The 102,498-nt window shown below is 45.0% G+C and overlaps 3 protein-coding genes and 1 pseudogene across 24 annotated transcripts; 2 read left to right on the top strand and 2 right to left on the bottom strand.

Moving 5' to 3' along the window:
* Positions 1-1,570: 1,570 nt before the first annotated feature.
* Positions 1,571-13,911, top strand: pheta1 (PH domain containing endocytic trafficking adaptor 1). Its single transcript, XM_061816131.1, has 4 exons — positions 1,571-1,661; positions 3,982-4,209; positions 4,623-4,720; positions 9,517-13,911. The coding sequence occupies exon 4, from the start codon at positions 9,549-9,551 to the stop codon at positions 10,335-10,337; it is 789 nt and encodes a 262-aa protein (XP_061672115.1). The 5' UTR covers positions 1,571-1,661; positions 3,982-4,209; positions 4,623-4,720; positions 9,517-9,548; the 3' UTR covers positions 10,338-13,911.
* A 212-nt stretch (positions 13,912-14,123) lies between these two features.
* Positions 14,124-71,026, top strand: sh2b3 (SH2B adaptor protein 3). Of its 10 annotated transcripts, none has more exons than XM_061816125.1 (10): positions 14,124-14,239; positions 15,827-15,970; positions 17,336-17,460; positions 36,719-37,819; positions 60,151-60,252; positions 60,320-60,408; positions 62,190-62,341; positions 63,075-63,289; positions 63,365-63,542; positions 65,420-71,026. In XM_061816125.1, the coding sequence occupies exons 4-10, from the start codon at positions 36,746-36,748 to the stop codon at positions 65,767-65,769; spliced, it is 2,160 nt and encodes a 719-aa protein (XP_061672109.1). In that variant the 5' UTR covers positions 14,124-14,239; positions 15,827-15,970; positions 17,336-17,460; positions 36,719-36,745; the 3' UTR covers positions 65,770-71,026. The 10 variants fall into 10 exon arrangements, 6 of the variants coding, with proteins under 6 accessions (XP_061672109.1, XP_061672111.1, XP_061672110.1 ...); XM_061816126.1 differs by having other exon boundaries at positions 14,145-14,239; positions 15,835-15,970; XM_061816127.1 differs by lacking the exon at positions 17,336-17,460.
* LOC133500126 (5S ribosomal RNA) lies at positions 55,625-55,744 on the bottom strand (annotated as a pseudogene).
* Positions 71,027-73,737: 2,711 nt separating the features above from the next.
* Positions 73,738-101,373, bottom strand: atxn2 (ataxin 2). 13 transcript variants are annotated; one of them, XM_061817166.1, is made up of 26 exons: positions 100,504-101,373; positions 97,451-97,481; positions 96,152-96,211; positions 95,746-95,817; positions 94,775-94,925; positions 94,128-94,142; positions 92,060-92,214; positions 91,871-91,962; positions 89,967-90,155; positions 89,722-89,894; positions 87,799-88,047; positions 86,830-87,015; positions 84,472-84,645; positions 84,292-84,393; positions 82,606-82,676; positions 82,195-82,523; positions 82,052-82,115; positions 79,831-79,977; positions 79,589-79,606; positions 79,077-79,143; positions 78,784-78,977; positions 77,868-77,994; positions 77,562-77,753; positions 77,271-77,482; positions 74,417-74,627; positions 73,738-74,343 (listed from the first exon to the last, which is right to left on the bottom strand). In XM_061817166.1, the coding sequence occupies exons 1-26, from the start codon at positions 100,644-100,646 to the stop codon at positions 74,315-74,317; spliced, it is 3,453 nt and encodes a 1,150-aa protein (XP_061673150.1). In that variant the 5' UTR covers positions 100,647-101,373; the 3' UTR covers positions 73,738-74,314. The 13 variants fall into 13 exon arrangements, with proteins under 13 accessions (XP_061673150.1, XP_061673149.1, XP_061673155.1 ...); XM_061817165.1 differs by having other exon boundaries at positions 79,071-79,143; positions 100,504-101,372; XM_061817171.1 differs by having other exon boundaries at positions 79,071-79,143; positions 92,060-92,184; positions 100,504-101,372.
* Between the last annotated feature and the right edge of the window lie 1,125 nt (positions 101,374-102,498).

Raw genomic sequence — 102,498 nt, 5'->3', positions numbered from 1 at the left:
AAAAGCCGCAAGTGCCCACATTGAGACACGAGATATTTACAAAGAAAGACGCTACACTGAAAGAGTTTCCAAAGTGTTAATACCTTAGCTTAGCTTAACATAGCAAAAACACGGTAGCGCGAACTGGGCCGGTTAAAAAAAAAACCATACCTAAATCACTGAGACGCGGCAATAACACCCCAGCAACAAGCTAGCGCTGTGCTGACGAGGCTGGTTTAAAAAAAAAAAAAAAAAAAACATACCGGTAAAAGTCACTTCCTCAGCACATATATTACACCGGTCTCAGTCTTATCTTTTCCGCTCGAGTGCCCCCTTGCGGCCGTTAGAAAAAAAAAAATGCACAAATTAGCCGCATCACCGCGTAAGCCGCAGGGTTGAAAGCGTGTGTAAAAAGTTGCGGCTTCTCGGCCGGAAATTACGACAGTTCGAATTCCTCAATCTTAATAATTTGCCAACATTAGATTGCCTTGAGCACTTGAGCAATATACAGTGGTTCGGCCCGGTCTGTTTGAGCGAAACGATTCATACGTGTAATTTTAGCAGATACGCCGATAGTATGTGGTTTTCTCAAAATGACCAACAAAACACCACAAACTGTACACAAGCAAGTGGATCATAGAATGAAGTCCGGCCTGTTCGAGGCAGCACGACACGCATCCAGATTGAGGGAAAATCCAAGAAGCTCGGCTGTCTGATATCTTATCTGGTAACATTTTCGGGTTGCAAACTTATTACAATCATCTTTACTGGCCAATGTTGTTGAAAAAATGTTGCTCTGAGCTGGCTCAGACTAAAGACGAACAAAATCTACCTGAAGGTTTCCTTTAAAGGAGAAGTCCGGTGGTTCGGATTAACAACGTATCCGATAGGTCATGTCATATGTGCTGTACCTTGAAAATTTGAGGATAATCCTGCATCATTTAACGGTGTTTGAGAAGATTTTTTATCGGCGATTAAGAATTTTCACGGGGGCCGCCATTTTGGCGAGTCACATGACCTACGTGCGCTAATGTGACGTAGTAGCCGCGGTAACAAAGGCCAGCGCTGATTTCTCAGGTCTATCCTCATCTGTTGAAGAAATAGCGGTATCGGAGGAATACGTCCATACAGATTTGAACCTGTAAATAAAGTTGAATATTTGGATGGTTCCTCGGACGGGAATAACGCAGAGTCTGACAAGCGAGCCCCGGCGGAGGGCCATAATTGTGTCCCAACGTAAGCGAGCCTTTGTTTGGGGATGTTACACGTCATGTCCGCGCACGTAGGTCATGTGACTCGCCAAAATGGCGCCGCCCGTGAAAATTCGTAATTGCCGATTAAAAAAAAATCTTAAATGACAGAGGATTAACGTCAAATTTTCAAGGTACAGTGCAGGTAACACGACCTATCGGATACGTTGTTAATCCAAACCACCGGGGGCAAGCGTCCTCATATTGGGGGGGGGGGGGGTGGGGCGGCAGCCTCAACAAAAATGGCCGCCTTTCGACTGAGTACACGAAGAAGAAGGTCGGGTGAGTCGGACGTCCCGACGTGTGTGGCGCGAAGGAGGAGGGTGAACAAGCTTCTTGTCCGTCACGGACCCACCAAATCCGGGAAGAGGAGCAGCTCCGGTGACCGACCGACCGACCGGCCCGGGCGGACGAACCCACAACCTGAGGACAGTGAGGCGAAGGAGATATCTGCACGTCTGCCGTCCAATTCGTTTTCATTTTGAACACGCAGCACATAAAGTCACTTTTGTATTCGCTCGCGAGGCCCCCAGCGGCCCCTCCCCGTCGACTCATTCGTGCGCATTGCTGCCGTTCGCCATCCGGCTCAGGACGGACCGACCGCAGCCTCTCGAGGCAAAACACGACAATGCTCTTACGCGGGAGCCGCAAACGTTGTGCAGCCCGAGGCCGACAGCGTCCATCCACGTACTGCGCGGCGTTTCCCTCGCTTCCTTCAAATTACTTTGGATTTTTATCTTATTAGGGTTACGCGGATTGGATTGGGGTGGATTTATCGTTAAGGGATTAAAGTTTCATTAATATGTTACATTTTAAACCAAGCCTTTATATCAATCAATTCAAGATTGGAAAAAGTAATTGGTCTCGACAAAAAACACGCTTATCTTTCACACCCATTTTAATGTGATTAATTTCACTGGCTTGATGCTGCACTGTGAGCATCGGATGCAATATTTCATATTAAATGGCAAATCCTGCTGATAAAATATTCAATTCATCATGTATGTAAGGGTCGGGGTTATTAATGGGTGCCGGCTGTAAAGTGGCTCGCCCCAAAATTAACAGCAACATTTTGTCACATTTAGCCACAGAGACGCGTTTAAAAAAATATTTTCAATATTTGAGTCACTTTTCTGCACATTGAGAACAATATTTGTCAAATTTATCATTAAATCCAAATATCAAAAGTTACTATTAAAACTAAATGTGATGTCTTACAATCTTAAATGTAAATGTTTAAAACGCATACATGTTCTGTACATAATCTATATCTCAATACAAATCTTAAATTTAAATGTATTCAAAACCCAATGTTAATTATAAATCTAAACAGAAAAATTAAATCTAAATGTTTCCTGTTGAACAAAATGTTGACTTAATATGCAAATCCGCACTGCCGGAAAATGGCAGTTCCAAAATAAAACCTGTTTATAGCGTCAAATAACAACATCCACCCATTTTCTGAGCCGCTTATCCTCACAAGGGTCGCGGGAGAGCTATCCCAGCTGTCATCGGGCAGGAGGCGGCTGGGGTAGACCCTCAACTGGTTGCCAGCCGATCGCAGGCCACATGGAGACAGACCAAATACCAACTTTTAAAGAAAAAACAATTTTTATACACGGAAATTGACATTTGGAATTCTGTGCGGGGCACCAGACAGAAAAGAGAGAACCAGCCACGCAGGAGACCGGCCGGTGCTTCCCACTGGCCTCGGCCGCCGCTGTGCTTGCTCGCCGGCCGCAAAAGAGCGGACGTCAGCCCCGGAGGTTGATTTGGAAAGACAAGTGGCGAAGGGTGAGCGGGGTGGGGGGGTCAACACTGTTGCTGCTGCTTTTGTTTTGGCTACTTTTGTTTCTTGGCAGTGTGGATTTGCATTCTGCGTGTGGTTTTTATATATATGGCAGCACGTTGGGTCAGTTGGTAAAGCATTGGCCTCGCAGTTCTGAGGACGCGGGTTCGATCCCGGCCCCGCCAGTCCGGAGTTTGCATGTTTCTCCCGTGCCTGTGTGGGTTTTCTCCGGGCACTCCGGTTTCCTCCCACATTCCAAAAACATGCAACGTTAATTGGACACTCTAAATTCCCCCGTCGGTGGGATTGTGATTGTTTGTCTCCCTCTGTGTGCCCTGCAATTGGCTGGCGACCAGTTCAGGGTGTACCCCCCCCCCCCCTGCCCGTTGACAGCTGGGATGGGTTCCGGCACTCCCCGCGACCCTTGTACCCTAGGACAAGCGGCTAGGAAAATGGATGGGTATGTATATGATTCCTATTTACAGATAACATTTAAATATATATTTACCTTTTAGATTTAGGTGTAACATTCAACATTTGGTTTTACCTATAAAGATAATTATTGTTCTGAATGTGCAGAAAATTGACTCTCGAAAATTCACACTTTTTTTTTTTGCACACTGTTTGAGGCTAAATCTGACAAAATGTTGCTGTTATTTACTCCTGGCACCCTAAAGTTAATACATATTGGCCAGTTTATTAGACCCTCTCATGGAATCCGATCCAAATATTGTAAATTAAAGTATGCATGTTTACCTAAATGTTGATGTAGTAAGATTGAAACAATAATAATAATAATAATACAATTTAAATAGGTCGATAAATAGTTCCCAGAATTTTATGCAGTTATAAAATTGAAATTGTCACGTATTCTAAATACTAATAATATACCATACTGTATACAATGATAAAATGTATGAAAATTGATGCACATTATACTGTACGTGTGTTTTTTTTAAACAGCACTGACTGCGGCATCCCACACTTCCGTAGGGTGCGTTCGTTTTAATCTTATTGTCGGTCTCTATGCCGCCACATACGGGATCGCTACAATCCCCGCCCATCTGGCTAACCCCCGTGATGAGACGCAAGCGCTTCCTTTTGAGGTCACGTGACAACGGGAAAAACGGGAGCAAGAAGAAAGCGGACAGAAGATGGACTCGCTCCAGGACAAACATCTTTGCTAAGCGGGTAACGACATGATCAGTAACATTCAGCTAGTGGACGTCGTAATATCTGTGCCGTCGTTGACGTCTTCATGCTTCAGTGTATAAACCGCTTATCTAGCTGCCCTTCAAAGTGTGGAGTAAAAAAAAAAAAAAAAAAACCACGATACAGACATTGCAGCAAACAAAGTGAAGAAAAAGTCAAAACTTCCACGCACTTTAGTTTGTATCCGATTCCTTTTTTTTTTTTTTTTTTACACTCGGAAAAGTGCTGATGCGTCAAAAGCTGCTGACAAAAGCCAGTGAATCATTTTTTTTTTTTTTTTGTGTGGGATAAAAACAGCTTACCGCGACGTGTTATTTTCGAACCTAACGTGAAGTCTAATGTCTGTCGCGTTTTTTTTTTTTTTTTTTTTTTGGACCATCCTTTGTGTCAAGGCGATATTATTGAAAATGGCCTAAAAGATGAGCTACGACGTGAGGACGTTCGGAATGAATGAGAAGCAACAACGATGGAAACAAGAGACGACGTACATGTAAGTGATTTTCTTTGGATGGGTGTCCAACTCTTGCTTTTGTTTCTCACATAATGACTGACCCTGGTCTTTATTTACGATGGATTTAAATGAAATTACTTCACTGTACTGTGTGACATTAATAGCAACTCTGCTTTACACTAAATTCTGGATTTGAATCTGGAGTTTGTGTGATCATATCCATCTTTGTATTGGTTTTATTCAGTTTGTATCAGACTCTTTTCGACCACGTGACCACATCCGGGGCACGCGGCCATGTCGGATGGGTTCGCTCTCCCGACTCGCCGTTCGCTCTATGGCTTTTGCGTACAGACCGGAGTTACACAAATGTTCGTACGACTGTTAAAAGTGACGCGTGATGGCTAAAAAGACTTTGGAAAGTTATCGGTGCTCATTAGATGTTGTTTCAAGAAACCGTTATGAAAAGAAGTGCGCTTTGAGCGACAGTATCGACCCACGTGCCTTGGAGAAACACAAATGGAGCAAGAATTTCGAACGGTGGGCGTCGGTAACCCATCCGGACGTCGTCCGCTATCTCCTGTTCTCGACTAGCGCTTAAACTGTGGATCAAGGTCTGGAGTCCTACTACCAATTCATCAATGGCTGGGCATCTTCGTCATGCGGCCGTATCCGTTGTAAGCGCACTGCTAAGGTTAGTGTAGCGCACAATGCAATTGAAATATGTACCGCGTGATTACAGTCAGCGTTGTGTTAAATGATGTTGATTATACCAACCAGAGAGGTGTAGATTATTATTTTCATTTTCAAGTGGAGCCCACACCTCTTTCTCCACTTCCACAGTGACACTGTAAAAGCGCCAGAGAGATTTTTCACTCATGTTGCTCCTTATGGAACTGTGAACTGTCTTAGAACTGACAACGGCACATAATTCCCAGGAAAAGAATTGGGGGGAGAGTGATGATCCCAAACCGTTTTAAGGTTAATGTTACGTTGCTTCCTATATTTAAAATACAGAATTAGCTTTACCAGATTGGAACATTAAGATTGTTTCTTTTTTTTCAATATGACAAAATATATGATGGGGATTTGGACAATCTTCTTCTTTTCCTTTCGGCTTGTCCCGTTAGGGGTCGCCGCAGCGTGTCATCTTTTGCCATCTTGGTCTTATCTCCTGCATCTTCCTCTCTAACCCCGACTGCCCTCATGTCTTCCCTCACCACATCCATAAACCTTCTCTTTGGTCTTCCTCTCGCTCTCTCTTCCTTGACAGCTCCATCCTCAGCATCCTTCTACCAATGTACTCACTCTCTCGCCTCTGAACATGTCCAAACCATCGAAGTCTGCTCTCTCGAATCTTGTCTCCAAAACATCCAGCTTTGGCCGTCCCTCGAATGAGCTCATTTCTAATCCTATCCGAGCTGCTCACTCCGAGCGAGAACCTCAACATCTTCATTTCTGCTTCCTGTTGTTTCTTCAGCGCCACCGTCTCTAATCCGTACATCATGGCCGGCCTCACCACTGTTTTGTAAACTTTGCCCTTCATCCTAGCAGAGACTCTTCTGTCACATAACACACCAGACAAGTTACATTTTTAACTCCATTCACGAAACAGCATGCGGTGCGCTAACTCGTTTTTGCAAACTTGTGATAATAAAACAGAAAATACAGATTTTGGATGTGTTGTGTAGGCCCTTGGCCCTAAAGAGTACTTCACCTTCACAGAACGTAGTTATTGCTAAGTAGGTGTGAAATTCCAAAAGGTATCCGATACTTACCAAGAAGAAAATGCTCCGAGCGAACTCGGACGTAAGGGAATGACTTGGCCGCTAGTTCGGCAAGACGGCCACAGTTGTCGCCCTTTGGTTGCTAACTGCTCCGTTTTCTCGCACCGGTTCTTGATCAGAGCTGGCAGTCGAAAGACAAGGCCCACTTTCGTTCGAGTAACCGATATCATCGCAGTGCGCCCCCATTCATACGCCTTTCTGAAACGATTCCTGTCTAGTTCCGATTTGTTCACGCGAATTCGCCAAACCAAAATGGCGACCGCGTTCTAAACCTGAAGGTGTGTGACGTCAGTCGAAAACAGTCTCGAGGTCGGAATGTGAGTGTAAACGCTCGTTTTTCCCCGTGTGCTCTGCGACAAGTACTTGCTGTATGCTGGGATAGATTCCGGCTCATCGAGGATCCGAATGAAGAGAGCGGAGGAAAATGGGTGGATGAAATAATGACATGCGTAGTACGTGCGTACACGTACAGTCGACCAATACAAAACATTTGAAAAGACCATTAATAGAAGCTATAAGAATATATTTACAGTGTCTCTTGATTGACCCTAAGCAATGTTTAGCAGTTCTGGTAGGCTTTTTCTTTAATCACGTAAAGCACATTGACTGACCTCGTGTATGAAATGCGCTAAATACAAATAAATTTGCTTTGCGTTTTCTGACATATTTTTGCTTTCCAGCAGAAGCTTGACGATTTTGCATTAACACCGAGTCTTATTTGGAATTGTTCACGTTTTTGAACGATGGCCAAATTGTTCAACCTTGTTTTACGGGCGTGTGTATATCCGTTTTCTTAGCCGCTTATCCTCATAAGGGTCACGGGAGCCTATCCCAGCTGTCAACGGGCAGGAGGAAAAGTGGGGTACACCCTGAACTGGTCGGCAGCCAATCGCAGGGCACATGGAGACAAACAGTGGCACTCACAATCACGCCGACGGGGCAATTTCGAGTGTCCAATGAATGTTGCACGTATTTGGGATGTGGGAGGAAACCGGAGTGCCCACCCGTAGAAAAGCCACGCAGGCACGGGGGAGAATACGAAAACTGCACACAGGCGAGGCCGGGATTTGAGCCCCGGTCCTCAGAGCTGCGAGGCCGACTCCTCTCTACAGCTGCCCCAGCGTGCCGCCGTCGCATCATCTTTTTTTTTTTTTTTTGCAAATTATTTTGCGGACCACCAAGCCGTGGCTCGCGGCAACTATTTGAAAGTCAGTGATCCACACACATGGTAAAAAGGGATCTGTCCGTTGTGACTAGAGTTGTTTACTTAATGCTGTGACCCAGTTTATTGCCGTCCATGTGACGCCAAAGCAAAGTTTATGCTGTTGTGAAAGACATTTATGTCTATTCTAAACCAGGCGGCAAATTTACGGCCCGGCGTCCACATCCGGCATGCAACCTTATTTTTATGGTTTGTCTACTTCATGTTTCTTGCTGAATAGATGTTCTTTTCCAAAATTGCAATTTTGCTTTATATTTTTTTATAGAGATTTCAAGAAGTTTTTTTCAACAACTCAATTTTTAACATTTTTGGAATATTGAAAATATAACGGTGAAATGCAGTAGCAATTGTGTATATCGTAATCTGAGGTCATTGTACTAGTGCTCCAATGGTTAATTGGAAAACTCAAGTACCGTAATTTCCGGCCTACAGAGCGCACCCGATTATAAGACTCACCCAGTACATTTGTAAAGGAAATACCATTTGGTACATCCATAAACCGCACCTGTGTAAAAGCCGCAAGTGTCTTTAAAGAAACATGAGATATTTACAAAGAAAGAAGATGCACAGATGGAGTTTTCAAGTTTTAATACCTTAGCTTAGCTTAACATACCAACAACATGGTAGCACGAAAAGCGCTGGTAAAAAAAAAAAAAAAATCACATACTGGTAAAAAAAAAAAAAAAAAAAAAAACAGCCGCGGCAGCTACACAGTAGGTACATGGTAGCATAGCACTAACAGAGCTGGTAAAAAAAATAATAATAATAATACCTTAATCACTGAGACGCAGCAGCAACACGCTAGCACAACACTAAGAATAGCGGGGCGCTAACAAGGCCGGTTAGAAAAAAAAACATACCGGTAAAAATCACTGAGATGTAGCAGTAAAACAGCAGAAACATGCTAGCACGGCGCTAACAGAAAAAAAAACAAACAAAAAAAACATACCGGTAAAAGTCACTTCCTCGGCACATATATTCCACCGTTCTCACTCTTACCGTTCCCGAAATTCTTTCCCGTATAGCTTCGCATGGGATCATTTTTGCCCACGGACTCAAATGTTACTGCCGTTGCACGCACCACTTTGTGTACAAATACGTTTCACCACACGCAGCTGTTGTCCACGTTTTTGTTTTATTGCCAAGGAGTAATATTTGCAAGCGTACAAGTGGGGGGGCTGGAAAATCTTCATCTGCAAAAAAGGTTTGGGAACTACTGAGTTACCACAACGCCAGCGAGCCAGGGGTAAATGATCCGTAAAAGAATGCCAAAAGGTTAGGATCATTTCACTCTTAAGAAGGGAAAATGTTCAATGTGTACCATTACTGCACATTTGTGATCGGCAACATAGACGACAGGGAGCAGAACTGAAGATGTTGAGGTTCTCGCTAGGAGTGAACAGGTTGGATTGCTTTGGAAATGAGCTCAGGAGAGGCACCGCCAAAGTTGGACGTTTTGGAGACGAGGTTTGAGCAGACTTCGATGGTTTGGATATGTCCAGAGGCGAGAGAAGAAAGAAGAAGAAGACGAGGAACGACTGCCAACTCTGCTCTGTAATTTGCCGACGCCCACGTCACTCACCATCTTAGGCTCCACCTCTTAATGCCATACAAGTCACAAATACTACAATGCAACGTGAGGCTCATGTTTCCAATTGAGCAAAAGACTACCTGGACCTCGCTTGCACGTTGTTATTCTGTTTGAATGATATAGGATTGTTTTTTTTTTTATCCCTTTAAACAATGATTCTAAAAATATGTAATGATTTTCATGGCGGGAATCCTGAAATATGATGTGGCCCTTGACTCAAACGAATTTATTCCTCCAGATGATTGAATCACCCGCCGAGGAAGAGCGACGATGAAGCTGAACGAGCGCAGCGTGGCCCACTACGCCACGTGCGACTCGCCGCCCGACAAGACGGGCTTCCTGTTCAAAAAGGGCGAGCGCAACACGGCGTACCACCGCCGCTGGTTCGTGCTCAAGGGCAACATGCTCTTCTACTTCGAGGAGCGCGACGGCCGCGAGCCCATCGGCGTCATCGTCTTGGAGGGCTGCACCGTGGAGCTGTGCGAGTCCGCCGAGGAGTTCGCCTTCGCCGTCAAGTTCGACTGCGCCCGGGCCCGCGTGTACAAGATGGCCGCCGACAGTCAAGCGGCGATGGAGTCGTGGGTGAAGGCCTTGTCGCGGGCCAGCTTCGACTACATGAGGCTGGTGGTCAGGGAGCTGGAGAGGCAGCTGGAGGAGATTCAGGAGGCGGCCCTCGGAGGCCCGCAGGGCAGGCCCAGGCCGTCCAAGCGAGCGTCCAAATCCAGGTCGTCGTCGTCGACTTCCTCCGGCTCCGTGCAAAAGAACCGCCGGGATGAGGTCCAGCTCGTGTCCGGAGGGCCCAAGGAGAACGGCGTCGCCTGGAGCAAACCGCACCCCGCCTGGGCCAACGCTCCGTCTTCCTGCGTGGCCTGGGAGGGCGGGGCCGAGTCCCTAAATAACGGCTCGGCGGCTCACGGGGCCAACGGGGTCCGGGCCCCCCCGGTGCCCCCCAGAAGAAGAGGAGCGTCTCTGGAGAGCACCGGATGCTTCTCCAAGCTCCACGACCGCTACGGGCTGGAGGTGGAGGAGCTGAGGGCCCAGTGGCTGCAAAGTCAGTGAACCCCCGGAGACGGATTAGATCATTCCGCCGTTTTCGGGGTTGAGGCGGGGACTGGAAACGATCCCCCGATGACTTGCCGCTCAAAAGCAGACTACACCCTGGAACTTCACATTTCTCATCACAAGCCACTTTTTTTTCCATTTTTTAAAAAAAAAATCTTGCCTGTAGAAGCCAGCCAGCACTTTTCCCATTTTGCCGCAGCAACGCAAAATGGAGGAATCAAGTCGACCTCGGCATTTTTCTGCCTTTTGGAGGCGGTCGGTCGTCGGTTTTCCGCCAACTGCGCGAAGGAAGGCATTTTTCCACCTTATCGTGTCGCCATTTTACATAAATAGCGGCCAAATGAAACGGCAAGGAGCGACGTCAACCTGGCATTTCCTTCTAAATAGTCACGAAATGGGAGTATCAAGCAATTGGAGCATTTTCCAATCTTTGTGTAAACAGCACCGACACAGATTGGGGTGACTTTAGGAATTTCAGAGGTATTAACCACTTTTACACTGGCTGTAAAAGCAGACTTTTTTTTCTCAAGTCGACCCAGCACTTTTCCACCGGCTGTGAGGGAATTTTAACTTTCAGAGTTTAATAGTCGAAACATGAAATTATTTCTCCTTTCCTGTTGCGCTGTCCCCTAAAAAATGTCAGATGTGATTAGTTGATCCAGTTGGAGTACGCAGGAGCCATTGCGGTTCCAAATGGTTCTCAATTCTGATTCTTTTAGGGTCGAGGTTGTGTCAAACACGTTTGCACGCTTGAAGTCGCAAGTGCCTTCAAATTATGAATATCTATTTTCTCCGCAGCCCGTCGCAATTAAATTTAGCACGATTAAAATCGTCATTTGGGACTGTTTTATCACGTCAAATGGTGTATTTGTGCTAAATTTTCACTTGACTTCCTGTTTTAAGCATGTAGCCTTTTATTTTGAAGGCCACGCAACGGAACTCAGCATATGACACCGATAATTTATTTAGTTTCGTTCTTCGTCGCTCATTCCTTTCTTCCTTGACGCGATCTAATCTTATTCCAAGCGTTGCACTGAAGCGATTTCAACAAAGACGCACTTTTGGGCACGAGCGCGTCTTCGTGCAAGTCCTCCTTCGGGGTGGGCGGACTCGGCATCGAAAGTGGGAACCAAAGTTTGAAGGATTCCAGGAGAACCGGGGGTATTTGTCCCGGTTCCAATCGTTTCTCAACGCCCAACCCGAGTCCACGATGAGAAATATCCTTCTGGTCTTGGCGCAAAGGCAGTGAAATGCCGGTGTTGGTTGATAGACTGCGATCCATGAATGTGCCCACATTGAAACGGGAGATATTTACAAAAAAATGACGGTACACGGAAAGACTTTTCAAACAACAACACGATAGCATGAACTCGGCTGGTAAAAAGGAAAAACAGCCGCGGCAGCTACACGGTAGGACAGCACTCACGGGGCCGGTTAAAAAAAAACAACAGAGCTAAATCACTGACGCGGCAGTAACACAGCAGCAACGCGCTAGCACGGTGCTAATGCTAGCTGGGTTAACAGGGCCTGTTAAAAAAAAAAAAAACATACCGGTAAAAATCACTGAGACAGGGCAGTCACAAACCAGCAACAGGCTAGCGCAGCGCTAACAGGGCCAGTTAAAAAAAAAAACCCGGTAAAAGTCACTTCCTAGGCACATGTATTCCACCGGCGTCACTCTTACCTTTTCCGCTCGAGCGCCCCCTTGCGGCCGTTAGAAAAAAAAAAAAATGCACAAATTAGCCGCATCATCGCACAAGCCGCAGGGTTGAAGTCGGGGCTTCGAGGCCGGAAATTACGGTACAGAACAGTTTTTCTTTTTTTTTTTTTTTTTATTAAACAGCCAGGACATTATTTGTGATTGATTGTGCATCCTGTCTGGCACAGGAGAAATTGATCAGTCATGACGTACAATATGGGATAATGCAAAGTCAAATCACTTTCGCGTCGAATATCGACACTTTGTCTTAACACGTGATTTTGATTTTGTGCCTTTTACTGATTTTAAAACGAAATAAAATTCTGTCAAGTGAAGCAGAAACAACTGCTATAAAAAAAACAACAGGGAAGTAAACAAGTGTATGAATCAGCCGCCACCCGACTCGCGCTTCTTTCCATCTTCCCGTGTGAATTTGCCATCCCTCTCCGTTGTTGTTCCTTTTTTGTTTTTGATGCACGGTGGCGGGGGCGTCTTGCGGGTGGGCTTGCGTAAGCGTCTGTGTCATTGATTGCCGTTGTTGAGTCATACCCTGGCGACTGATCCGCTTTGTTTTGAATGTCTGCATCGGAACGGCAATAACGCGAGAATGCGGGCAAAGATTTTAAGAAGCTGCAGTAGAGATATTAATCTCCATGTTTGTTTTTTTTCAAACATTCTTAAAGGTCCAAAGTCATTCATAACGGTCAATCGAAGTAAAGTAAACTCCATCTGGAACATATTTTTTTTTTTCATAACGTGCCATATCTTTTCAAATATTTGCCCATAGTCTAAAAAAAAAAAAAGTTTGTTTTAGATTTTTAGTTTTTTTTTTTTTTTTTTTTTTTTTTTTTACATTCCAGTTGTTTTGCAGTTTCTTCTCACATTCCAAAAACATGCACTCTTAAATTGTCCGTAGGTGTGAATTAATGTTTTTTTTTTTTGTTTGTTTTTTTGTGACCCTCGATTGTCCCGCCCCGCCTCTCGCGACCTCAACGTTAGACAAAACGCTCACTTATCTTATCTGAAGTTGCATAAGCCAGAGCTGGCTAAAACGGGACTCGGTGACCCGGTTGGCGTTCCCAACACTTTGTCCAAGTATTTTCCCGGCCTCCGCGTCGTTTCCCCGGAATCTGATGACGTGTTCCGACAAGCGGCTGTTGGGTGGTGTTGGTCCGCATCGTTGCACAGCATTATCATAAATGTTGCACACATGGTACAAGAGGGAGTTCTTTTTCTTTTTACCCTCAAATCGCAAATTGCATTCAACTTTGAACTTCTATTGCAAGCAACATCATATGATGTGAAATGACTGATTGAACCATATGAATAATAACTATTGTAATCAAAGCTGCCAAATAACGTCCTTGATCTTTTATGTATCATTTTCTGACTTTTTCATGTTTTTATGCACGTGATCCAAGTATTGTACATGCTTCATACATCATACAATTATCATACATGCTTCTATTTTACGTTAAAATATCTGACAAACTTACAATTGTATTTGTTTTATTTACTTGACAGCATTTGCCATTATTATTATTATTTTGAATCACAGTTGCCTGCCCTGTTGTGTCACTTTAATGACATGAATGAGAATTGTACGGTTAATCAAACGTGACGTGAACTGTTGATGGAAGGCTCGTCTACAATTTTAATTTCTAATCTTTTTGCCAGTATTGTTTCACGATATCGAGCATTCTGTTGATTAAGGTACCTTGAAGTATATTTTATCACCTGCAGTAAGTAACCAAAATAAAAACAGGATTGTTAAACGGTGTGAACTTTTTAAGTTGTTTTACAAGCCACTAGAAATTTCTGTCCAATTTTTTATCACCCAACTTGGAAAAAAATGCAATATTGGTTCCTTGATTACAAAAAATAAAATAAAATTTCGGACAGCTGGGTACAACAAAAGTTGTATAAAAAAGTCCACATGTATATGCGTTTTTTTTATTGGTAGAAATACCTTCATATTCTTTCCATTATAGTATCTGCGTAGTTTTACATATTATTTGGGAATATGAGGAAAAAGTCTTTTATTTTTATAGAGTAATTAGGTACCCAATTTAAAGGTGCTTCACGACATACCTGCGACAGTTTGTTCGACTTTACGACTCTGTGTCGCGTGCCTGCTCGCTTCCACTTTCTGCAGATTGGCGACAAAAGTCCGCAGACACGAAGACCGAGAGACGTACAGGTGGGTTCTTTCAATAAAGAACTTTTTGTCTTAACAACCGGATTAAAAAAAAAAAAAAAGAAGAAAGAGAGAGAAAAGAAAAGAAAAAACAGGTCACGTATCATCCACTAGATGTCAGTGTTTGTCAGTTTGACCATATCGGGACAGGCGCACATTTTTTTTTTTTTTTAATGGAGGATTTTGAATCTCTCTCTCTATATTTATATTATGCCTCAGGTCACGCCGATTCACCCTGTGTGGTCAAATGAGATGAAAAGCACATTTGTGGCAGGAATTTGCGTCTGGAAAAGCTATAAATATATATAAACTTGACATGAGCAAAGTAGAGAGAAGGTAAAAGAAATACGTGTACATGCTTGATCGTCAATAAAGTGCCTTATAACATTTTACAATTGGCAATTCAGTTAAAATTTGCATTCATTCCAGATTCAGATTTACTGACATTCAATCTCGGTTTATTCGATCCAGACAGCCCCGCTTCTGAGAGGTTGGCGGTTCAAATCTCAATTACGGCTTTCCGGTGTAGGGTTTGTTCCAGTCGCGCATTGTTTTTTTTTTTTTTTTTTCGTTTTGTTTTTACAGATACTCCGGCTTGCTTCTCATTCCAAAAACATGCATGTCAGAAACAGAATCGGCTTTATTGGCCACGTGTGTAAAAACACACAAGGAAGTTTTCTCCGGCAGTCGGTGCTGCCCTGGTACCACGTGCGGAACAGAGGACAACAAAGAAAAAGAGACATTTCTTTTTTCATAGGAGGATGTTAAGGTTGGGTTCACGAAGACGGTAAGTTCTCCATCGGTTTTGAACGTGAGCGTGAATGCACCTTCGTCTAACGGGCCCTAACGCGACGGGTCCAGGGTTCGATAGTCTCCGGCTCACCTGCGACCCCAATGAGAACAAGGGTTAGGGTTGCAGAAAGTCCCAAATTATGGAAGGTGTAAAAAACACCACAGTGTCAACGAAAGCTCCCAGTCAAGTACAAGACGCACGCCGAACCAAATGGGAGCTGCGCTCATGCGCAACAAATGAGGCTCTTTAGCCCTGTCGAATTCTATTAGAATTCCTTTCTTATTCCAATCGGGGGCCATAATAGCTGCGGACAATAAAATGTTTGACTGCGTTGCGGCGGAAGCAAGCTGTTGGTTTGTCATGAGACCCTTCTGCCTCAGGTCACGCCGATTCACCCCGTGGAGTCAATGAGATGAAAAGCGCATTTCTGGGAGGAATTTGCATCTGGAAAAGCGAAAAAGAAAAAAAAAAAAAAAAAAAAACCAGATCCGTCCGTGATACGGGCCGTGGGAGTTTTTGTTGTGCTCATGTTGGCAAATGATTTGTGCGCATCCCCCAAGTCTTCTCTCGACAAGTAATCGCAAACAAAGTCGGGATACGACAAGCTAACTTGAGTCTGCAGGCTTGTAAAGACAAGTTTACATTCCCTGCTCGAGACAATTCACAGCCTTCAATTAAGCTGACATGCATGTTTTTGGAATGTGACGAGAACCTCGGTGAACGGAAGAAGGCGAGTGATTTCCAACTAGTGTGCTTTATTTATTACAACAATGCATATTTATTCATCTAACTGTCAGCGATGTAGGCAGACGACACCCTGAACCGGTCGCCAGTCAGTCACGGGGCGCATATCGACGCCATCAGCGAGCGGGAATCGAACCCGCGCTGCCCGCGCCAAAGTCAGGCATGCGCGCGTCCCACTCCACCATCATTGACTACAGGTATGTGTTTTGTATTTAAAACAACTGCTAGCCTCTGCTACCTTCATGCTAAGATACAATGGGAAACGTGGCCATTCAGGCCCGCAATGAGTATCTGAACACAAACAACGCAGCAACACACGTAGACGGATAATATCACAACCACAGACGGGTACGGGGGCTATGACACGCTCTTCCCGTTTCGAGGATTGACACCGCACCATCACATCCAGCCCTTTGATCACTACGTCAAATGATTGGATTATTTACAATTCCCCGAGGCACTCCTAAAATTTGGCTGAACGAGTCGAGTCGTATCTTTAAAGGTCAAGTGTCGTGCCTATAAATATTCTGCAATAGATATTGTAATGAAAAATACATGTAACATTATTCACTTTGATAAAAATAAATATGAGCGGAGAGCGCGTCATCCCTGCGTAAAGTTGCGGAAGTCTCATTTGACATCCAAGTGGCAGCCATATTGGCTGCATCGTCTGTTCATGGCGTCAAGCCGTGACATTTGGCATTGAAAATTCGCTGTGCCGCCTTCTACGGGACACGGAAGCTCTTTCCGAAGAAGAGAACATCTCACAACCGAGTGGAGTGACCGGGGCAATACGACCCTATCGTTTTGAGCCACGTTTAGATGATATGCGGATCACTTTTAACTAACAACAGACTCCCAGACAGTATGTATGACCCAGCCCGGCCGAAGCCGTGGCCCTCGTCCGAAGCCGTGCTCGGCGCCGAGGGTACATCGACACATTTAGCATCCCTGACTTTTGTGCGCGGATCTTTTGTTACATTCTGAGAGGATTACGTCCCACCCCACAAACTATTATTTTTTTTCATACACACCTACCTGTCATTTGGAACCCACAAAACTGTCGTCCTTTGCCCCCGTGCAATCCATTTTTCAGGACAAACGGAGCCTTTTTTTAAAAGTATGAAGAATTAATCAATCCTCCCGAGTGTTCGAACAATATCTAGCAATACAACGACCCGGCAGCAACGAGCTCCATTTCCCGCAGCTAAAACTAGTAGAAACATAGGAAACCGGCAGAGTGGGCGTCTGCTACTAACGTCACTTCCTGCTTCTTCTCCAAAACAAATCCCTCGGGAGGATTTTCATGGCGGGAGTGACACAAAGTCTCAGAACCTCAAAATCATCTTGTGTGGTGAAAAAACGGATGGGTCCATTCCGGCTGCCTTTTTTTTTTTTTTTCATTAATAACATACTAAAAATCCTGCATTTCATGACAGTGGCACTTTAAGTAGTTGGATGGGTACTGTAAAGTGATTTAAATTGAGTTTTTTTTTCCTCAAATCATCCGTAAATCATCTTTCCCCATTGAAATGAATACAAATGCCATTCATTTGTTCCAGCCTCACCCCAAAGACCAAGAATGTAAGAATGTAGATGAGCAGAACTTTTCTGAACAATCTTGGCTGTTCAATTTTGGAGCTTGTGGATGAGCAAAAGATGGAGAAGATCCAGCGAAGTCACTCCCGTAAGTGTGATGCAACTTCTTTGTACTGCATTTCCGGCTGTACTGATGTACTCATCGTAGGTGGCACTGCGTGTTTTTTAAATGGCGAACGTCCCGGCGTGACGTCACGAACGGACGATGCGGGCAATACGGCCGCCGCTTGGATGTCGAACGAGACTTCCGCAACTTTTCCGCTCACATTTATTTCTTGTGAATAATGTTATATGTAATTTTCATAACAATATCTATTTTAGAATGTTTATAGGCGTGACACTTGACCTTTAACAACTATCGAGGACCAGGACACGTCACGTGGCGCCAAATAAGAAATCCCTACAAGTGTATCGTATATTAAAGCTAGAGGAGGTCAGCGCCTGTCACTGTTTGACTAAAACGTACAAAATAATCCCTTCCTTGCATTTCATTTGATTTAATACCTGTTTCGGATTAAAAAAAAAAAACAATAATAATTAAACTACAACAACAACGAAATGAAGTAAAATGAGGGCACGTTAAACTTTTATTTTTGCTGAAGCGGAAGTCCGAAGAGCTTTTTGTGCAATGTCTCCACCTTGGCGCAAGCTGAGCGGAAACTCGGGTCGCCTCTTTTTCTTTTTCTTTTTCTTTTTTTTTTTTTTCCGCGTCAACTTCGTGCTTCAAAGTTGTTATCCCCAACCCCCCCCCCCCAACACCCCTCACTTCATCTTTTAAGTCGGAGACATCGTCGCGTCAAGTCACAATGGAAGCCGAACGGAGCGTTTTGTGCGCCTCTCCGCGCTGAGGTCGACTTTTTTTTTTTGGGTTTTTTTTTTTTTGGCTGTCCGTTTTATTCTTCCCGCCGACGCCACTTTCTTTTATTTTATTTATTTATTTTTTTTTTGGGGTGAGCAACTTTTTGATGTCTTTTCGGCACATTTCCGTTATGCGAAGTCCAAACTGCGGTGTTGTCGTCGTGCTGCGGTGGGTGCCCGTCCGAGATAACGGAGAACGTGAGTACTTTATTGCAACGTAATTAACACTCCCAACTTCTTCTTCTTCTTCTTGTCGTGTTTCCAACGCACGGCAGTGACTTTGTCCGTCCTCATGCGACGACTCCCCCCGGGATGCGTTCGCGTGCCAAATTCTCGAGTTAAGTCCCCCCCCCCCCCCCCCCCTTTCGCTTGAAAACGTGCCGCAGTCACGTTCAAAAGGGAACTCGCAAGTTTTCTGACAAATTGACCGCGGGGTGCGCGCTCGGCTTGACATCAATTTTGTTTTCTTTCTCTTTTTAAACTTGTTGGAACTCGTCCCACGTTGTCGTGACGCTGTCATTGAAAAATTGACCTAAGTGTGGCCGTGGTCACCATGGCAATGACGCAGCATGCCACCCGAGATGGGCCATCTCACCTGCACATCTGATGCACAGTACAGACTTTGACATAAGTCTCTTGTGTGTGTGTGTGTGTGTTTGTGTGCATGAATATGTAAAAAGTTGGGAAGCGTTGGCCTCACAGTTCTGAGGTCACTGCCCTGTGCGGCGTTTGCGTGTTCTCCCCGTGCCTGCGTGGGTTTTCTCCGGGTGAGGACTCTGCTTTCCTCCCACATCCCCAAACCATGCAACATTAGTTGGACACTCAATCGCCACTCGGTGTGATCGTGAATGCGGCTGTTTATCTTGATGTGCCCTGCGATTGGCTGGCGACTAGTTCAGGGTGTGCCCCGCATCCTGCCGGCTCCTGACAGCTGGGACAGGCTCTGGCACTCCCGTGACCCCTGTGAGGATAAGCGGCTAAGAAGATGGATGGATGGATGGATGGTCGTTCATGTGTGCCCTGCAATTTGCTGGCGACCAGTTCAGGGTGTACCCTGGCTCCTGCCCGATGACAGCTGGGATAGGCTCCAGCGCTCCTGCGACCCTTGTGAGGATAAGTGGCTAAGAAAATGGATGAATGGATGAATATATGTACGTGTGTGTGTGTGTGTGTGTGTGTGTGAATGGTCGTTTTTGCATGCCCTGCAATTAGCTGGCAACCAGTTCAGGGTGTACCCTGCCACCTGCGCGATGACACCCGGGGTAGGCTCCAGCGCTCATGCAACCCTTGTGAGGATAAGTGGCTAAGAAAATAGATGGATGGATGGATGGATGAATGAATGAATATATGTATGTGTGTGTGTGTACGTGTGTGTGAATGGTCGTTTTTGTGTGGCCTGCAATTGGCTGGCGACCAGTTCAGGGTGTACCCCGCCTCCTGCCCTATGACAGCTGGGATAGGTTCCAGCGCTCCCACGACCCTTGTGAGGATGAGCGGCTAAGAAAATAGATAGATGGACATATGTATGTGTGTGTCTGTGAATGTCGTTTCTATGGTTTCGGTGTTGATTGTGGCTTAATGTTGCATAAAATAAGATTAGTCAGGTTAATGTCTGCAATTGGCTGGCGACCGGTTCCGGGTGTACCCCGCCACCTGCGCGATGACACCCGGGGTAGGCTCCAGCGCTCCCACGACCCTCGTGAGGATAAGCAGCTCAGAAAATGGATGCGCGTGTTAGTGGAATTTGTTTTGATTTCTTATTTCCAGTAAAAGCAGCAATGGTGCTACGGCAAACAATAATTCACGTCTGCCGCAAAGTCCTGAGGTTGGAGTCTCCGCTGCTCCCGTCCTGTGTGGAGTTTTCATTTTGGCCTTGTGCTTCTGTTTTGATTCGTTGATTTTTGTTGCTCGTTGTGATCAATGAAATAAGTCTCGGAAAGTGAGTGGACAGTAGTTGCGCCTCACAGTTTTCGGGGTGTTCAACTCCTCTTCTTTTTTTTTTTTTTTTGTTTTTGCCTCGGGACACATCGGGACGATTTCCCTCAAATAATCCGAAAAATCAAACATTTTTCAAGACGTTAGCGCCGTTGAATTCACCATTGATTGTAAAAATGCGACATGGACCGGTACTAGTAGCATGGGGGCTCCCTCTCATTGGGTATAATTCAGTTGTAATATTTTTATTTATCTTCAAAACTGTGTTTATCAAGCATTTATTTCGGTACATGTTTTATTTCATTGTTATGTGCAACGCAGCTACTGTGAAAGGGACTGAGGCACTAGTAACGCCTTTGCAGTATTACTCATTGGTATAACGAGGGCACCCACGAACCCAATTCCACTTCACCCATCCGAGTGTCTATTTTCCGAGCCGCTTATCCTCACAAGGGGTGGGTCGGGTGGAGTGCCGGTGGCCATCCCAACGTATCACTGTGTCCACTTTTTCTGTTGCGGGCCACGTGTCAGCTGGACAACCGGTGAAAACCCACACGAGCATCGGGGGGAACTTGCAAAGTCCGTACAAGACGGCCTGAACCAGAAGTCGACTTTGGGCCTTTTGACTCCGAGGCAGACATGTTGAGAACTAGTACACCCAAATTTCCTCATAAAACCTGTATTAACCGCGCAAAGGTTTACGCAACATTGAAACTTTTATGACATCAAAGCAGAAATGAACCTGACTAATCTCATTTTATGCAACATGAAGCCACAATCTTATACAACACCAAAACCAAAGAACACGTAAAACCCACATGCAGAGGTACTCCTTTGATGCTGGCCGATACGAGGTTTATTTAGTGAGGTGCGCCCATGCCGCGCATGATCACTTTTTCATTTAAAAGATATTTTCACCAAACTTATTGCTTAAACAAGATGTCGGCGTTTCCACGGTAATTGTGGGATTAGCTTTAATAAAGGATGGGCCTGAAGGGCACCGACCTGGCGGCTTAACTCGTGTGCCGCGAGATTCGTATTTTACTACGTCATTCGTCTAGGACTGTAACAACTGGTATGCAGGCTCCCTCTAGTGGTATGTGAAAGAATCACTCAAATGAATGTTTATAATCTAGTACAGCGTCTGTTTTAATTAGAGTTGAATTGTATTTAGCGGTACTGTTAAGTACAATACATGTGCATTCATTCTTTTAAGTGCTTGTGTTCAAATATTTGGCTTCAATTTTTCTGTTTTTTTTAGTTACTCGCGTGAAATTAACATTAATCATTAAATCTAATTTCCGGCCTATAAACTGCAATTTTTTTCACACGCTTTCAACCCTGCGGTTTATGCGGTGATGCGGCTAATTTGTCAATTTTTTTTCTAATGGGCGCAAGGGGGCACTCGAGTGGAAAAGGTAAGAGTGACACTGGTGCAAAGTATGTGCCGAGGAAGTGACTTTTACCGGTCCGGCCCTGTTAGCACTGCGCTAGCGTGTTACTGCCGTGTCTCAGTGATTTTTACCAGTAATTTTTTTTTTTTTTTAACCGGACCTGTTAGTGCGGTGCTAGCGTTAGCGCGGTGGCGCAAGCGTTACCGTTAGCGCGCGGCACTACTAGCGTTTAACTCTCTGTGTGCCATCTTTGTAAATATCTCGTGTTTATGTGGGTTTCCATGCGAGCACTTGCGGGTTTTACACGGCTGCGGGCTACATGCAGTATGTACCAAATGGTATTTCCTTTACAAATATACTGGGTGAGGCTTATAACCAGGTGTGCTCTGTAGGCAGGGAATTACGGTAGTTAAAGTTATTTTATTTTTAACCAATATTTAAATTCAGTGTTAATATTCAAACTGTGCATAATAATACTGCATTACAGTGGCGCCCAACAGTGGTTACCAAAGTGAGGGGTGCGTCCACCATTTGGGGGCTGCATAACATTTTTGTACGGCAGGCGTGGCGCAAATGAATGAATCAAAACTTTGCATTAATAGCAATGTTGTATATGATAATGTTACATGATTACATGATTATTGATACAGATATGGTGCTGAAAAACAACTACACTTATTACAACTAGCAGTTTATGGCAGTTCACTTATATTCCCCCCTCCAAAAAAAAAAAAAAAATTGTATCGATGACATTGTAATAAGTCCATTGCAGTTTATTTCTCACATTGTAGTAATAACATTGTAATAATCACAATGTGTGAAATAAACTGGAATATACTTTGAACGCAAAATGTGTATGTACGTCCTGGTTTTTTTTTTTTTTGGGGGGGGGGCAGGTGGGTTACAACATTTTCTTTTGAACCAAAGTCGGTGCCAGCAGAGAAAGTTTAGGAGCCACTAGCATGCACTAATATTTAAAAGTATTACCTCTGCCTCCTATGGTACTGTGTTTTAATGTCGGTCATCAAGTATTTTTTTGAAAGCGGTTCCTGGTGTAAAAAGTCTGAGAGTTGAAGTGCCTTTGTGCATTCCGGCATACATGAAACGTGGCTACTGTGCAATAGTTGGTTGAATTTATTTATTTATTTTTTTTTTTTTTCAAGTCGAAACAGGATGTCCGCCATCGCTCGCGGAACGGGCCACGTGACCGCGGCCTCACATCTCGGCGCTATCGGCAGTCGTCTCTTCCTCTCTTCTCAGGGTTTCCAAGAACTCCGTTGACGAGACCACGAGAGAAAACCGACCCCACGGCAGCGCCGCGGGAGGGGGTGGGAAAGGAAAGGGGCGGGGGCGGGAGGAAGCCAGGCACTGAGGGAGATAATTGCCTAACCGATTGGAATGGGGATTTAAAAAGGAAGAACCAAATTAGGGCGGAAATATGGAAGAGAGACATGTTTGCGTAGCGGTAATGCGGCTCAAGCTTTTGTCGCGGCATATCGTGAAACTTCAGCTCAGCGATCGTTTTCAGGACGTCTTCACAAATGTGCTTTGCTCTTTTTCAAAACTTTTGCATTTTTGTGACTGCCACAGAAAGTTGCCAGTGATGAAGGAAAAAAAAAACTAAGAATAACAATATTGCTAAAGTGGAAACGACCGACATATACACGTTGTCATTTTTGTGCAGTTTAGGATAAAATAAAGAAGGGTGGTTAAAAAAAGTAAAAGTGATACGCGTCTGTTGATTGGTCGAATGTGCTCCTCCTGACCAATGAAAACGCTTGTTGTAAACCAGGCGGTTCACGGGGCCATTTTCAAGTCAACGCGATGGTGGCGCGCAAGATGAAAGACGCCTCTCGAGTGAACGAAATGAAGAGATATGTCCAAAATAAGTTGCGATGGGATTGGAAAGAAGCAAGTTGCCACTCTGTTAAGCGACTTCATTCGCAGAATCGAACGAATAACGAGGCGAGACTTCAGAAGCAATTACTTGGAAAAATGTCTGCATTATTTACTGATTAACGACACGTGACGCTAATAATTGTCGTCAAATTCATGCGTTTCAATCATTCACTAACACAAGAAATGAAAACGTTTTTGAATAAATACGATATACACGCTATGAAAGCACACTTGCATGTCATGATGCAAATTTGAATTCAATTGAGTTGAATTTGTAATATTTGGGGGTAAAGGTATGCACCTAAATAATGAACAATCATTTTGTGCACATTTTGAAAACTGAATAGCATTTATTTACAGATGTACTATACATATTTCCTTCATAATAGAATTGATCAAACTTGTTGAAATTCAGTCTTTTTTCATTCAGGCAAATCACATGTCTGATTATTTCCCATTCCATGCACTAAAACCACAAGGACGTAGTTGACTTGAGATGATTTTTTTTCTCGTTATGTTGGTCGTCCGCCAGCGTCATCGGACAGATTGTGTCTGACTTTGGAGGTTCCGGTTTCTGTCAGGGAGCGAAAAACTTTGTGGTGCATTTGTGTACGTTTTGGATTTCCCGGTAAACAAAACGTGTTTGCCGTCAAAGCCGCCATCATGAGAGATTGTTTGCGCTTGGGTGTCTCCGACGCGTCCCTCCGCCGCAATCGGGGAAAAATGTTGATTACAGGTCCAATTTAGCTGCAGCCGTGCGGGGGAGGAAAATGTCTGCGGTTGATTCTTGGTTCAGGGATGCGGTCGGGGACCCCCCCCCCCCCCACCACCACCACCACCCCACCCCAATTGTCACGGGATATTTCGCCAGGCTTCGTGGACGCATCTTGACACATTTATTCACATAGATTTGCAGCCAGAGAGTTTTTGTTTGGCAGAACAGCGAGTCACAAGCCTCAGTCACAAATAGACACTTAACTGTTCATTAAAATAAAATCCTTGCATGTGGTGGAACCTACGAGACGGGAAAATCTTTTTTTTTTTTTTTACCCCCATGGCTTTATTGTTCTTCCGTGGAGAAAAAAAAAAAAGCCAAATAAAACAAACGAGAACCTTAAAAACTGATTGAGGGTTGTCGGACATTGGATGTCTTGTACGTTTTCCAATTTCATTTTTTTTATTTTTTTCTGGTCCATTCTGCATGGTACGGTGTCAAGAAAGTTGTCTTTCAAAGCAATTTGTTCAAACCCACGTCGACCGTTCACGTTTCGACTTCCAAGAAGTCAAATGAGTTGTAGTCTTAATTATCTCCCCGTACACACATTACAAATGTCCAATTTTGTCAGGAGTCTTCACAGTTTGAAATCAATCACACGATCCACACGTAGGAATGAGTCACGCCGTAACCGCTGAGAGCGAGAAAGAGGCTTCGTGTTCCAGGGGCGGAATTTTTGAGGCACACTCAAAACGGTGCGATTGCGTCTTGGCTCGGATGCGAACGGCGGATTATTGCAAACGAGCTCGCGTTTAAAGATTCCAACGATAAATTGCTTGGGCTTCACGTTCTGGGATTTGCACTCGGGTCGAGTCTTTGTGGCTGCCGTCATTGTCTCGACAGTATGCACAGTTCACTTAAGAACACCACGGAACATAATAATAATCCTTCGTTGCCTTGTAGAATGATTAATAAAAAAAAAAAAAAATAGCTCCTCGTTCACGCAGACAGTCTGGAGAAAATTAATCTGGAAACAATTTTAAACAAAGCTGTTTTTAATTAGGTGGGGCAGTGGCCTCACAGTTCAGAGGTCCTGGGTTCGATCCCGGATCCGCCCCGTGTGGACTTTGCATCTTCTCCCGTTGCCTGCGTGGGTTTCCTCCGGGTGGCCACTCCGGTTTCCTCCCACATCCCCAAAACATGCAACATTCATTGCCCCGTCGGTGTGATTGTGAGTGGGGCTGTTTTTCTCGACCGGTTCAGGGTGTAACCCTCGACAGCTGGGATAGCCTCCAACACTCTCGCGGCCCTTGTGAGGATAAGCGGCTAAGAAAATGGATGAATAAAAACAAAAAAATGTTGTTTTTGCTCTGCCAACTTACTCTGTGAAGAAAGAAAATTAAGAGACCACAGATTTTAAATTAAAAATATGCAACACAGTCTCAAAATTGTTACAATACACTGTTTTTTAATAAGGTTACCTTTCCAGTATGCTCCCGGCGGCCGTGGTTGCCAAAACATTGTGCACTGTGGGATTTTACCCATCCCCCCCCCCCCCCCCCCCTTATAACTAACTCAAGTCTTTGGAAGTTACTGTGTCTTGGTCACAATCTATTGCAGTATCCGTGGTGGGGTGGTGGATGGGGGAGGGGGCGGGGGATGCTCCACGTTTCGGCCCACTGTTTAATACGGACGTGATTACATTCCCTCATGTTTGTCAAGTTCTGTTTATGGATGAAACGCAGATGACCGGCACGTTTAAATCACACTTGTTCCCCTGTAATGCATGAAGACCGCCAGGTCCAAATTCGGCATCAGAGTGGCGGGGGGGGGCATATGTGCAGTGTGTGATATTTATTTTCTGGTAATAATTTATTCACTAATCCATCAGATGTACCAAATTATGGGGGGGGGGGTCACACCAAATTTCTAATTTCGGTTAAAACCACTAAGGTACAGAAGGTTCCCCGAGGATTATTTAGTACCTCCTGTCCCCCCAGAGTGTTCTTAAAACCACCAGGAACTCTCAAGGGGGCAGCCTGTGGTGGCAAATGCTGATTGGTGGACACAGATGTCTGTCATTAGTTACGTCATTTAGTTTTCACGTCCACAGAGCCTGGATTTTTGTAGGCGAGGCTCAAAATAGGAGGATTCGCGTCACAACGCTCAGTTTTGCGTCGCATAACACACTGAAAAACAAAGCCTGGAACGGATTAGGCTATTTTACATGTAAAATGGGCTTCTACCTACGAAAGATTCACGTTACAAAACGACATCCAGAACGAATTAATTATGTGAGTAGAGGTAAGGCTGTAGCTCTGAAGGGTTTTTTTTTTTTTTTTTTTTTTAAACTGTTGCGGATTTCCCCCACCTTGTCTAAGGCCCCAGTTTCATCTGAAGAAAAAGAGCACAAAGCTTGACGTTCCCACCACCTGTGATGAGCAGTCTTGCGTTAGGACCAAACGTAACTTTTGTAGTGATGGCCAAAAAGTTATTTTTGTCAAAATGGAAACATTTTCCCACCTGTTTGGGGGATTTCAAGTGTGTGTTTTTTCTTTGTCAGATAAGGATTACGTCTTGCCACCGTATCCCACAGCCCAGACGTACGCAGAAGGGGGGGTTGTCACATGTACTAAACGGCCAGTATTTGCCAGAAATTCCTGCGGCTCCTTCACGGTTGCTGTCATTCTCCTCAAATGTTTTCTTCTCATTTTTTCATTGATTTTTAATGCCGTCCAATTCTTGGTAATGTCACTGTAGTGCCGTGTTTTGCCCGCCCATTGTGTTCCGTGGTCTATCTAATGGATTGAAAACGGTGTTTGTGCAATTTTCCTCACTGAACAATGAGATCCTTCCTGCTGATGCTGCGGACTGTGGCTTGTGACAATGGAAATGGAAGGAAAAGCATACAAGAACATCTTGAGCTTTAATTGTGAGTAATCAGCCACTTAAAATGGTGGCATATATGTGTTGACTTCTGAACACGGCCACATACCCAATTATAAGTGGGTGTGCACACTTGTGCAACCTCATAATCTCAGTTACCGTAATTTACGGCCTACGGAGCGCACCTGATTATAAGTCGCACCCAGTACATTTGTAAAGGAAATATCATTTGGTACATACATAAACCGCATCTGTGTAAAAGCCGCAGGTGCCCACATTGAAACCCACATCAACGTTAGCGCTGCGCTGACACTAGCGCCACGCTAACGGGGGCGGTTAAAAAACAAAAACAAAACATACTGGTAAAAATCACCGAGACACGGCAGTAACACAGCAGCAAAACCCAGCACAGCGCTGACGCTAGCGCAGCGCTAACAGGGTTGGTTAAAAAAACAAAAAACAAAAAAAAACACATATTGGTAAAAATCACTTCCTCGGCACATATATTCCACCGGTCTCACTCCTCGAGTGCCCCCTCGGGACCCTTACAAAAAATGCACAGATTAGCCGTGAAAGCGTGTGAAAAATGTTGCGGTTTATTGGCTGGAAATTGCGGCATTTTCATTTTTCCTCTTAAGTTTTTTTTTAAAATGCAGTTTTATCGGTTATGACTGGTGGAAACGTTTAAAGGAAAGATTTATCTTGGTCTCATATTTTCCCGCAAAACCTGTCATTCGAACAGAGGTGTGTACACTATTTTTATTTTTATTTTATCTCCACCGTATCCACCTTTTGTCTTTTACACGGCACCCACCCGAGCAGCAAATGGCCACGACCCATCGTCCCACAAATTGATAATTCGATGTGTGCACGTCTGATACGATATGAAAAGGCGTACGATTGTCAGGTCAACTTCGTCCTCCAATTCCATATTGGGGGGTGTCAAATGGCTGCTTTTATGGGCGGTGTAATGGCGGCTTGCATCTCGTAGCGATTGCTTTGTAGTTTGTCGCGTGTCTTCCGTAGTGTCTGCGGCCCCCCCCCCTCCCCGCAATCTTTCATCGTCAACTCAACTCGTCGGAAGTCTGTCATTAGATCCCCGTGTTTTATGATTTCCCCTGTCTTCGGAAGGATAACGATGGTCTGCAGGCTTCACGTCAACGTCTTTTATTAGTCAACGGATTGTTTGCCGTTTGTCTGCTTCCTCTTCGTGGATTTATCTCGTCTCGCGACGCTCGGCGCTAATCCCGTCCGTCTATTCCTCGTACATCCAGCTGTCGCGCGGTGTTTTTTGTTCACTTTTCCCAGCGTGCCTCCTCGTTCCCAGACCGCAGGAAATGGCCCGAGAGCAGCGCAGCTTTATTTCTGTGCGTCTTAAGAATAGCAGCATTGTGTCGTGTCGGAGCGCGTATTGTTGTGAGAATGCAGAACTGATCGAGAGAATGCGCTCGAAAGCAAAAAAAAAAAAAAACAACAAAAAAAGCAGTGTATAACTTCACTTTTGCTGACCTTCCAACTGTTTACAACCTCGTTATTTGTGCGTGTTTTTTTTTTTTTTTTAAAGAAAATATAAAATGTGTTTCCTCAAGTCAAGCAGGGTAACGCAGTCGCTCAATGCCAAGGTCGGTTGTGGCCCGTCAGCGTTGATATTTCGACCGAGCTGAAACGGGAAGGATTCCCGAGAAAACACTTCCACTGGGGCTCTTTTACAAAGTCGCTGGAGGCTCCGCGCTCGTTCCGCCACAGATCAGCTGACGCTCCGCTCGGGCTGTGGGAAGTAAGACTGAAGGTTATCTCGTGTTTCAGTGTCGCTTCCTTCTTTGCAACATGTTCTTCAATTATGCAAGCGGTGGACTCGCTCTTAACGCAAAGACGGAGGGAAGGCGAGACCCGTCCCGTCGCCCCCTTTGCGTGGCATCAAGAAAGTCGTGCACTTTTGCGCAGCCGTGCTCCCGCTGGCCTTTCGCAGCAGCTTGTCGCGCTGGATTATAAAATATGAAGTGAAAGTCACTGAAAAAAGGTCACGTGGTGTCAGTTCTTCCTAACCGGAGCGTTGGCTGACACGAAGTGGCCCCGCTTTCGCCTGGAACGACAAAATAGTTCCAGATTACATGTTACAGATGCGGAGGATGCCTTGCTTTTTCAATGCAATATTTGGAGTGCTTATGTAAAACTATGAAAAATTGGATATTATTTCTATTCTACAAGCAATGTTTATACATTTTAATTCAAATTTAAGAGGCCGTTTCTGATAGGAAGGCTTCTCCGGCATCGAGAGTCCATTTACGACTCTGCTCATGTGCCCAGGCCAGTCATATTATATATATCATATCACATACCGCCTACGCAGATGAAAGAGAATTGATTTCGTTTTTTTCTTGAAAATTCTTTATTCACGTGAGATGCAGGACCTCATTTACGAGGGCTCCCATACTTGACGTCACCATTTTCACGGCGCCATATTGCCGGTCGAACGGAGACGCTCGACATCGTGGAGGACGTTGAACCGGAGCAGAATATTCAAAATGTCCGAGACTTGTCGTGCTGTTGGACGTCACAACAGACGAGACGGATATTCAAAAGAGGTCATTCTACGGAACAGCAGCTGAAAGGACCAGAAAATGGTCGATGGATTTCGGCAATTCAACGTGATGGATGGTGCCTAGCCAAAATACGCACGCGCCGGTGTAGCGATCGCTTCATTTTAGGTAGGAATTATTCTTATCAATCTCTAATTACCAAAAAGTGTTTATAATTCCAAGTTGGCTCATTTGAGAACAATGCGTATTTTAAAAAAAAAAAAAACTGTCGCCGAGAAGTTTACGGAGGTTAACGCGTGGCCGCAATCGCTTCCGCGTACGTTCCGTGGAGACGATTTAGTCCTCTTTTTTTTTTTTGCAATCATAGTTAATGAATGAGGGTTTGTGTAAAACCAGGAGTGTTTTATTGAAATGTTGGTATTTGTATTGAATACTTGCGGAAAAGATTGTTGGATTCCAGCAAAGGTTTCCGTGTTGCTCGTCAACGCTTCCGCCACCGTCACGATGTGGGATTTATTCCTGTTGAGAACAGATCCAGCGACAAAGTATTTGTATGCGTCCAGACTTTTCGACGCTTTCAAACTCTTCCGTGTAAATCTCGACGACTTACTCACCAGATCCACGTGTAGATCCAGTTGTCCAAGACGGGCGGAAGCCAATTAACCGTCCACTTTCTTTCATGAAATATGGCTCCTCTATGCTGAGTTTATCTAATTTTTCCACGTCCCTTTGTGCATTTTCACCTTCTAAATGTCTTCAACGGTATCGGACAAGAACGTGGGCGTCGTGCTGTAAGATATTTTTTCGCGTCGTCTCCGACCGACTTCGCATTGACCAATGCTTTGCTAGACCGGCAATATGGCGAGGTAAGCAAAAGTCGTGTGATTTTTTTTGACGTAGGTGCACGAGTTGTATTGTTTCTTGACAATGTTATATTGCCAACTACTGGCCAGGAAATTGCCAAAAACGTGCAACGACTGAGAACAACGCAGTACTCAATTGTGGATGTTTGGCAGGGTCGTTAACAAGACTCTTCTCTGATGCCAAATGTACTTTAGAGAAGAGATTCTTCTTAAAGGGACTATAAGACACGTGAGGAGGGGGATTGTTTTGCTCACAAGTTAAAAAAAAAAAACGTTTAACGCTAGTGTGTGTGTGTGTGTAAAATCATCGCCCATGTTAAGTTGTGTTTTGTAAAAACGAATTGTCAAACCTCAACACTTAACACCTTTCTGGTTGCTGAGGGTTCGTCATCAGGTTTGAGCAGAGCAACTTTTCTGCCAGCTGGAATGAACCATTTTTGTGGAGGGATGCTTGAACTTGACATGCCACCCGACTGCTGAACAAAGAATCGTTTGGGATGTTGTCCTTGGACAAGATTTGGAGGGTGGTTGATTGGACAAGCAATGGGTCAAACCTCCGCCACGGGAAGAGCTCCACTATTGAGCAAATGACTCAAGAGTGTTTCTGTCGTCATTGCTATTTTTCACCCCTCTTTGAAATGCGCTTTATCGACAGAACAGGAAGTGAATATTGAAGAAAACGTGGAGTGGGGCCTCGCCGCCGCTAAAATTGGCCGCCCCGTTCTTCCGGAAAGGTTGATGCCTATGGCGTGTCGAACGCTTCAATCAATTCCGCAACGCCGCAAGTTACTGCTCGCCAGGGCAGGGCTGCTCGTTGTTTCCTGTCACTGTGAGTCCACGCCAGATCCTCCCGCCGGACTGACTGGACCACCTGGACCTCCTTTCCCAATCCTGGCGACCTTTCTCGCCCGTAGTCGGATTTTCGCACATCCTCCCCTCATCTGTCAATGCTTCAGTCGGTCTTGCCTAACTTCTCTCCGTTTTGCTCTTTTCTTTTATTTCCCGTCATCCCCCCTTCTTTCTGCTAATAACCCCCTCGTGCCCACACACTCTCTACGCTTTGCAAGTGTGACCCACACTGATTCACTATGTGAGTCACACAGTGAAAATTCAAAGGTGGTAACAAAATCTGTTTTTCATCCCAGAGTCTGTGATCCACATGTTGCCATGTGTCCAATCCAGATTTTCGGGAAAACCGCTTTTGATGTTTCTGATCAGTTCATGCCATGCAGTCCTCTCAGATGGAAAGCTGTTAGCATAGAAATGTCTGATGTTGACAGTCATGGCAAAAGTGAATTGTTGCGACTTTTACCAGTTAAAAATCAAGTCAAGACCAAGACTGAGGTAAACTGAGACGGAGCCAAGAACGAGACCGAGGCAGGTTGAGACCAAGACCAAGTTAAGCCTTGTTAGAGCACCACACCACACAGTATTGACATGAACGGGTTGTAATCCTCCCCCACCCAAAAAAAACCCCCCAATTTTCTCTCAAATCATCAATGGGAAATTAGCGTTCAGTGCTTGGTTGCACTGCAATTGGGTAGGAACCAGTCAGGGTAAGTCCTGCCTCTTGCCCGAAGGCATCTTGGACACGGCGTAGCTCAAATGTGATCCTACTTTGGGGAAGTGCTATAGAAAATGAATGGATGGATGCATGTGTGGTTGCATTTCAGAAATATGAGCTAAAAATCCCAAAGGGGTTTTATTATACTCTTCAGCTAAAGGGCACGGAGTGACAAGCCTTTTTGCGCCAAATTGTGAACTCGATACACCTTGGTTTACGACCGAGGAAAAAAAAAGCGCAGTCATTGTCTGAGTCATGAAAGGCATCAAATTGTTCGCTGGTCTGTGTCACGCTACATGAAACCTGCTCACGTTCATAAACAAAATGCGTAGTTGTTGCATTGGGGTGTCGGAGTTCTTGACAGTGTTCTCTGCAAGTACAAAAAGTACATCCCCTCTTTATCTATTAGCACTTGAAGATGTTGCATTCATTCTGTAACATTCACTGTAAATATCGGGAATGTGCTTATTATGTTCATTAAGTCTGACCTACATTCAGAAAAGGACATAGGTCAACTTTTTTCAAATCGAATTTTCAAAACGTCACTCCAATGCGAGTTCGAGATAACGGGAAGTTCCCTGGTGACTATTAAAGAGCTCATCAATTTGTTGCGATCACATTTGAGCAACTGTTGAGTGGAAATGAAAGTAATCTAATTGTGCAATATGTTTCATCATTTAATAATTGATAATTTAGGGGCCAGTGTAGATGTACGGTGAGGTTTGTCTGGCATTGAGTTGACTTGACGCCGCCGCTGCCATCTTGAGATGTTCCGAGGTCGAATCAAGGTTTTGTCAGAATCAAACCGGCGAGTCACGAGGTTAGTCCTGTGGGCCAGATTAATTGGCGTGCACTGTGTATGTCATGCAATCTGCATCCATCTCGCACCATCAGAATCAGTTAACCCGAGAGAGTAGGAAGTGCCGGCGTGGTTCACATTTTGTCTCCGAAACAGAGAGCCTCCTTGATCCAGACTGTGACTAACAATCTTGATAAGCCACCATTCTGTGGATTCCTTCCTCAGCTGTTTTTTTTTTTGGTTGTTTTTAAATGCCCCATCACAAGGGTACTGTTTTTTTCTTTTTTGAACAACGCTGTTAAACGACTAAAAGGCAGCCATTGTTTGTCAGGTGAAAGGAATCTTAATGGTAGTTTGGGATATCATTCACAATATTTTTGTACGCTGAGGAATACTCGATCCTTGTCGTCAGCGGCCCTTTGAAACCAATGTTCGATAAAGGCCTCGCTGAGCCTTTTTGATGTGACGATTACGTTCCTTCGTCCTGCCCTGTGGCCGATGTGGATGTTTTTCTCGATATCAAAGAGCAGGAAAGAACCGACTTTATGGATGAAGTGTTTGAGGCTTGGAAAAAGTGTGTGAGATTTGGAGAGAAGGAGATGAGGGCCGATGAATAATTGAAGGTGTCTTCACACATTGTGGTCGTGCGTAGTTCAGTACTCTGGTCAGGACTCAAGCGCTTGTTGTTTGTTTGTTTTTGTTTTTTACTCGTTCCGTCCTCCCCTGATCACTGCTTCAGACGAAAATGCTCAAAGCTCTTCGTGGTGATGGAAATCCTCCACAAACTGAAATTCCTCATCATCGTCAGATGCACGCATGCAAACGGAGAAACCGGGCGACGAGGAGGTTGACCACGGGAACGGTGGCGTCTCAAGCCCGCGGGGGGGTGCGCGGCAAAAGAGGAAGTGTGTGCGCATATGTGTGCGCGTGTTGAGTCACTGATTGCTGAGTCATCGCTGGGCTGGCCGTGCAGATAGAAAGAACCTTCTGGGGGGCCAACTGCAGGGGCGCAAAGGAGACGCGGACTGTAAAGTACAGGAAGGGAATTAGTAGTTGTGACACGGCTCCTCCTGGAACTGCACTAACGGCAATATTTCCCGATGCCAAGTTTCTCCTCTTTGGCGTTGGTTATGTTGGATTTTGGCGGGGTCGGGGACAACAGGTCAGCTGTGAGCTCGGTGCGTGACTCCATGCGCAGAAGTGGGCTGCCTTTGAGTGGCGTCACTGGGGACATAGCGAGAGATTTGGTCAGGAGATAATTTGTCATGTTGGAGCATGTTTTGCTGAACACAAAGAAGCTCCCCCTTCTATTTCTTGTGGGTTTCTGTGATCTGTTGAGAGTACCGAGCGTTCCCCCCGCGCCATCCCCGCCACCTCTACACACAGACTCAAAGCCACATTTAAACGTATCCACAAATATACACACATGCAGTCATGCTTCCTGTTTGTAGAAAAGATCCTTTACTGCTCCACTGAAGGAAGCCGGTACGTATTGTAGCGCTTAGCTGACTCTTCAATCCGTGTCTTAGTCATGATTAGTTAGATTCGGCCATTGCTCAGAAAACGCTTTGTCTTTAAATCATTGAACAATAGAAGGCTTCCATCTGCGAGGTTACGCTTTGCTTGTTTTTGCTGATTTTACTGGATTTTTTTTTTTTTATTTTTACCCCCCTGACTGAGCTTCCGCTGAGGGATATTCATGCATACTTGTACTACTTGTATTCATTACTGACCAAATCAATGAATGCTTGAAGAGGTGCTGGACAGGATCTGTACTTCCTTTGGATCGGCATGACTACAAACAGCTTCTTTGTTGAGATGAATTCATTTGTAAAACCACAGCACCGTGCCTTTCTAATTATAACAAGAGCAGATGGCCCACCCTGACTGGACGATAGTGTTGGAAAGACCTGTCATGATAATCACTCCATCTACTTAGTGTTAGTTTTTCCCTACACCCTGAACTGGTCGCCGACATACAGCAGGGCACATAGAAGCAAACCAGCATTTGTAGTGATGTTCACACTTATTTGGCTATTTGGAGTCTTTAACGAATGCTTGTTTTTGGGATGGGGGAGGAAACCTATGCAAGCTCCACAAAGTGTGTGTGTGTGTGTGTGTGTGTGGGGGGGGGGGTGTTTGAACCCCGGTCCTCAGAACTGTGAGGCCAATGCTTGACGTTGGAATTCCCATCTCTCTCTTTCTCTCTCTCTCTCTCTCTCTCTCTCTCTCTCTCTCAGTTCCCAAATGCTCATTGACTGTAGGAAACGTAATGTAAATTTTTCCAATTCAAAATGATTAAATAGTCGTGTAAAATCCGAATCCGAATCAGCTTTAATGGCCGAGTGTGTAGAACACACATGGAATTTTCCTCCAGCAGTCGGCGCTGCCCTGGTACGACGTAAAGAACAGAAAACAGAGAGCAAGCAACGAGAGCAACGCACAAGAGACATTTCTGTTTATTGGAATTATTGCTCTTAAGACGTGCAAAGATGGGAAATCTGTATCGATAAGTGTGTTAACAATGACAATTGTGCAAAAGGAGCAGTTTAAGTGATGAAACGTGCGGTCTGCAAAATAAATAAAGTAAAGTAAATACATTTTACTCATACTAATAGTGATTGGACCAGCAGGGTGTGAGTGAGTGTCCTAAAAATAAAGTTTGTCCATTTACGTTTTTACACAATGTCCAGATCTGAATTGGAATTGGGGTTTGTACCCGTGTTTTGGTTCTCTTGAATTTCTTTCTCCTTAAAGATAAACCAAACCAGAGGGGAAATTTATGTGTGAAATTTGTGTTTAGTATCTCAAGACTAATTTGCCTCTTTTCTATGGTCGGTCCAAAATGCTGCGGCTCGCGTTCCGTCGCTTAAAAACGAGAGCTTGGCTCAAGCATTTGCGCGACTTCAGAGGTAACGGAGGGACGTCTTAAAATGGACATTCAGGTTGAAGTGGTTGACAAATGAGCAAAGATCTTGTTAGTCTTTTCCTGCAAACGGCACAAGAGCTTCATTTGACTGGGATCCAAATATTAGCTGAAGAATCAATTCATAATGAGCGGAAAAGGGCAAATAGTATCTGGTGTGAAAATATGCACGCCGTGGATACATCATGTGGTACTTGTAAATGTTGCCGAGACGAAGCGACATGCAGCCCTGATCCAAGGAGCGCGTCATTGTGAAGGCGAAGGGGCAAGCGTGCGGCGTTTGCGCTTTCTGGTGGGGTCGCGCCTCGAAACGGGTCACGTGTCAACGGCCGAGCTCACAGATGGCGGAGCCGGCACTGTGCTTGATTGAGAAATTTTCCGACCGTACTTCCTTAGTCAGACCTCATTCACTGTCTGTCTCAATGACTTATTAGTGTTCATTCATTCATTTCACATACTTGACCTTTTGCGATCGGCGCGGGGGGAATTTAGAACAGATTTAATCATCGTAATTGCTTCCACTCCTCCATCTGCTGGTTTTCGCTCTTCGCGTCGTTCATCTCCTTTCTGGAGAGATTTCCTCACATCCTTTTGGACGTGATTCTGTCGATTCCAAGATCGAAACCGACGTCTCTTGAGCTGAGTGATGATTAACTTCACGGATTCACAGTTTTTTTTTTCCTGTGCAGATTCGCGTAATCCTTATCTGTTTGAGATGGACGGGAGATAAAATCGCCGTTTGGATGTTCCTTCACAAAGATTCGAGTGTTTGAAAGAAATGCTTTGACTTTTTTAGTCCTCAGGTTCTTGCGCAACATTCAATTTTCTCTTTTGAGTTACACTTCCATGTATCTCTGTTTTGTAACCCGCACCCCTTCCCTCTGTATTGATCCCCAATTTCACTTTTCAACACTCGTTTATCTGTCCCCTCTTTTATTGACTTCCTTCTGTATTTGCTTCCTTGCAGTGATTCTCAACCGGTCTGGTTACTGCAATGAATGGTAACACATTCCATCAAGTCAGCACCAGCGCGACAGTAGGAGGGAGCCCAGGCGTGGTGGCGCCCCCGCGAGGCTGGAGGGAGTTCTGCGAGCTGCACGCCATCGCCACAGCACGGCAACTCGCAGGACACTACCGCAGGTTCGCCAGGGAGCGCCCGCAGCATGACGTTCTTCCGCCGGAGACGTTTTCCAAGCAGTTCACCGACATCTTCCGGCAGCACTTCTGCTGCGAGGTGGACAAAGATGGCACGCCTCTCCAGCAGAGCACTTGCTCCACCGCTACCGGCACCGCACCGGCGGTTCCATCGCAGACCGTGATCAATCGATTATGTATCAGCGCTTTGTCCGGGGTGCAGGACTACCGGGAGGCGGGTCGACCAACTGGAGGAGCCGCCGTCTTTAGCGTGGCGTCGCCGAAAGTGGAGCCGGTCGCGGTGAGCAGGGAGCAAGAGCAGCCGCTGCGTTGCGCGGTGGGAAACCCCCGTTCGGGAAACCTGGTGCTGCTCAGGGACTTGACCCGTACATTCGGCAGCGGGTCATTATTGTTCCGTAGCTGCAGTAACGAGGAGCTGTCCAGCACAGTCGACTCTTCGGCTTCAAATCCATCGCACAATGTCACGCACTTGCCCTTCAGTCAGATTCAGCAGTCGGTGAGACGACTTTTTAAAAAAAAACGTCCTCTTCCCTGGCCACCCGCGTCCCAGGACCCGTCGGCCGACGACCCCGCCCATTCCCCCACCTGCCCCGCGAGCAGGTCCGACCAAACGAGCTCACCGAGCCCCTCTTTGCTCAACTCTGAAACCGCGCCGGCGGCATCGTCGCCGCTCTCTGGAGTAGTAGGCATCAGTTTCCTGGATCGTTTCCGTTGGTTACGCGGCAGGAGCGTGAGGCAGAGGAGGTCAGAGGTCAGCAGCTGCTGCAAAGAGGGCCAGCTGAGGTACTTGCTCGTAGACGACACCATTTCAGACTCTCTGCCGCGATGGCAGCGCTGCCGCCTGCTGGTCAGGAGGATCAGGGACGCTGAAGGCGGCGAGGGCTACCAGTTGGAGCTTTATGATCCTCCAAAGGTACAAACGCACTCATGCGCACCAAAATTGACCGAGCGCTTATCTCTCGCTATGCTTGGACATCCGCCAGTCGAGTCAGGTTGGATAAGAGAGGCTGTATCCTAAATCAGGAGCAGCACAACAGAAAAGCTTTTGACTTTTTCTTCTTCTTCCCTTATATCAGCACACTGTATTGTTTCCGCTCTTTTCTAATAACACACACACGGAATGCAGCTCTCACACGCAGCACGACACTTTTTTTTTCGGGGGGAGGCAGCAGTCATTTCCTGCATCCAGCTGTTTTTGGCGCAGGGGTTTCCCCTCCCCTCCTTTTTTCAAATCATCTCTAGTTTCCCTCATCCATTGTTTGTTTTCTTAAGCGAAGATGCAAATACTGCGCAATGAATCTGTTATTGACCAAACAAGAACTGAGGTATTTTGGAATATACGTTGACGTTTATTTGACTAGATCTCTTGGGCCTTCAGTTGCTAATTTGGCATTTTAACTTAACACCGACTCACGGCTCTGTGATGTTCAAGAATCTGTGGATTTCATCGAACCGATTACAGTGGAACATTGAGCGTTCGTTCGTTCGTTCGTTCGTTTCGTCCTCGTTCCAAATGAAGAAACTCGGAAGGGCATTTAGCCCCCATGAGCTATTTTCAAGTCGTTTTAACATTCTTAACAGCAATATCAAGTGTAAAAAGAAGTCATCGCAAATTGATCAAACGCTCTCGTGGGCCAAGACCGACAAGCGGGAGTTTCCTGCTCACTGACCTGAGGCCTCCCGTGAAACGGGGACTTTCTCATGCAACATCACGATTATGTAAATTCATTTTAGGCCATATGCTGCGGGAGGGGCAGGTCATTTTTAATCAAATCTTTTTTGGGCATTTACACTAAGTCAACAATGTCGTCCAAAATATGTTTCACATAGCTCGTGGAGCTAATTAATCTGGGTAAAGAAAATAAAGTAAAGAGAGCCGACCGACTATAATAGATCAGAACGAGCTTGCGCTCACGTCACCGATCTGTCACAGGCTTCCTCGACGTGCGCTCGGTCGTACCGTTAATGCATTTATGTAACACCAGTTCCACCACTTGAGCACTTTTACCGTCTGCTGAATTGCTTGAAAGAATGTGTGCGAATTCATGTCCTCTCGTGCATTGTGGTGAGCAGAAACACCTCCCACTCTACTTCCTGTTTGTTTGGGGCTTACTTCAGCCACATGCTCTCCAATTGTTTACATGTGACTCCGTTGGGACTCAAATACGAAAGTGACGTTCTTGCGAACGCGCAAGCTCGAGGTCGGACCCGACGCGTCGCAGTCACGTCGGCCGTCCTCCACCCCTTTCTTTCTCGACTCATGCATGAGCTCGCGTTTGGCTCCCGGCCGGCTCGCAGGTGGTTTGCACACCCACTCCCCCAGGTGCTCAGAACAAGTAATCAAAGTGGCTCGCTTGTAAGGTCGCTGCATCTGGCCTCTGGGCGGGTGCCAGTTTGTGTCCTGGCCCGCACGCTTACGCTGGGTCAATGAGAAAGAGGTTGCGTGTGTGCGCGCTTGGTAGTATTTTATATTTAGAAGCCCTCAACCTCTCTGCCAGCTGCAAGGCCGACCACATGCTTGAAGTAATTGACTTAATGATAGGGCCCGAGCTGCGCATGTGCCCGCGCATACGTGTACGTTTGTTCACCGCGGCGAAGGCCCTGGCAGGATTTTGCCCGCTTCGCTGCAACGCCAAAAGAATCAGGGTTCTCTCACTTTATGTTTGTGCACTTGTGTGAGGAATCTTGGCAGGGCAGAGCGTTATGGGCCCCGAGAATGGCCTTAAAAGGAAGGAGAGCTCTTCACTATCATGCACACAATTTAAGGCTCGTGAGGAAAGTTTGTTTTCCAAAGTCTTTTTCTTATTAATCTTCCATACATCTAAGGGCCTTCGCAGCGTCTGAGCGCAAATACGCCAATAATAACCGTCCGCTTTTAGTGACTTGTGTTCATGTCTTTTGTGTGAAACTTTATAATCAGCAAACTCAATTAGCTAAAAGGGGAAGCTGCCTGGGAACTGATAATGTAGCTCCAGCCGTGACGCAGCTGCAACCGGTCCAGAAAACACGACAATCCCGCCAGATGATGCGATGGCGATGGGGTTCAAATGGAAAGGCAACAGTAAATAAAAGGCAAATGCCGTCTGTCCGAGTGCATCGAGTCTGCCTTTGTCAATGTAGGCAAAATCGAAGGTTGTTTCACTTCTGCATTGTCGAAATTGAAGGCCACATCACGGAACATTGCATTGTGTAATGAAAGTACGTGGCCTCAACGGGGGGGAAAAAAAAAAAATGCAAAATTCATATATTAGTAGCAGAGTCAAAATAACTAAACCTTTATTAATAATACAGGAAAAGATTTATGGAACATTTGAACATTCTGAACAGTCATGCTAATTTAAAAACAAAAAAAAAAAACAAAAACACAACGGTACTCGCACAGTTCTGAGGTTCTGGGTTCAGATCTGGACTTCACCCTGCCTGTGTGGCATTTCCGTGTTCTCACTTTGCTTGCGTGGGTTTTCTCCTGGTACTCTGTCTTCCTTCCACATTCCAATGATATTCTGTTTGATTCAACGTAGACTAGATTCTTTATCAAGGGTGTAAAATGAGAGTATACAGTCTAACCTGCTGTCGGCTTGTGACGTACGTTTTTTTTTTTTTTTTTTTTTTTTAAATACGCATTGTTCTCAAATTGCCATTATAAGTTCTTTGTGATAATTTGAGATTGAAAAGAATAATTCCTACCTGAAATGAAATGATTGCTACACAGGCGTGTGTGCATTTTGGTTGGGCACCATCTATCCCTTTTCTGTTTTTTTTTTTTTCAGCTGGTATTCCATAGAAAGATATTTTTGAAGAACTGTCTGGTCTATTGTGACAACCAACAGCACAACAGGTCTCGGGCATTGTGAAAAATCTGACTCCCGTACCGCCGAGCAATATGGCGCCGTAAAATCGGTGACGTCACGTACGCGATCGCTATACAGGTCGCCAGCCAATTCCAGGGACGTTTGCGAGATTCTTGTACTTCTATTATTAGCCAACCAGGAACGAGGAAACATTCTGCAATCTTGCTAATGTGGACGTGCCATGCGTTCAGCCAACCTGCTGTTCTTTTAATCAAAACGTCTATTTTTCAGTGCCTCTACAATGTGTGTGAAGCCTGAAGCAATAACCCAAGTAGTATATTTAGCAGGACTTCAGTAATTAGCTGGTCTTTAAAGTTCTATTTTTCTTCTGCAAGCGTGATGACAAAACATTGAGGCCAAAGATGCTTCCCTGCGGAAGTGAATCTTGTCATTTCATCTGAAAGGACGGAAGCCAGGACCAAGACATGACTGACGCCGACGTATCGGCGCTGTCCGTAGCTTCGGCATCTCGAGGAGAACAAAGTGACCCGCGCAACCTGCAAACGATTTCCATTTGGTTCCTTTCAGTTTTCGATGAATTGATCCGTGCCTCTCGGAGCAAAATTGCGGCACTGACTCGCTGCAGTTTCTTTCTCGTGTTTCGCCGTGAGATTGTCGTCCGTCGGATTTTTGACTCGCACCCTCTGCGGCACGAACGCTGGCTCCTTTCATCTGATGCCCGCGTTGCATGCGCAAAAACAAACAAAACAAGCGGAGAACTTTGCCAGGAAAGTTGTGGTGTCGCTCCCTTCCAAAAGTCACTTTAGTTCCCACAGACGGCTGAAAGTCTGACAGCGGATGTGTTTCCTCGGACCTCCTGTAGGTTTCGTCCTCATCGCATCTCAGCTGTGTGTGTATCTTCTCGCTTTTCTCCTCCTAATTTTTCCCACATGGATTCTTTTTGTGCTTTGTTGTTCTTGACCCGGGTTGTCGTCTCCACTTTGTCGACGTCCTCCTGGATATTGGGGCCAGTTCGACTCGCCTGATAGCTTCTCTTTCCGATCTTTGGAGTAGCTGTTGCGATACAGTGGCCACGATGACTGGAAAATGGGTCAAACATTCACAAGGTCGATCCGATGTGGGATGCTCGTTGACCTGCTAGTTGATCAGATTTCTAGATTACAGATTTCGCCTCTTTTCATAAGAAATATGTCGTATGACAAACAAAATAAATGGTCGATGGAGTGGAGAAGAGACTACTGCAAAAAGTTGAGTTAAATTAGCTGTCATTTAAGTGTAAAAATAAGTGCATACCTGTCGTGTAAAATTAAAATAGTGACACTTCTCACCCTGACAGGGTAGCTGAAGGCGACTCTACCTCACTGCATTTTAATGCATGCAGAATAACCATCTGCATAACAAAACATAAAATACCTTACACATCCCTAAAGAGGATGATCAGACTGATCGTGCATGGGAGGTTATAATTAGAATTATATGAATTCATTACCTCAATGGCGGTACAGTGGAGAAAAGGCTTAGAGCGTCGGCCTCACATTTCTGACGACGCTAAACGCTAGTGCAATGCTCACAGGGTCAGACCGGTAAAAGTCACTTCCTCGGCACGTATATTCCACCGGTCTCACTCTTACCTTTTCCGGTCCAATCCCAGCCAACCTTGTGTGGAGTTTGCATGTTCTCCCCGTGCCTGCGTTGGTTTTCTCCGGGTGGGCACTCCGGTTTCCTCCCACAGCCCAGAAACATGCAACATGAATTGGACACTCTAAATTGCCCCGAGGTGCGATTGCCAGTGGGACTGTTTGTCTCTATGTGCGCTGCGATTGGCCGGCAACCAGTTCAGGGTGTACCCGGTCTCCTGCCCGATGATAGCAACCCCCGTGAGGATAAGCGGCTAAGAAATTGTATGGATCCAAGGATGAATCACTTCTATTCTAAGTTCGTTTGCCCGTTTTTATAGTTTTGCACGATATGTTAGAAATAAGATACCAGACTTTGGACACCGTTTATTTGAACATTTTGTTCTTGAAATATGCCACATTTCATTTTCTTTTGTTTTATGTGTCAGTTTTACAGCTTGGAGCCAGCACTCTTTGCCTCTTATTTGGAGAACCGTGTGGGCAAGTAAGGAATTCAATGTTTAAAAACTGCAGGGGGGTAAAAAATGTTTTTAATATGGTGGTTCCACATACACCATAGTGCAGATTTTCACCTGTTGTGGGTGGATATGGAACCAATTTCAGCTTTAACATCTTGAACACGCTCACGTTTTATGTGACTTTTGAATATTTTTTTCCCCCAAATTCCTGCTGGATGTGACTCAACATGACTCCGTTGTCGTCTTCTCCACACACCGATGCAGAGGTGACGAAAAGCCGCTCACATCATCAGTGGGAAGAAGTTTTTGATCCGTCCGACTGCCCGGTCCATCTGCTGCGTATTACTTGTGCTTTCGTCTCTCATTTGGCGACGTGCAGCATCGTGCCTGGATCAGACTACGGGACAATTTTGGTCTTTCGCATTTGCAGCGACTGCCATAAAATCTCGGTCAGACAGTGGAAACGCGCTACGTGAAATGTTTTCCCATACCACCGCATCCTGTCTTTTACAATCGCTGGGCTACGTCTCGTCATATCTTCACCGGTCAACTTGGCTGGATGCACCAGTTACCGTGGTGACGATAGCGATGCATCGTACCAATGTATTGTATTGTATTTGGGGCGGGGTTTGGGGGTGAACACAAAGAGTCACCAGTACTCGGGAGTGGGCTGTCCATTCAATTCTGAGGTTTGTTCTCGTACTTTCAATACAATACGGCTCGCAAGCAGGCAACCTTATGTTACGTAGCCTAGCGAGCTCGTGCTAACACTAATGTTTGTATGCAAACAAGCCGAAATACTCTCCAATCATGCTCCAAATCTTCGGTAAGCGTTGGTTTGTGCGCGTGAATAAATAATGACAACGTCGCCCGAGAAAGCTGACAACGATTAAGCACCAGTCACAAAATGCAATCCTATTGGGTCGTTGACATGACACATTACATGGAAGATATCTCGAAAATTGAACATTTTAGACCTTTTGTTTTAGCGTCATAGTGCTATCGTAGGGCTGAATCATTGGTGGTGGATTATGTCACAGACAAGAACTTTTGTCATCAATGACAAATTCTCTCAGGCCCGCTCTGAGAAATCCCCCCCGGTAGCTAATCGGGCCAATCTTGGGGCTAAGATCCGGCACCTGGGCAGAAATTCGCCCTTCATCACGTACCACAAATAAAGCTCTCCGCACATATGAGCCTCGGCCAGCTGTACCAGAAAGCGAATGGAGTCAGCCGAGAAGAGATCAGGGAAGCGCACAACGGCGAGAGAGGCGAGTGACATAAGGAAGACAGACAGGAAAAGGAAGGGGAATGATTGGGGCGTCAGTTTTGGAAGTGTTCAGTTGTTGCCTTTAGCCAGAGCCCTGCGCAGGTTTGGCATAATATTACCTCACGGAAGCTCGTCTTTGATTTCAGTGTTGATGTTATTGCTGGATCGCTATTCAAGGCTCAGTTGACCTTTTACATGTCACTTGCGCTTGTGTAGAACATTACGGGTCAGGCGCGCTCCCTCTGTGAGCCAGCGCAGAAAATTGGTGACACGTGCACATTTGTTTCGTGCCTGGACCGTTGCATCAGAATGGGGGGGGGACGGTTGTTGGTAAAGTTCTCACCGATATCAGCCAAAGAAAAGTGACGCGATGAGCCGAGACGCGGCAAAGGAATTACACTTCAAGAGAAGGCCGCGTTTCGCTTTGTTGAGTCGCAGCTAAAACTGAAAATGCCTTCAAAGTGCACATATTTCAGTTTGCATGCGCCTTTCGGTGTGACAAAAATCAAGAGAAAGGAAGTGAACTGGTTAGAGTCATGTGGTCAAGATGCTTGTCAGATCTCGCTTTCGTTTCTTTGGAGTGTCTCTTTTCGCAGTCAAGCTGTCTGCGTTTTGAATGTTTAAGCACGTGCGCATCCATTTTTGAGTAATTCTGTTTAATTAAAGTCGTGTGCTAACCTCGGACCAAAACCAGTGAAACACGACGCTGCCAAGTTGCGTGTCGAAACCCCTCAAAGCAAAGCTTTGCGACAGTACTATCAGCCATTTTCCTTCGGCCTTGTTTGTATCGCATCCAGACAAACGTGAAAGATCCTCAAAGCACTTCACAGTTACTTTATATAGACGCGATTTTTCCGTTCATAGACGGAATTCCGTCTTTTTAAATTGCATCGATAAAAAAAAAACGGGGATTTGACATTTTTCTGCAATATTCCGATTGTAACCCGTGCCAGAATCCACACTCGTTCACATTCCGGTCCGACTTTTGCAAGCGACGTTTAAGATTAGATACGCGTCTGTTGATTGGTCGAATGTGCTCCTCCTGACCAATGAAAACGCTTGTTGTATACCAGGCGGTTCACGGGGCCATTTTCAAGTCAACGCGATGGCGGCGCGCGAGATGAAAGACGCCTCTCGAGTGAACGAAATGAAGAGATATGTCCAAAATAAGTTGCGATGGTTGGAAAGAAGCAAGTTGCCACTCTGTTAAGCGACTTCATTCGCAGAATCGAACGAATAACGAGGCGAGACTTCAGAAGCAATTACTTGGAAAAATGTCTGTATTATTTACTGATACCGACCCGTGACGTTAATAATTGTCGTCAAATTCATGCGTTTCAATCATTTACTAACACAAGAAATGAAAAGGTTTTTGAATAAATACGTTATACACGCTATGAAAGCACGCTTGCGTGCCATGATGCAAATCTGAATTCCATTTTAGTAGTTCATTTAGTTCAATTTGTAATATTGTATTGTAATTTAAATTTGTAATATTTGGGGGTAAAGGCAAATGATAATGAACGATCATATTGTGTACATTTCGAAAAACGGAATAGCATCTATTTATAGATGTACAATTGATCGAACTTGCGCGTTAAAATTGGTGATCATCCTTTGATCATTTTTTCATTCAGTCAAATAACATGCCTGTATCTAATATCGAAAATCAAAAAAAAAAATTAAAAATCGCGATACTCAAAGATACAAACAAGTGTTGCCTTTGAAACTGCCGAACCACGAAAGATCCCTTTCTAAAATCCCAGCGTGTGTGTGTGTGTGTGTGTGTGTGTGTGTGTGTGTGTGTGTGTGTGTGTGTGTGTTGAGTCCAGTATCGCTAAAGGTCCGTTTTGCATGTGATCGGGTACAACTGCGGCTGCACATTAAATCAAAGTCGGGTCAGGGCAGAAGCAAAACGAAGCCTTGCATCGGAATAAAGGATGTTATCTGATTCGTTTTTATTCAAATGTATAAATTGGGATTTGGGATGAGTTGTTGTCCACGCATTCATTTGTAGCTCTCGTTAATACAAACAAAAGAATCCACAAGTTGGCCTTCAACCAAAGTTTTGTCTAGTCTCTAAAGTGTGTATATTATATTTGCTTATTCCTTTTCATATTCACTTGCTGCACTATTCTTTCATCGTGAGGTTGCTGCGTAACTCTTCCCTGCGTGAGGCCAGCTCGGTTCCTTTGTCGGGGTTTCCATTACGTTCGCGTCAATTATTTATTGCTGTGTGGCCCCCGCTTACAAGCGAACGTTTGACAATCGTTTCGGCAAACCGCCTTCGAAACATTTTGGCAGCGTTTGACCTCGCACGGTCACGTTTGGCGTGGACGCCGGTGCGGAAAATGTTATCGCGGCTTGAATCTCACGTCGCTTCTGGCTCAGCTCAACCCGGGGGAGGTGAAGTCAGGAAGAGCACAATTGCGTTACGCTGTTTGTTCAAACACGCCGAACAGGAAAGAAAGGATAGCGGAGCGGGGCTGACCTCTCTCTCTCTCTCTCTCTCTCTCTCTCTCTCTCTCTCTCCCTTCATCAAAAAAAAAAAAAAGCAGCACATTCTCAGGCCTTTTTGTTTTGTTTTCATGGAAATATGATCAGAATGTACTTTTTGATCACATTGTCTTGATCGGAAAAGAGAGGAAGTGCAGTAAATTCACATGCACCGCGTTAGCAAATGTAATAAAGTTGTACCGTCGAGCACAAAGAAGCGTTTTGATGCAGACTTGAGTGAGCTCTCGACGTTCCACCGTTTTGGAATAAGAAGTCAGTGATTTCAAACTGAAATTTCACTTATGGAAGTAAATATGTGCCACCGGGATTTGTCACGTGACTAATGGCCCCGTCACACCATGACGTTCTCTGACCATTCATTTCAATCGTTCTATTTTTCGGCCTTCTCAAATAAGGATGACGCATCTGGCGTGCGTTTAACGCACGAGAAGTGTGGAACAGCGACCAAATAAGATAAAACCATTAGCGTGTGCTAACGTGTCACTGGCGCGCGACGAGTGATTTGTCGACGTTAGACCAGCGTGTTGAGCGTGTGACTAAACGGCTGAATAACGACAGAATAGCGTCATTTTTACAGTGGAACGGGAACGAAAAAGTTGCAAATTTCATACTCACTTCAGTCGTTCTCGTGAGTTTGAACAGTCGGCATCATGCCGCCCAGCCGAAAAAAAAATTCGGCAACTAGCGCCGCAAGTAAGAATGCAAAGCATCGGTTGATATACCCTCCCTAACGGGACAAGCCGAAAGGAAAAGAAGACTCATGGACGTTCGGGAAACGCTCAACGGACGCCAAAGGACGTTCGTTTGACTTTAGTTGCACGCTGCGTGCGCTGCGGGATTGTTCAGTGTTCGTCGCCAGTGAGTCGTTCACTGCAAAGCAAACGATTAAGTGACAACCAAGTAAAGCTCCAGTCGCGACGTTAAACGCGTGCAACGCTCGGCGAACCTTAGTGAAACGTTCCACGGACGTTCTTGAACGTTCTGCGGCCTTTAAAATTAAACGTTGATGAACGCTGGTCTCGGTGAGAACTTTTGTGCATGTTCAAAACTTTTTTTTTTCCCGGACCGGCGTTCAAACAAGGCTCTTCTGCCGCTAACCCGGCGACCGTGGGCGACGACCAACGTATCCTCAAACGCTGTAGAACGCCGACCAGAACGTCGTGCTGTGACGGGGCCATAAGAGAGCGTAACTGCGATTGGCTGCCTGTTCGGTTGTGACCTGAAGTAACCCCGCCTGGCGGCGCAGACGGTTGAATTTCAGACAGCGAATCGTAGCCGGTTGAATTGTTAACGGTGAAAAGTCGCAATGAAATGCAGCTATTGAAAACGTGCTCACTTTACGTTTCAAATTCAAATCCCGGTGGCACATATTTACTTGCATACTCACACGGCTTCTCGCAGAAGTCAGAAGTTAATCATCCAACCCTTCAACGAGTCGATTAAAAATCGATAATTTCATGACGGATTTGTTGTGTCGTGGCGTTGCACCTTGTTGAACGTGTGACTATTTGATTGTATCGCTGTTCCCGATGTGCGTCACTCGGAATGCTGTGATGTACACATCGCGTAAAAGGCCACATGTTGCACTTCCGGAACTCGTTTTTTTTTCACAGAATAAGGAGAACGTACCGTATGTCCGTGAGTATTCCTAAATCATCTTTCCGTGTATGCCGCAGTAAATATTGGTTATTTTGAGTTATATTAGTATTGTAGTTTTGGCACTCATTCTGTTCTGTTTTGCAGTGATTGTTAGCATTAGGTTGGCGATGTTTGTAAAATGAAGTACCGTAATTTCCGGCCTACAGAGCGCACCCGGTGATAAGCCTCACCCAGTACATCTGTAAAGGAAATACCATTTGGTACATACATAGGCCGCACCTGTGTAAAAACCGCAAGTGCCCAAATTGAAACCCGAGATATTTACAAAGAATGACGGTACACAGAAAGCGTTTTCAAAGTTTGAATACCTTGCCTTAGCTTAACATAGCAACAACACGGTAGCACGAATAAGGCTGTTTAAAAAAAACATACCGGTAAAAAAAATATATATATAAATAAATAAATAAATAGCAACATGGTAGCACAGCACTGACAGGAACAATAAAAAAAAACGTACCTAAATAGCAGGAACACAGTAGCAACACGCTAGTGCGGCGCTAATGCTGGCGCAGCACTGACCGGGCTGATTTAAAAAAAAAAAAAAAAAACATACTGATGAAAATCACTGAGACACGGCAGTAACACAGCAGCAAGACGCTAGGGCAGTGCTAACGGTAGCGCAGCGCTAACAGGGCCGGTTAAAAGAAACATACCGGTAAAAGTCACTTCCTCGCCACATTGATTCCACCGTCTCACTCTAACCTTTTCGGCTCGAGTGCCCCCTTGCGGCTGTTAGAAAAATGCACAAATTAATCGCATCACCGCCGGTTTGAAAGCGTGTGGAAAAAAGTCACGGTTTATAGGCTGGAAATTACGGTATATGTTGTATGAATGTATACTAAACATTCCACCATCGGGATTTTTGGGGCCGATCAGCGAGTTTAAACAGACAACCGATCACCGATCCGATCACAAAATGGAGCAATGAGTCTGTTTAAAGGACCTGCTCGTTTACTATATATACTTGTGTACTTCATTGCTCAAAAATAAATAACATCTTTGTTCATCTATTTATGCCAGTGAGACATCGTGACAGACAGAACAAATTAATGGTCTTCTATTAGATGCATTTTTACATTATCTGTTCACATGTGTTGCGCCATCATTTGTGTTCAAATATCCAGAAACTTTTTTGGGAGTAAATCTTTTGGATTATCCTTGCGCTAAAGAGTCAAATCATTTCCAAGTGCAACTTGTTCATGAAAGATTTTTCAGAACCGGTCTAATTTAGACGTTCCACTGAATATTTTGTACGTTTTCTATCGACGTACGGCGTACCAAGCTGCAGTTTTCAGAGACAACGGCAACATCACGCCATTCACTTATTTTTGTTGTAGGTATTGCAATATAAATACAAACCTTTCTAAGTCTGTACTACAAATTGTTCCTCACGTTTTGCTTTCTCTGCTGAAGAGTTGTCACGCGCAAAAACTCGCCGTTAGCCAACACGTTTGTCAAACGTGGACACACGCAAGCGACTTCCGCTCTTGCGTGGGGTGAATTGTGTGAAGAAAAGTTCTCCTCGGTTTTCGGGAATGATGACGACGATGTTCCGTGGCGCGCAATAAAATGAAAAGTTTATGGCAGTTTATGTCAGTGCCACGAATCTTTCCTGGCATAACTTTGCCTGGGTATGAGAAGACAGAAATCAGAAGGTTAAATGAGTTTTTTTGGTGTGTTTTTTTTTTGGGGGGGTCTACACGTGCGCTGACGTGAATGCTTGTGCTCACGTTCACGCGAGCCATTTGGGCTTCCCTTTTTCTTTGTGCCTACTTCGCATGCTGCCACAATTTTTTTTAATTTTTTAATCATTCTTCTCGGATGGAGCTCTAAACCTCGACAAAATATGTTCCAAAAAGATGCCACACGAGACGATGGAAGTCAAAACCACCGCTCGGATTCCAAGTTGCTTTTCATTACAATGCATGAGGAAATTCTGTCGTTTCAAGCACAAACTGTCAGCGTCATAAAAATTCTTTTTTTGCGTGTGTGTGTGTGTGAGGCTAAAAGACGTAAATTAATTTCACTGGGGAAAAGATGATGTTTCTGAATCAACTCGCATCTCAAGGCTCAATTGCAAAACTACTCACCCAAGACATCAAGAGATGAGGTGAGAGTTATGTTATTGTCAATAACAGAAAAAAAGGTCAAGAAAAGTACAAAGGTGGTTTTATTTCTTCTGTTTTTTTTCCTAGAAAAAAAACAACTTCTTGGGAATACCTCTTGAAAGGCTCTATTTATTGTATTCTATGCTGTGCTGGCCTTGTCACTCGAGTCATGTCCTGCCATTGTCTTGAAAAAAAAAAACAAACAAAAACAAACAAAAAGATACTTGTTTTTATAGTATTTTTACGACATGCTCGCACGAGCGTCATCCTCATCCTTTTGATGGTCGTATTGAGCCAAAGGTTTTGAATTCTTGGCCACGGTCTCGCAAACATCTCCGGTAATACCGCGGCTAATTCACCGAAGGGGAGCCGAGTTGGCTTCTGTGAATCTTTTGTTCTTTTTCACAACTTCTGCATTTTTGGCCCGCGTTTCTCAGAAGCAAAGTGACACATTTATCCATTTCAACCAATTTCCCAGAACACGCTCCTCAATGAGTTTTGCTAGCCCAGTGCACAGACACGCAAATATGTATACAGTATGTATAGATTTATGGTTAGGGTTTTATGTATATACATATACGTATATATATATTTTTAAGTTTATTTTATTTGTACTCGTCTGCGTGGGTATGCAGACGAGAGTATTTTCTACATAAATGTGCATTCTGTTGCCACATCCGCCACTCTGTCACAGATGAAGCTGATAGCGATTATGATATCGAACGCGGTCTTGGCTGCCTCGGGAGAGATGTGTTTTTGAAATAGTGTGCTCTCGAGACTCTTGATTAGATATAATGTCATGAAAGCCCGTGCAATAGTTGTGTCCAACAAACCTGTTTTCCGCAAGATGGTCATATTCCGTTTTTTATTGACACAGTCAGAGCAATGTAACAATCTGCTTGATTTTTATGGTTGTAGTTTTCTGTCACACGCCTAAAAAAAAAAAAAAAAAAAAAAAAAAAAAAAGTGAGTATGCTGTCTCGTGATGTTTTAAGTAAGATTTTAGTCATCTAAACTGTAAATGCCAACTGTAGGCCGGTCCCAACCCCTGGATAAAAGCAGAGGGTTGCATCAGGAAGGGCGTCCGCCTTAAAACTTTTCCAAACAAATATGAGCGTTCATCTAAAGAATCTCATACCGGATCGGTCACGGCCCGGCTTGACAATGTCTGATCCCCGGCACTGTTAACCAGCAGGGCGTTGGTGGAAATTCAGCTACTGTCGGTCAAAGAGGAAGAAATATGACTCTTCAGCAGAAAAGGGAGGAAAAAAGCACAGAGCCTAAAACTGAGTGTTGGGACTATGGCAGGAAAAGATCAGGATCTGGTTGACATGATGATTAGGAGCTGGCGAAGAATGTTTCAGAGGTGAAAAGGATATCAGATCGAGTGATGAGGCTGAAACCTGAAATTGAGGCTGTGTCCAATGTGATTAGCGTCCGTGCCCCACAGGTAGGACGTGACCTCGAAGTGAAAGAGGAATTCTGGAAGGAACCAGATGAAGTAGTTCTGAGCGTCCCAGAGAGAGAGAGAGAGAGAGAGAGAGAGAGATGTGATTGGTGCAAATTGCAATGAACACATTGGTGACGGAAGAAGTGGCGGGTAAGTACGGCATTCAGGAGAGGAACTTTGAGGGACAGATGCTGGTAGACTTTGCAAAAAGGACAGACCTACAAGAGCGGAGGGAGAAGCATATTTTGTGCAGACGGTGAAGGAGGTTACCGACTGAAAAGTAGGGTAGGGGAGAGTGGAGCTCGACAGCACACGACGGTGGTGGGGAGGAAGATTAAGAAGACAAAGGTGGAGCAGGGAACCATGTGGTGGAAGCTCAGAAAGGAAGAAAGTTGAAAGAGGGTGAGACAGGCTCTGGGCGGACAGGAGGAGCTCCTGGAAGACTGGACTACTTCAGCCAAAGGTGTCAGAGAGACAGGCAGTAGAGTACTTGGTGTGTCTTCTCGTAGGAAAGGGGGAAAAAGAAGACTCGGTGGCGGAACCCCAAAATACAGGACACGAGGAAAGAGATTAGCAAAGGAGAAGTGGGACCCTGAGAGAACTGAGGAGAGGTGAAAGGAATACATTGAGATGTGACGTGTGGCAAAGGCTAAACAAGACCTAGGAGGACATGTACACACCAGGTTGGCCACTGAAAATGTGGTAGTGTAGTGGTACACGCGGTTGACTTTGGCGACCAGTTCAGGGTGTAGTCCGCCTTTCTCCCGAAACTAGCTGGAATACCCTTGTTAGGATAAGTGGCTTGGATAATGGATGGGTGGATGGATGGATGGATCTCTCCAGGTTGGCCAGACAGAGGGACAGCGATGGGAAGGATGTGCAGCAGGTAAGGGTGATTAAGGATAGAGATGGAAATTTGTTTCCTGGTGCGAGTCGTGTTTCTAAATAGGTGAGAAGAATACTGTGAGAAGTTGAAGGAAGAGTAGAAGAGGAAATTGTGCTGGACCAGGAAATGGCAGTGATTACTAAGGAGAAAGTTAGAAAGGCACTAAAGGGGATGAATAATGGAAAAGCAGTTGGTCTTGGTGACATCATACCTGGTAGAGGTATGGAAGCATTTTTGGGAGAGGTGGCCGTGGAGTTTTGGACCAAACTTGCTCCAGAGAATACTAGTGGGTGAAAAGGAGCCTGAAGAATGGAGGAAAAGTGCCAGTTCCCAATTTCAAGAACAAAGTAGATGCACCGGGGGGGGAAGGAATCACAAATCATGTGAGTCGGAAGGTCGGTCCGACGTGGCCATGTGCTTTTCAACCGGGCATTGTCGCCAGGCACGTCGTCATGGTTGAGCAGCCGCCGCTTCTGAGACAGAAGCAAACGCTGCAGGATCTCTTTGTGGATGCGCCGGTTCATCATCGAACGCGCAGAAACGTAGATTTGGAGACTCCAATCCTGGAGTTTTCCCGACCCACTTTGCGCATCATTTTCAGCCTCCTTCGAGACAATTCTTTTGTAGCACCTGCAATTAAACATATTGCGCAACCACACACTTGGACTTATCACTTTGCCGAAAATTCAGGTTGAACGCCAAACGGTGCAACTTTTTTTGCAGCGTTCAGTCGACACGCTCCTCTGTCCAGTTCGAACGACGTGAAGTTATCTTTAGCCTTGGAAAAACAAACACTGCAACATTCTCGTCTTGACCCCCGGGGGAAGCGCTGACAGATGTGTTGATTACGACGTTTAAGGTCAAGGTCTCCTCCGCCCAGTGTGTGTGTGTGTGTGTGTGGGCGCGCACAAATATAAATGATAAATATATATACACGCGCACAGAAAGACACACCGGCACCCAGGACAGTGCAGGCTCCGGCAACCCTCACAGGGATTGCGGAATGCTGCATGTCAGTCAGTTACCATGGCAACGGCCTTGCGAAAGGGACCCTGGGAATGTCATCTTGGACTCGTAACATCCTGTGTGTCACCCGAGTGTGGGTGTGCACGCTCAGCACTTGCGTACGTGCGCTCGGAAGGTCGTGGACTCGTGCGGCCGCGCGTCGGCGTTCCAGCCCCTTTCGTCCGCGGCTACGCCGTGCGAAAGTTCTGCACGCAAAGCAGGAAGCGTGAGTGAAAGTTGAGTCAGTGTGAAAAGTAAGAGACGAAGAAGAGTCATAACACGCTCGTAATATCACTATTGTGTCATAACAAACCGGTTATTAGCGGTGAAGATTTTCTCATCGGAATATCGTGCTGCAGTTCTTACAAAAGAGGAGAAGAAAGAAGCCTCTTGACATTTAAATGTGCTGCATTCACAAGCTGTATTCATATTTTTGAATTATTAAGACTTAATCCTCCAGTTGATCTAATGATATGCTGTCAATTTTAATCCTGATGTACATTGTATCGCTAATATGAAGTAATTTAAACATTGAAAAGTTAAAAATTCTGCAGCCACAGCTGTTGAACATTTGTCCACGTTGACTAATGTGACTTATTTTGTTGACGTCAATGCAGTAAATTGTAAAGAATTTTGCTTTAGTTCCACATTTTAGACGTGAGCTCCGTAAAAGGGCACATTTCAGTTTGCTAAGCAAATTTTTTGTTGCGTAAAATCGTGTTAGGACTGTTTTGTTACCACATTTTTGTGCCATATGTAGATATTTTTTTTTCCAAAGCGCTAACCACCAACGAACCTTATTTGTATTGATTGATTACTTGATGAATTTGTACACGGCATTTGTTTGCTTGTTTGTTTGTTTGTAAAATGCGGTCTCACTCGCACAAGCGTCGGGAAATTCACTCGAGGGCTGCGCGGAACAAACCGACCGAGCGAGGCGCCCGTGGGTTCAGTCATTTGAGACGCGAATGAAAAAAGCGCCACGGGGGGTCCACTGCACACGCCGGCTGTGTTCCGATATCGCCGTTTGTGTTAGGCCGGGTAATGCTATCTGCTGAGAGTTTGCGAGCGTTTGTTCTCCGCCACCTCTGGCAGCGTGGCGCCCTGACCCCCCCCCCCCCCCCCCCCCCATTCCACTTCCACTTCCACTTCAGCTCTCCGGCGAGCTAATTAACATAATGACTGTGTGCTTTATAAAGAGATGAGCGCCGGCCTCGCCCCCTCGGTGGAATTGATTCACCAGTCGGGTCTGTTGTTATGTGTTGCTCAAGCGCGCAGACATCTGCCGCCTTTCTCATCTCCTCCTCCTCCTCCTCCTCCTTCTTCTTCTTCTTTTTCGCCGTCACGCCACATATGCTTCCTCAAAGTCGTCACCAACTCATTCACGTTCTCACAATAAATTCCTCTCGGTGAGTCAGAACTCGTTCGCCGTTGGACCCACGACAGCTTCGCGTGAAGACGCGTGCTTTTGCCTTTTCAATTCCCCAAAGCGGCACGGTGGGGCAGCTGGAAAGGGTTGGCCTCGCAGTTCCGAGGTCCCGGGTTCGATCCTGGTGCCGTGCCTGCGCGGCAACGCCGGTTTCCTCCCACATCCGCAAAACATGCAACAATTGCCCCGTCGGTGTGATCGTCGTCGGTCTCCATGCGCCCTGCGATTGGCTGGCGACCGGTTCAGGGTGTACCCTGCCTGATGACGGCTGGGATAGGCTCCAGCACTTGTGAGGATAAGCAGTGAGTGAGATGGCCGATCATGAAAATATGCTGCTTGTCGATTTTGATGTTCGATTTACAGTGTATTGTCTTCCTCTTCTTTTCCTTTCGGCTTGTCATCTCGGATCAACGCATATTTGTTTGGCACAGTTGAACGCCGGATGCCCTTCGTGACGCAACCCCTCTGCGCTTTAGCCGGGGAGAGAAGCTTACAGCACCTGGTATTCCCAGGCGGTCTCCCATCCAAGTACTAAACGGGGCCAAAACCCGCTTAGCGTTCCAGATCTGACGAGATCGGGCCTTCTCAGGGTAGCGTGGCCGTAAGCCTTTACAGTGTATTATATAGTTTGAAAAATAAATTGTGTAATAGTCCAGGGAGTCCTCGGGTCAAGATGTTCTCCACCGAAGACATTTCGACTTTGCAACGCCCGTCCCCCGTCCGCCGCTTTGCTTGTCCGTGAGTATCTTTGCATTTTTCGCCCTCCTTTTTCGACGTTATGCCCCCAAAGAAGAAAACCGTGTCTTTTAGCAATGCTTCTGCAGCCAAAAATAAAATCCATTACCATGGAAACGAAGCTCAAGATGATAAAAAGATTGCAGAAAAGAGAGACACCAGCACCACCAAGGCTTCCTTCCGTCAGTGATTCAAGACGCCGCCCGTATTTTAGCGCATGTGAAGGGTTCCGTTCCTACGTCGGATCCAATGATCGCAAAACAAGGTTCTTTGCGACATCTCGAGATGGAGACGATTGAGGACCGGGTTCCCTGGCAATAACTAAGCACAGCCTCCGCTTATTGCTACCTTATCGTACGTCATCTCGTTTATTTCAATGTACTCGTTTTTTTAGACAGAAGTATTTCGACTTTAACGGCGGAATCCGACCTGAGTCGAAATTCGAGTTAAGTCGCTAGTGTAGGAACGGATCTCAGTCGCAGACCGAGGACTTCCCGTGTCAACTTTTATATTCATCGCCTCGCAGAAAAGCATGAAAATTAGAAATCACAATTTAGATTGAAATCCATCTTGAGATGAAGGGACACTTTTCGACGAGGGGCCCACATACAGTAAAATGTAAGCCGAAAGTCTTTATTTTAGAATCGGCGATTCGATTGTGACTCGCTAGTCATTCCTTGCTGTCAACGGTGGGTTCAAACTCTCGTAGTACGTGTCCATCTCTTTTGAATTTCATTATATTGCGCAAATGATCAGTTCTGTGGCGGCTTAGCCATATTTTTAATGATCAAGGTCTCATACCTAAGCTTGCACCCCAAATAGATGCCTGGTTCTCTCTGCGGTTGAGTAAATAAACAGCTGTGGCCACTCTGAGAAAATTGTTGCTTTAGCTGAACAGAATGTCGCTTCCTCCCCTCATACAAGTTCCACAAAAGCAACTCAACGAGACGTGTGAGTGAAATTGAATCGTTTTCCCCGTGTCAACCACGATATTTAACCTCTTAAATACCAGCGTCATAGACTTAAATGAAGCCCCGGGACAAAAGGATAAAAAGATGAGTTTGGCGCAAGTTCACTTTTGGTCACTTCCTCATTGTCACATCCGACAAAATGACTCATTTCCCTCCCAGGACTTTTGTTGACGATATCAGACGCTGCGGTCGAGACAGCCGACGCGACGGTGCGACCGACGGCGTCCATTCACAAAAACTGGACATCTTAGTAAATCAATCACTCAATCAATCATTTGGCTGTGCTTCTGTTGCGTGCGTGTGGAGGATTAGCATAGACGAGCTCACACAATGTCGCGTGGACTCAGACTCATCCGGCGCACAAAAGCTCTGGAATCCGTCGTCCCTCCGCTCTCCATCTCTCCCCGGTTCTCTCCACCGCCGTGTCTATCGCCGTCTCGTCTGTTTCCTTTTGACGCTTTTGTTCTCTCACGCCAAGCCCCCCCTTCTGCATTTCTTTGCCGCACTCCCCGGCGCACAGCACGCCGTCCCCGCGAGCTTCCGTGATGATTCTGCAGAGGCCTGCGAGCCTCGTCTGTGCTCCGCGTTTGGACGGGAGGAAGTTGGAGCAAGAGGCGTGAGGAGCCGCGATTGCGACACTATTTTGGAGTTACACAAGTCAAATTAACTCGGAAGAAGTCAGGAACTGAAAACAGACACGACGGAGGGATGAACGGATCCGCGCCGCGTTCTCTTTTGACAGAAAAGCTTTTTTTTTTTTTTTTTTTACCTTAAAGTCTTTTAACCGTGCTATCGAAAAATAATACGCAGAAGAATACTTCCGAGAACCCGATTATGGTAGCCTGTGTTTAACAGTTACATAACTTGTCCAATTTTTTTTTTTTTTTAGTCTCCCTCATGTTGGGTAACAGTTTGAAAAAAGTTCTTTCCATTCACAAAAATTTACAAGACAAATTTCCTGTTTGACCAAAATACATATTTGTTGTAACATTAGTAATGCGGAAACGAGTATAAGGAAAGCTTTAGCGGATTTAAAATGTTCCTCTCGATTGTTTGTAAGCTGTCTCATTTTGTTTGATGGGTTCATTGCGGCCTGGTTTTTTTTTTTTTTTTTTTTTTCCAGTTTTTCCACAGTTCCTATTATGATTTCTGTGTCGAAAAACAGATCAGAACATGTTTGCCAATCAAGTAAGGAAACCTTTGATTGGTTCTGTAAATGCTGAAAATGTCATTTGAAAGTCGTTGAAGCACCGAAAAACCACCCAATGAAGGCGCAATGATTCAATTGGAGGTGAAGGCACACCAAGATGGATCAAAGAAAGCCCAAAATATGAATTGACATTTTTTTTTTCAAATGTCAGCGCCGCAGTTGAGTCGCCGGGCCCACGCATCCGATCGAGTGCCAACTTAGCCGCGGGCATAAACACGCACACGGATGGATGAGTCGGTCAGCCGGGCAGGCTGGAGGCCCCCCCGGAGTGAAAGATGGCAGCTGACGATAACGCGTGCCATTCAGACGCTCATGAGAGGTTCAAGTGTGTCATTTGTATGTTTGCTGTCGTGCGTCCGAGCGCACGGCGAGAACGACGGGTGTGGGAGGCCATGATGGTGATGATGGTGATGATGATGATGATGATCAACAGTCATCCGCCCGCTGACGTCTTTCATCACAATCACCATCGTGGAGCAGAGCAAGTAAATTCTCTTGGACTAGATGGCATAAGCTACATAATTATCCATCCATCCATCCATCCATCCATTTTCTTAACCGCTTATCCTCACAAGGGTCGCGGGGAGTGCTGGAGTCTATCCCAGCTGTCGTCGGGCAGGAAGCGACGCACACCCTGAACTGGTCGCCAGCCAATCGCAGGGCACATCGAGACCAACAGGCGCACTCGCAGTCACACCGACGGGGCAATTTAGAGTGTCCAATTAATGGTGCATGTTTTTGGGATGTGGAACCGGAGTGCCCACCCGGAGAAAAGCCACGCAGGCACGGGGAGAACATGCGAACTCCACACAGACGTGACAGACGGGATTGAACCCGGGACCTCAGAACTGTGAGGCCAACGCTTTCCAGCTGCCCCACCATGCCGCCGATACATAATTAGCCTGTGAAAATTATTTATTTACAATAATTTCCGGCCTACAGAGCACACCTGATTATAAGCCTCACCCAGTACATTTGTAAAGGAAATATTTGGTACATACGTAAGCCGCACCTGTGGAAAAGCCGCAAGTGCCCACATTGAAACACGAGATATTTACAAAGATTGTACACAGAAAGAGTTTTCAAAGTTTTAACACTTTATGTCAGCTTAACGTAGCAACAACACGGTAGCACGAACAGGGCTGGTAAGTTTTTCTTAAAAAAAAAAAAAAACTGTAGTAACACGGTAGGACAGAGATTGTTAAAAAAAAAAAACATACCTAAATCACTGAGACGCGGCAGTAACACGGTAGAAACATGGTAGCGTGGCGCTAATGCTAGCATGGTGCTAGCGCGGCGTTAACAGGGGCGGTTGAAAAAAAAAAACATACCGGTAAAAATCACTTTATATGCAGCAGCAACACGCTAATGCAGCCCTAACAAGGCCATCAAAAAAACCCACAACATACCGGTAAAAGTCACTTCCTCGGCACATATATTCCATCGGTCTCATTCTTACCTTTTCCGCTCGAGTGACTCCTTGCGGCCATTAGAAAAAATGCACAAATTAGCCGCATCACCGCAAAAGCCGCAGGGTTGAAAGCGTTTATAGGCCGGAAATTACGGCGACGTGTAGTGACAAGCAGAGCAAGTCAATTGTCTTGTTCTCGACTGCAGAAGGTACAAACTTCACCTTTTTTGCTTCCTTTTTGAGATTTTCTCCCGTGTAAAATGATGTGCTTTGTCTCGAAAAGGTTGGCAAATGCTGAGTTTAACCCGTCATGAGAACGTTGACTTTGTAGCCCCCCCCCCGGCCACCGAAAAAAACAAAAAAAAAAAAACATTCCCTTATTTGAGACCACCGATTTGCCATTGCGCGCCACCAGGGCAACATGACTGGAGGGCTCTTATCTTGCTTCACGCGGATAAAAACGCAAATTGCACGTCTGCACATACTGAACACAATCAGTGCCATGTGGTTCCCATTACATTTTTTTTTTTTTTTTCTTGCGTTTACTGGGCGAGCTGCGCCACGACTTCTCGATCACGTTGAGACTTTCGCGGTGACGGGAATGCGGGACGGGCACGCGGGCGACCGTCCCCGTCGAGCTGTTCGCTGCCATATTTTTTTGACGCCGCTGTCCGCGTGTCTCCCAGGCCTCCGGTCCCAAACTGACCACCCGCTGCTCGGATATCCAAGAAGTCCGTCGCTGCAACCGGCTGGAGATGCCCGACAACTTAAACACGTTTGTTTTAAAGGTGGGTGCCCGTTTATATTACGTGCGTGAATAGCCTTAAAAGATAAAATCCTCTTTGTCCCCGAAAGGTTCATCAAGGCAGTTTGATATTTGAAACGGACAACGACCAGCAGGTCAGCTCCTGGACCACGGAGATCAAAGAATGCACCAGCAACAGGTGGGAAGCGCCACGCCGCCGACGTTTGCTACAAAAGGCCCGGCTGAGCCGTTTTCTCGCAAACTGGAATCGTACATGAAGTGGACGGCCGTGCGTCAGATTGCAAGAGGAAGTGCGGGGGAGGTCTGAGCGCTCGGGAGAATCATATTTGCAGATGTCCGGTAGACGCGCACACGCACGCGAGAGGTCAGAGGTCATCCTTGTATCGTGGGTAAAAATCACACGACGCCCCGAGGAGAGACACGAAATAGTTACCAAGCACAACCAAACTTGTTGGAATCTCTTTTTGGAAAACATTTATAGTAATTATCGTTTGTAATGACGTGGCTTTGGGTTTTCTTCTGTTGTTGTCACGAACCAACCTGCGGGGGGGGGGGCTAACCCAAATGCAGGACTCCAAGACGAGGACATGATGTTAGATACCAAAAAGCAGTCCCAAAACAAGGCAGAGGCGCAAAAGCCTACGAAGCAAACTAACAATTTTAACGGGACGGGATAAACCAAAGGCCACAGAATCGCTGTGACGGGGATAGCGCAGCACTACACTTGACTCTCAGTGGTGGAGAATCCAACTGGCAGTGAACGCAGCACAATGACCGAAGGCAATGAACTGGCAACGCCAGCGGCAATACTCCAAACTTCAAGGAAAATTGCGGTGGTTTGGAGTAACCAACAGGTCATGTAATATGTACTCTATCTTGACAATGTGATGTTGAATCCGCTCTCATTTAATCGTGTTTAGAGAAGATTTTTATCGGCAGTTTTCAGATGCGCGCATTTGCGCAAGTCACATGACCGCCGTGCGCAGATGTGAGGCGTCACGTGCCGCAACCAACGATGTATCCTCATCTGATGAAGAAAGAGCAGCGTCGGTTGATCGGGAAGACGGAGGAATGCATCCATACAGATTTCGAGCGAGATCCATTTCTTCATCAGATGAGGATAAATCCGAGAAATGGGCGCCGGCCGTCAACGCTGTCGCGTGTAATCGAGCGTTTGGAACGGCACGTGAGACGTCACGTCCCCGCACGTCGGTCATGTGACTCGCCAAAATGGCCGCGCCCCTGAAAATTCATAATTGCCGATAAAAATCTTCTCAAGCCCATTAAATGAGAGAGGATTTAACATCATATTATAAATATAGAAGTACATATTCCATGATCCTTTGGATACATTGTTACTCCAAACCACCGGAATTTTCCTTTGGCCTAATTAGAGTCCACATGGAGAACAGCTGTGGCGGGTGACAGGTGTCAGAGGTCAGAGGTGACGCCGGGCCACGCACCCCCCCCCCCCCCCCGGCCGTGGTCCAGCCTTGCTCATGAGTTTTTTTTTTGTTTGTTTTGTTTTTAACTACCAAACGTGCTGCAAGTCAAGCATTTGACAATGACGAGATGACAAAAGTTTGATTTTTGTTTGTTATTACTTCCTTTTGCGATTGCTTTTTTTTATGCCAGTATAAACGTGCATGAATTTCTGCAGATATAATAGAAGTGAATCATTTTTCCTTACCAGACTCTTTGTGTGTATTCCGTGGCTCCTTTCTTGTGGCACTGCAACGGAGACTGTGGAGCATTTTTTCTCTTTTTCTTTTTTATGGATTTTGCTTGACGGAGCAGCAAAATGGCGTCTGAAGAACTAACTCCGTGTCAAGTGTGTGTGTGAGGGTGTGAAGTGGGCTGTTTTCAAATGCACACACCCGCTTAAAACGTACACAATTGAGACGCTTTGCTTCCAAAATGAAATGAAACGCGGTCGCGTGTGTGTTTGTGTGTATTCAGGTTGGGCAGCGTGGATCTGGAGCCCCTCCCTTCCCCGGTCGACAGCAGCGTGACGACCAATCGCAGGGCGAGCTCCGAGCCGGGAAGTCAAAGCGATTGGCGGCCCGGTTCCTCCCACCTGCCTCCCCAGACGCGCCCCGTCACAATTAGCTGTAAGCGATATTTCCTTTCATCCACGTTTGTCACTTGTATACCGAAATTTACGGCCTACGCTTCCAACCCTGCGGTTTATGCGGCGATGCGGCTAATTTGTGCAGTTTTTCGGGGCACTCGAGCGGAAAAAGTTAGAGTGAGACCGGTGGAATATACGTGCCGAGGAAGTGACTTTTACCGGTCCGGCCCTGTTAGCGCTGCGCTAGCGTGTTATTGCCGTGTCTCAATGATTTTTTTTACCCATGTGTATTTTTTTTTTACCCGGAACCTGTTAGCACGGGGCTAGCATTAGCATTAGCGCGGGCGGCGACAATAGCAGCTAGCATACTTGTGCACAATTGTTCCAAAAAAAAGTCTCATAAAACGCTTATTGCCCTATGACTGTTATGTCGGACGACCATAGACAAATTCTTTGTATTTTTCTGACATATTTGGTGAATATGATCAGAATCAGCTTGATTGGCCAAGTGTGTAAAAACACACGAGGAATTTTTCTCCGGCAGTCGGCGCTGCCCTGCTACGACGTACAAAGGACAACAAAGCGACAAGAACAAAGAACAAGAGATTATTTGTATTTCTAGGAACTCTCCGGGGTCGGAATCTGAACCTCAGAACCGTTCGTCCGTCGTGCCTCCACTTCCGATTTTTCTCCGGGAAACTGATTTTGAAATGTCCCCCCTTGTGATCATATTTATTTACCGCGTCGATCTTTGTTGCGTTCTTCCTCTTCAGGCCCAGTCACCCTGGCTCTGCCCGAGCCAATCGTCCACAAGACGGATCACTTTCTGTTCTCGTACCCGTGGTTCCACGGGCACATCTCCCGGGTCAAGGCGGCCCACCTGGTCCAGAGCTCGGGCGTGGAGGGCCACGGCGTCTTTCTGGTGCGTCAGAGCGAAACGCGGCGAGGAGACTACGTCCTCACCTTCAACTACCAAGGGAAAGCCAAGGTGCGGCGTTGTTTCGGCAGCGGGGTTATTCCGACGACCCGTCGTCTGACTTCCTGTTTGTGTTTGCGTGGGCAGCACCTGCGCCTCTCGCTGACCGAGTGGGGGCAGTGCAGGGTGCAGCATCTGCGCTTCCCCTCCGTCACGGAAATGCTCAGCCACTTCCGCCTCTTCCCCATCCCGCTGGAGTGCGGAGCCGCCGGCGCCGTCACGCTCTCCAGCTTCGTGGTGGCCGGCTCCAGCCCCCCGTCGCAGGGTGAGGACCGCCCCCCCCCCTTTTTTTTTTTTTTTTTTTCCTTCTTTTTCCATACAGTGGTGCCTTAACTTTCTCATTTAATTGTGATTCCAAGTTTGGCTTCTCAAGATCATAAAAACATCCATCCTTATCCTCACGAGGGTCGTGGGAGTGCTGGAGCCAATCCCAACTATTATTGGGTTGGAGGCAGGGTACACCCTGAACTGGTTGCCGGCCAATCGCAGGGCACATTGAGACAAACAGCCGCACTCACAATCACACCGAGGGGCAATTTAAAGGGTCCAATCAATGTTGCATGTTTTTGGGATGTGGGAGGAAACCGGAGTGCCCGAAGAGAAACCACGCAGACCGGTGGAATATATGTGCCGAGGAAGTGACTTTTACCGGTCCGGCCCTGTTAGCGCTGCGCTAGCGTGTTATTGCCGTGTCTCAATGACTTTTTTACCCATATGTATTTTTTTTTACCCGGAACCTGTTAGCACGGGGCTAGCATTAGCATTAGCGCGGGCAGCGACAATAGCAGCTAGCATACTTGTGCACAATTGTTCAAAAAAAAAGTCTCATAAAAACCTTATTGCCCTGTGACTGTTATGTCGGACGACCATAGGAGTGCCCCCCGCCCCCGGAGAAAAGGAAAATATCCAAACTCCGCGGAGGTGGGGCCGGGATTTAAACCCCGGTACTCAGAAGTGTGAAGCCAAAGCTTTACACCATGCTGTATCAATACATCCATCCAGCCATCCATTTTCTTAACCGCTTATCCTCGAAAGGGTCGCGGGAGTGCCGGAGCCCATCCCCGAGCTGTCAACGGGGTACACCCTGAACTGGTCGCCGGCCAATCGCAGCGCACAGAGAGACAGACGACAGTCGTACTCACAATCACAATAATTGTTGCATGTTTTGGGGATGTGGGAGGAAACCGAAGTGCCCACCCGGAGAAAAGCCACACAGGCACAGGGAGAACATGCAAACGGCACACAGGCAGGGCCGGGATTTGAACCGCGAGGCAAACGCTCTAACCAGTTGTTCCACCGTGCTACCTCCTAAAAATATAATCAAAGAAAAAATGATTACCGTGGCTTGTGCATGACATTTTCCTGCGTTTTCAAAGCACCCTGAAAGCACCAACGACATCTGATCCATTTTAAGCTGTTTTAATGTCACCCAAGTTGCAGTTTACAATTTATTAAACGGGAAACAAAAAAAAATTACACACGTGTACGCCTTAATACATTCATACATAGTTCATTTGAGGAACAGGTTCGTCTTTCAAATTAGGTTTTTAAAACGGTGTTAAGTTTTCAAAATAAGGTTTCAAAACAGGGTCAGGGTTTTTCAAGTCGGCTTTCAAACGGCATCAGAAAGTCTTCAAAAAAATGTTTCAAAGCAGGGTTGGGGGTTCAAAATTGGGGTTTAATCACAGTTGGGTTTCAAAGCAGCATTTTGGGTTACAAAGTAGGCTTTTAAAACATGGTTTGTGTTTCAAATTAGGGTTTCAAAACAGCGTTAGGTTTTTTTTTTTGTTTTTTTTTCCACATTGGGCATTAAAAACAATTTGAGTTTCGAGTTTCAGAGAATGCAGCCATCGTGAGCCACATGCAGGGAAAAAAAAAAAACTCCAAAGTCTTCTCGTCATCTGGGTTTGCTCTTTATTTGCGTGGCCTACATTCCCGAGGAATAATCTGGAAATTATTTGGAATATAAGGAATCCGACTGATACACGGCAGTGAAGTCAAATGTCAGTAATTATTACAATTTTCAAGCGAGAGGTCCGGAAATGAGGGCCTTGACAAAGTATGGATGGAAAACATTTTGGGCTCATCTCGAAATGTGTTGACTCCATGTTGGCTCCATGTGCTTTTCCTCCCCCTCGCCAGGTCAGCTCTCTGGCGCCCTCTTGGTGCCGTTTTCCCTTCACCGCCGGAACTCTGAGCCCAACTTGGCCCACTGCGGCTGCGGCCAGCCGGCCTCCTCTTCCTCCTCGTCCTCTTCCTCGTCGTCGTCCTGCGCCGCCGCGGGCGCCGCCGGCCCGCAGGCGCCGCAGCCCGCCGTCGCCGCCGCCGCCGTCTCCGCTCCCCTTCGCCGCAGCGAGTCGGCGGGCCGGCGGCCGCTGCTCCGCCACGGTGGCCCGCACCCGCCCGTCATCCCCCGGCGGGACTCGGACTACGAGCTGGAGCCCGAGCGCGGACGCAAGCGGGCCATCGACAACCAGTACATGATGCTCTGACCTCTCGCCCGCCCTACGAAAGGCGCAGACCCGAGAACACCCCCCCACCCCCTTAGCCCCCCCGAAGCCTCCACGCAGGTGTCCGCAGTGAATGTATTTTTGTCTTTTGGGGTCGGGGGGGGGGGGGAGCCGAGCGAGCAAAAACTATTTTGATAAAACTTTGAAAGGTTGGCTTTGTTTAGCACCAGTCACGGATGAATTGACCACTTTTTATTTATGTGGGCCGCCGCCGCCGCTTTTCGTTATTTTGCTGACGCTAGGTCACTTTTTTTCAAGCCCACCTCCCCAAAAAAAAAAGACATTCTTGGGACGGTGTTCCCCGTGCGGGTGGGGACAACGCTCACGTTGGTATATAAACACAAACAAAAAAAAGCACTCCTCTTTCCATTTTTCGTCACTTTTGGAGACTTCAAATTCTCCGTCATCGTTGTACGTTACGACGCCCTCGTGATTAGCGCGCCTGCCGAAGTTCCAGGTTCAAATAACGGCCCGCGTGGACTTTGTGTTCTCGGCTTCCTCGCATATTCCAAAAAACATGCGGGTTTTGTTCACTGAAGACTCGAAATTGTCCATAGGTCCGAATCTGAGTGCAAATGCTCATTTGTTTATAGACGCCCTGCGATTGGCTGGCGACCAATCCGAGGTGTGCCCCGCCCGCCACTTGCCAACAGTCAGCCGGGATAGCACGAGAACGATAAAAGAACGGATGCCTTTTTGCTGAGGTTTTGAGACAAAGTGTGTTTTGTCCAAAGACGGAAAACAAAATGAAACCAAGAGAAAATGAGCCCTAAAATACAAAGTACAGACAACAACAACAAAATAGAGAGTCATGAAGCGCTGCCCTTTTTTTACACTGAGACCCTGCAACAGCATAGCCGCCATTTTTCCAGCCTTTAACACCGCCTCTGTTGTGGCGCCGCCCTCTTTCACTCGGAGACACGGAAAAAAAAAAAAATCGCCCCATCAGAGTCGTGACAGAAGATCTGCCAGTCGGCCTTTTAAACGGAACCCGGCTAAATTTTCCGTTTCTGTTTTTTTCCACATCTTCTGCTGTGGCTTTCGTCTCTTTTTATCCAGAGACTCAGCGTATCAATGCTGTAAAGGAGCCACCATTTTACACGGAGCCCATCTGAGGCGAAATTTTTTTGCATCGTTTTGCTCTTTGACATAGCAGAGCAAAATTCACACCAAATTCCCGTGACAGAAGATCCAAAATGGATTCATCTTTGCCTTTTACACGCAACCCTGCATACCCGTAACCTGTGTTGCGGGCCTGATTCTGCCTGTTGTGGCATTAGAGAGATTTCAAGCCAAAACCCAGCTAATTTGGGTTATTTTCAAACGCGTGCGGTTTTCAACAGCAGCACAAGTATCTGCAATCAGATGATGGGCGGTGTAAGGTTGGCAAAATTGTTGTCGGACGGCGACAATTGCTCTCAACAGAAAATGGCGGCTTGCGAAAAACCCTTTCACCCTTTTTGCAAAATAGCGACGTGAGAAGCTCTGTCATTTGACACAAAAGCCGACCAAGATGGGATATTTTTACTTTAGTGCGAACTTTCACACGGTGACACAACACCAGCTAGTTAGATGATGTCAGCTCTGGCTTATGGTGTAACGTAAAATAGTTGTCAGACAGCGATAACTGCTTTCAACACATCCCTGTCCCCGGTATACATTTACAGTGGGTGGAGAAAGTGTACACACCCCTGTAAAAATGACAAAATAACCCAAATTTTAACCATTTTGCATATTTAACATTACTTTTACAACTCAATTGGAGAAGTGAATCCCAGAGGGGAAATATGTTTGCACAGGTCTGCACACCCTCTTATAATAGGGGATGTGGGTGTATTGGAACGACAAGGTCAACGGCTTTGTTTTTGTTGTATTGCTGAAGTCGTTTGGGTTTCAGATCAAAAGATGAATATGAGACAAAAGTTCAGAGTTCCATCCTTCTTTTCACGGCATTTACGTGTAGATGTGTAAACAACTCAGGTCAGGGTATCTTCCGTTTGAAGCCGCCCACTTTTCAAGTGAGCACAAGTACTGGAACAGACATTATGAAATTAATGTAACATTTCATATGTGGTGGTAGGGTAACCCTCATTTGCAATAATTGCATCATGCCTGCCACTTCCCCAGACTTTGTTTCTGGAGGTTTCTCCTCTTCAGGAGGCAAATTGCATGCTCTATTGGGTTCAGGTCCGGGGGTGGACTTGGCCAGTCTCAGACCTTCCAGCTTCCTTCACCCTCGATGAAGTCTTTTGTTGCGTTGCTTTGTTCATTGTCTTGTTTCACGATGAAGCTATTTTTTCCCCATTATTTTTCTGTAGATTGCCGGACGAAATGGTTTTGTAGACTCGAGAATTGATTCCCGAGTTCCGTCATCGCGAAAGTTGAGCGAGCCCATTCCGGAAGGAGCCGTGCAAGCCCGTGCCGCGTGGCATTGCGCCTCCACCGTGCGTCGCGGACGAGCTTGTGCGTTTTGGATCATAAGCCGTTGTTTTGCCCCCGCCTGATGTTTGTCCGACGCCGCAGCTGGATCCTCTCAACGTGCTTTGTTTTTCTCCGGTCTTCGTGTTTGCTGAGCAGCACGTAAAGCCAAAAAACAAGCCCTCATCTAATCTAAATGTTTACGGTATCTACGAGGCAACACCTGCGCAACTCACGTGCCCCAATACTTTTACTCACTTGAAAAGTCGGCGGCTGCTCCGTCCCGAGTTGTCCAACGCATCGAGCTGTAAATGCGATGAAATAAAAGCTGGAATTCAGCGTTTTTGTCTCATGCTCGTCTTGTGGCGTGAAACCCAAACGCCAAAAACAAAGGAATTGGCGTTGCGGTTTCAATACTTTTGGAGGGGACTGCATGGAACCATTTGAGCAGGCGCGTGTCGACTTTTTGAATCCACTGTCGGTTGTTGCAGCTCGAATAACTACCTCGCCCGTTCCGTGTCATTTCCGACCCTGGAAATAATGTTGGAAAACGGCCGCTAGCAAGCCCCGCTAATAGACTGTTTTCGACCACGTTGGCTACATCCGGGGTATGCGGCCATGTTGGATGGGTTCACTCTATCGCCTTTGCGTACAGACCGGAGTTACACAAATGTTCGTACGACCGTTAAAAGTGACGCGTGATGGCTAAAAAGACTTTGGGAAGTTATCGGGGCTCATTTGATGATGTTTCGAGAAACCGTTACGGCAAGAAGTGCGCTTTGATCGACCCACGTGCCTTGGAAAAACACAAATGGAGCACACGAATGACGTGGTCCGCTATCTCCTCTTCTCGACAAGCGCTTAAACCGTGGATTAACTAAAGAATTACAAAGGTCTGGAGTCCTACTACCAATTCATCAATGGCTGGGCATCTTCGTCACGCGGCCGTATCCGTTGTAAGCGCACTGCTAAGGTTAGGGTAGCGCACAATGCAATTGAAATATGTACCGCGTGATTACAGTCAGCGTTGTGCTAAATTATGTTGATTATACCAATGAAAGACAAGACAAGATTATTCCTTTCATTTTCATTACCGAGAGGGAGAGGGAGATTCGACTGGGACGAGCCCACACTTCTTCCTCCAATTCCACGGCTACATTTTGAACTCAACTCATGAAAAACAGCTAGCGGTGCCCTAACTCGTTTTTGCAAACTTATTATAATGAAACAGAAAATACCGATTTTGAAGAATTGCATTCACACACGAGTAGTGCTCGGCCGCCAGATCGGCTCTGCTGACGCGACACAGCCACAGTTGTCGCTGTTTGGTTGCTAACTGCTCCGTTTTCTCGCGCCGGTTCTCCATCACAGCCGGCGGTGGAAACAAAGACGCTTTACAAGGACCACTTTCGTTTGAGGAACCCATAACTTAGCAGTGCACCCCCATTTTTACGCCATTTTGCAATAATTCCTGCTTAGTTACGGTTTGTTTACGCAAATCCACCAAACCAAAACGGCGCCCGCGTTCTCAACCGGAAGGTGCGTGACGTCTGTCGAAAACAGTCCATTATGCTAAATAATCATCTTCATTTTCGCCATGTCGACAAATGTACTCTGGAATGATGGATTCATGAAGGTGTTTTGTCCATTTTTATGGAATAGGCTCATATTTGGGTGCATATTTTAAACGATCGCACCAAGCAAAAAATGGACGTCACAGCTTCGCTATGTCTTTTGCGCCATCTGGTGGAAGAGCATCGAACTGTTGTGCCGGTCACTATACGTTGCTTGCATAGAGAGAGATGAACAAATGAAAACTCTTACTCAGTAACGTTGCTATTATGAAATACTTTCCATTTTTGTGAGCCGACGTGCCTCGCGGTACATTCGAGTACCGTAAGAATTTGGAACACTGCCTTAAACTCGATGACGTTTTTTTTTCCCCCCCAAAATATACACATCTGTCCAGCTCTTTAAATTTTTTTGAAACGCATACGGGTAGCATTAATTGTTTGTTGTGCAGCAACAAATTCACCCAATATTCATCCACCACGCTTTAATTTTGGTAGCAATGGGATGTCTTAACACTAACACACGTCCGATTGTTGTTTGTTTTTTTTTTTCCTAATTTTTAATTTTGGGCACTTCAACAAAATGGACACGTGTGATGTTCTTGCAACTGTAACGTTGACCCATCACCGGTCCTTTCTTTGCTTTAAAAACAAGAAGAAAGTGTGCCGTGCAATATCATTGTAGCGCTTCACATAGCTGGAATTTGATTCCATATAGCCGCAATGTTTTAACGTTATTGGGTTTTTTTTTATTTTTTTTTTTTTTGAACGAGCGGTGGGGAACCTTTATGAGTTTTTCTACTTTGCAGTCCTCCGAGGGTCGCGTTGAATTCGTGAACAAACGGGATGCAACGATTGTGTGACGCGTTGGTCGGTTCCGGTTCCTCTGAGGTTTTACGTTTTAGAAATGCTCCCCGTCGGGTTCCCCGCGGCTTCTCATCAGTTGGTTTTGCCACTCAATATTTTGTTTGAAGTTTTTTTTTGTTATGGCCGTGATGATGATTTGATGTCAGTGTAACTTTCGAGTTGGTTGAAAAATGTCCCGTTAATGAATTGAACGTGTTCTCAATACTGTTTGTGTTTACCTCAGCACTGTAAAGCGCCCTCTCCCCTCCCGTCCCCTCCCATCCCCTCCCTGACACCCTCCCAGACCACCACAGAGCTTTTGAATGATGCCTTTGTCTTCACGATTCCTTTTCATTCAGTTGTAAGCTTTCTAAATTATATATATCAACTGTACATTTTTTTTTTTTTTTAAATAAATCTAACCAGATTAAAGCCCCTCCAGGGTAACTGCAGCATTTCAGTATTTTGTACTTGAAGAAAACACAATAAAAAAAAATGGCTAGACATCTTTTTTTTTGTGGGGGTCGTGGGGATTTCTGCAAATAAAATTTTGCTAGGTTTTCCTTTTCCCTCATAAAATGTTCCAAAAAGTCACTTGTAATATTTTATGGAAAAAAAATGTATAATTTGACAACAAAAAAATTGCAAAGTTTCATGAGGGGAAAAAGTCAATACAAGAACAAAGTGACAATTTGGAAAATTGGTAATGATTTTAGTCATTTTATGTAGTGGGGGGTGGGAGTCCTGATCATATTTGTCTTCTGCGAAAGTGTACATTACATCAATGGTGTACCAACACAATCCAAACAAAGTTGGGACATTGTGTTAATAAAACAAATACAATACAATGATTAACAAATCACGTTCAACTTATATTCAATTGAATCCACAACAAGGTATTTAATGTTCAAACTGATAAAACTTAGTTTTTTGCTGACAGGCGACCAGTTCGCAGCGTAGTGCGCCTTTCGCCCCAAGTCAGCTGGGAAGACTCCGTCCGGTACTCCCAAATGGATGGATAGAACAGAATCATTAACTGCAAAAAAGAAAGAAGTTGAAGGAATGCTCAGTTCGGGACATCCCAAAAGGTGAACAGGCTGATTGGGGACAGGGGTCAGGGGGTGCCAGGAACTTCCCTGAATTGGTCACAAGCAAAGATGGGGTGACGTTCACCTCTTTGTCAACGAGTATGTGAGAAAATGGTCAAACAGTTGAGTTCCTCAAAGTACAATCGCAAGGAATTTAGAGATGTCGTCATCTACGGGGCAAAATAGCATCAAAAGATTCAGAAAATCTGGAGGAATCGCTGCATGGAAGCAGCAAAGCCGAAAACCAACATTGAACGTCCGTGACCTTTGATCCCTCAGTTGGGACTACATCGTACACCGACAATATGGAAAGGACATGGCCACACAGACTTAGGAACGCTCCAGAAAAACAATGTTCCATTCATCCATCATCTACCGCTTTTCCAGGTCGGGTTGCGGGGGAAGTAGCTTCAGCAGGGATAGCCAGACTTCCCTTTCCCCAGCCACTTCTTCCAGCTCTTCCGGAGGAATCCCGGGGTGTTCCCAAACCAACCGAGAGACATAATCTCCCCGGCGTGTCCTGGGTGGTCCTCGGGGTCTCTTTCCGGTGGGACACCTAACCGGAGAGGTATCCGGATCAGATCCCCCAGCCACCTCATCTGCCATCAATGACACAGAGTCCCTCCCGGATGAGCAAATTTCTCACCCTGTTCCTAAGGGAGAGCGCGGACACCCTGCGGAGGAGGAAACTCATTTCGGCCCCTTGTATCCGGGATCTTGTTCTTTCGGTCATGACCCGCAGCTCATGCCCATAAGTGAGGGTTGGAACTTAGATCGACTGGTAAATTGAGAGCTTAGCCTTTCGACTTAGCTCCCTCTTCACCACAACGGACCGATACAAAGTCCGCATTCACTGCAGACGCTGCACCGATCCATCTGTCGATCTCCCGCTCCGTTCTTCCCTCACTCGAGAACAAGACCCCAAGATACTTGGACCTCCTCCACATGGAGCAGGATCTCATCACCGACCTGGAGAGGGCACGCCACGTTTTTCTGACTGAGGGCCATAACCTCGGATTTGGAGGTGCTGATTGTTGTACGACGTACGATACAATTCAGCGCCACAGCCGTAAGTCCAACTTCAAACTTAAAACTACGCAATGGCGGGATGAGGCCTCCTGAAGCTTCCGAGCGATTTGAGAAAAACCGTTCAGTTCTTGGGGGTTCAAGTCCACACGATACCATCTGCTGGCCACGCATGTTACTGCAGGCAGTTGTCGCTTGATATGTGATGCATTGAATTCTAGTTTTGGCACTTGGGAATTATTATGTACTGCAAAAAAAAAAAAAAAAAAAAAAAATATATATATATATATATATATATGTATGTATGTATGAACAAAGAATTAATCGACAAAGTGCACAATCAAATATAAAATTAAACACATATTATGAACGTTTTCCTATCCATAAAGGCTTCCAGTATTATGCGATACAGCTACATGATATGGTTATGTGACAGACGCAAAGTTTAAACGCTCGTTAGTATCTGCGAAGGCGCCATTAATGCTGAAAGGTATCTTGGATAACAAGTTTTTCCACGGACATTGGACACCCCTGCTTATGTTGTGACAATGCCAAACCACATTGTGGACGTGTTACAACAGCGTGCATAAGTAGTAAAAAGAGTGCGGGTTCGAGACCGGTCTTCCGTTGAAAATGTTTGGCGCATTATGAGGCGTGAAATAGGACAACGGACACCCCGGACGGTTGAAAAGATCAACCAAGAATGGGAAAGAATTCCATCCATAAAAGCTTTGACAATTTTGTGTCCTCGAGTTCCAAAATGTAAATTGAATGTTGTTCAAAGAAAAGGTGACCTCGTTTTTGGGAACGTGTTGCAGCCGAAAAATTCAAAGTTAATGATTATTTGCTCCAAATTAAAAGTTTCAACATCAAATGTCTTTATCGTGTATTCAAATAAATGTAGATTGATTTGCAAATCATTCTACTAACCCTGTTTGGTTTTTGGTTTTCATTGTATTTATTTCCAAAACACACACAGCAGTCAGTTCAGTTTTTAAAACTTTTTTTTATTATTTTTAAATTTTTTTTTGGGCTCATTTTTTTTTTTAATTATTTATATTATCTACAAAGTAAAAGTTTTAACTTAAAAGTTACATCGGGGTCGGGGCGAAAGGTGGGTTGTGATCAATCTTATTTGTTTTTTTTTTTTTTTTCATAAATAAACGCTCACGTTTGTTGTACTGTCCCCGTTGATGGCCTTTTTTTTTTTTTTTTTTTTAGTTTGGTTAGACACTTGTAGTCTTGTAGCAGCAGCAGCAGCATCAGCAATACAACAACAGTAACATTAACACTGTTCAAAATGGGTTGCTTTTTTTTTTTCTTTCCGCCCCCCCAGCACAAGGTGCAGACAAACTTCCAGTTGAATTCTCCTTCCGTTCTCTCTTCAAACACATCACTGCATCACCAACCTGTTAACATTCTCTTATTGCCTTGTGTGGGGAAGGAGGGAGGTAAGTGGATGAGAAATGTCAGCCGGAGGACGATGAAATAAGAGAGGAGGAAGGCGTCGAAGGACAAAGAAGAACTCCGTTCCTTCGTGAAAGACATTTCCGCTCGCTGGCGCCCTCTTTCTGCCATCTACAGCTGCTGCTGGTGATGAGTCTGCACTGCAAAAGTCACACCAAAGCCCAAAAGTGAACAAGGGTCAAGATCCAAAACAAAAAGCTGTTTGTCGTTTACCTTGCGGATGCGCCAGGTAGGAGAAGTGTGTGGTGGAAGAGACGGGGATGTGGTTGAGGGCCGTCTGGGCCATGGGGGGCTGCGGGCCGCCTGGCGGGCCCTGGGCGGCCATCAGCATCATCGGGGGGTGGGCGGGCGTCGCGTGGTGGGACGGCACCATGCCGGACTGCATGTGAGCCTGAGACAAACGCAAACCGTTTTGGGCCAAGCGCTGCCACGACAAAAATTGGACCAACAATTACGCCTCAGACAGACTTGACAACATCCGCCCGCCGACAGTTCATATGGTGGCCCGACAGTGAAAATGTCACATATCTTTTCTTCTACCCATGAGTCCTACAAAAAAAGTAAGGTGCGCATGTACCGTAATTTCCGGCCTGCAGAGCGCATCGGATTGTAAGCCTCACCCAGTGCATTTGGAAAGGAAATACCATTGGCTACATACATAAGTGTAAAAGCCGCAAGGGAACACATTGAAACACGAGATATTTACAAAGAAAGACGGAACATAGAAAGACTTTTCAAAGTTGTAATACCTTAGCTTAGCTTATTTTAACATAGCAACAACACGGTAACATGAACAGGGCTGGTTAAAATAAACTAAAAAAAAATACAGGTTTAAAAAAACTAACAAACAGCTATGGCAGCTACACAGTAGGAACACGATAGCACAGCACTAACAGAGCGTGGGGGGGAGAAAAAAAAAAAAAACATACCGGTAAAAATCACTGAGACACAGCAGTAACATAGCAGCAACACGCTAGTGCGGCGCTAACAAGGCTGGTAAAAAAAAAAAAAAGAAAAAAAATGTACCCAAATCACTGAGACGTGGCAGGAACATAGCAGCAACACGCTAGTGCGATGCAATGCTAACGCTACCGCGGCGTTAACATTTTCAAAGATTACAGTCACGTGGAAAAGTTGTTCTGAGAAGAAAAAATGTATTTCATCAATCCAAATTTTGTGTTTATATTGTTGTTCGCAGTTTATATGTGGTTTATGACTCCAAAAAAAGTCATGGACAGACTAGACCATCTGCAATCGATTGAGGGCGTGTCGGAGGTCTTTGAAATGGCGACGTGTGCGCCAACTGCCAATTAATTCAACAAGTTCGAATGTGGTTGGTTAATTTTGAACAGTCACATCTTGGGTATAATAGGGTGTGCACGCTTATGCAACAACAACTTTTTTTCCACCCCTTTGAGTCAGTCAGTTTATACAGTCGAAGCCAGAAGTTGACGTACACTGCGCAAAAACAGTTCATTTGTCTGAAGTCAAATCAGACCTAACCTCTCCTGTTTCAGGTCAGTCAAGATCACCAAAATTATTTCAATGTGTTAATGCCACAATAATGAGAGAGAATTTCATATTTTCTTTGAGGTCAAAAGCTTCCATCCATTCCAGCAGTATCGAGAAGTATTTCCTTTGACGTGCATGACTTGAGCCAAATGTTTGTAACAGTTCTCTGCTGGAATCCCGGCCCATTCAGAACCGCTGGAACTGAGTCAGGTCCGTCCGTTGCTTTGCTCACGCACGCTTTTTCAGACCTGCCTACACATTTTTCTTGGGATTAAGATCAGATTCTCTGCGAAGGCCACTCCCAGACATTGACTTTGTCATCCGCAAGCCACTTTTGATGTACGCTTCGGGTCATTGTCCATTTGGAAGACGCATTTGCGCCCAGGTTTTAGCTTCCTGTCTGATGTCTTGAGACGTTGCCATAATATCTCCATGTAATGATCTTTCTTCATGAAACCGTCTATTTTTTCAAGCGCTCCAGTTCCTGCTGTAGCAAAAATACCTGCACAACATGATGCTGCCGTGTCTATGCTTCACAGTTGGGACGGTGTTCTCAGGTCTACTTGCTTCCCCCTTTTTTTGGTCATTATGGCCAAACAGCTCCACATTAATTTCATCAGCCCACAAGAAACAGTTGAGACCTTTGTCGTAGTGTCTTTCTGCAAAGTGTAATCTGTCTTTTTTATGTTTGTTTAGGATTAATGGCTTCATTCTCAGTGAGCTGCCTTTCAGCCCACGTAGGACTCATTTTACTGTGGATAATGACACTTTCTTACCAGCTTCATCCAGCATCTTTACAAGGTCTTTATCTTTTGTTCTGGGGTTGATTTGCACATTTCGGACCAAAAGACATTCATCTCACGTACACAGAGCTATCTCCTTCCTGAGCAGTGTGATAGCTGGAGATTCCCATGATGTTTATACTTGCATATAATTGTTTGAACAGATGAACACGGTACCTTCAAGCATCTGGAAATTGCACCCAAGGATGAGTCAGACTTGTGGAGTTCTCTCATTTCTTTTGATCTTCCAATGATTTCAAACATGGAAGCAGAGTATTTGAGCTTAAACACCCCCCCCCCCCCCCAGGTGTGCTGTCAATTAACTCACATTGTCAGTTAACCTATCAGGAGCTTCCAAACCCATGACCTCATCATCTGGGTTTCCCTACGGTTTTTAAAGGCGTAATAAGTTTTGTGTAAGTAAACTTTAGATCCTTGAAGACAATATAAAATTCTCTCTCTCATTATTGCGGCCATTAAAAATCATTTTGGTGATCTGACTGACCTGAGACAGGAGAGGTTTTGTCAGTTTTGACTTCAGACTGAGACAAATCCCGTTTTTTTTCTTTTTTCCCCCCAGAGTGTATGTAAAATTTGGCTTCAACTGGAGATCGCAATGATGGAAAAAGATATTGAAATGATTTTGTGTTGGTTTTTCCTTTTTGTAATATCAGAAAAGCCTGCTTTATGAACCGTGGTGTAAAACTCTCAACATGTAATTTCCTCAAGATTCTTCTTTTGACTACGGTTTGTACTGTGGGCTTCTCGCTTACCTGCTGCACGTGTGCCATGTGGTTGGGGTTGTAGCCGTGCTGCACCTGCTGCGGGTGGATGTAGACTGTCTGCTGTGCAGACGGGAAGGATGTCTGCGGGGACTGCGGGTTGGGGCCCGGCGTCAGGGAAGGCGGCGTAGGGGCCAGAGCGGAGTAGATGGGCTGCTGCGATTGGTTGGCCAGGTGGAGAGCTTGGGCGGCGGCCGCAGCAGCTGACGAGAGCGCAAGAAAAGCGGCGTTAACGGACAATGCAAAAGTTAAGGAGCTCTCGGTAGGTGCCGGTGTGGTCACCCGCTGCCGCCTGGGGGTGCTGCGGGTGCTGCACGGGGCTGGCGGCCGGGTGGTTGGGCGGACCGCCGTGCTGGGGTGGGCCCCCCTGCTGCGCTTGGCCTGTGGGTGTGGCGGAGGGCTGAGGGTGCTGCGGGTGGGGGTGCAAGGTGGCGCTGGGGTGGGGATACTGCTGGGGCATGGGGCCAGGAGACACTAAGGAACACAGTCCAAAAAAAAAAAAAAACAAAAAAAAACAAAAAACGAGGGGCTGAATGACAACGCACGGTCAAGATGCATTGTGGGATGTGGCGAGGGGGCGGGACATACCATACATAGTGTGCGTCTGCTCTGGGTACTGATTGGTGGAGGAAGACACCAGGCCGGGCTGGCCGTGGGCGTGCGGTGACATCATGCGGGCGGTGCCCTGCATCACGGGACTGAACACATGCTGCGCCTGCAACGTGCAAAACGCTTACTGGGATGGAAATTGGGCAAAACAGTTGACCTGCAATTCATGATTATTCTCACAAGTCTTTTATCTACGGAACCAATTCCAATGAATTTGGAACACTGTGTTAAAAGAAAACAGAATACTTTGATTTGCAAATCATGTCCAATATATATTTAATTGAATACACTACAAAGACTAGATATTTAATGTTCTAAGTGATATTCATTAACTTTGAATTTGTAACAAACTGGATTGCGTGTGCTTTGTACTCTCGAAGCTGATTGATCATGTTCAGTTCGAGGCTTGGCTGTTCAGGTACAGCGACAGCACAGCATCACTTTGAAAAGATAACTAGCTACTTTGAAAAGCCCAGTGGGTATTAAAGTCATAACTTTAAAAAGGTAAGTAGGTATTAATTATGGTGATGCCTCGGTTCTCCACCACAATCCATTCCAGAAAACGGTTCGAGAAGTGATTTGTTCGAAAACCGAAATCGATGTTTCCCATTACAATGAATGGCAAAAGAAATAATGTGTTCCAAGACTTAAAAAAAAAAAAAATGGGCTTTTTAAAGCATTTTTTTCAGCTTTTCCAGATAATAAACTGCATAGTACAAATACATGTACAGTTTAAAGAAAGAAAGATTTATTTTTTGCTTAAAATGTAGACTGAAAAAATAGTGAGGTCAGCAGAAACTAGCAGATTTTTTGTCGATTTTAATCATGTGTGTAAATTAAAAAAAAGATGGTGCAACCATGATTGTCTGTTCATAAATGCTTGATATGAACCAACCTGAGATTGGTAATGTGGCATCTGCTGGACCAGCTGCTGACTGGGGAACTGCTGCGGGCTGCATGTGAAGTACTGGGCAGAGTAGGCGGGGCTCTGCGTGATGATCGGAGGCCCCGCTGCTGTGGCCGGGTGCATGAGGGTGGGCGTGCCCGGCGGGTGGTGTTGGTCTGACCTCCCCTGGGTCATGTTGGGCACTGGTCGTGTAAAAGAAGATGGACCTTCTGATCGTTGGAATATCACACTGATTTATTTTCTGGCTATGAGGAGGGACAGCGGGCTGTTCTCACCTTTACCTGGTCTGTACGGTTTAGACTGGTTGACAGTCATATGCGGCATCTGCACCTGATACATCGCTGGAGACTGCACGGGAAGGACAAAACAGATGGGGGAGGAGGGGATTCTTCTTGTATTTATTTTAAAGTCAGATTTTTAGTAAGTCTTTAAAAAAAAAAAAAAGTTCTTACACTACTTGAAAGACAAGCATGTCAGACTCTACAGCTTCATCTTACCTGGACTCGCATGCAATTTCTACTTTCTACTTTTTTGTGTGGGTGGGTTTTTAAACCCGTGCCTGTAACTTAACCCCATGCAATTCTATGACTGCAGAAGAAATAAACTGCTAGCAGCTAGAAAATTATTAGTTGTAAGAGATGAATTGCAATAAGAAGTTGGCAAACCAACATCTGAATGTGCTAAAACTGACAAGCAAGCAAAACATCTCAAAGCTAATTTGGCCTTGACAAAAAAAAAAAAAAATGTAAATAAAAGGATAAAGAAATTGAAATTCAAGGAAAAATTCACAAACCTTCCATATTATGCTTTTCTAATGGAGAGAGAGAGAGGGAGAGATATAGAGAGAGCAAGAGAAAGAGAGAGGATGAGGAGCAGGGGGAAGAAAAGGAAAAATGTGTCTTTACATGTGTCTGATGTTGGATCACCAAGTTGTTCTTAAAGCAACACAATTTATCACATAATTTGCACTCCAAGCTGGATATTAATATCAAAGGCGTCGCACAAGGGTCGGCTGAAAAAAGGCGACCATCTCACCTGCACGCCGGGACTAACTGGTGTGAGGGGATACATTTGGGGGAAGCACACCGGCTGGCCGTAGACCGTGGGGTGCTGCTGGACCACGATGGAGGGGCTGGGCTGGCCCTGAGGTCGCGGGGGTGTCGGGGTGTTGGCTGGTTTTGGCTGCCGGGAGAGATGACAAGAAACTGGAAAACGTTCCATTACAAAGCGCCTTGCAAATTCCTGCCCGTTGAGTTTCTCAAATAATGGCCTCTGCGCCAATAGATGACAAGCCACAATCCTTTCCGGGTTTGTGGTCCACTTGAAGAAGTAACGATGCACATCAAGACTGTTTTTAATAAGACAGAGCACGCTATTGTATTACACTTTATAAAACTTACACTACGGATAATAAAATACAATGCAAATAAACTAACATTGATACTATTTGTTAGCCAGTTTATAGCAATTTGCTTTGTGTGTTTGGCTTTACCCCATTAGGACACGTATTTAGACAGCTGCTTGGCTATTTTAAACGTACAAAGCATTTTCCTTTTTGTTTAGTTTGACAGTAAACTTCAACCTGGAATGCCAACAAACGGCTCAGTGTGGAAAAACTGTTCACTCGCTCGCCAACTGCTGCTTATTGGGAAGTGAGCCGAGTTGAACTTTCCGCAACCAGCTAACATTTGCGTCGTATAATTTTTGCATGCAAGGAAAAGCCGAGCAAAGCCAAGCCTGTTTATTAGTATGCACTATTGTATTTCATACATTCCTCTTTGACGAATTTTGTGTAGGAGCACACTACATCTCAATAAATGATGGGAGGATTTTGTTTTGTGCCTACATCATCAGGTGCTGTAGCACAAATAAAAACTCCAATTCAATCCTGGCGCGCGCCGCCTTACTTGAATACAATAGGCACTCATACACCAACAATTGACCCCTCCGTGGATATTGCGCAATCCGCGTCATTGACCAATCAGAGGCCAGAGATCTGCAAAACCAAAGCCCGTTTTTGCTCCCGCCATTTTCTCAGACAACATTGCATGGTCCAGTATAGGTTTTGTTAGCGTTTTATCGCGTATTTGGGTTATTTAACAAAAAATATGGTTAAGAGGTGTAGTCACGGACTTTGTAATCGTGACGACAGGTATCCTGAAAGGCGAGTTGGTGGAGTTCGATTCGTACCCTTTCCAAAACCGAAGACCCAGTACGAAAAATGCCTTCGATCGATCAAACTTTGTGGAAGACCGCATCGTCAACTAAATCCATCTAATATCAACCGGAACACATATGTTTGCACGAAGGTATGCCCTATATTTGATTTTCAATACATGTCTCGTATAAATGAATGAGACGTTCTCCGCTAGCATAACACCGCTACGTGTGAACGATTGACACACTTATTCTTTGTTGAGCGATATTTAGCGATGATCGGACTGCACAAACGTCGTTTTCTTGCTGGCTCGCGGCCGAAGCTTAACCAGACTGTGTTTGCACGAAGATATGCCCTATATTTGATTTTTAACACACGTCTCGTATAAATGAATGAGACGTTCTCCGCTAGCATAACATTGCTACGTGTGAACGATTGACACACTTATTCTTTGTTGAGCGATATATAGCGATGATCGGACTGCACAAACATGTCGGTTTCTTGCTGGCTCGCGGCCGAAGCTTAACCAGACTGCGTTTGCACGAAGATATGCCCTATATTTGATTTTTAACACACGTCTCGTATAAATGAATGAGACGTTCTTCGCTAGTATAACATTGCTACGTGTGAATGATTGAATGAAATCAGAAGCATGGCGTCTCTCTCAGTTCAGAATGTATTGTATTTAGAATCTATAATATATCGTTGATTTGAACGAAATCAGAAGCATGGCGTCTGCACGTCTAACAATGTATTGTATTGTATTGTATTTGCCATTTTTTACGAATTGTTTGTCTTACGTCAGCGCACGTGGCGTGACGTCACTTCAGGAGGCGTGGTTAAGCGCCCTGTACGGAGGGGTCAATTAGACGAAGAAACGTGTAAATGTGAAATGAGGATGTTAAATAAATAAATAAATAAGTAAATTTCATTTAAATATAAGCTCTAAAATGTATTATAACTGATTATCTTTCTAACAAATATTACATTACTAGATTAATATTAATGTGCGGATAGAAATAAATGTGGCAAGGGCATAATATGAAGACATAAAGTTTGTTAAAGTTAGTGTGTACAGTGGAGGCGGGGTGCTCTCACCTGCGTGTTGAACCTCGGCTTGAACTCGTTGGCGTTTGGGTTTAAGGTGGACTTTCTCACTTGACTGCGAGAAGAAAGCCACATTGTTACTCATTGGCATTTTTGAACAGTTCCGTCAGCCACCTCCATACGACCTCACTCACTCTTGTACCGCCTCCTTCTTGTCCTCCTTCTCGTCATGCTTGGGCCCACCGAATGTAGACACAGCTGTCGTCTGAACACCTTGCGAGGTCACGTCCAGCCCCACCCTCTTCTGCTCTGGGCCTGAAGGAGACGGGGACAGCACGGCAGGGCTGCCAGGCTTACTCGTGTTGATGGCGCCTGCGGGCGCGGCGGCGGCGCCGCCGTGTTCTTCGGGGCCCGTTGCGGCTTTGTCCAAGGAGGCAAGTTCGGTAGGCTTGTCTGCAGAATCTCTTGGAGGCTTGGCCATCATGTGGTCAAAGGCAGGGTCCGGGTTAGAACTAGACTGCAGCTAAGGAATGAACGACCAACCAAGAGTTTAAGATGGCATGGAAAACGGACAATTATTTAGCATTGCACTCAAAGGCACTCACCCGAAAGTCTTCACTAAACTTCTTTAAATTGTCTATTTGTTTCCTATGGTCAGGTGCCAAAGAGGGGGGACCTGTGAAGACATGAAAGATTATTTAGGGCAGTGTTTCCCAACCTGTCACAAGAAGTATATTCACTGAAATAATCATCTGTTCACTCACAAATGTACACAAAGATATGAATTCTATTGTATTAATAGCAACACGTCGATTGCATCTTCTATCGTCGAGTGGAAGGTTATTTAATTGTTCGACCGGACACCAGATGCTGGCTCCGAGTTCACATTGGGTGCAATTCCTTGAGAGTGGGTCGGGAGGTGCAGACAACCCTTTCAGCAGTCAGAGTTTGTCCTTTTTTGTGGCAGCACCAAACCAGACCGTGACAGAGGTACACAGCATTCATTTGATGACCACTGTATAGAACCATCTTAACAACTCTCCTGGCAGATCACGCTTCCTCAGAAGCCACAAGAAGTACACCCCCTGCTGGGCTTTTTTTGAGGATGGAGTTGATGTTTGTTTTCCACTTGAGGTCTTGAGAGACTAATTGCCAGGAACTTAAAGGTCTTGACGGTTGACACAATAAAGTTGCAGCTGTGGTGAAGGGTGCCTCCTGAAGTCCACAATCATCTCCACAGTCTTTAGTGTGCATACATTATTCGTAGCAGTCTCACCGGTCGGCACTTTTACATATCCGAAGTTCGCAAATACCAGCCACTCATGTGCTTGAGAAGTATCTGCATCATTTGCACAATTGACACCGTTCCTGATTATTGCACTAACAAGTCACTGAAGTCTCTGCACCATTTGCACATTTGTAACGGTACCATACTATTGCTCTATAAGCAATTTGAATACAGTAATTGCTCAAAATTGCCAGAGGGCTCTGCATCATTTGCACAAATGTCAAAAACCAATGTACCGCCATGACCACATCACTGGTAACCTTTCATTGCTCTATGACTCTCCGTACTTTTATGTCTCAAAAGTATTTTCTGTCAAATGGCTGTTTGTTGTCGTACTAGAGCAGCTGCAACTACCGGAAACAGGTTTGTGTTTTTCACATACTAGGCAAATAAAGATAATTCTAATATTCATCTTTTGATCCCAAACCAAATGTCTTCAGTATGCAACAAAAACAAAGGAATTGATGCCGTTCCAATACTTTTGCAGTGGACAATAGATGAACAGTTATTTAGAAGTAAATATACAAGAATGTTCAAACTATCATTCCATCCATTTTCTTAGCTGCTTATCGTCACAAGGGTCACAGGAGTGCTGTCAACGGGCAAGAGGCGGATGGGGTACACCCTGAACTGGTCGCCAGCCAATCGCAGGCCACAAACAGCTGCACTCACAATCACACCAACGCGGAAATTTAGAGTGTCCAATTAATGGTGCATGTTTTTGGGATCTGGGAGGAAACCGGAGTGCGCGTACAAAACTCACGCAGACAAGGGGAGAACATGGAAACTAAACATAGGGAGGGCTGGGATTGAACCCGGGTCATCAGAACTGTGAAGCAAACGCTTTCCAGCTGCTCCACCGTGCCACCATGTTCAAACCAATTAAGTGAAATTGGATCATTTCCAGGGCTTGGTAATAACTACTCTAGATTAGCAAATTATTAAACTGGGGAAAAAAATGGGCCAGTTAAACCGTTTCAAGGCTATCAGGACTTTGGAATACCTTTACAAACAGGTCTGAGGATACTGGACGAACTGTCCTTCATGCTGTCTTTGTTGCTTTTGGGGGATGTTTGTCTTGTCTCCTGGACACGACTTTCTTTAACTGGAACACAATTACATGTGACATACGAGATAAAGCAGTCTCGAGAGATTTTTTTTTTTTTTTTCCTTTTAGCCTTACCATCTCCTGACAGAGAGGCAACAGTGTTGGGGGCTGGACTTGCAGCAGTCGGGGAAGAAGCAGACATTGGTGCGGCAAAAGACTCTGCAGGAGTTGTTCCTGTCGGGGGCAGAGAAGAGGAGGAAGGGGAAGCTCCACCCATATTGCTCTGACGCGGAGAGCGCGGCCTGTGAGCTGACGGGGAATAATTAAAAAAACAAAAAAAAAAAAACATTACGTTATGACCAGATATAAACTAAATTATTACCCACTATAGCACAGGGGTCAGACTCAAGGCCCGGGGGCCAAATTTGGCTCATCGCATGATTTTGTGTGGCCCACAAAGACAAATCATGTGTATCAACTCCCATGGTTTTTGTTCAAATCTGTTCCTCCTGATAACGTTGCGATATTGCGTGCATGTTTGTGTTACCAATAGTTGAAAAACCCTCTCCGATTGATTTTTGCTTCCAAAACTAGTTCATAAATTTCATGCGGAAATATGATGATCCGGTTAAAGAATATGGTTTCACAGCGATAATGGCCACCTGAGGGAAACCGTAATTTCAATTTGTGGCCCACGACATAGATGAGTGACACCTCTGCACTACAGTGTCAAAGACATCTTCGCCCACACCAATTTCCATTAGTCCACAAGAAAATGTTGTCACTGAAACAGGTAACCTTTTATACAGTGGACACGGAAAGCATTCAGACACCCCGCGTACATTTTTTTCCACTTGTTATATGAAAGCCATTTGTGAAAATCATTTACGTTCATTTTTTCCCCACTCATTGTACACAGAGAAACCCGTATTGACAAAAAACAGAAGTGTTGAATTTTTGGCAGATTTATTAAAAAAAGAAAATTGAAATATCACACAGCCATAAGTGTTCAGACCTCTGAGTGAATACAGACGTGAGACTTTTGGGGAACGATGCAAGATGTTTTTCACACCTGGATTTGGGGATCCTCTTCCATTTCTTCAGGCAGATCCTTTCTAGATCTGTCAGGTTGGATGGTAAACATTTGTGGGCACCCATTTACAGGTCTTTCCAGAGATGCCCAATTGGGTTTAAATCAGGCTGGGCCATTCAAGAGGTCGCAGAGTTGTTTTGAAGCCACTCGGTTATTTTAGCTGTGTGCTTAGAGGTCCCTCCCTTGGTGGAAGGTGAACCTTCAGCCCAGTTTGAGGTGCTGAGCACTCTGGAGAAGGTTTTCATCCAGGATATACCCGTAGTCGTTTGAATTCATCTTTTCTCCGATTGCCACCAGTCGTCCTGTCCCCGAAGCTGAAAAACACCCTCATAGCATGATGCTGCCACAAGCATGTTTCACTGTTGGGACTGTATTGGACAAGTGATGAACAGTGCCCGGTTTTCCCTACATACATCGCTTCGAATTAAGGCCATAAAGTTCTGTCTGGGTCTCATCAGACCAGAGAATCTCATTTCTCACCATCTTAAATGTTCTTCAGGGTTTTTTTTTTTGTTTTTTTCCCCCCACAAGCTCCATGCAGCTTTCACGTATCTTTCAGTGGGAAGAGGCTTCCATCAGACCACTCTGGCATAAAGCTCTGACTTGTGGATGACTTCTGTGATGGATGATGTTCTAGAACTTTCTCCCATCGCCCAATTGCAGCCAAGTGATCTTTGGATTCTTCTTTACCTCTTTCACCAAGGATCTTCTCCCCCGATTGTTCAGTCTGGTCGAACGGCCAGCTCATTTTACCCCCACATGTGCATCTTTACTTCGACAATGAAATGGCAAAACCAGTTCCAGCAATGGCAGCAATGTTGGTGACCATGTTGCGTTTGTTCTGCGGAAGCTCCTGAGCCTGATCTGGCTTTTGTCGTCAAATGTTTTGCTCCTCTGCATACCACCGTGACCGATGAGTGCAAATGGAAAACAGCATTTCCCAAATGTTATTAAATCACAGCGAGATCCCCACTCAACAGTCTTGTGAAGTCGTTCAGAGTTCTACCTCGTCTTAACCACACAAATGTGTCTTTCATTCTCCGCTACTGTTGTATGCTTATGTTGTCTGTGAACACGAGTTTATTGCAATGATTCCATGTTTAGTGGAAACTTCAAAACCGGTAAAGAAATCAACTCAGTTTCCGTGAAGACATTACCAAACTTTGCAGTGATTTTGAGCCAATGTACAACAATTAAGGACAAATAGTGGATTTACAAAACATCGCATTTCAAACATGGATTCATTACATTTTGTTTCATGGAAAGGTATGAGAACGCTGTATGATATCCTGCCTGCTGCTCTTCCTCGCTGAACTCGGGAAGAAAAGGAAAATTGTTGCATTTCTGCATACTGTACAAATAGAGGAGTGTTTTCTGGCATCACGGCTGAAAGCATCTACCTCCACTAACCACAGAAGACCAAGTTCCTCCCGAGGAGTTGCCTCTGTTGGACGGAGTCACTGGGACCTCTCCGGGGGTATTGTGAGAAATCAGATCCACTCCTGATGGCATCCCAGTTGTCCTGCTGGGAGGTACTCTGTGAGCACGGGGCGTCCTCTGGGATTTCGGAGACATCCGTGGTGGACCTACCAGGACAGAAGACAAAAGACATTTGAATGAGAAACAGTTACAGCGGGGTGGGGTGGGGGGTTGGAGGGGGGGGGGCACATGCTTGTTAGTAGCAGAAACGAGATCAAACCAAACATACACACACACACACCAAACATAAACTGCAGCCGAGTGAATAAAGTAGGGAACGTGTGAAGTGGGAGGGGAAAAGGTGAGGTGGCATTGAACAGATTCACAAACCAGTCAACCTGGTAAATCCCTAGTCCATGGATGACATGGAACATGCTTCGGGGTGTGGGTGGGGTGGGGGGTTGCAGACATTTTTTTTTTTTACTTGCGATTTTAAGGAACTCAATCCATTTATTGACAAATTAAGTCAGAAATTCCGTGTTGCTTACTGCATTCATTACGGATGCCTCATATCTCACCTGCCCGACTTTCATATAGGTAAAGATGCGCCCACGTATTTTCACAGGATACTGTATACGCATTTTAAAAAAAGCCTTAAATTAGGTGTTCGGTTTATCTTTACTCTGAACTGAAACACTGTCTTGGTCGAGATGACTGTCCTGTTGTTGTTATGGGTAATTTACGTCATGTGTTGCAAATCATTCCACATAAAGCACTTCATCTTACATTACTGTTCCACACTAGACCTGGGCAAATTTACTTTTGAAAGCAGTTAACATTAACTTTGGGGACATGTTAAGCCAGGACTTGGGCATCTGTCTGGTTAAGACCAATCCATCCACCTTCAACTCATGCCTTTGCCCAGGTCTACGCCACACGGATGTGGGTACCTTCTGAAGACATGCGTTTGGGCAGAGTGGAGGCCGTCGACGTGGGCCCGTGGACAGGAAAGGGAGATGAGGAGGAAGGAGAGGAGGGATAGGATGAATGAGAGTGTGGCCTGGATGGTCGAGAGGGAGGTCTGGAGGGTGGCCTGGTGGGGGTGGTGGCCCGAGGAGGCAGGGACGAGGGGCTGGACTGGTAGCGGGGGAGGGGGCGGGAGGAAGGAGATGGACAGGGTGAGGGCCAATGGGATGAACCTAAAAGAGGGAAGGACAAATGATCAAGCATGTCACACAGCGGACAGTAAGCAACTCAAATGGAAAAAGAAGAGTAGAGCAAACATGAGCGCACATGCCATTCATTGATTAACATGACACAGAACAGCAAAGCTTTCAAAGAATGATACGAGCAAAACGGGCATTCCTAAAATAAATGCAGCACAAACACTTCTAACGAGAAAAATATCGACGTAATAGCCTGCCATCTTCTATTCAAATGGACATATCGCCTTTGACAATACGATTTGCCAAAACTGAAAACGAGTGACATCTTCTTTAGCCCACGATGGGACATAGAACACGAGAATTTTAAAGAAAAGCGACCTGCGGTCAGCACACAACGATATATCTGCAATAAACAATGTAAGTGTGGTGGGAATAAGACAACATGACCTGCTGCTGTGGCCGTCTATAGGGCAAGGAACCATAATTGTAATTTAACCTCAGGTAGAAATCAATGCCAGACCCGTCACCATAAAGGCGGTGGAAGGAAAAAAAAAATTCACTGAAATACATACTGACAAATTGAGATGAGAGATGCAAACACTGTTCACGCATGCTAGAATTCAGGGTTCATGTTGGTGCCCATAAGTCCACGCATCCCCGTCACCAACGCTAGACAAATGCATATTTATGATCAAAATGCCGACCCAGCGAACGCGAAATATAAACACAGGTCCTATGTTTGTTGTTGGCCGAAGAGAAAGGAAAAAGTTAAACAGAAGATGCAACGCACAACCACTGAATAAGAACTCAGAGACTAAGAATTCAGCATAGTGGTGCAAAAAACGTTTTTTGTATTATATGGCTAACTTTATATTCTTTGAAATTTGTACTGAATTACAAAGTTGGAGAGACCAGCAGATTTCTTGACACAAGTGCTACTCGAAGCAGGCGATCGTTGCTGCTGTCGTCGGTTGCTCTCGTATGTGCCATCGGCACAGTTATACACATTCAGCCAACATGGCCACAAAAATTGCTCTGCATGCGCTCAACTGTTGCGGACGGGTGAATAACGGTTACGTCACATGCACCCTGTGGACATGTGGACACTGAACCCATTAATTTAGTCTAAATTGGATTGTGGCGTGTTCTTTCACTACCTTAAGACAATGCAGGACTAACATATTTACACCAACTGTCAAAAAATTCTTCAAGCCCATTTATATAAAAAAAGAAAAAAAGGAGTATGTATGAGGATTATCTCAACATACATTTTGGCCTGCGTGATGAGGTAAACTAACAGTGCACACAGATTGTAACCTCGAAATGTCAGTTCCAGTCAATATTTGTATGAAAAATTTCCATTTCTGAAAGATAAAACAAATGTAAAACAAGCACAGCGGTGACGTTGTATTCTTACACCACTACAAAAAATCAACTACCTCATTGTGCAGCATCCGTAACCTTTGTCTAGACTCTGTCTAAACGTTATTGTGAATATGATGGCATTCAAAAATAAAATCATACGTTTAAGGGGTCAATATTTCTTTATTCATTGTAATTTTCTATGACAAACTTGTATTTCTAAAAGAAGATGGAAAGCAAGTGGGAAAAGCTGACCTGAAAACGTGTAGGCCATTTTCCAATGAAAATATTGTCTACAAGGGAGCACAAGCATCCCAGGTATGCGAGAGCTGGATCATCGGTTACCTCCGTTTACCACCCTCTGGTCGCCCCCCGGGCTCTGATTGTAGTCATGGAGTCCCGCACGAGAAGCCGAAGGCCCTGCTGAGTTCGGAGTCAAACGTGGGGAATTCTGCCTTCCAGATCCCCATGACATGGCCTCCCTGTTTCTCTGGCTGGGGGGAATGTACTTGTTCTCCCTGCACGGAGATACACAATCAATATGCTGACTTGGATCCAGTGGACCTGTCACCGTGTGAACTAAGTATCACCTGCTCAGTGTATGCATCTCTCTTTCCCCCCGTACCACCGCAGTGAATTTCTCCTCCTCTGAGCGCTCATCATTCTCTAGGGCCACGCGGGCCTTATATGTGGAGCTGGCTTCTATCTCCTCTGCCAGTTGGGCAGCCCGTGCTTCCCTCTTGAGGAACTCCTCTGAGTTGTCTCGCTCAAGGGGGACCCTAGGAACCAACGACAAGTTAGATGGAATACAGCAATGGACTTATTTGGTTGAGTAAACTAAGTTATTACCAAATTTTTTTATGAAAATGTGGCCAATTTCTAATACCTATCTCCACTCCAAAATTAGGAGTGCATGGACCAAAGCAGAAATACAATTTCTTTCCAGATGCCATTTGACTTGGGCTCCATGACAAAATTCAGGCGTACACAGACATAAAGGCACTAATGCAAAGTACAATTCGCCTTGGAAGAGGACTCCGCTCCACCGATTTGTATCCATCCATTTTCTAGCGCTTATCCGGGACAGCCCGACTTCCCTCTCCCCAACCAGTTCATCCAGCAATTCCGGGGGGATCCCGAGGCGTTCCCAGGCCAGCCGAGAGACAGAAACGCTCCACCATGGCACGGGTTGTCCCAGGGGTCTCCTCTCAGCGGGACATGCCCGGAACACCTCATCAGGGAGGCATCCGAATTAGATGCCCCAGCCACCTCACCTGGCTCCCCTCAATGAAGATGAGCACCCCTACTCTAAGATCCTTCTTCTCACCCTATATCTCAGGGAGAGCCCCTAGTGTGATGAGATCGGTCATCTGGGAGGGGCTCAGATTTATGCCGCTGCTCCTCCGCATCAACGGGACTCAGATGAGGTGGCTCAGGACGATAGGATGGCTCTTGGGCATCTTCTTGGTGAGGAGTTCCGGACATTTCCCGCCGGGAGGAGACCCCAAGGGTGACCCAGGACACACTGGAAAGTCTCCAAACTGGCCCGAGAATACCTCGGAATCCACTTGGAAGAGCTAGATGAGGTGGCTGAGGAGAGGAAAGTCTGAGCTTCCCTCCTAATGCCACTGCCCCCATGACCTGACCTCGAATAAGTGGAAGAAAATGGATGGATAGAAGTTAAAATCTGCATGAAAAATAAGACAAATTGGTTAATTTTATCACCCAAAAAAAAAAAAAAAAAAAAAAATCATGAGGGTGACTCACTATGGTAACCCTGATAGGGAAACATTAATAAAAATAAATTAACAAAATAAAGAAAATACATTTTTACTTTTAATACATAATTGTAGCGGCACAGTTCTGAGGACAGGGATTCAAATCCCTGCACCGCCTGCGTGGAGTTAGCATGTTATCCCTGTGCCTGCGTGGGTTTTTGCCAGGCACTCCAGTTTCCTCCCACATCCCCAAAACATTAATTAATTGGAGACTCTAAATTGCCGCTAGGTGTGATTGTGAATGCGGTTGCTGTCTGTCTCCATGCGACCTGTCATTGGCCGGCAACCAGTTTAAGGTGTACCCTGCCTCCAGTCTGATGACAGCTGGGATTGGCTCAAGCACTCCCGTGACCCTCGTGTGGATAAGTGGCTGAGAAAATGGACGGATATATAATTGTCAATAAATAAATTGACTACTTCCTCATGCAAATATGCTCTGTGGATCGGATTAAAGAACAAATCGGCCTGCAAGTGGCCCACGGGTAATACTTAGCCAGGCATTACTATGTAGGCAATGCATCCTTTGTTTCCTCAATATACGGTACTGTATACGTTTAGGTAAGACAAAACATGTTATAATAAAATGAGATGAAATTGAAGTAAACTGACCTACGTTACTGAGTCTATGGGAAAAATGTCATGACTTAATAAATAAGTAAATAATACTCAAAACTGGTGCAAAAAGGTTAACGTAAGAAAATGAGACTTATTCTTACGTATATGTGGACAGGCTGCTGTCATACGTAGACAAGACACCGTACTTCTCCTCGTTGTACTTGAACATATCATTGGGGTCCCACCCGTTTGACTAAAACAATATAGGACAAGTTCATTTACATGGTTAACACATTGAAAAACCGATGCCGCAGTTCATGTTTCTTGTGGCTTTGAATCTTATTCCTCACCACATCAGTATCCAGAGATTCGAGGCTGTCAGAGTTGTGGGTCTCTCCCCCATCCCACGGCTCCAGATCTTTCTCTTTATGCTCGCCATTGATCCTTCCACTGACTGCGGAGTCTGTGAAGTTATCTGAGACACGCAAGGATATACCTTTATGCTCTGCAGACACACAAACGCAGACACAGGCAGGGAAACCACTCACTTATTCCTTATGCACCAAAGCACACATGCCTTCAGGACTTTTGCCACGCGGTCTCTTAGTGGTTTATGTAGTCACCAAATAAACAGTGCAAGGCTTAGACAATTAAGCGTGGCTCAGGATCATCGTGCTATGTCTTAATTGTGTGAATGAACCATCAATGCAACATTTTAGAAATCTGGAGTGAGGACTATTTTTAGATCAAATCGTAATATTCAAAGCAAGAATCAGGACAATTAAAGTATCTGCAATATGTTAGCAGATCTGGCCGACATGCTTTACAACCACGGCCCATCGTGGAAGTGGAGGTCAAGCAAGCATGTGTTTAGTCTACCTTCAATCAGATGGATGTTGGAAAAAGGAAAAATTCTGACCTTTGATCCTGATGGTTAGAGCAATTTCACATTTTTCATGTTTTAAGAGAGCCTGCACAAACTGTAGTTTTCAAATGAAATGAAGTGGTTTGTTCACTATCAGAGGGGGCCCTAACCTCAGTTATTATTTGTCGAAACTTTTTGAAAAACAGCTTCATGGTTAGTTTGGCTGTATTGTTGAACTAAAACTATAACTACAAAATTTAATACTAGATAGAAGCATGATGACATGAGTAAAATGTCTAATCTGCACTGAAGTAAAAGCGCTGTAGAACTCTACAGAAAATGCTTTATGGTAGAAAATGGCTGATCTTCCACTGAAAGCAACAAGTTCAACTACAGTGGAACCTCTTAAACTGAATAATTATCACTCTACAACACAAGTTGACCTTAAAACTATTTGAATTTCAACCCTAAAGATGGAAATAAATCATTCCAAAGACAAAAAAAAAAAGGACAATCTTTATAAAAGGCAAAACAAGTAATAAGAGACATTAAGCCATAATTTCAAGACAGTGACAAAACTTTTTAACTTGAATTGAAAGTAGTTAAACACACAAAAAAAATTACAAACTAGTAATTTAACTTTTAGAACAAGTGATGCATGTACAATAATCTGGTCCTGCCACAAATTGCGAAAAAGGAGTAATCAACACCTATAATGGTTTAACCTGTAAATATACGGCAGATTCAAAAACTCTGCGTCATTTCAAACTTATCATACAAGATCACTCTTCAAAAAAAAAAGGCGTTGATGAGTTGACTAATACTAAAGCGCGCATGCAAATAAGATTGCATAACTGCCACTAACAACCCAGACTACACTTGGCTCCTCCCCTCTCTCAGACGAGCCGTATCACATCCCACTACTTCCTTGACACGGCACTAGCAGCATTTTAAGTTGTTTGACGAAAAGCACAAAAATCTATGAATTTGTTGTTGACTGGTTCCACAGGGAATAAATCTAAATAGGTGAATTTATGAGTTCTGAACTAATTACAGTAATTGACTCGATTCTTACCGCTTTGATTGCAAGGAATGTAAAATTTCAGTCTTTGATAATCATCTTTTCACATTCTTTTCAATGTTGAGGTGTGGTGTTCAGTATTGTTTTAAAAAAATTGTGTAAAATATTTGTGCTTTGACAGTTTTACCGGTAAAGTCTCATGAGCTATCCTTACGTTTTGTTAAAGAAATTACCAAAGCGGCTCCAAGTTATCGTGTCACTTTTGAATATTTTTCTCTAGGTGTGCTCGTAGAGAGACAGGATAGTTAACTGTGAGGGGGAATAAATTATATCCCTTAAAGGGCAGTTGAATTGGAGGTTCCACTGTTTTTGATTCTTATTTTTAAGCCGCAAGGTAAAGCAAGCGAACCCTGACAGAATTACCATACAGGGCAGGAGTAGCAGCATGAGCAATTGCAACAGGTTTAAATTTGAGGTAGAAACAGTCTGCAGGACACAGAGGTGAGAGGATAAAATAGATATAGTGTATTACCTGTGTCTGAGGAAACTAGACCATGAGAGGAGCAGAGACAGACAGATGACAAAGAGTCAGAAGATGGACTCACAAATGACAGAGTGGTGAACCACTCAATACGTTCACAACACGGCTTTGTAAAACTACATTTATCAGACCGGGTTGACGAACATCGACAAGGTTTTTTTCGACACAGTATAAACCAATTCGGTCTAATTATTAGCAATGATGGTGTACAATTGTGCACTTCAACAGGTCAAAGTGTATTGCATGACTATCTGTCCCCGGTCATACTTGACAGTGTTCCATCAGTCCATTTTCAGACAACAAAGGCCTGGAACAAAGTCAATATTTCTCAAAGGAGAACTCTATAGGTCAAGATGAATTAGACGGCATCATTAAGTCCTTATTGAGTGCCCTATCTGCACTAAGGCTTTGGGCCAATCGATGGACGGCATTAGTCCTCAACAAGCAGCCTCTCAGAGCAGACACATGACAGAGTCCCTGCTTGGCGGTTAATACGAGGCCGATCAATACATTGTGAGGATGCACTGATTTTATCAACCGTGTTTATTTGAGAGTGACAATGTCGACTTTTCATATTGCAAACGCTTCATGAGGTAGCTATCGCAACAACGCTGATGACTCAAAAATACGTCGTGTACCTTTCCTGGCAAAGTTAAGGTCAACGTCTTTGAAGGACACGGCGACAACATCGGCCGCTTTGAAGACGATGCTCTCCACGATGTCCTCTTTCCTGGGGCCCACGCTTGGCTCGAGGCTCTTCCTGTGGGCCGCGTCCAACACCAAGTCACACTGGGAGAAACAGCAACGAAAAGTCAGCGTAAACTAGAGTTCGACTTAGTCGGCCGGAGACCTGAGCCGAGGTCAAACCGCATCACCAAAAAGGACCTGATACTTAAGTATCAGCATCAAATGATGGTGAATTGTGTGAGTATCACGAGATGTTTAGTTACATTTCATGGCATGCTCTTTTTTTAACCACTTCATTCTAGAATACACAATCAAAAATCGGGTTACATGAGGTTTACACACTACGATAAAGAATCATGACAAAAGATTACATTTATGTGCTATAAATGAAACATAACAGTACGTGTGACTTGCTCTGATGGATAAAGCCATGAACGTATAATATAATGTCTGATTTTTAGTAATCCTGTCCATTGCGTGGAAGGCATTCCAGATAAATTTTATTTTGAAGCAACGGAGTCAAAAATGAAGTGCACGTCTTGGATACAACATAGCAGAGGCGCTGTTAATTCAAGTCTCCATTTGGTGTCTCAAGACAAAGTGTCAGCTGCATAAGTTAAGATAACAGCCACACCACGTAACACTCCTTGCGGCGATTTTACAACACTGGGGCCAAACATGATAAGAATCATTCATTCCAATCAAATATTTAGTCATTGGTTGTTCATTTTCCCTAACTCCAAAAGTAAATTCAAGTTTCTGCGTCGTTTGGGTTTAGCATATAATTTGGTGAAAACAAAACGGCTTCATATGGGTTGCACCAAGGAGAGTGACAATCTAAAAGGGAAGGAGACGGGCCAGACTAAAAGGAGTGGACATCGTCAGCACCACCTCTGTAAGTGAGCCTGAATGACAACCCTACCTCTGGACCGTAGGTCTTGAACACTCCTTCATAGACTGCTCCATTTTTCACCTTCAGTTCACACTTGGTCCCCTGTAATAATGGTTCATGAAATTCCATTTTGTGAACATTTAGTCAGGCCAACATTGAATCAGCACAGTCAATTCACACACTCTGAAGACACATTTAGAAACCATCTGCTGTAAAAGACTGATGACCAATGCATTTTGTTAAGGCAAGCAGCTAACTAAGCATATGGCCTGGCTTTTATTGCCGTTTGGACCTTTTGAGGAAACTACTACATGACTAAGTCCTTTACAGTAATCAGTAGTCACGTAACCCTATGTTGTACTGCTGGCTTTACTGCTGTGTCAAGGTTACAGACAATTCTGTGAAATGCATTCAGTCATCTGGAAAGGGAGCATACCACAACTGACGTCAAGACGTGCACCATCCTCATGTTTGCGTACACGCCGTTGAAAATGACCTGAAAAGGAAATAAATACAAAAGTGGCTTTGAGGGGGATGACATCAGGAGTCGGCACCAGGTTGGCTGGTTAGTTCATTTTCAGTTTCTGGGGGTCAGTTCTGGTCTACAGCAGTACTTGCGAGTGTTTTTTTGTTTTTTTTTTTTTTTTTTTTGGTTATCCCGGTCAATCGCTAGCTGAAGGTGCATCAATGACTGTGGCTCTGCTTAAAGGGAAATTCCGGTAGTTTGGATTAACAATGTATCCAATAGGTCATGTCATACCTGTATGTACTGTACCTGGACAATGTGATGTTAATCCTCTCTTATTTAATGTTTTTTTTTTTTTTTTTTTTTTAGAAGACTTTTATCAGCAATTACGAATTTTCACAGGCGGCGCCATTTTGGCGGGTCACGTGACCTACGTGCGCAGATGTGACATAATAGGCGCGGCAACAAAGGCTCGCTTACGTTGGGAAACAATTGTGGCCACCGCTGATTTATCTTCATCTGATGAAGAAATAGCGCTATTGGTTGATCGGAAAGACGGGAGGAATACGTCCATACAGATTTGAACCTATGTGGCTGTAAATAATGTTGAATATTCGGATGGTTCTTCGGACAGAATGACGCGCAGTCTGAGGAGCTCGTGAGCAGCACCGCAGCCAGAGCTTGTAATTGTCGATAAAAATCTTCTCGAAAAAACATTAAATAAGAGAGGATTAACATCACGTTGTCCAGGTGCAGTACATATGACATGACCTATTGGATACATTGTTAATCCAAACCACCGCAATTTCCCTTTAACCACATGTGGGGGCATAAAGGTGATCCAATTGTTGTTGTTTTTTCTTCAGTTCACTCAAGCGGCAGCGTTGGCTGAAGCTTGCATGTAACTAAGATTTTCACTTGTAATGGGAATAAAAAGAAATAAATCATCAAGAAGAATCTTAACTTGGAAAACTCAAATTGGGCCACTTGGAAGTGAAGTCACCACTATACACAGTTACCGTTAAAAAAAATTTAAAAATCTACTGTATTAACTAATCTTTCAACACCTTGTGACACAATCTTGGCATGTGTTCTACTGTTCTCTTTATAGCTAATGTTATTCATGCTTTCATGTTTTACCCAAAAAATACTTGGGTTCACTAGTAATCAGACTACATTCAAACAGCTTCACCAAATTACTGGTACTTTGAAAACAGCAGATTATGCCACTAACTTTCATAAATAAAAGTGTTCTAGCAGTTTACTTACCACTGCAGGACCTTTACCACTGTGTCTTCCCCTATAAGATAAAAATGTCGCAGATGATACATGCCGCTTCTTATGTTCTCATGAGCAAAGAGAAGTGATTAAACTGTTCCAGCTACGTGGAATGACAGAAATTCCAAGAAACCAATACGTAGATAACTGACTGAGATTAAAGCAGCGTGGCCCATACTCACACGCAATAAATCCAGTCCAAGTAACAGCATGCAGTACCTGAATGCAACATGGCAGCTCAAATTTCCCACAGCCCTTTTTGAGGGAAGTGTCTAAATTAAGAATAGCTTTACTGCCATGAAAACATTTTTAACAAAAAAACTAACGTGTTCATAGTATTTCATCCTATGGTGATCAAACTTGAGGCCTTTTAGTCACATAAATCATTTCACAACTTGTCCACAGCTGCAGGTCAAGCAGTCTTTACCCGAGGTGTTCTTCCACTGCATACTTCAATGAACCTTATTCTCCTACGTACAGTGCCGGAAAAAAAAGCACCGGCCCCCTTATCAAATTCTTATATTTTTTCCACAATTTCACCACTTTAATGTATATTAATGAAACAGACAACTGGTAGTGCCATCCTCTGCAGCAACAACTGACAAGCGTTTTCTATAGCTGGCAAGTTTACTTGCTGGTATGTTTTGGATGGTTATCCTGCTGTACTTCAGCTGATGGCAGATTTTCCTTCACAATTGTCTGTTAAGGAGAATTCGTGGGTCAATCAGTCACTGCAAGTTGTTACGAATTTGAGAAGGGATTCTGTACTTTTTCAAGGCAACGCACACTAAGTATCTTTATCATGTGCTAGAATGTATTTCACCTTGTTATATTAAAATGCACTCTTTCACCATGTCAGACAATGCAGCTTTTTCTATGAGCGTGTTCCAGAATGCACACTATTCTTCTCATAAAATGTACCACAAACCTAAGATGCACTTAGAATGCAACTTACTCATTAAAGATATCTTTGACTGCATCTTACTCTTGCGTAAATTACTCTGTATTCTTATAATAAGGACCTAGAATGCAACTTATGGATTCAGCTGGAGTAACAATGTGCTTTATTCTTGTGGTAAAAAAATACACAATATTTTTAGTCACATCTTTGAATACACGCCATTAACTGAGCATGTACTTGAATACGACATATATTCTTCCAGTGGGTCTGTGTGTTCATCAAAAATGAAGTATGTGTTTTACTCTTATCCATGAATCTTTAAACGTTTTATTCTCACTTGGTACCACGTGTACTGGAGCCAAGCCTAGCAGACTTCAGGCGGGAAGTGAATGTTCCATATTCTTCTTGTAAAATGCACTGTTTTCCAAAAGTCTCATCTAACAATGCACTTTATTCTTAAAGTCATATGCAACAATGCACCTTATTCTTAAAGTCACATGCAACAATGCACCTTATTCGTCTAGTCAGGGTCAAGAATGCACCTTCTTCTTATCGTCACGTTCAAAAAGATTTGACATTCCTAGAATAAACCTTAACCTTCCTGAAAAAAAATGCACCTTTTTCCTGTAGTCGCATCTTAGAATACACCTTACTTAATATCCAATTCTGTTTGTACTCATCCATCCATTTTCTTAGCTGCTTATCCTCACAAGGGTCACAGGGAGTGCTGGAGCCTATCCCAGCTGTCAACGGGAAGGAGGCTTGGTACACCCTGAACTGGTCGCCAGCCAATCTGCATGGAACATCGTGACAAACAGCCGCACTCACAATCACACCGACGGGGCAATTTAGTGTCCAATTAATGTTGCATGTTTTTGGGATGTGGGAGGAAACCAGAGTGCCCGAAGAGAAACCACGCAGGCACGGGGAGAACATGCAAACGCCACACAGGCAGGTCCGGATTGAACCCAGCTGAACCACCGTGCTCCCCTGTCTGTACTCAAATACACGTTATTTTTGGTGTAAAATGCACCTTTTTCTTCTAGCACACCAGTTTTTTTTTTTTATTACATCCTTTAATACGCATCATTCATTCAGTGAGCATGTCCTCAAATACAAGATTCTTCCAGTAAAATACGTTGTGTTGAACTGCTGAACGCACATCCTAAAATGTATCTTATTTGTTGAGCATGCCCTAGAATGCACCTTGTTCGGCGGCTGGAATGTGGCCCGGTTTGCAATCACATGCAAGCTCAAGTGCCTTCAGTAAATCAATCGACATTAGCTATCATTAAACATCTTGAAGTGAAAGATGAATTTCATTGTCCACTAATATCGGCTCGTATAAATACCCTGTACAACAACAATGGGATGAGTGTTTAAATGTAGGAGAAATCCATTTTGGGAAAAATGAAGAAAAAAAAAAAAAAAAGACGCCCTCAATGGAACGTTACGCAGTGAACAAATGGGCCGTACTGTGCTGTGCCAGTGACCAAGTGAATCAGGAGCCGTGCTCAAATGAATTCTTTTCGCTGACAGCTCTGCGATCACCTGATCCTTCGGGCATTGCGTTTAAAAGTCACACTTGAAGGGCATTATTATGATTGTTATTTCACATGAGCGGGGCGACGTCAAGGTTGACAGAAAACATAGCTTGCTTGACTATTCCTGCACATTTTCACGCACACAGACGCGCAACAACTTTCCTCGTTAGTGGATAAAAATATACTGTGATACACATTTGGTAGCATCGCTTTATATGAACCTTACCATACGTTCAGGTGATAAGCGTCTGATTAGCTTAACCGAGGCCAGTGGGCTCCATTACGAGCTGTCAAAGGGATAAAACGACCCGAGCTGAACCAACGCTGACAGGCGGTCCGCACACGAGTACGATATGAGAGAATATGTGTGAAATACATGAACAAAGACATATTGATTACGTTATTGTGCATTACGTGGGGCGAGCGGACAGGCCGCGTTAGCTCGGTTGCTCCCCGGGTGACCAACACGTCGCAAGGCCCTCAACACTTCTTTCCCCCGCAAAAAAACGGGCACAAGGCGGACATGTCATCTCTAAAAAACGTCACAGGGGTTCACAAAATGTGACCACGTCCGGGAAACAGCCGGCAGTTCCCCTCACCGTGGTTGGATTTCGTGGTTGGGTTGACCGCTTTCGATTTGCACCGACCTGCCCAGATTCTGTCGTCCCCCGCCGCTTCCTCCGGCACCAGCGGCGTTGCCACCGCCGGGCTTGCTGCGATTTCCTCCGGCCTTCATTGACATGGCGAGCCCATAAAAGACAGTCTTAAAAATCACCAGCTTGGCACCGCAAATTCTCTCGTCGACGAGGAGACCGCCGCGTCCGTGTGTGTGTGTGTGCGCGCGCTTGCTTTCGTTGACACTTTACCGCCGTTAGCACTCCGGTGGCTAGCGGGCTAATGTCAACGTGCTAGGTTAGCCCAATTAGCAACCTGTACAATTGCTTTTAAAACAACGGGATGGGGGGGAAAAAACAATACTTTAAAAAAAAAAACACAACACGTGAAAACCACTCCCTAAACAAATACGGGTGTTGAACCTCTTGCCAAGGTGCTGCGTTTACCCGAACAAATGATTTTGTAATCTGAAAATTGCTTTTGAGTGCTGTCTGGGGCTGTTTCCGTTGCTAACATGGAAAAGACCAAAACAGTCTGAAAGGGGACAAAAAAAACGGCGGAGGGATATTTGACAGCCGGAACGGTCGCTGGCGTCCAAAGCGCACACAGAAATGTATTTTTCTTTAACGACAACGCACGACTCCGGCAAAGGGACGGTTAAAGACGCGATTAAATCGAACAAACGCGGTGATAGTCAAGTGTTTGAAACGAAAGCGCTACTTTGTGGGGACTAGTTTCAGGATATCCACCAAAGGCTGTGTTGTGGCATCCACGTGAGCCGGCGAACACACCGCATGCACATGCGCCTCCATCAAACCCGAAGCCGTACAAAAAGAAAGTCCGGACAGTGACGGGAGAGGGCGCCATATTGTTACCGACCTCATACAACGTCGCAATGCAACGCAAATAACAATGCCAGTGAAGAAATCGCCTCAGATCATGATTGCGACATACGTTTTTGGGTTGGTGGGCACCACTGTTTGAAAAAAAAAAAAAAATCGAATTTTCACACTAAATAAATTAATTAGTCATCTCTTTAACGTGTAATATGGGGTTTACATCACATAGCAATAATATATATATATATATTTTTTTTGCAACCGTGTAGTTTGTCCGTGAGGATTGGAATAGCCGACACCCGCAAAGCCAATCATTTTCCCCAAACTCGCCAAAAGTGCAACTAAAAGGCCCAAAACTGTCCCTCGCTGATGCCAGGCCATGACTGGATGAGAGACAATATGGTTTCCGCAAACCACGTGACGTGGGTTTAACCAATGTGGAGCAGTGCGATGAGTTCAGCGAGTGTCCAGACTTTTTTTTTTATTTTTTTACGACTTTGATCATATCAAACATTCATTGGGCCTCATTCACCAACCTTGCATACGCAGACATTGCACACATGTCGAATTCATCAATCTGTCCCTACATGTTTGTTTTCACAAATTTAGAAGTTCCTCAGACCGTGGAGCACATTTAAATGTGATACAGTATAAATCGATCAACACAGTTAGTGTGATTGCTCCATACATATCTCTGACCGGTATATGTCTCATGTATTTTCTGTCGCTTCCAACAATAATTTCATCAATTTTATCATCTACAAATGTCTGTTCAAAGTGCTATTTATTCCTTATTATTTATTTTAACAACGTTTTGAGTATTTGTTGACTCTCTGTTTCTGTGTTTTACAAGCTTTCTGATGATGCCAACTTTTGAAAGTAGGATAAAGATTAAGAAAGTTGTTCAAGTTTTGGAGCAAACAGTCTTGTGCGCCGTGGCTGAGATGCATCTGAAAGATGGCCTTTTATTGAAGCGTCTGTATGCGGTTTATGCGTAGCATATTGGAGCTCATAGGCATGAGCTCGTCATTTAGAATAATTGAGAAACATATGAAAATTGGCCTGCACCCACGTGTCAGGAACCTGTCAGTGATTTTGCGTTTACAATCAATTTGTGCACAGAGTAAGAACATTTTTTTA

The sequence above is a fragment of the Syngnathoides biaculeatus genome, chromosome 4 (assembly GCF_019802595.1).
Source record: "Syngnathoides biaculeatus isolate LvHL_M chromosome 4, ASM1980259v1, whole genome shotgun sequence".
Taxonomy (NCBI): Eukaryota; Metazoa; Chordata; class Actinopteri; order Syngnathiformes; family Syngnathidae; genus Syngnathoides; species Syngnathoides biaculeatus.
This window is presented reverse-complemented; position numbering and strand designations above follow the sequence as displayed.

What these genes read in the sequence shown, in the direction of transcription:
- pheta1 (XM_061816131.1), top strand. Translation starts at nt 9,549, where the DNA reads ATGAAGCTGAACGAGCGCAGCGTGGCCCACTACGCCACGTGCGACTCG.
- sh2b3 (XM_061816127.1), top strand. Translation starts at nt 36,746, where the DNA reads ATGAATGGTAACACATTCCATCAAGTCAGCACCAGCGCGACAGTAGGA. An exon ending in TAAACACGTTTGTTTTAAAG is followed by an intron (nt 60,253 to 60,319) that starts GTGGGTGCCCGT and finishes TGTCCCCGAAAG; the next exon opens with GTTCATCAAGGCAGTTTGAT. An exon ending in CTCCAGCCCCCCGTCGCAGG is followed by an intron (nt 63,543 to 65,419) that starts GTGAGGACCGCC and finishes CCCCCTCGCCAG; the next exon opens with GTCAGCTCTCTGGCGCCCTC.
- atxn2 (XM_061817165.1), bottom strand. Translation starts at nt 100,646, where the DNA reads ATGTCAATGAAGGCCGGAGGAAATCGCAGCAAGCCCGGCGGTGGCAAC. An exon ending in ACGTCTTGACGTCAGTTGTG is followed by an intron (nt 95,818 to 96,151) that starts GTATGCTCCCTT and finishes CCATTATTACAG; the next exon opens with GGGACCAAGTGTGAACTGAA. An exon ending in AGTTTAGTGAAGACTTTCGG is followed by an intron (nt 82,524 to 82,605) that starts GTGAGTGCCTTT and finishes TTCATTCCTTAG; the next exon opens with CTGCAGTCTAGTTCTAACCC.